At 33.4% G+C, this 144,179-nt stretch overlaps 2 protein-coding genes across 2 annotated transcripts; one reads left to right on the top strand and one right to left on the bottom strand.

The window, feature by feature from the left end:
• Positions 1-211: 211 nt before the first annotated feature.
• LOC128241122 (cingulin-like) lies at positions 212-71,966 on the bottom strand. The gene is made up of 18 exons (XM_052958098.1): positions 71,930-71,966; positions 55,044-55,107; positions 44,433-44,495; positions 42,197-42,259; positions 40,922-40,984; positions 40,424-40,504; positions 38,885-38,947; positions 31,153-31,215; positions 30,609-30,671; positions 27,608-27,670; positions 27,318-27,380; positions 24,861-24,923; positions 24,583-24,645; positions 21,803-21,854; positions 21,366-21,451; positions 7,453-7,649; positions 3,624-3,742; positions 212-3,075 (listed from the first exon to the last, which is right to left on the bottom strand). The coding sequence occupies exons 1-18, from the start codon at positions 71,938-71,940 to the stop codon at positions 3,041-3,043; spliced, it is 1,275 nt and encodes a 424-aa protein (XP_052814058.1). The 5' UTR covers positions 71,941-71,966; the 3' UTR covers positions 212-3,040.
• Positions 71,967-112,098: 40,132 nt separating this feature from the next.
• On the top strand, positions 112,099-113,089 carry LOC128240302 (uncharacterized). Its single transcript, XM_052956901.1, has one exon. It carries the CDS (start codon positions 112,099-112,101, stop codon positions 112,837-112,839), a length of 741 nt encoding a protein of 246 aa, XP_052812861.1. The 3' UTR covers positions 112,840-113,089.
• The last annotated feature ends 31,090 nt before the right edge of the window (positions 113,090-144,179 follow it).

Here is a 144,179-nt window from a genome sequence, read left to right on the forward strand (position 1 = left end):
GTGTATATAAATAATAACTTTTCTGTCACTTTTATGATGGAATTATTTGTGACGCCCGTTGTAGATCTATGAAACTGCGCAACCATTTTGATTCAAATTGCTTTAATTCGCCACTAGCAGACGTCACAATTATACACAGTGCCGAGCTTTGTTTGAAATCGAGCGATTCTTATATATTACTATTATTATAATTATATAATTATATTAACAATACTAATGGTAATTTTATTTTCTATGATATACAAAGCCATATACAATTGGTATAAGTATGTCTTTTGTCTGGTTCAAATATGAAAACTTACCTTCCAGACAGGCAAAAAGATGTAAAAAATCAAGCAAAACAGTTATGCATTATTCATTCTCCTTAAAATATAACATGCGTTGACAATTTAATTGAGCACATTGTGGACAAAAAAAAATGGACATACATTTATTTCGAAAACATAGTTTGACAATGACTACATTTTTTCTAATTATATTATGAAATGTCTACAAGCGTTGAATACCGTATCATGAAATTATACAGTTGCAATTGACACTTGCAGCGCCTCCAAGACAATATAAAATACAATGTTAGATACAATAAAAGAACATAAGATTAATCCTCTATCCAATTGATTTCTGTCGTAGTAAACTGCATAGCTCTGCGTTTTTTTTTATCTCAAAGTTTGTCACGTATATACTACATGTATATACCTTGCATTTATATACTACTATCACTAGCTAACGTAACCGTTTAATATAGTATTATGACTTGACCTAGATGATAAAGCTGATATAATACGTTAAAAGTTAAACTTTCTGATTGTATAATTGATAGTATCTAGAGAATTGTCGTATGCAATTACATTAAAAGTGATATACACGATAATACCTGCAAGACATAAAGTTTTACAAATTATACATAAAACAACTCTTCAACAAATATCTCCGAAAGTGTGTATAAACATTTCGATTTTATCTCTTTTGTAACGTAACACAACAAAACTTTGCATGTAGTGTATTACTACTGCAGGCCACACTAAACAAGAAATGCATTTTGATCAATTGTAATGTTACATAGGAAACTACAGGGTCAAGCCAAGAAGTCATATAATTAAACAACCAATGTCTTACGAGGCAAAATAATAGAAGCTGAAACACTTCAAACGAGATACATAAATCGTATACACATCACTGTTCGACCATACATGTACTTAAAAATATTTATACTTACATGTCGGAACGGCCTGTAAAAGGCGAGGCGACTAGGATAAGAGGCATTTGATGCGCGCTCAACTTCACAATTAAGACAACATTTATCCTCAATTTATCATATTAATGTTGAGCGCTATGCAATATAGTTTATAATACCAAATACGATAACGAAACATTTTGTATGAGTCAGATTACGTCTTTGTGGTCAAGCATTCAAGATTTGACCTTAACCCAAAGCAATCTCCTGTTCTCACTGACAATCAGACTGATGTTAACCCACCATGAATTGATACAATATAAATGTTAACTACACTATTCATTGACTTGTGACGCGTTTATGTTGTTAATTATTGATCCTTGAAAAATGCCAAAGTTGAGGAATTGACTGCGTGACGTGAGCCTGAGGTTTCCATTGTACCATATATATATATGAACATTTATAGCTTTTTTTAAATGTGAGCATTCAAAACATGACATGTTAACAAGCGCAATACGTTTGTGTGTATTTATATATTATGCATGGGTAACTATCATAGCATTGTTATTCATGATTGGTAACACCCATTAATATTAAGATGAATACAAAACAACAAACACACACATTGCACATGACTAAAAATAACATTCTAAATTCATACGAATTATCAAATCCTTTTAAAGGACGTACTATTAGTATACAACACACATCAAGAATAAGCAAAATTACAACCAAATATTATATTATAAATATCATTTATTCAATGTATTTCAAAAACGATTTTTGCACACCGGATAGGCATCTCCGGTGAGTACAGCCATGCTTGAAATATCCATCTGGCACCCCATGCCAAAGGAGTAACTCGCTAATACGAACCATATCTTATCTATGTTATTGTATGGTCAATTAAAAGTTCACTATGTCTTCAATAAAGAAATTAAATATATATTTACGCAAGAATTATAATCTTAAAGGAAAAAAAAAAGTCAACTATTTGAGACCAACAGTAATCTGAAATTACTTCGCGTCATTATTTCACAGTAAGCAAAATCGCTCAATTTTTTTTTTGGTGACAGAGATGTTATCTAGCCTGATTTACAACACTTTTATATCTATAGGTATTTAAGAAATACAAATCATGCTTCAACTATCCGGATAAAGAAAATCCGATCTTCGGGCAAGCTTAGTGGCCGGTAACTTGATAAGCCTCTGTACCCGCTTCCGCGCGGGTCAACGGTTCGGATTTTTCTATTCGGACCCGGAAACACATGATAATTTTTTTATTCCTATATAGAATGCAAAAGGTTAAGGCTTAACTTACACTTAGCGAGGGACAGACAACAGAGCATCAATGAAACAGCCAAACGAATGAACAACTATTGTCTATATTATGCTGGGTAATACGCATAGTGGATTAAAAGATTCAGGGAAACTCATTAGATTTACAAAGCATATTCAAACTTAAAAAAAACACAATTGTATGAACATCAATATTGCTGATATATATGATTTACATTGTACCCACGGTTCATGCTTGTTCTACTTTTAGCCAAACGCTCCGGTATATAGCTACTATTGATCTTCTTATGGAAAAGTTAAAATCTGAGCGTGTAGTATCGACAAATAAAATAATCATCAAACGTAATTATTTGAATCCTCTGAAACAGCCACATTTTATGTTCTTAAATTGAGTAAATGATCTAATGAAATATCATTTGCAATACGCTTAATTATTTTTGAACAGGATATCTTTGAAAAAAATGTATATCCAACACAGACGACCTGGGACAACAGACATATAAGCACATTAAAGTTCTGCATTTGCCTCTGTTATGCCCTTGTCTGCAAAGTCCACTAACATCTCATTTAAGAACTCGGCGCAGCATCGAACAAACATGAACCTGAAGTTATTAAACGTATCAAATAAAATACATTAACCAAATTAAAACAAAAGTATATGCATAATTATCAAGAAGAAATAAACAATATCCAAAATTTATTATTTATAATACACTTTATAAAAAATCCTTTACAAGCAAATTGCAAAAACACTGTATATCTACTTATTCAATATCCAAAATATCATATATAGTAAAAATGATTTTGTTTCCATAAACAATCACATATCAGTAAAGGAATAATTAAATATAATGATTTCAACATGTAAAAATCATCCTATGTAAACTGAACAAAGTAATTCATTGTTTGTATTGAAATATATCAATGCCATTGTAAAGAGTTTTTCAGTTAAATTATCCCTTTATTAGGCGAGCATCTAAAAACAAAGTTCACTAAAGGCACAAAAACGACCGCAATGATAGAGAAAAAATGTTCAAGATTGGCATGCCATGTTATATACATTTTATATACAATATCCACATGCATGGTTTTTATCATTATCTTTTTGAGTGAGTATTTCGACAACATAACACTAATGCAAGTTACCGACCGTTGACATTTAAGGTCTCGAATAGATCCTCCGTCTGATCTATATTCGCCTCTGTGATACCTTTGGCTGACAGCTGCGCTTTCAATGTCTGTGTGTATGCATCGTATGTCTTCCATTCTCTAAATATAGAATTTAACTACATATATACATGTACTCAACGTAATGCAAAGGTGATCCGCAACTTTGTAAGATTCACGGTATACTATAACTTTACACACACTGTTTATGTTTATAGGTAACATCCGGGGTCACACTCATGTAGGACGTACTTGCGAGTCACATAAGTTGGATAGTAACGTTAATAATAGGTCATACTAAAAACGTATTATATGATAATTTGAACCTTGTTTCAAATGCAACGTATGCATAAAAACAAAAGCAAACTGGTTCAGCTGTACACATATAGTTGTTCCTGACCTCTTTAAATCTGTCTACATTCTACATTATAAAGAAGTATACAATTCAATTTTAGTGTAATCAAAAGTTTAATTAAGCAGTATAAATTATTACCTTGTTAAGATTATTCGAGTACTTAGGGAAATGATTTTTAGGCATTTAAACGAAAGAGCTACTTTGCGGTTTATTTATTTTCGATTTTTTTTAATTCAGTGCTGCTGTGTTTAACAATGTTAAGTTACACGGCAGCTGTTACAGTGAAATAGATGATATTTGGTCAATTCAGTGTAAGTTCGTAATTTATTTCATGAGCTTCATGGAAAAACATATTTTTACGAGTGGCGAATCCACGAGTAAAACTATAGTATTTCTTTGATCAAGGGTAAAATTAAATAACATTTTACAATAAAATGAAATAAAAAGTTTCTTTTCAGAGTTAAATTAGTATTTTTTTTCTAAATATTCATGTCAAAAACGATTTTTCCCCGCCGCTACCCAACGGACGGGGTAAACGCACTTAACGCACTTTTTTATAGTTTATAATTCAGTCTTTTTTGTTTGTGCAATTTTTTTATGAAAACTAACTATTGAATGTTTATTAATGCATCAAATAATAACGAAAACAGTTTTAAATTAGACAGGACATTAGTACATAACCAAATTACTACGCGTCCAATTATTGAGCTAACATTTAAAAGGTCGTTTTTAACATTTTTGATATTTAGTAACATTGATACAACATCCTATTTATGTTCGAACTGTTGTTTTTGTCGGTTTTAATGCAAGCAAATGTTCGCACATTCAGCTTGATAGTTTATGAAAAAGTTTGAAAAACATAGTTACCATTTTTCTAATAAACGGTAAGTTGTTTATTTCCAAATATATCTTTATTTAAACTTATGCAACCTCTTCCAAATCTTAAATTGTTTTGGCAATATTTTGTGGTTCGAAGCTGACGTAATTAGTTCTGTTAAAGACCAAGTACCTAAAATGTAATTTTATATAAGTTTTAAAAGTTGATATTTTGAATTCTAATTTTGCATTTTTTTTTCAACGCTAAAACTCCGTATTTCATCGAGAGGCATAACATTAAGTATGTTAATCCGCATTTTCTTCAGACATAATGTATGTCAAGTATGAAATTATTCGCCTCCGTTTTAATTAATAGAGCTTTCCTAATAATACGGTGACTTGACCGTATTGTATTTGCATTATAATATTTCGCTCTTTGAATATCTTGCGTGAAGACAGCCCATACTTCAAATGTTATATTTTAAAAAGATGCAATGCCACAATTTCTGCTATTTTAAAAACATGTTCAGCTGATCTTTAAGCACACATGATATAAGTCTTAGATATACGGACGGTATACAAGCAATATAAACATTTAACAAGAGTACCATAATGGGATGCTCAACGCTCGTCCGTTTGTGTTCACTATATAAGAGGGCATAACTTAAACCCTATGTGATGAATGGACTTCTAACCCAAGTTAAGAATTTTTATGTGAGTAAGTGTACAGAATTTTGTTCTCATAATATCTACGGTTTTAATATTACGACTTACAATAAAATATGCATTTAACTCAATCTTAATATTTCGAATGAAACAAAACACATATTTAAAGTTTCATATAATGAGTATAGAATTGAAAGTGATATTTTTTATCAACAGGTCTTCTTTCTTTAAAAAACAAATTTTTAAATGTTTGCAAATATGTAATATTATCAGATTCTGCACTTGATTGTAGAAAGTAACCCTGTGAGTTTGTTTTTAAATTTTAAATGATTAAATTAATTCTGACAGGGTTAATTGGAATCAGAGTTGTAAAATTTGGCAAACGGTTTTTGCAATTAAACTTGGATTTAAGATCCCACGGCGCATGCAAAAATTCGTCATTTACGCAATATTCTATTATAACGCATTGTATATTACCATCTGCTACTAAAAAAATATGTTTGTATGATTATATAAGAATATCAAATTTCATTTAAAGCTCATGTCTTTATATTTAGAACTTGACAAACACACTTAAGAATCTATGGCGTCAGTTGTATGACGTCATCACTTCCGAGATTACCGTGCGCCTTTTATTTATAGGAGTTCACTGATTGAAAAAATAAATTAATTACAAAAAAATCATTTGATGAAATGGGTTTGCTTCTCTCACTGATTCGTTTCGCGTAATTACTATGAAATGGGTGGAAAACACGTCCAGGTTGTTAATGCAGGAACATCAGGATATGATTCTTTAACTGACGTTACACACTGAATGTTACGTTACGAATATGGTCTTCATTTTAAACGAAGTCTACATTCTTTTTAAACCTCATGGACGGTGACGTCGTGCTCCGTGATCCTCGTACATTGAGTTTGTATACTATAGATTCCATTATAAACAAAACATGTTGAAAAAACAGTGCATTCAATTACAAGATCATTTGCGATATGTTTTTCGATAAAAATAATTATATTGTATGAATATCGTATTCATAATTATATAACAGGTCTATTTATTTGTTAGTTTGTCATTATACGCATAATTATCGACATTATATATCTATGCCAAATACTGAATATTACATAAGAAATTATTCAGTCCGTCATTTTTATAAGAGCCGTAGCTAATATTTTTTTGGTATGAACCAAATCGTATTAATGTTATTCCCGTAAAGAGCAATATGTTATCAAGACTTCTAAACGATGTATTCTACCAAAGAACTATATTGCATGTTCCGGAATCCTTATATTACATTCTTCACCACTCTTCGTCAGTGAGATGACCATTGAGGAAAAGTGGGGTGTTTTAATGTATCAGTCAAAGGCTTTGTGCATTTCCCGGGAAGTTCTAATTACAGTGTCAGACAAATATAAAACAAAATATATTGTATACATACTATAACATTAAAGTGATGTTCGAACACTTGTTTTCATCCTATGTTGTATCCGGAAGGAAATGTTTTGAAACAAATACGTTCGAAAATTGGGAATTGACATTTCCATAATGAGCGATCAGTTGTGTTTATTTCTATTAAACATCTTCAATGAAACATATGCAATCTGTCCTTACGATCAATTATTATTTGTAATCATTTACAGGTTCTTAAGTGCCGTATTCATTCAGGTAAAAGGGAAGTGAATGCAATTGCTTTAAAAGGAGTTCTTGAAGCTGGTACTTTCACTCCTTAGTTTGAAGTTAAATATCAAATGTATATATATTAACTGGTGTAAATAACGCTGCTTTAGTTAAACGTCATGTAAATCTAACTAATTTTACCTATATTGAACTTCACCACTGACTTATGAAAACGTTATATGCGATAAAAAAATGGCTTAGCCTGAATACCACTCATCAAAACGATCATACATGTTCCTCTTTAACGAAACGGCATTCAGAACATTTTTCCCCTACTTCACAACAGTTAACACTTACTTGAAATCATACAATGGCCTATTATACAAGGTGACGCCATCCAGGACAACTTTTCCTTCCTTTCCAAAGTTGAACATCAACCCTTTCTTGAATGCCGCCTTTAACATCCTACATAGCAGCTCGCCATCAGAGTCTGTACACAAGTGTCCTGTGAACCTGCCGCCTTTATACGGTTTTCCCGGGGACGGATGGTGCGTCTGCAAGTAGGAAAGACAAACATTGTATTAGACGTAATAGAATTAATATAAGTACAAATATACCATACAATACATTGAAAATTTACTGGACAGGAGAATTGATTGCCAGATACAAACGAACCATTTTGATTTTAATTTAAGCATCTTTAAGATTTCAGTTCTGAAAGTATGTTTTTTTCGGCATATTATTATCCCTAAATTGTACAATTGAGGCGGGGGGATAAAAAGAAGAACATGATTGATTCAATAAAAATGACATTAAAAACAAAAGCACGGGAATTGAAATAGGTTTTGCGTAAATGGAATAAATTGCGATATCTACACGTTTAAGTATTTTAAGAAAAAGTTCAGGTAAAAATAATCATATTGCTTTACTTCATGTAGGTTATACTGGTTAAATTAAATTACCATAACGGAATAAAGTATGCTGGTGTGTAATTTCTTTTTGACTCATATATATATCGAGTATCCAGTAACATCTATATAATAATAGATTGCACTGTGCTTCATGATCATGGATTAGAAAAGAGTGTATGTGCTATATAAACGATCCTACGTACATGAACATACAACAAAAAATCCATATAAACATAATTGCAGCCGAATATTTTGAAATGAGCATAATGTGATTGAGGAATACAAATTGGTACCTTTATATAAGAACGGAATGTAATGTCATGATTTAAATAAACTTTGGTACAAACATCGTTAAAAGATGTTAATGGTGTTAAGAAATATAGCGAAAAAAATGATGTAAATTTGATTTAATTTCTGCTGAAACAAATGAAAATACATTGATGAGTTTGATTATTTCCTATTCTACTATTGTTATATTTATAAAGTTATACTTCAATCATTTTACCAATTTAAATTTGATATGCTTGCCATGTAAAGATTTAGGGATGTACACTTGCATGCATTATGAAGTATTATGACGAACTTTTTCTTTGTATTTGCAAGTAAAATATGTCAATTTCAATCTTCACAATAAGTAAAACGTTCTTTATGAAAATAAATGAGGAGAAGCAAATAGCTTTCTGAATGACTTTTAATGAATTAGTGCTATTGCGGAAAAATATCAATATTGGTTAAATAAATATGGGCGCAAAAGTGAATATTTCCAATATTTTTTGTCTAACTTGTTTGGATGTGTTTTTGATATAATATAAACAAATACGTTTAAATATATGTTTTATAAAGAAAAATGTTTTATAATTTGACCAAGATCAAGTTTTGTTTGAAATTCAATTAACAAATACTACTGACAATTAGTTCCAAGTAAAAACACATTTTCAGGCATGGAACAAATATTCCTTTTATTCTACGCCTATATCCAAATGTTCAACTTAATAGGAATCATGTCATTCATTTAGTTTTTGCATCGTAGTACATGCAAACGTAGCATTCACTCATTAAGAGTGACATTACAATTGGTTAATTATATTATTTGTAAAAAGACAGTAGTATTATCAACTATCTTAGTGCGGATTTCAACACGATAAGTGACCTTTTGATGCATGCTGAATTTCCCGTGGCAAAAAAAGTCGTATTGCATGTCAAATTATCAGTGTATATTTCCCACAAGAGCTTTAAATGCATAGCAAAATAATATTGGCACGCATGATGACATCAAAGAATATGACGTATGGTGCAAAATCTTATACTTGTGACATATACTATTTTTAGCGTCTTGTGTCTTCTTAGTGTAATCGACCACAATATTCTGAATATCTTGATTTATGACAATTAAATCAAATTAGTTAATTGCACACATCTATTCCTTTTATATGCTTTTAATATAATCATATAATCCATTTATTATTATAAATGCTGATGTAATTTTCTGTATACCACAACAATACACTTACATAGAGATTCGTTTAAGGATCGTTATGATTGTTTTATTTCATTATTCCCCTTTTCTTACAAAAAATCTCTTTTCGGAGAGCTCCGACTCTATTCTCCTACACCCGAATAACAGCCCTTTAAGCTTGTGTTTTACATAAACCATTTTAAATATAATTTACGATGTATTATGTATGAGTTTCATCACATTACCATAAAGACTAGACTAGCTTAGGATTTATTACACTTTTCTGTAAGTTACGTCATTAAAATACGTAATTTTGCATACAGTGTAATGTATGATGTATATATTCATGGTTTTATTCACTAAATAAAATAAATGGAAAAAACAAAAACATTAAATAACCATATTGCCAACAAAATATATAATTTTCTACGTTTGAGTAAAACGAATTAGAAATATAAAAATAATTGTCCTTGTTTATAAAGGATTAACCGTCAGGTGGCGCTTCATAAGCACGAGTGATTCATACGCACGAGCACGAGCATTTCGTGCGCATATAAATGTAAAGGCAATAAGCTTTGGGGAACCGATACGTTCAAATCGATACAATTGATTGTTAAAATTGAGGTCGAACCGGGCTGTAGGCAAAAGTCCGTGTTTACAGAAATGACCGGACAAAGCATGCTTTTAATCCTCTTACAGAAAATAAGTCGTATTGAATATACATGTATTATCATGATAATTCAAACTGTGCAGTGGAAAAATAAAACATGTAGAAATTATGAGTTAATTCAGTTCATACACAATGTGTAACCAGTGAGAAAATGTTCTTTTGTTTTTAAAGGCATCAATTAAAGTGTGTTAAAGGAAGTTATTTTCGCCACTTTAATATTAGGTGCTTCTAGTTCTACTTTAAAGTGAGTGTTTCGTTGAAATACTATTACAGAATATATAGGTGATATTTTTTATTTTGTTTTGCGAGAAAAGTCAAAGTGCCGCGCTCCGATCGTATTCCCTCGCATATTGTGGTTTTCTGTTACATTATTACCTGTCAACATCAGCCATTGTTTTAGCCATATAGTTAACATATAAAGATAAGTATTATAAATGAAATTTAATCTTCTCTCTTAATTGAACAAGAAAGATTTTAAGAAATGCTGAATAATTGTGGATTTTTTTGGTTAAGAATATTTCAAATTCAGAATGATGGCATTAAAATATGTTTTTTTAAGAATACTTATTTAAATATTTTATTAGTTGAGTTGTTAAGAAACTGAGAGATAATAAAGAATGTTTTATGTAATTTTCAAGGATTTGATCTGTATCTGCTAATGAATACAGATATTGTTTTTATACTCTTTTTATGAGTGAAAGTACATTTGGCTTGGCTGCCATTATAATCTCTAAACAGATGAATTGCCTGTCTTGGCTGACAAGCCATTATAATAGGTGTTACTTAGAAAAAGTTGGGATTTGTAGATTCTGTAACAATTTGAATGCATTTGTTAATTTCTTAGGATATTGTTAACATGTGTTATTCAAAGATTGTTGTACAGAATTATGATACACTTTATGTCACTGCACAACATAATTCGTGCATTATTAAGGAAGATAATCTGAAGATAATATGAGCTGCATCGCTGATTCACGGCGGAAACGCCAGAAATGAATTAGTAATACTTAGATGATATGAAGTAAATTCGCAATGATTAAGAAGGGGCGGAGAGAGTTTCAATCTCATTGGTTTACCTATTGTCATTGCTGCAGGGAGTGTGTATTGAATGACCACCAGTTACAGTACTAGTAAATATTGTTATAAAGTAATAAAATTCGGCATTGATGATTTATGGCAGAATCGCCAGAGGTGAATCATAATGTACACTGAACACGGTTGAATCACCAGTGCTAGTTTATTAATTATATTGTTATGAACCGAAATTAAAATAGCGGCATCGCTGATTCATGGCGAAATTGCCTGAGATGAATCGTTAAAGTATATGGGGACATCACCAGTACTAGTTTAAATGTAAAATTGTTGTTTTATTGCTTGATAAGAATTTAATAATTCTTAGTCATAAGCAATGATTGTTAACCTAATAGATTTAAGTGAATACGTTATAAATAATGTTTGTTTGTAGAAACATGTTTGTGTATACGTCTTTTTTTTTGCACACGAACAAAAAAGAAACTTTACCAGAAGGATCGGCGGGCAAAGTGGACATACTAGAGAAGTGGAAGGCCACAAGTAGTATTCATCAATATGTAAGTAGTTATTTCAGTTAGAAAGTTGGGTTTATCTTACGGTGTAGGGAGAAGGGATATTTTGCCTGCTAAAGTTTTTACTTTTGCAATATATTTATTTTTATCTATACGAAGTGCTAAAAAAGTAAGTGTTTTGTGACTTTGCTGGTTTCATCTGTCCTGGGTTTTGTACATATTTGTTTAATGTTATGCAGTTGATACAAAGTTATGAAACAAAACAATTCTTACATATATAGAGACATTTCGATGATTATCAAGGCTAGAATTTCCAAGTTGTGTCAAGTTTAAATAACGATTCATTTATCTTAAATCAAGGATGAGTGTATCCACATTTATATTGTCTATACATGATTATGTATTAGTGTTTGTCCTACATTGTCAGTCTATCAGGGGCGCTAAATTTTTAAAATGTTTCGTTTCTTATTTTGATGAATCGTACTTATTTTTGAAGACGACTCTTCAAGATTAAGTCAATTGCTATAAATGCGCATGCGTATATAGCCACGCCTACTGTTTGCATATGCAAAGGCGCATTTTCAGTGTAAACACTGATTTAAATGACGTCACAATATATCGAATTGATTGACAAGTCGTTTTGATAGGCGCACGGCTTAATTTTAAAGCTGATGCAATTTGGAAGGGGCTAACGCTAAGTAGGTTATAATTTATGAAGTCATTTCTTCTTGAATAACAATCCACGGTCGCTTCGCTGCGATGCGCTTCCTTGGGTTACTTATTTTCGAAGAAATCACTTAATAAACTCCAGCCTATACATAGATACATTACGAGTTTTTCTTCAAAAGAGTCCTCTTATAGACGTAAGAAGCCGTTTCGCTAGGATATTATCGAGGAGAAGCCGTGGATAAAACTGGTGTTCTTCCAAGCGGAACAGTTCAAACGTCTGTAAGAGGACACTTTTGAAGAATAAACGAGTAACTGTATCTGACTGACGACGATAAGTGTACTGAATATATTGCATGGATTCATGGATTTTGTGTAAAGGTTTCTTTAATTTTGTCTTCGGCATTAAGTTTGTAAACAGTAGTTCAAAATGTCATCACCAATCAACAATGGGTAGATTTAAAAAATATCATCAGATTAAAAATAATTGATTATTTATAGCGGAATTCCCGTTTTTTTTTTAATTTGATTGGTTTCCCAAGTGCTTCTCTAAGACTTCCAAAATAATAATATTGAAATAGTATTGTTGTTGTTGTTTTCTATAGGAGGTTATATAATGGTATTCAGTGAAGTATAATGTTCTACTTTTGAAGAAAACGAATTAGAAGAAAACTATTTGTCCGTGTTTATAATGGAATAACCGACAGGTGGCGTTTGTAAGAACGAGTGATATATATGCATGAGTACTTCGTGCGCATATGAATGTTAAGACATTCAGTTTTGGGGAACCGATACGTTCACATCGGTTCAATTGATTTTTTTTTATAAGAAAATGTTAAAGGTGAAAGTTGTCTGTTATTATGCAAATTATTTTGTAAATGATATATTTGTTTTCACTTGTCTGCATCAAACATAGCGATGTAATACACACTGATATAGTTCGTATACATGAGCATGTAAATGATATGTTTTCTATACATCAATTTTAAGGAGCTTATGGGTGATAAGGCCCGACATCTAGTTGTACAAGACAAATTATGTAAATATGTATGCCAAACGAGCAGACGTTTCTGAGTTTTCCCTAGAAGGAGTGTTTTGTCTCCGTTTTCCCTCGGCCAGTCGACCACGTCTGTTTTATTTTTGTCAAGCATGTTGTTATCTAAAAATACTTTGCTATGTTGCAAATCCATACTGTATGTGTTTATCGGTTACCCAAGTGCTTCCCTGAGTCTTCCAAAATATTATCATTAAAATAGTATAAATTTTGTTTTCAATAGGAGGTTACAGAACTCAATGGTATTTAGGGACATGATTAATCGATTACACGTTAGTCCTTAAACCAATTTTAATATAAATCTATTTTACTGGAGATTTATGTCACTTCTACATTTTATACATTTATTATTTTATGTTATAAGTCAGACAGTTCGAAAACATAGTAAATACGTGCTAAACCATCAAATTTATGTTCAAATAAAAGTGTTCGTCCAATGTTTTGTACAAATATTTAAGAATTCAGCTACAAGAAAACGTTTTAAAATGGAATTGCCATTTTCCTTATAAACGGTAAGTTTATTCCCAATACAAATCTTTATGCAAAAGTATGCGATTTTTTTAAATCAAATTATTATTTAGCACATTGGATGGTAAAAAGGACATTGTTGTTCAAACGGAAGTAATATCAACGGTTCAAAAGCATATATTAAAGGTTATTGTTCAACTCAATACAATTATTCATACAACTATTTGTTATTGTTACTGTATTCGGTATAGTACAATTCAAGCTACTTAAACAAAATTGCACATCATTCTCTTAACTTAACCTTGATATTGTTTTATATATTTTTTCCCTTTATATATAGTCAACTATTTTTGAAAGGAAAGACATCTAATTTGTAATACATCAAGACATGTGTACGTTAATGGGCATATACGGCCTCTATATTTCAAAAATATTAAGTTATTGACTGCTGTTACTGACAGTTTTTAATAAATAGAGTAACATGTAAACTGCATTTTATTACGAATAGTTTTCCACTATGCCAACAGATGACGTCAGAAACGGCACGCAAAGCACGTGGTTTCGCGCCAAAAGCGTTGATTCTGCCGAGTTTTGCGTTTTTAATGTAAAAATAAACACAGAGCGCATGCAAGTGTCACTGAGATCTTTTCACATAGGATTCAGTATTATCTTATTTACTTCTATGCACAGTTTGGTCGTGACACTTATCTGCGCTCTACCCTTAAACACCAAAAAAAGCTTCTTAATTTGTACGTAATTTAAAAATAATACTTTTGTTTTTTTCCCTAGTAATGTTAATTTAGACCTTAAATGTGACCAAAAAGTGTCTAGTCTGTCATATGTGTTCGTGTGTTTTGGTTTAATACATCGTCTGAAACTTGAGATCACTCATAAATATTTTTACTAAAAATAATCGATTCAATATTTCCAAAAATCGGTTGAGTACCGCCATGATTTAATCAAATATCCGTTTCTAAGCAGACGCTCCGAGACTTGATTGTTCGTGTCGAGTATTTTTCAACGTTTGAAATAGTATTGAAAGGCGTAAGTGATTTTTTTAATCAAAGCTTCAAGATCCGGATCAACCCAACAGCCAACCGCAGTTTATAAGGTGATGTATTTTTATCTTCATTTGATATCTGGCTCTGAGTGAAACGAAGTGAACTAGAAATGAAAAGAACTATAATAAGAATAAAGCTGATACGTTATACTACCAGACTTGCTAAATGATGTCTTTAATATTCTGCTCGAGAAAAAGTCTCCTGTGAAATGGCGCCAAATTACAACTTAGAACACTAATTCCCTTCATGTGAGAAAAAAAGGGAGATAATAAAATTAATACCAAAGTATTTATTTTTAAATTTAATTTGAGAAATTGATTTGTTTTTGTGAAATAAACATTTTCACTAACATTTTTCGTTATATTTAATTATTTAAAGTTATTTGTTTTTCTATAAAAGTTCGTATATTAATGTTTTTGAAAGGAAGGTTAAACACAACTAATAGTTCATAGCCCGTGTTGAAACATATTTTGGTGAAAAAGAACAACAAAGAACCATATATCTGTATGAAACATGGAAACATTATACACTGGTAAACCATTAAACAAATAAAATTAACTAATAAAGGCAAATTGTCCATGTCAAGTACATTATACACAAATAATGGACGCGTGGTATATCGTTTATTGTGGTAGTTAGTTTACAATAAGATTTGTATGTTTTCAGTATGGCTAAACAGTACACGTGCATAGTTTGCACAAAACGTTTAGAACCAAAAGATAGACGGCCAGTGGCAGGGTCACAACATAAACCACTAAGGAAATATTTAAGAAAAACATTTTTAATTGAAAGGACCTGCGACGATGATGTCATATGTAACAAATGTAAGCTGGGATATTACCAAAATAGCAAGACCAAGGACCGTAGGAAGGCCGTCGAAGTCAAGCAATGTACAATAAGAAGCCCTGTGTGTAACATACGAGTAAAATCTACAGGGAAAAGCCATAGTCGTTTTGTAATTTAAAGTTATTACCATTATATATCATTGTACATGTGTAGTATCAAACTAATTTATTTTCTAGGTAATGATGAAGATGAACTATTGACAGCCGCGCGGTTGATATCGATGAGCCGCCATGAGAACCTCTTGCAAGCAAGGGTCGAAGAAGGACTCGACCATCTGACTAAGTCCTCCGGTTGGGCACTATTGTCTGAACCTGGTGTGGTGCCGGACTTTCCAAAGCTGGACGAGTCCGACCTTAGGACTTTGACTGTTGGTGTTAAGCTTAAGCCATCCTACGTACAAGAACACCTTGATGAACATGGCAACTTCGATATCTTTGTTCGCGAGCAAACGCCTGGCCTTCTTTGTATTAAAATACAGAGCAGGCATATGTCAGCTATCAGATACAAATGCTGGGTTGGGTATAACGAGGGCGCCATTAATGGGTGGTACTGTAAGTGTAAGTCGGGTGCCAGGGTTGTTGGCATGTGCGCACACATAACAGCGGTTGTATAGCATTTGTCATACCAGCGTCACAATGTCATGGCACGCGGTGTCAGGAACTGGACCGACGCTCTAATTGGCACCGCTGAGCCTTAAATTGATTGAAGGTTTGATCTTTCATATCATATGACTTCGCCATAGATATAGTGATGATATTTTTAGTCTGCTGTTTTATGTATGCATGCGGTGCTCACGCTTTCACAATGAATTAATGATTTCTTCTTTTTTTTATAATAGATATGTTGTTATTTTCTATTAAGAAAATGAAACATATCTGATCATAGATACATTATTATCTATTTCTTGATTAATATACGCCACTTTCGTCCTAATTTCAATTCAAGGACGGTTTTTTTTTCTTTCTTTTTCTTAAAATTCAGTTCATGGTGGCATTTTATGTTTATTAGTACTTTCATTAAATTCGATCGGTGTTGAATGAAATTGGTGATGATACTCCGGGTCCTGGCGTTTATGGCAAATTGAAGGTTTGAATATAATGGTGGTGTTAGTAGTTTATACTCCGGGTCCCGGCGTGAGCACATTGAAGGGTCCCAGAGTGACAGTTCAACCACCGCACACATATCCTGGGCGGTTAACCAGTACTAGGTGCCTTCACTTCTGCAAGGAACTGACAACTTCTGTACATGCCAGGGGCAGTGGTACAGTGCGAATGGTCGTAGAAAGGATTTCATAACCAATCACAACAGAAGTGACCTGGTCAGCCCAGTAATCGAACCCGGGTTGTCCGATTAATTAACAGTCCAACGCTCTACCGACTGAGCTAACCGGCCGAATTCGATAAATGGAATTTAGAAATATATAAACTAATAAATTAACATATTATTTTTGTAAAATAAATTAAGTCCAATAAATTGTATTTAATTAGGTGTAGTAATTCATAAATAATAACTTAATTGTTTTGCAAAACTAATATAAAAAATAAAGGGAGGTAATTTTTTTTACATGGTATTAATTAATACAATTATGACAATGTTGTGTTTTAACTAAGCGTGTTTATATTTGGTTTTACAATTAATTGAAATATAACCAAAAGGTGATCCTTATGCCATTTAAAACTTTATATGATAAAGATAAAAACAAACAAAGATGTGAATCAGTTTTTGATTTATAACGTACAACACCGAGCGCAACGAAGCATCAATATCTCGCGGTAATCAGTGGAATCGTGAAATGCACGTACGTTACTCAACAAGTCGCCATTTCAAGGTTTTTTGAAATATTTCTTTAAAACTTTGGAAATACGAGCTACATATGTTCATTATTCCGTGATGTATTTTTTTTTTAATCTGGGTGAGGCCGATTTCGGCCCAAAACGTACGTTGTCATTTGTTAATCAATCGTCCATATAATGCAACCATATAGAGGATATTTGTTTATTTCAGTGTAAGATCGTATTTTATTTAACGAGTGCCATAGAAAAACATATTTTCACGAGTGGCGAAGCCACGAGTGAAAATGTAGTTTTTTTATGATCACGAGTGAAATTAAATACGATCTTACACTGAAATAAACAAATTTTCTGTTTCTTTTATGCTTATTTTCGGAGTTTTATTTGTTTTTTATTTATTTCTGAATTTCCCCCTTTTTTGAAAAGGGTGGGCTTTACGCCGCTACCCGTGGGGCGCCCCTCATGCATAATTATAGCTGTCAACTTTTTTACTTTCGGTTTGCTGAGAAATAGTTCTCTGCTATTCATTCTTATAGCTTAATATTCGCTCGTTTTTTATTGCAAAGCTTTATGAACAGTCAAAAATGAAGTATTATTAGTGCACAAATGTTCCAAAAAATAATGAAAACACTTTTTTATTTTAACCAAATTACTAAGCCGCTATTTATAGAATGAAAACTTGGAAGGTCAAATGTGTTAGCAAAACAAATGTGGATACTCATTGGATTTTAAACCATTCTTCTTAGTTTTAAGACTGCATATACGCGTGTTTTTATAGTAAGTTAATATACAGTCATCTTACTGTCAGAGACTAGTCTGTTTCGCTTTAAAATGTTTGTTTTCCAGAAGAGTAAATGCCACGCTAGTTTGTTGACACATTTTGAGATGTGGGTGGGGTAAAAAATATCGGATCTATCTGTAAATTGTTGTGTGAATTCTCCAGGAAGCTCATTTTACGTACTACAACGGTTAACAGTTCAAAATACATTTGATCGATGCTATAAAATTTTATGTTCGAACAGTTGTTTTTGTCTGTAATTTGTTTGGAATGAAAGCAAATGTTCGAACATTCAGCTTCAAAGATCAGTAAAATGTTTGATAAACGGGATAACCGGTAATAAACGGTAAGTTGTTAATTTCCAATTATATATTTATTTAAATTTATAAAATATTTCTTTATTTTTTTTTAACCTTTGCTGACATAATTAACTGAAGTCCAGTGTTCTGTTTTGACCAAGGCAAGTACATGTAACAACAAAGGATTCTAAAAGTAGTTCTGAAAATTGATATTTTCACTCCTTATTTTGCAGTGAAAATATCAAATTGATATTTTCACTGTTGTTATTTCACTGTTAAAACCCCATATTTCATCGTAAAGCATGAAAGAAAAACGCATATACACGCGATGTGTTTGATAACTTTAATTGTAAATATTAAAAACTACAGTAGTATCATTTTACTAAGACTATTCGTTTAGCTATTCATTTAAACTTTTCACAGGTTTAAGATTTCATGGTGGAATCTGTACATACTGTGATTACTGCAATTAATTTGAACTATTAACATCATTAAATTTCTATATTTCATATAAGCTTTTCGTTTACGTCGTTTACGAAACATTCCTCTTTATAGTGCAGGCTAAAGGTTATAATGTTAGATTTGATGGCCGGCATTTCGGTCGCCAAGGATATGTCGTAATCGATATGCAATAAAGATAGGAATACAATTCATTTGACTATGTAGCATGCATGTTCATTTAAATTTAATTTGTTTGTTCGTATTTATTCAATCTAGAATACTTTAAAAACAAGTGGTGCAAATATGTTTATACTCTTTTACTGTTGTGCACAGTTCGTTCAACAGGTGCTTTAAAGTGTATTTTAATTAAGACAGTGCTATTTTTATAGGGCCTGATGCGCTGAAGTTAAATGGAACATGCCATTAACAATAAAGCATTTCAAATAAATAAGCGGGGTTACTGGCTAAGAATATTATTCAATATAATGTAATGCATAAATAATTGGACTTGAGATATACAGCATTTTTACTTGTATACCAATGTCGCAATCATTTTTCATATATATATATATATATATATACGTATCACATGTTATACCTTATTGTTTCCCATTTCTTATTACCAACATTTCTCGGGGGTTTTAAAATCTTTTATAATTTAGCATTGCTCAATTTTCTGAAGGTAAAAATAATAAATAGCCCTCCGCACGTTTTATAAATATATAAAAGGACTGCTTTCGCATAATTGTCAGTATTTCAGAAAGTCATACGCTTACATCTCATTTTCTTATATGATCAACATTTATTAAATAGAATGATTCAATTGTCATCTTAAAAGATATATATTGTTTGTTTTGTGACAAAAAGTTTGAAACGTTTGGTACTTGATATACCTAAACAGGAAATGACGTCATGAACATACACAAAGATTTGACGTCACTCCCTAAATGAAAGCAAATTTCGAGTGTTAAATTAAGATATTGACTGAATCTCACTTAGTATGCATTATACATATAAGGACAGTAAAATGATCGGATGAATCTAATGTAAAATATACATTTCTAAACATGACTTGTCCAATCCTTGTATGCATAAATTAAAACAAGTCTTCGAAAGTACTCATATTACTTATCTCATAAAGTGAAGTACATACTTACATAAAGCTTTTAAATACAACTCTACTTAATAAAGACAATATAACTCATTTTGTTGTTATATTATGTTGCTTAACATATACATTTATGTATTGCAGAATCCATCCATTGGTGTGTATGTATTGAATGTTCGATACTGCTGTCTTTCAAATGTGTGATTTTTAATACGTAAAAACGTTCACTTGAATAGGATTTCTATTTTGCATCATGTTGGCACTGTATAACAAGACGTTCAAGTCTTGTTTTACCATGCCCTTTCTTATCTGTACAAGTTATTGCATAGCATATCAAATTATTAAAGCACATACCTTAAAATGTAATCCTCACATGCTCGAATTACGATGTCACTTTAAATGTTTATTTGTGTTTATTTGTTGTTGTTTTTCTCACGGCTTATGTGACTTATTGAACCTGCATCCAAAAATAAACTGTCTATTCTTTAAATTATTCCTTGTACAATCTTTCAGCAAAGAATGTAGCTAGAGCTAGATAAAAAATGTATTAAATTTGACTTTATGATTATTAGTTTTCCACATAAATATTTAAATATGTTAGTAAGCTCGTCAAATTTCCTCAACTAGTTGAATGAATTGTTACGTCTCGTGACAAAACTTTTAAATCAAAACCATTATCTAAGCACAAATTTCTGTGTATGGCTGTATTTTTTTTTTTACATATTGAAGTGTTCAAATCAATAATATTACATTAAAAATTACGTTTACAAATTGTAAATTGTATTATAAAAGTTAGGACATGACCCTGATTTGCACAATATTGTATCTTTGACATGTATAACTAAGGTTAGAATGTGCCTTTTATGATTTAACGCTAGTCGTGTTAGTTGAATTGTTCCCACTTCCCGGCATCTGCCTTGGTGCTAGCATTTGGCCGATCTTGTTTTTCGATCAAATTAACGCTTTCCTTAGTTTGGGATAACAATTAAATATATATAACATTTCATTTTCTTGCGTAGAGATTAATTCTGATAATGGCAGTATAACAATATAACGTAGATAAATGCTCACACGTATAGGATAGTATATGTTAACAGTATTATGTTGTGATTGCATGTACTTCTTGTTAGCTTCAAACACGTGGTTATAAATAAAAAAATAATACACAAAATGAATACCGTTTGAATGCCATCTGGGAATGTAAAAATCAAATTGATAAAAGCAAATTTCTTCTTGACATCAACTGTTCCAGTTGGTTGAGTCCCTAAGAAACAAAATGACATAACACATGTTAGCTCAACAACGTATTTGATCAAATTATGCAAGGAAAGGAAATGTTTTTTAAGTAGCAACAGAAAACTTTCAACAACTCGTCTCGGGCGTTAAGATGCATCGCCAATTGTATTGGTTTAAACAATGATTATAATATTGACCCACAGAACAACCCATTATCTAATTACTCGCAAAACTTTACACCAATGCATGCAATGAATAGTACGTAACAACGTTTCAAATATTTTCTTTGAAATAATCACTCTCTACATTTTGAAATGAACTATCCAATCATTTTTGTTTTGTTACCCATTCAATACGCAGTTAATAAAAGATAACTTACACTTGATATTTTCTTTCAGGGGTGAAAGCTGTGCAGTGACAACCGCTCGTTCCTTAAAGCAGACAAACAATGGATGACTTAAACGTTTAATTAATGGTATAAGCAACGCATTTTAATCAATATATATATATATATATATATATATATATATATATATATATATATATATATATATATATATATATATATATATATACATTATAAAAGGTATACTAAATATCATACTTTGGACTCGATTCGAAAAACCTCCCTAAAATAACAGACACCAGTGCGCCTAACACTTGCACAAAACCAACGCGACTAATCAAACATGTTCACACTCAACATTACTGCAAAAAAGACCAATGGGCTTGATATCAAGCCTATTTAACCTCTCTCGGGGTTCAAACAACTAACCCTTATAGAGGTACTAACACCGGTGAGCTAACATGAACGCTTTTTGAACAACTCGTTGGTTCAGACACCTTTCCTTTATACAATTACCTACACTGGTGCGCTAACATAAACGCCTTTTTACCTCCCGGATGTTCAAACACCTTACCTTTATACAATTACTTTCACCAGTGCGATAACAATCCCACCAATTTAACCTCCCGGGAGTTCAAACACCTTACCATTATACAATTACTTTCACCATTGCGATAACAATCCCACCAATTAAACCTCCCGGGAGTTCAAACACCTTACCATTATACAATTACTTTCACCATTGCGATAACAATCCCACCAATTTAACCTCCCGGGAGTTCAAACACCTTACCATTATACAATTACTTTCACCATTGCGATAACAATCCCACCAATTTAACCTCCCGGGAGTTCAAACACCTAACCCACCTTTGATTATTCAAACTACTTATTTGCTTTCACGCCTATATTCTCGCTCGGAGTTTCGACGCCAATCTTTCACATAATTCACAAACAAGTGCGCTTTTTATCATGTCCCGCTGGTGGATTCGAACCCCAACTTCCATCAATTACTAAAAAAACACTACGTTTCATATCACACCTTTGTCCCCGCACTTGGCTGGAATCCAAGTGTTTTCTTTAATTAAAGTGCAAAAGTAAAAGAAGATAATGATCGAGATACTATGTTCAATAGCAAGTCCTTCCATTGATTTAAAATTGAAAATATACACTGTGCAATTTTATTTCATAAGGACTAGTGGCGCACCTTCCGTAATAAACCAAAGAAAAAACAACTGTCATTCATAATGTTAAAACTATATAGATAAATTATATAAACATTTTAATTAAATCTTACTAATAAAGTAACAACAAATAGGAATAATAAATAATAAAAATTGGGGTATATAAGAAATGCCCGAATCCATAAATACACTTAACGGACAAATTTCGGTTATTTGTGGGTAAGTCGTTCTTTATTACATTATCTAAATACTGAAATATACAATTAAGCTAACATTAACATTATCTGTTGTTGGTAAATGTTTCTACAGAGGTTTTGTTTACATGACTACTTGTCTATTAAATATTGTTGGTAAAAATAGTTGCTGTGCTAAATATCACAGTAGTATGGCTACTTCCAATGTCCATTAAATTACTTTACAGTACAATGATGTTCTATATATTTATATAAATATAAACTATATAATATAATATATATTGTTCAATAATATGAACCTCATATATGTGGTGTTTTATTATTGGACAACTTATTGATTAATATATTGGTGTGGACTAATACCAGCATCTAAAGAAAACAAAAAACAACAACGGACACAACACAGTTACTTCCAGATGAAATCAAACAGCCATATTTTACGCCTGTCCTCTCATTTAACATTTACTAAACCATTGTCCATACGTGCAGCTTACAAGCACGCCTTTATTCTCAGTTATAATGGGGGCTCGAGCCCAAATCTCCACACAATTGTACAAAAGACTCTAGTGCGCTTCCAAGTACACAACAGTTCCCTGTCGGGTTCGGAGCACCAAATATCCAAATAATACACCATAACAAGTGTGTCAATTACGCCGCGTATGTTCAACCGCTCTGGGAGTTTCCCCACAACAAGTTTCACAACAGTCCATGCGCTGACTGTCTCGCTCATCTATTCATTTGGATAAATTTGTTTGCAATATTCATTTGATCTGCAGCAATAATTATATCAACACACAAAAACAGTTTAATACCCAAACACAAGGACGATACTAAGTAAAGTACACTCATGGTTCTGCTTGTCGCACTAACTCAATAGCTACGTCTGAATAATCAAAGATCAGATCGGTTACAAGCAGCAATATGATCCGCATGGTATGGAGAAAAGACCGTTGCTCAGTCAGTCATGCTTTACTTCTTATTGTAATTGAGGTCTTTATTCATACACAAATGTAAGTATTGTTCACATTCCCTGTGTTTCGTATTTTTAATGGGTTTGCCATCTGTTGGAGTGATTAACAGTTCAATCAGCTGCATTTATATAGTGATGGCACGTATATTTTCGTGACATTTGCACTTATTGCATTGGTAGTTTTGTAATGATATGTTTTAGTCCAATTCCATTACTAACACATGTGGGATTATGTTAAATTTGATATTCTGCATGAATATAAAACAGCCACCATGGGAGAGCGATTCCGTTCTAAAGAGAGTTCAAATCTAAGTTACGCTTATTAGCTTGTTCTGTTCGTTTTTGACTTGACATTTGAATAGCAAGGTCTTATGGAATATGTTTGCCTGTTTTACATAGTTTTCTATAATGTCATGTTTATTCAAATACATGTAAAAAACTTATACATGATAAAAGATAACTGACTTTTACAGATTTCTCTATGCCCGGTTTCGTTTTTAGTAAATCTTGTTCGAATCTCTTCTTTGTCTGAAAGCGGCAGAACGGTAGGATAGTGTGTAAACAGTTTTAGATTATCAGACCAAAAAGACACAACACAACGCGTTTATCAAATTTTATATATAATATCTTTATATTATGTACTTTTAAACATTTGTTTTACAAATGCTAAATGTTCACTATTCTGGCTTTCCCTTTAAATCCTTGCGAAGATATTCAAAACACGTTGTTGAAAGAGGTTTTACCTTTTCTGAATGATATAGGTCTTGTTTCACTCGTTTCAGCTCATCACGCAGTTCCTTCTGTGTCTGGAATAGTGTAACATTGCCTATCAGTATGTATAACGGTAACTTTTTCTATTGAATACAATTAAAGCATAATACTGGGGCCAGGTTCACAACAAAAAAAGACGAGAACATATCTGACCGTCTGGAAACATTACTTATAAGAGTCCAAACAGTTGGCTAAAAGGGCTTCATTCCTCGCTGCGTTAGTATTCAAATGTCCTGCCGAGTATTGCTTGACTCATATCAACACAGGCTATGGATCAACGTACTCTAATCCAGAGACACACAACGTGGATAACACCACATGCATACCGTATATGCAAACAGAAACGTTTTTAAGATGATCTCGCTGTTGGGACTAGTTTATAACTATTAGGCGTTACTGAAACATATTAGGGAACCGCCTTCCAACGGCCAAGCAAGAACAATTTTACACGGCGCTTAAACTAGTGCATAAGATTTTAATCTTTCACTTGTCCAAAGATAATTGCAATATTAAGAAAATAAAATCCTTATCGGCGCCAGCATCAACCCGAGGACACCGCGATTCATGTTTACTTCTACAATGAATTTAATACAAAAATACAAGTTCTCATCGATCAGATACAGCTATCATCTTTCATAACTTTAAAGAAGCATAGTGCTGTAAACACTGTAATATAGTTTGATACAGTATTGTTTAAACGTTGTGTGTCTGTCGTGACGTGAATGATAGGCCTTAGTATTGTGCATTTAAACAGGGCCTCTGTTTGGTCTTCTAGCTAGTGGGAATTTCAGTGCAGGCTTTGTGCAAAAAATAAAACAAAAACATTAATGGACAAAGGGGGAAGCGATAATTGGGACATTTTTTATTAGTTATATAAAATAGTATCCGGACTATGGTTTCAAGTTCATATTATCTACAAACGTATTTTAATTATTTAAGATATGATCTTTAAAAGTGGCAAATGTTTTGTTCACAAAGTAAATATGAAATATGTTCAGTAAAATTGAAACGTAAATGTCTTAAACAGTATTTCCGAAATTGGAAATCTCCTACAAATTAGATTTAAGGTCCCTGCGGGGTTATGACAAACTCCAAATAGAATATTTTCAAAATGAGCCGAAAATGGGAAAAACAATCTTTGGAGAATAAGAAATTATTTAAGGTTGAATTGCGCTGTTGATGTCATTCTCAGGGTATTAACTAGTTGGGATGGTTAAAGTGTGTGGAGTACGAAGTAGTCCACACCAACTATTTTCAGACTATGAAAGTTACGACTAAAATACCATATTGAAACGGCACACAGAGTATTAAAGATGTCAAGAGGTTAGAAATAGCTTAACAAAAAGAAATGGTAAAACCTGTCAACTTTTAAATATATAACATTTCCTTCGTTACTTATGCCACCAGAAGTAAGTTCATATTGATGAACATGGTATTCAAAGAAACATGAGGATACACATGAGACAGACAACACTTTCGAACTATCTAGACAATTTAAATATCATAATTGAAACAATATAATCATACACATGAGCAGCTCACCAAAACAAAGGAGAAGGGTAAATCGAGTCATCGATAGTTAAAGCGCTTGATTCAAGAACTTCGCTCATTTCTGCTTATAATGTTATTTAAAATCCTTCAAACATTCAATTTTGTTTAAATGGCCGCTTTACGTCTACAGGAAATGACGATGTCATCATGTCCGTTAAATAAGTACCGTAAACATTTGTTTTTTGTTGTTCTGTAACATTTTTATAATTGTTTTGTTATTAGCAATTTGTTTATTTTCCTGACATATGAACGCAAATCCTCCTATTTTGCTCAATATAGTGAATTCTGTAACTTTTGACTTGTTTCGATGGAGTAGCCTCCCTTGACTTCGATACACAAAATTTCGCTACATCTCCATACACACAAATCATTCCATAGTTGGACATTTGACAGAGGTACATTTAAATTATTACAAATTCAAACCAAAAAATTAAAAGGAATTCATAGTAAGGCATATATTAAATTGAATGTTATGATATGATGCATTACTGGTGACCGGCTACATGTCTCGTTCGGGAGTTAACACGTATTCGACTCGACTTGCAGTCTCGACGGATGCACACCGAACTGGACGGGATACAGGTCACTAGAAAAGCGTCAAATTATAATTTGCTTTATGTATGTTGTCCGTTTAATCAGTTGCTGTACCTTAATATCGGAGTTTCAATCGTCCTTTTCGATAAAATATCGTGTTTTATCAGTAAAAAAGAGAGTGAAATTTTGACTGCCAAATAAGAAGTGAAAATATAAAAAAGTATCTATTTTACTTTATATAGGAAAGGCATGCATATAATTTAGTTTGCCCGTTTTACTCAGACTTCAATAGTGTCATACATTTATTTAACTACTTGTCAAATAACTTTTTATATAAAAGTTACCTTTTCAGAATTCTTTATGTCCTGTTTCGCTTTCAGTAACTTTTGTTCGAACTGCTTTCTTGTCTGAAAGCGGCAAAACGGCAGAAAATTATTACGTTAGCAGTTTAAATTGGACTATCAGAACAGAAAGACAATGTATTGCGTCCATCAAATTTTATTTATAAGATGACTTAATATGATATAAAATTGTTTTGTAATAAGGGTTTACTTATGTAACGGGTTCACTGTTCTGGCTTTTGAAGTAAATCTTTGGGAAGATACTCAAAACAAATGGTTGTACAAGGTTTCACCTTTTCTGAATGATAAAGGTCTTGTTTGACACCTTTCAGCTCATCTCTTAGTTGGTTCTGTGTCTGGAACAGTGTCACATAACATATCAGTTTGTATAACGAATAACTATTTATATTGAATACATTTAAAGCTTAATACTATGGCCAACAAATATAACATATGTTAATGCCTGAAATCATATCATCAAATTTAACATTGACATTATGAATCCAATCAGAAGGCTAAAAAGGCTTCAGCTTTATGTTTTGGAAGTATCGCCAGTACAGCTTTAACGATGTTTAATTCTAAGCGTTTTATTGATGCCCAACCAGCGTGTTAATGTTTTTCAAGTAACAAACTCACAAATAATGATAACGACATATGTAACAGATAAGCATAAACAATTTATATACATAGATTGTGTGAATAATTTAAATAAAAGTGTTAAATACAATGGCTGACAGTGCAACAGATATTTATATATATATACATATATATATACATATACATAATATAATACACACATATACAGGTATAAATACTTATAGTAGTGTAATACATTATATATCACAAAGTGCAATACATTTTCTAGTGCAATAATAATTCCTATTTAGACACTATAAATCACATTGTAAACATGTATGTTGTAAAAAACAACATCTCTTTGTTGTGTTTGAGTAAGTTATATCTATCAAATAGATCATAATAAAATGCATATAAAACAAATAACGTCGTAAAGCAAAATCTAAGTCCATTAAACAGATGTGATCGTATTTTGGAAAGTTATAGACGAGTATCACAATCCTTTAGTCTAGATTTCTTTGACTCATCGTTTAACACTTCTGCAGGAGTCGGCGGTGACCGTTCCGATGCGATGGGCTTTTTCCCTTTGTTTGGTGTCTCTTTACTATCCGCTCCGATAACTACGAAAGCGTCAATCGGCTTTTGACCTTTAATCGCCTTTTTCTGCTTTTTCTTCTTTCCCCGTGGACTTGACGGTTCACTGTGTTCCGCTTGTTGGATACTGTCCTGAATCTGAGTGACTTCTATGTCTGGTTGAGGGGTGCTCGAATGGTTACTTTCTAATTCGCATTCGCCCTTTTTGTGACCAATTTGATGACAATCAAGGCATCGCCAGTCGATCATTTTGTGCCCAGTTTCTAGACATTTCTGCATTTAAGTTCTTTGTTCTCAGAATTTTGCCCAGGGTGAAATACACGACCCGTAAAATGTCCAAAAGCCATAAACTTCGGCAGGGTTGCTGAGAGCGAGCTGGATTTCACAATGCACAGCCCATCACCATTCTCGCAATTCGTTAGTTTACCCTTGACACGAAGTTTCTCCCGAATGATAGTGATAACATCTATATTCTTTGCAACTAGAGATCTTAGAATAACACTATCGTCAACGGAAAGTGGTATATCTTTTACTCTTATTCTAACTGTCTGCTCACCATCTAAGCGATTGGGATTGGTATTTAGCAACTTTATCATTTTCCCCCTTAATGTTACCCCTTCAGTTAGCAATGAAACTTTATCGTCGATATTTTCGACGTATATTCGCCACATACCTCGAACTCTCTGTAGCCCTGTAATGTGGGTGCAGACAATTACATCAGCCAGTGCTTCATATAACTCCTCATGTTTTAGCCATTCTTGTTTTGTAGGCATTTTTTCACCAAACAAACTTGTTTCTCGCATGAAAACAATGGGAGGTCCGCCATATTGTTTACTAATGTCATTCACTATAGTATCCATTTTCACTGATATAACACTTTTTTGCAACTTTTTCTATCCAGAAAATTATCTACACACTGAGCAAGGAATACTCTGTTTTAATATCCACTATATTGAATTTAAGAAATATCCGATACGTTTAAATCAGGTATTTTTCATAGACCATAAACAATCACTACCTTGGTTTCTTCATTTTTTAATTATGTGTTTATAACGTTGAGCTGTATATGCTAAAGCATAAATAAAAATTCTGTTCTGTTCTGTTCTGTTCATATTGAGGTGTACTGTAAGGATCCGAATGTACTCCATATGTGCCACAATGTAGTGTACTCTAAACGCGCGGAAATTGAATTGGGTCGATTATCCAGAATTTGGCAAAAATAACACTTCTATATCAATGAAAGTGTCGATAACATATTTCAATTGAGATAACATAGTTAGCAAATGTCTCAGAAATGCTGATTTATGTTCGTTCCGCAAGAACTTATGAAACTATGTAAGCCTTCCTCAATTAACATGATTGTCACTGGTGTCAGTTTTTCCGAATTATGATGGTCTTATTTCACATGTTGCAACTGTTGGCAAATTACACTAATTAAAATAAACATAAACAAATATTTATGTTATTGGTCTTGCGTTGAAAGCAGTGAATACACATGTACATATCTTTGCCTTCGCCAGAACTATTCTAAGTGTTTCATTACAAGTGCTCTGCCTGTCAACAAGAAAGTTATAATTCATAAAGCATTTTTTGTAAAGGACCTGCTTTACTTGTTTCAGTTCATTACATAGCTCGTTCCTTGTTTTATAAGGTACCGCTTTATAAATATTTATATGATATTTAAACTAGATATTGCAATAACTTAGATTGATTAAGTTTTTACGTTCAACTCAGGTTTGTTTGGCGTGTTAAAAATGTATGCATCTGTTTATAAAATGGCTTGTGTATAAGTATTACATAGTATTGTTGTTCATACATTTTCAACTATACCCTGTGTCGCGTTCAGTAACTCTTCTACGAACATTTTACTCGACTTAAGGCATAAAGGCAACACATTAGGCTTTTAAGATCTAGTTTAAATTATAAATCAGAATAAATATTCCTATGACAATGCATTTGTTCAAAGTTTCATACAAACTCGAAAAATATAACAATCCCCTAACAAACCCCTATATATATTTGTTTACTATCTAGCGCTAAGTACTGTAAATGGTTTACTTCACGTGACCTCCTCCCCCGTTTGTTTGTTCCTATATTCGAAAACGGGTTTTTAATATTTCTCACCTTTTCTGAATGATCCAGGTCTTGTTTCACATGTTCCAGCTCATCACACAGTTTCAGCCTTTTCTGTTTACGTATTAAAATTGTATTACATTTTGCATCTGTATGAAAGACGATTACAAGAATTTCTACACAATTACAACTAAACATCGTACACTGTCAAATAATACGTTATTTGACGCGTTGTTTTCAGTTTTTTCAATCGCATTAAATAACGGAACATACCAACAGAGGCAAATGTTATTATTTATCTCCAACATTAAAGCTATTTGATATTACTTTTGTACATTCAACTTTACTTAGGTATGTTTCACATAGAAAGGCTTTAATTTCAATATGATTATAGTTATATTATTTTATATTTAACTTAAAATAAATGATCGCATCAATTAAAATAAAAAAAAATAAAAAAAACATTAAAATATATATGATTTTTTTTTGCGATTATTTCAATGGTTTGATTTCAAAGTTAAATTGTACTCTCTACTTATTCAAATTCATGTACTGATATGACATATAACATTGCTACGGATACATCAGCTTTTACCTTTTCAGATTGTTCTGTGACCAGCTTCGCTTGCAGTAAATCTTTTTCGAATGTGTTTCTTCTCTAGAAGCGAAAAGACAAAAATGAAATTAGAAAACATGGACCTTTTTTCACGAAGATATTTGCAACGTTAATTTACAAAATAGATATTCATGTATTGAATAAAATCTTCACACATTGTTATACATTACATGTGCTTTATGCACTGAACAATGTGATATCATTGTAAATATGTGCAATAATATTCATCCACATGTTTGTAAAATATCTCCCCTTTTTGACATTGTCAAGGTCTTGCTTCACTTTATTTCAGCTCACCACACAGTTAAAAGTAGAAATATTGGCTTTTGTTACACATAGCGTTTGTAAGATAGTCGATAATGTCATTTTCGAGAGTTTTGAAGAAAAAAGAAGAACAAATTATCTTAAGCCGTCATTTATGATGACTGGTTTTTGCACGATAATTTCGTGCATATATGCTATTGGTTGATGTGAACAGGTGCGTGGGCATTATACATGCGGATTGTTATGTCATTAAAAACAACAACACGACAAACTTTATTCACCTTTGAAAACGGTTCATATGTAAAATTGCCACGTTTATTGCTAACAATTTTAATTACGATCAGATTGTAAGCGTGATTTAAAAACATTAATTCAAAGAAAAATTCAAACATTACCATCTTTAAAAATTGAAAATATACGAAAAGTTAAAACGTCGAAATGTTCGTAGTTATAAAGTAAATATAAAGTGTTAAAGTTCCAATTTCGAACGACATAATACTTAATACCTGTATGGAAATTAAATAGAAATATTCCCTATAAAAGTTATATTAAACGTCATATGAAAAACTGAAGTTTTTAACGCTATGCAATCAAATACTGCCAAATATTATGTTTGACGGCACTCTGATGAACTTTGTTGAAAACCATAAACACTTTGCCACTTTAAAGGTCTTTAGTTAACAGCAAATAAAACATGGCCCAAACAGTCTCTTAAATGCTTGGGTCAATGATGTTGTTAAAATTTTAATTTAGTAGAACAACGCTAAAGCCTTATGAAAGTATACATCTCGTTTCTGCGACTTTTGCTTGAATATTCATTTTAGTTGGATATATTTGTGCCATATAAAAAGGAATATTTAGACAAAATGCAAAATGAAGCTGCTAGCGTTGTAATCGGGTAAACACGATCAGTTTCTAATCACAGACTTTTGATTGAAATTGGTTGGACTCCGCTTAGTGACGCTGGGCAATGCAATAGTTATGTGTCATGTTACTTCAAATAATCGGTAGCTTGCAACAGTATCTTTGCGATCAAACAACACAAACAATTAAACAAATAACCAACGTTCCGCTTCGAAATAGACATAATTATGTAACCATACCTTGACGTTTAAGTATTTATTCGTAATTAACAATTCCATCTTCAACAGATTTGAGGATCCGACTTGATGTCCACGTTCGCAACATAACACGCTAAACGAATTTAAGAGACTTTTATAGATACATACAAGGTCTCAATTGTTCCGAAATGTTAATTTGTGGGGTACATATTTACAAAATTAGTATCTACCATACAAGAAACAGAAATGCTTGCACCAACCTTAATGCACATCTCTATATGTTTGGACCTTATCTTCCATTCTTTAAATGAACTGCCTTTCAGCAATTGCGTTTATTAATCGATAATCGCAACTTCTTCGGATATGTTCGGATCGCAATTCATCGCATAACATTATACATGAAAACTATTGATCTTGTTATTGTTTGTATTGTGTCAGCATGGACTCAACACACTTTGACCAACCCAATTGCGTTCATACCCCGATATTGGCATCAAGCCCGCAATTCATTCCTTAAATAATTTCCTAATAATCCTATTTGCGACTGTGGAAAATTAACAGAAGATGTAATACATTAGTTCGTAAAATGTAATAGAAAATGTATAGAGGAGGGAGTTGAAGGGTGCTTTTTTGTGCGCCTATGATTTTGTATTTTTGAGGACTTTTTGTGCAGTGCATAGTTAAAAAAAACCACAGTGTCAAGTATTTTATAAGCTATGTGCTTATATATGTTTTTGGATATATTACGTTTAATATTGGAGTAATTAGCGAAATCGTAACGTGAATAGTTGGATTCTTTGTTTCAAAAATGCCTTACTGAGTTATTTGTGAACTTTTTTTACCATCAGTGATTAGGATTATATCCGCAATAACTTCGGAACGGACAATGAAGAGTGGTGATAGAGTTGACCAAACCCAATTATCGGGTTTGATTTTGCCAATTATAACTGTCATAACTACTGATGACGAAGTGAGCCGAGTCCCCACGGGATTCTTCGAGTCACGTGATAGTGTATCATGTGACCAGAGCAGTTGTCATAGCGAAGAATATGACAGGTACCATGGTAACAACACGCTAGAGGACATTCGTGAGGATGACTTCCGTGTGGTAGAGGAATACCGGAAATTGGTAACTCTGTTTAGGGACCTGCCAGGTGACATGTTTGTAGATCAAGTCGTGAATGAATACGCTTCAAGTGAATGCGATCTAGAGAGGGTACGGTGTCATATTTCGAACATCTGTAAGAGTTTGATAGTTACTTTCATTTTGGCGAAGGGGCTGGAATTAAGCGTAGAGTACAAACCTGTAACGGCGAACCGCTCACTTTGCGCCTGGCAAAGGACATACGAACTATCATTGACGTTAAAGAAGGCGCAGACTATAACTTACTGAAACCATTGATAAGCTCAGCAAAGCCGCGTCGGCCGTCAGAGGCACCTACGAATCGAAAGGGACTACTTTTTCGTTACATGACTGCCATTCCAGAAAATGTGTAACTGCCTCTGAGTTCAACTTACTTAAAGACACAGTTGCATCACTTCAGGCAAATATCTTAATATTGAAACAGTCTCAGTTTGCAAATGATACATTAAAAGTCGAGCATATCCCTCAGACAAAGTCTTGCTTGGTAAACATAAAGCAAGCTGTTAAAGTGTGCAATACTGACGTTATTAGAATATTAACAGGAACTGAACAATCGATGAGATCCCTGACAGCATCGTTGGTCCAGCGAATAACTGAACTGAACTCGAAGACCGTATTCGTATTGTCGAATGTCTAATTGACGACAACAAACTTGTATCAATTGCCAAAATTCCAATAAACAAAACAAATGTTTATACTGTCGTCGGTCATGAACCAATGTATCATACTCATCAAGCACTCATTGGATTACCGGAGCAAGGACCACTTCCGGATCAGGAAGCTCGCGACAACACATACACAACTCATCGTTTTGATTTGCCAACATATAACAACGACCATATTTGCTTGTACGAAGCCTGCATTACTGACGCTGGCACATAAGGGCAGTCAGGAACGCTCATATCCAGCGAGCAGAACGGAGATTCCGTCATACACGCGCCGTAACGATGTTGACAGAAGTACTGCGCCAAGGGGGACGATACAGAGCCCCGTGGGAATCCGATTCCGGTGCTCGTCACAACCACCTACGATGAACATGGTTTTCAAGTTAAGAGGAAAAGACATACGAAGCGCTTTGCCGTCCGCGGGCTGAGTAAACATGTAAATTTAAACGTTTTATCGTCAGATGTAACTCGCAAAGGTCATTCCGTCTCAAATATTCGTGTCTTCCCATTGAGAAAAAATCCGGACCGAGTCCTAATAAAATTAAACGTGTACGCAGACGACACAGCGGATATTTGCTTCCGAAAGACTTCTGGCCCGACTGCGTCAATTATGAGCCTTGGCGTCCACGCAAATCATCGCGTAACCTTCCACCTAGGATAAGACGATATCAACACACGCGTCCAAAAATGACGGCCTGCGATAACAGTCGTGGGAGCTTTGGAAACAAGAACCGCTATGAAGCCCTTAGGGACTGTGACGTTGACTAGCTCTTAACTGTGTGAAAAATGAGTGAAAACCCCCACTGTAAATGTCCATAACTGTTTTGATCTCATTTTCTGTTTCAATCATTATGACTATGAGCGCACTTAATGTTATAACATGGAAAACAACGTCATTATGTCGAGTGCCTTGTACCTTGCTGACTTATTGACTGAAGGTAATATAGATGTGTGTGGCATTTCAGAGCACTGGTTCTCGCCCCAAAATCTTCACTTTTAAGGATGTATTTCTAGTGACTATATCTACCATTTCATATGTGACAATGACTTAAATACATATAACTACAGGCGATGTTTTAGATGCGATATGATTTTTTATGGGATAAAAAGCTGAATAAGTTCATAGTTCCGCTAAATATTGCAGATCGTAGAATATTAGGGATACAAGTACAGCTAAGTCCTAACAATTTCATATTTATCTTCCGATTAAACGTACCATGTTCTAATCATTCTGTTGATACATATATGCAGTATATTGATATATAATATAATTTGTACAATATCTACTGTGACAAAGGTTTGACAATTTTCATGGGTGATTTCAATGCAAGATTTAACACTAAACATTCATGTACCAGAGATAAATCAATTATGAATTTTTAAAATATTGTAACTTGTTTGCTTTAGATATTTTACCATTATGTTCGGGTTCAACAAATACATTTGTTTCATATGACAACAATACCCGCTCAATGATTGACTATATATGCCTACCTTATGAACATGTTGATTTAGTAATGCATTGTTGAATTACTACTGAGCATTGTTTAAACGTGGCAACGGCCTATTTTATGTTGTGTATAAACTGATGTATTGTTGTATGAATGTAATCTTGAAAATGCAAATGTGAATGGCGTTAACTGGCGAAAAAGTAAACCTGAACAAATAAAGCAATATCAAAGCCTAGTGCAACTTGACAAGAATCTTAAGGATATTCAGTGCAATTACTCTGTAAAGATGCTCTAGACCAGCCTTACAGCATTGTTTACGATAATTTGTTTGAATACCCTAATCAATCATTACCAAAAAAACATTACTGTTGCTTCCTTAAACCATATTGATCTGAAGAACTTTCCGACGTCAACAATTTTTTGAAAGGCGTACGAAGTGAGTGGATGCGAGCAGGGCGGCGAAGAACAAAAGAGTCGAGTTAATTTGCCAACTATAAATCTGATAAAAGCAAGTTTTGCTATGTCCACATAAACGCAATTTTAATATACTTAGATACGTTTGACTGGCAACTTGTTGAAGATGCTGAAAGGGACTCTGTTATCTTTTGAAACACGTCAATATTAAAAAGAAGACATCAAGACAAGGATTCGAAGCCGGCATAAAAATTGATAGTGTATGTCACAGAAGCCGCAAGAGTCAAACAAACCAGTGGGGACATTACTTTAAAAAACCTTTTTTTCACAATCGTATTTCCCGTATTTTGATAATGAATGTGAACGTTCAGTGACAACCAGTATAACAGAAATATTGAAGTCGATAAAACTAGACCCGCAGGCATTTGTATCAAGTGACGTTGTACCGAACGGAAAGGCGGGAAATGATGACGGCATTGTATATAAACATTTAAAACAACACAAGATAAATTATGTCTCCTGTATTATCAAGTATGTTCTCAAGTATGATGAGGTTTGGATATATACCAGTAAAATGAAAAAATGATTCGAAAATAAACTGTTAAAAAACCTCATTAAATAGCAAGGTGGATTTCAAAAGGGACTTGCATGTATTTAGACATCGTTTGCCTTGCGCAAAAGCCTTTATTTTGCCAAAGAAAAATCGCCAATTGTTAACTTGTGATTTTTAGACTATGTGCGGCACCTTGGGCTAATATTTAAGCTCAAACAGAGCGGTATTGATGATCCTTCGTTAATTGCCATTAACTAACTCCTTTTTCACTCTCGTAGCTGTCTAAAAATCATTTCAGATGACTTCCCCGTGCTACAAGGCTGCCGACAGGGCCGGAAATGCTCGCCGATTATGTACCTAGTGTTTATCGATGGGCTTATAAGGCAAATAGAACAAAGTTGCTTGGGAATGTGTATTTATGGTCAAAATATGAGTTCTCCAACTGTAGCAGATGACATAGTACTACTATCATTCTCGAAATCAGCCATCGACCAAACGTTAGACATCTGATTGCCAATATTCTAGAAAATGGAGATATTTTTATAACTCGGACACATGCAAAGTCCTCGTGTTCAACGAAAAAGACAGTCATCCACATGACCGCTGTTTTGAACTTGGACTTGACAAGATCAACGAATGTGACAATTATACGCGCCTTGGAGTCATAACTGGCAAAACCTTTCATCGAAACAAGCAATGCGCGAAGCGTGTAATAAATTGCGTGGACGGTATTTAAATGTCCTAAACTCTGGGTTACATCCAAAAAAATGGAACCTCTGACCTTGAGAACAATATACATTTCGGCAGTTCTCCCAAAGGCCCTATACGGGTGTGAAACATAGAACACATACTCGTCGAGTGAAATATTACACCTGGAGCCTGCGCATAGATTTTGTTTAAGCACATTCAACAAATGCCAAAATATGTCAATGTAAACATTGCTCTTCTAACCTTAGATGCGTTAACGATAGAAACATACATCGATCATAAAAAGCATATGTACAAAATGTAGTGTCGCTACTGTTTTTACTTAAAAGCTCTGGAACCCGCAATGTTTGTCTACTAAGCCTTAACACCTTTCGAGCTAGCTATCACGCAATTCTGTGAAACTAATAAGTATAATCATGAACCCATATATTAATTATCGGATTAAAAACATTTGTACGGAAACGTGCAATCACGGCCTATTTATGGTTTACATATCATTATTATCCAATGCACAACTCCACATTTATTGCTCTGCATTGATATTAAGGATGTTCTGTAAGGATCAAGCATGTACTCCACATGTGTCACAATCTATAGCACTCTGAATTTTGCGGAATTGGATGTAGCTCGTTTGACAAGAAATTGAAAAAACAACAACAACACTTTTAGATAAATAAAAGTGTCGATAACATATTTCATTTGAGAAAGCATAGATAGCAAATGAGTCAGAAAAGTTGAAATGCGGATTTATGTTCATTCCACGGGAACACATGGAACTATGCAAGCCTTCCTGAATTGACATGTCTGTCACCTTTTCCGAAGTATGATGGTCTTATTACCCGTGTTGCAGCTATTGGCAAATTGCACTTATTTAAATATCATATTTGTTTTTTTTTTTATTTTAAAATTCTACTATATCCTGTGTCGCTTTCCGTAACTCTTCTACGAACCCATTACTCGGCTTAAGGCTTTATGGCGAAACATAAGGCTTGTAGATCTAGTTTAAATTATGAATCTGTATGAATACACGTATGACAATGCGTGTGTTCGAAATTTCATACAAAATATATAAAATAGGGTTACTAGTACTGCGTTTTGATCCGGGAGGTTGTATTCGAATACGACATTCTGGATCTAAACGCAGTACTAATTACCCTTTTATTATATACATTACTGGTTAAATCACTTTAAAGGAACACGTTTTCATTATAAATGCCATTTTAACAACGCACTATTTTGTTTCTGACATCATTTTAACATTGCACAACGATACTTGTTATGATGTGACGCCACAAGAGTGAAATACGGCCGTAATGCACTGGAGGGTTATGATCCCCTCACAACCGCTATATATTTGATAAATACCCAGCGCTTCTTTAAATGATTTACTTCACGTGCTCTCCCTGTTAGTTTGTTCCTATTTTCAAAAACATGTTTTTAATATTCCTCACCTTTTCTGAATTATCAAGGTCTTTTTTCACTCGTTCCAGCTCATCACAGAGTTTTTGCCTTGTCTGTTTACGTATAAAGATTTATTACATTGTACATCTGTATGTGAGACGATTACTAAAATGCTATACAATTGCAACTAAAGATCGTATACTTTCAAATACTGTGCTATTTAACGCGTCGTTCTCAGATTGTATTATCGCCTTAAATAACTGAACATACCAACCAAGAGTGGACAATGGTTACATTGTGCATTCATTTTTTTTAACTTAATACAAATGATTACATTAATTAACATTAATACCTTAAACTATGTATGAAATGTTTGCGATTTTTTTCAATGGTTTTATTTCAATGTTAACATTGTACTCTCTAATTATTCAATTTCATGTACTGATATGACATATAACATTGCTTCGGATATTTCAGCTCTTCCCTTTCCAGATTGTTCTATGACCAGCTTCGCTTCAAGTTACTCTTTTTCAAACGTTTTTCTTCTCAAAAAGCGAAAAGGCGAAAATGATGTTTGAAAGTATCGATTTTGTTTCACGAAGACACTTCCCAACGTTTATTTATCAAATAGATATTCATGTATTGATTTGAATATAAATCTTTACACATTGCCATACATTACATGTGCTTTGTGATATCATTGTAAATATGTGCATGTTTATAAAAGGTCTCCCCGTTTTGACATTGCAAATTTCTTGCTTCACGTTCTTTCAGCTCACCCAACAGTAAAAGGTAAAACTATTGTTGTTGTTTTTACACGTGTTGTTTGTATGATAGACGATAGTCATTTTCGTGCGTTTTGAAGGATAAGGAAGAACGAATTATCTTAAGCCGTCATTTATGATGACTGGTTATTGCACGTGGTTCGTGCAGATATGTTATTGGTTGATGTGATCAGGTGCATTCTACTAATGCACATGTGTTGTCATTCAAAAACAACAACATTACAAACTGTATTCACCTTCACCTTCAATACGGTTCATATGTAAAATTGCCACGTTAATTGTAAATGATTCTAATTATTATCATATTGTTTTCACAAAATAGTTGTTAGATTGATTAAAATCTGAGCAAATAAGGCCAGATAGTGTGATTTGAAAACATTAATTAAAAAAAGAATAAGTCATTACCATTCTTAATCATCGATAATATATGAAAAGTTGAAACGTCGAAATGTTCGAAGTTATAAAGAATTAACGTGCCAATTTCGACCGACATATTATTTACAACCTGTATGTAAATTAAATAGAAATATTCCCTATTAAAAACTAAACCTTTTTTAACTACAAGAATCATAAATATAATAACATTAATATTAATTGTGATATAAAACATCATTTCTGATTTTATAATAAAATAATATCTATATAAGTATTAAGAAAATTATCAAGATCAAGTAAATTTCAATTTTTTAAAGCCATTTATTTTCTCATGTGAAACGTTTGATAACTATAATAATTGTTTTTCCTTCTCTGTTTTCATAAATACTATGTTTAAAGTTTCATATCGATACATCTATCAGATAAAACGTTTAACCAATTTGTAAAAGGTCTCACCTTTTCCGAAGTATCAAGCTCTTGTTTCAGCTCATCACATTGTTGCTTCCTGGTCTAAAGAAGCAAATTATATTGTAACATGCATATGGTATCTGTGTGAGTAATGTTTACTTGATAAATGAATAATCTATAAATTTTCCATTTAGTTGAAAGTCTAGTGTCATATAATAATTTCTGAAGACTCTCGTTCAAAACCAAGTAAAATTGTTTACCCTTGTAAATCATGTTGTTTCCATTGTGTTGCTATTAATTGAATGTGTTTCTTAAATTAAAGGGTTTGAAGACGAGACCTAAAATTTGAAGTTTTGATTAAATAAGTGATTATATAAAAATGGCATATATAAATTGACTTTTTATCATCATATTATAATTATCCGTAGGCATTTGAAAGCAAGGACTAAAGTGAATTGTTAACACGTCTCTGCCTTTAAATATCTGCGATAAAATTAAAAAAAATGTGTAAGATCTCACCTTTTCTGAATTTTCCAGGTCTTGTTTCACTAGTTTCAGCTCATAACACAGTTCCTGCCTTGTCTGTAAACGTATTCAAACTGTATTACATCTTACATCTGTATGGAGGTCGATCACTAGATTTTCTAAACAATTACTGCTAAACACAGTACAATGTTAAATGATCCGCAAGTGATCTGATATATCTTAGTATTTTTTCACTAGTTTTAGATGATCACACAGTTCGTACCTCGTCTGTTAACATTAATTTTGTGTTACATTTTATATCTAAATATTTCAATGCAATTACAAGTATACATCAAAAAGGCTCCATTACCGTGTTTTTATCTCGTTTTTCTATTCTCGTTACGGGACAATACCAACATATAAAATCAAATCTACTGCGTTAAGTTTTTAAGGGTCAATATCATATACAACTAATTTTGCTTATAGTTTTCACTTAAGTTATTTGACATGACTTCAGTAATAAAAAAAAAAAAACATTTAAAATTATTTATTGTGTTCTACAAAGAAAAGCATATTTTAAGGTTTATTTTGATAATATTTAGTTTAATATAATGATAATTTCAAATCAAAAAGTATTGTGGTACATATAACGGGTCTATATCATACTAATTTTCCCTAACATTTTCAAAGTTATTTGATATTAATACAGTAATCTAAAATTCATTTTGAATAATGTATTTTGTTTCAAATAGAAAACAATATTTTATCGTAGAATATACTACAGTGGTAAAGGTTTTTGTATTGAGCATTATATATTGAGAATGTCAATTGATATTTATAAATATGCATCAAATCGTAGAGAATATTTCAATTTGTTGAACTTAAACTAAAATTTTCATTTTGAAATGTATCTACTTGTACACATACAATATTACTACGTATCCTTGACCTCTTACCTTTTTCACATAGTTCTATAACATTATTTGATTGAAGTAACTCTCGGTCGTACTTATTTCTTGTCTGACATGGAATAGGCGAAATTTTGTTTAAACATATAGACCAATGTTAAAAATGATTGAATTGTAAATCACATACGAGCTATTAATGCATTGAAATAAATACTTACACAACAACACACATTTGCTATATGCCAGGATCAATGAAAGTGTTTTACTGGACCTTTAATATATATATATATATATATATATATATATATATATATATATATATATATATATATATATATATATATATATATATATATATATATGAAATAGCCCTGTAATTATCTGTGGGAAGATGAATCGATATGCTCGTAAAATACAACACCTTTTCGGACGTCTCAAGGTCATGTTTCACATGTTTTAGCTTGTCACACAGCTCCTTCCTTGTCTGAAAAAGTAGGAGGGTTGGGTATTTTCTTACAAACGCTATAAGTATGAATGAGGATTTTCTATTTGAGCGTGTCGTACAAAACATTTCCTTATAAGTATTAACATGCTCTGAAAATGAAACCAGTATAAAAAGAAAAGAACAAGTAAATATTTACAGAGTTTAATATGTCATATCATAGTTTTTTTGTTGGCAATTAGAGTCATTGTTAATAAAAATAGATTTTATTTGAAAAAAATACTAAAAAAATAATTCCGACCAAAACGTAAGCTATTATTATAATATTTGTTAAAGTTGTTGTGTTTGAAGCTTATGTAAAAAGCTAGCTTAATATTGGTTAAGGGGGCTCAGGTCAGTGAAACTAAAACTAAAAATTTGTTTCAACCATATAACTTAGGTTAGAATTGATGGATAGCAGTGAAAGTTAGTAAGTAGGTATTTTTTGTTAAGAGCTATCTTAAGATTGTTTTTGAAGGGGTCGGGGTCAATGCCAATGTGACTGTTAATAAAAAGATAGAACTAAATGGTTTTCGTCTTAAAACTTAAGCTAGTATTGATGTATTGTAATGAAGCTTGCTATATAGGAAGCATATTTAAAGAGTTAGTATTAGATTGCTTTTCATGGGGAGTGCGTCAAGGTCAGTGTTTTTAATATAAATTATGGTTTCTTTCCATTAACTTCAGTTATAATTGGAAGGTAATGCTGCTGAATGGTTTGGAGGATTCGTATGTAAAGAGCTAGACTGAAATTGCTTTTGAGGGAGCTGAGGTCAATATCAAGGTCTAGGAAACTAAAAGTAAAAAAGTAATTTCCGACCAATAACCTAAGTAAAACTTGATACTGATAGAAGTGAAAGTTAGTGAGTAGGTAGCTTATATGTAGTGCTAGCTTGGGACTGTTTGGGGGTCAAGGCCAATGCTACTATTAAATGAAAAATGACAAAAACATTGGTTTCGGCCCAAACCCTTAAGCAAGTACTGATGGAAAGTAATGAAGGTTAATATGTAGCTAGCTTATGTGAAGAGCTAGCTAGCTTGAGGGGGATGGAGTCAATGTCAAGTTTAGTGTTACCAACAAAAGAAAAAAAAAATGTTTTCAGCTATTAACTTAAGTAAAAATTGATGGATATTAATAAAAATTGTGTGTAGATAGCTTATGTGAATTGCTAGCTTGTGATTGCTTTTGATGGGATAGTGAGGAAAAATGGCGTGTAGTTAGGTTATTTGAAGAACTAGCTTGGGAATGTTTTTGAGGGGTCATCATCGACGCTGTCACTTAAATAAGAATATTATTTTTTTTCCAAATTACTTAAGCTAATGAATTTAGTAATGGAAGTTGTAGTGTTAATAGCTCATATAAATAACTAGCTTTAAAAAGCCTTTTATGGGATTAGGGCCAAGGTCACAGTCAAACTAGTTAGAAAATAAAAAAGGTTTCTGCCGAATTACTTAAATAATAGTTAATGCATAGTGATGGAGTTGGTTGTGTAGGAAGCAGAGGTGAAGAGCTTTTGGAATTGTGATTTTGACAGGGTTCGGGCAAGGTCAAGGTCACTGTTCCTAAACATAGTCTTAAGTAAGAATGGATGTACTGTAATGAAAGACGGGTTAATAGGTTAATTATGTGAAAAGCAAGCTTTGTATTGCTGTTAAGGGTTGGTGTCAAAGTCATGGTCACTGTTACTATAAATGAAATAAAAATGTTTTATACCTACTAACTTTTATAAGAACTGATGAATGTTAATGGAAGTTTGATTATAGGAAGCTGTCACAAATACTAAAAATAGAGAAAAATGTTATCCGCCCAATTACTTATTTTATAATTGATGGATAGTGGTGAAAGTTGAGGAGAACGTTGCTCTTGCTCTTGTGAATAGCTAACTTCGAATTGCTATTGAGGGGCGTGTGGTATAGGTTAAGTTCACTGTATCTTACAATATAAAAATGGTTATCGCCCAATTACTTTAGGCTGCTATTTTTTCACTCATACAATAATTTGATTGGCTATATTTCTTTATTACTCATATACAAAACCTGGTTTCTAGTTAGATTTACTTAATTATACCACATCTAACAAAATTATAAATAAGATAAATACTGTTGTGACATTTAGCATTTTTTAAATGGATCATTGTATTTTTCATATTTTCCTTTTGTTTACTATTGATCCTACCTTTTCAGTCTTTTCTAAGCTCTGTTTCGCTTGCAGTGATTCTTTTTCGAGTCCCTTTCGTGCCTGCAATCAAAAGTTTTAAGACATTCTTAAAAGGAAAGTTAGCTTTTCACTTATAATCATTGATTACAGACAAACAGGGAGGCAAAAAGCCGAACATGAGATAATAATTACCAATGTATGTTTCTTTGAACTGTTGTTTATAATAAAGAATAAATTCAGGTTAAGGTTAATCAAGATTATACATATAGTCTGGGCCCGTGTATGCATATGTATAGATGAAAAACGGTCTGAAACACATTAATGTAAAGAAAAGAAAAAAAGTGCATTGACCTTTTGGTTCTTTGATTATTGTTGTAACCAGATAATCTGAAGACCGAGTACACGGCATAACATGGTTTGTATGTAAATGCGTGAGTGATTAGTATATACTAATCTTTTTAGCTGGAATGTGACGAAGTCTTAAATAATTATTCTCGAGTCCGTTCCCTGGGCATAAACCAGTACCGTCCTTTATGATATGCCATCAAAGAGAAACCCTAGTGGGGGACCGAAATCACGACCTCTTTGATGAGAGGCAGACAATTATAAAAAAACTAGACCACTAACAGCCCTTAGGTTATTTAATATATATACATAGTCTGGTAGGATCAAAACCATATATATATATATATATATATGGTTTTGATCCTACCAGACTTTGTGACAAATAACACTTATATCATTAGTAAAACGCAAAGAAAATAAAAAACAATCCATACCACATTTCAGAGAATCATTTATAACCGTGAGCTATAGAAACAAATGACGTCAATATGTGTTCGAAACAATTAGTGTGCGTAGTTTTCAAGAAAATCAAATTCCTTTAAAAACATTTTTGAAATGATGGATAAAATAACATATATATGCAGCCATAGTACTGATTTAATCGATTATTACAAAAGTATTAAGTTAGGAGAGAAACCCCTGTTTTTGTGACAAAGTAAGACGTCTACGCCATGTGTATCTACAACTCTAAAGTTAAATTCTTGTTCTCTAATCTACTCACTATTTCTGCTTTTTCTGCGTCCAGTTTCGCTTTAATAGATGCTTCGATGAGTTCATTACGCGTCTGGAAAAGTATAATGATATGATCAATTAATAGTTAAAAATTGGTAACATATAAACAAGGCTACATAAACAAAATCATTTATATCAAGTTGGGTTTAAACATGACGTGAACATTAAGGCGGACAAATTCTAACCAAAGTGTCTTGTTTTGAACCTGTTTTACGACATGTTTTCATTAATTTTAAACGAAAATAAAATGTTAATCTTTGTTTGTTTAAAACGTTGGTAGGTGAACAGTGGATTTGCCGGTTGAACGATTCCATCATAGAAGCGATCATGATAGGTAACTACTTAGTTTTACACAGTTATGTAATAATAACATTGATTAAAAAGTGGTGCATTCTGGCGTATTTACTTATTGCATGAATATCATATCATTTTCCACATCGGCACTTAACGTGAGAGGGTTGCAACTGGTAGCACTATCCTTTGGTCCACAGTTACGCGTGGTATTTTGCATTCAAAACCTATGCTCAATCCTTAAGATCAAGTTCATATTTAAGGTTCTATTTTAAGGTTCGAAATACTTAATCATATGTAAAAATCACCAGTAATCTGAGCCAAATTGAAACTATTTCTGTGAAAGTTTATATCAAGTTTTTGAAGAATAGTGCTAATTGAGAAAATAGAAATTATTGTAAAAAATGTGCTTGTTGAGGAACATATAGTGTGAACAATGGGTTTCGCTAAGTGTTTGGATATCGAGCATAACATTGATTTGTGATCGTTGTTGTCAAAAACGGCAAAATGATCAATGGCAGTTTTAGGAAGCACTGGAAACACTTATTGTACATGTGCATATTTTTGTTACTGTTATTGAAGAGAAAAATTCCATTGATATTTATGTCGATAAATGCTTTAGGTAGTGTGGATATGGACAGACAGTGCACAACTGGATTAAATTAAGACGATAACTATAATCCATCTCCAATACATTGCTCTTTTAAAATAAGATATCGATATTGTATTATACAACGTATTCACGTTACGATGCTATAATCAATACTATGGTACATACCATTTGCATTTCTTGACTCGCACTTCCCATTGAGTTTGCGTCTAGGTTAAAGTCGTTAGTCGTACATGTTTCCTGACTAAAACCTCTTATGGAATCTTGAACTTTTCCTTTTAGTTTAATTTCCAAAGAATCCAATTCTTTATTGCCTTTTACCACGTTGGTATTATTTGTTTCAATTCTTTGATCAATCTCTTCCTTCATTTGCTTAATGTCACCTGCAATATCTCTTATTATATATAAAGCTACGGTCGTATCATTAGGCGGATCACAATTAATATGTGTGGCATCTTTACACATATCAACATCATATCCACCGCATGATGAAACATGATCGGATTGTAGACATCTACCACATATCAAAGTTTCATGAGTTTTACAAAATAATGCCGTTCTTTCAGTCGGATGGTGTGTACACATCTCCTGTATGATATCACACAAAATGCGCCTTGGATTGCACCCATCCTTTTCATACATGTTAAGAATGTGGATTTTGAATGCTCTTCCTGTCTTATGAATTTCAACACACGTTTCACCAATGTTCCCACAGGTTTTGCAATATCCGACTGCATGTTCATTACATGCACATTTCACACTGAGTCTGATTTGATGCCATGGCATTTGCTAATGCAGTTTAAGATAAAAGGAATGAAGTTGAAAACGTGTTTAAATGCGCAAGTTTTATTTGTGGGATGAATATATGACCATTTGTCAGTTAATTATTTCACTTGTATAACTTTATCTTCATATGAGTACCTTTATCACTGAAAATATAAATACATTTATGATAAGCATGGTCACCAGAATAACAAAAATGAATGTATATAAATAAACTTGTTGTTTTGAGATAGGTTATGACCAATAACATTTGTTTTGATGTTTTATTCATTACTGATGTAAGTGTAGTACAGAAAGCAAGTAGCCTTTATCGTGTATTGTTTAGATGATTTAGCAATCACAACTAATGTAAATATACTATTCATGTATACTAGTTAATAGGAAGACAATGGCATGGTAAGGTTCAACTGTTGCACGGGCTGATGTTACCCTCAGAGCATTGCAATCTGTATGGAGCGAAGAATAAGTTACGGAGTATCAGTGCATGGCATAGGAAGCATTGCGTTTCGTAAAGTAATTACACGGATAGCTAGTGTTCCCGTCATCGGGGTTTTAGAGGCGCTTTGAAAATTGACAGGAGACGACCGGCACAAGTCATAGACGTTCTGATACACACATTACATCGGCATCGATCTGGGATTGCAGAGACATATTTGCTTCAAACTCAATGTATTGTGTGTACTGCTGAAACTAACCTCACCGACACTTGACGGCCAAACCGATATAAACACGAAGAACATAGGGCTCGGCAGATTTACAGCATAGCCCAGCTTCGGAAATCTTGACCAAACAGATTGTTATCCACTTGACTCAATAGCTCTTACAATCGCGAATCACTTAAGCTTAATTTGCATTCCCGGGATTTTTGAACAATATAATAAAGATTATAAATTTATGTTAAGCTGTCGATGAAATAACGTTTAAACCGATTATTAACAATTCTACTTCGTAGCAATTGATTCAAGCGCAAATTACTAAAAAAGGACGTTATAGGGATTTAGGCGTTTTAAACATTGTATTTTTTAACGATCGATTCTTTCATACTTTTGTTAAGCTACGCCAATGTATCAGATATAAGAATGATATGTGTGAAATGTGCAAAGTGGAAGGGTATTATACATAAATATATATTTCAGATTGAGATATACAGAAAAACAAGAGTAAACATACAATGTTATTATTTAAACATTTAGTTTCCCATGCGTTTGTCAAGGGGCAGAAGTATTTTAACATGATACTAACTATATTAACTGAACAGAAACAGTTAACTTACTTAATATTCTATATATTTATTTTCACACATGTACGCCGATATGAATAGTTTTTTTTCCTGTCAGAAACCAGTAATATGTATTTCTTGAGATGCGAGAATGTTACCATACTGAGGCTCAAACCAACGATATATGTAGTGAAACTTGCACATTTTCAACACAATTTTATAAATCTCTTTCTTAAGCATGATGCTATGCCAGAGTTGTTTTGTGTTCTGTGGGAATCCGGAGTATCAGAACGTAACCCAATTGTTAGGCTAGGTCGGGCCAGAAATCGAAATCGGGTCGTCCTGAGATGAGAAGGATATACCCTAATTACTGTGCATACCGTAAATTTTAGTTTGTAATTTATATCATTGTGTATATGTATAGCATATTATTATTACGTTACAACTTTTAAAAGCAATATTTACTACACCTACTACATCAAATAGTTTAATCATTCAGCTACATTTTGGCGTACAGAAGTGCAGTAACCTAGCTACGTCCTAATTCGAAGAAAGACATATCTGAACGAAGAGGTCCCGGGTCCGATCCCTTGTCGGGGAAGGTTCTTAGAGCCTCTCACATGGACACTCTGTACAAGTGAATTTGACACAGGAAGCGGACTCGAGAGTGTTTCAAATAATTTGCGAGCTTTCTACACAACCGAGCAAGAAAAATAGTATAAACTAACCAAATAACTTCCTTGTTTAAGATAATCTACGTTCTGTTTTTGAGGCTTCAAACACTTATATTTAATTGTTTAAAACACATTAAGCTAAATATTGAAAACATCGAACCATATTCCCCTTTTAAACATGTCGACAATCATAATTACGGTCATACACACAATACAAATAGCAAATTTCAACATACTTCCCCGAAACTAATGCTTCTGCATCTAGTAAATATAAAAAAAATATCATTATGATCACAACGTAAGCCAAAGTCACTTTAGTTGTCACAGCTTAGTGAAATGTATTTAAGTTTAAATTTAAAAGGTTATGAACAAATAAACAAATGCTTTGAGTGGATTTCTAAATTGTAATAACCCTTAAATCTCCGGGGAAGACCGGGGAAAACCAACCTGCATTATATTCAGAAGTAAATTACTTCCTTGTTTATTTCGCTTTGATAGAATGATACGCTTAAAACACTTATTTGATATCGTTTGAACACACATGTATCCAAACATTGCAAAACTTTAAACTAGTTTTTAAACCTACTGACAATCATTCTAACACATGCACGTATATCAATTTAAACAACTGAGGTCAATTGCTGAGGAAGCAGTCAGCATTATTGGTAATGGTATTGATATGATGTCATGGTGATCAGATGTGTTTTAAGGAGCTCTGATATTTTCGTAATTAGAAATGGATATATTGACAGGATAGTCACAAAAAATATACCAAAACGTTGGATTTTATTAGAGTAATGTGTTTGCTAAATTGTGTTATTATACAAGCTACCACAATGAGGATATTGCAATTAAACATGAGAACAATAGTTTTAAAATAGTCTTTTAACAAAGTGTAAGCTTGGCTACAATACAATCACACCTGTGCGGTGAACTTTTGGTAACCACTCGTTTATCGGATTATGTGTTCTTTTCAATTAACAATGGATAACTGTAAATGCTACTAGCGTAGTATGCTCCCAATTGCCAGCTAAGCGTAAAGGCAAAAAAAGCGGAACCTTTCTTCGCCGGACAATACCAACTCGCTGCCGGAAAAAAGGACCCTGCCTGGTGTCCCGTCCCCACACGATCAGCCTGTTACATATCATATCATGGCAACACCCGGTCCGCAGCAGTATGTTCAACCTATGAACATGTCCAACATGAGCAATATGAACGCTTATCAAACCCCGACGGGTGCCTTCTACACACCAGCTACGCTACCCCCGTCCCCCCCAGTATTGTCAACTCAGCAATAAATCCTAGACAAACTAAATTCAATGGATAAACGTCTTGTGAGACTTGATGTCATTGAGAAGCAGCTGTCGGATGTTTCATCCAAACTTTCTGGAATGGACCGCCGTGTCGTGTCTCTTAAAACAGCTTCCCACGATGTCAATACACGATTAATCGAGCTGGAAGCGACACGTGCATTTGAATCAAGTGTTAATGACGATATAGCCAAAAAGCAATCTGCCATTGATAACACCCTAAAGGCCGAACGAGATAAAATTGCTAGACTTGAAAAGAACCTGGCAAAAGTTAACTCGGTGCAGGAGGACATTATTGACTTGAAGTCCCGTTCAATGCGGAACAATTTGTTATTTTTCGGTTTTCCTGAGAAAAGTTCACCTGATGATCGGAAAAACGAGGATTGTTCCAAAAAAAATTTAACCTGTTTCCGTGATGTTCTTAAAATTGAAAATCCCCAGGACTCAATCAAATTCGAGCGGGTACATCGCATTGGAAGATATGAGCCTTCAAAGAAACGCCCGATCGTAGCAATGTTTAATCATTTTCCAGACAAGTTGCTAATCAAGCAGAAATCCGGGAACATGCCGAGCAACCGACGACTGATAACCATGGATCCCAGGACACAAACAGAATCCGGTGTATTGAGCAGTTTCCGCCAGTCATCCAGGAGCGCCGGAAGCAGCTTATTCCCGCTATGATCAATGCCAAAAAGGACGACAAGACAGCATACCTGTCGTATGATAAACTTTACATTAATAAAAAGATTTATACCATAAATACTGTGAACACTTCTGGTTATAACTAGGATTGTGATTGGAAACAGTTAACCTTTCTCGTATGGAATGTCCAGGGTATTCGCTCTAAACTTGATGACCCTGACTTTTTAAACTTTGTATCTGATTTTGATATTCTGTTTTTAACTGAATCATGGAGTAGTTAAACATCCAATATTAACATTGAGGGATATGAATATTTCAATTGTCCGCGCCCAATCATTAATAGCAAAGCTAAACGTTCAAGCGGGGGCATTATTGTGTATTTTAAAAAGTGCTACTCATACCATTTACACTTGATTGAGAATAATGATAAAGGATTTACATGGTTTAAGTTAAAAAAGGAATTTACTAACTCTTTAAAAGATTCCTATTGTGTCTGCTATATACCTCCGCATGATTCCAAAGTTTACAGAAATCCGAACTCAATTTTATTTCAGTTTGACTTTTTTGAACAATTGTCCTCTGACATTCGTAAATACAGTGACCGTGGGAATGATTACTTGACCGGTGACCTAAATTCTCGGTCTGGTGATCAGCTGGACTATATCCCAGAGATACACCTGGACCGTTGTGTCAACATGCCAGAATTAGATTCATTAATAAATAGTTTACCTGTACGTTAAAACTCCGATAAACTGTGTAATGCCTTTGGTTTAAAATTATTAACTCTTTGTAAAGAGAACAATTTATGCATTTTAAATGGGCGATTAGAAGAGGGAAAATGTACGTACCATGGTGTTTATAGAAATAACCATGTTGCCAGCACGGTTGTCTATCTAATTTATAATCATGACTGTTATAACTCGGTTACTAATATGCATGTTTTAGACCTGTCCGAGTTATCGGATCATTGCCCGATTACGTTTAGTTTAAATATTCATAATACGTTGATTGATAATAGTTCTGTGCACAAAAATAAAGTAGTTTGGAATACAGAACAAAGGGACATATTTTATGAAAATTTACATACAAATTCCGAGTTATTTAATGAAATAAATACTATTTTTTGTCTGGTAATATGTCTCTTGATGAATGTATGGAAACATTTTCAAATACTGTTTACGATATATCGTTTAAATGCTTTGGTAAAACAGATGTTACAAAGGCTTCAAAATCCTAATACAAATGTCCTTGGTTTGATGAAAATTGTAAAAAGAGCAAGGATTTATTTTTAAAAGCCAAACGACTATTGTCTCTAAATAACAGTGATATAAATAAGATTGATTTTCTTACTGCACGACGTAATTTTGCTGCAGCTAAGAGAAAATCTAAAGGATTGTTTTATAGCCAGGAAAAAATCAAAGTTGTCTAAAATGAGTACATCTTCTCCACGCAATTTTTGGAAATATATTAAAAAATTCAGAAGTACCTCAAGCAGCAATAATTCTGATGATGCTGATGACTTTTTTAAACATTTTTCTAAAGTATCGAATTGTACTGAAGGGCAATATAATAGGGATGATCACGATTACGTTAGAAACGATACTCTGAATATTGATCAACTCGACTGCGCTATTACCATTGAGGAGATTAGTAAAACTATAAAACTGATGTCCCGTTACAAATCATGTGACTACGATAATAATGTAGCGGACTTTTTCATAGACGCGAATGATTTTATTTCACCATATTTATGCACTATCTTTAATTATATATATGACAATTGTGTTTACCCTAAATCTTGGTCTAAGGGAGCTATTGTCCCAATATTCAAGAAGGGGGAAAATCAGATCCTGCTAATTACAGAGGTATTACATTAGTTAATGTTACTTCTAAAATATTTTCTTTAATTTTGAGGAATAGAATAAATAGTTGGTGTGAACTGAACAATAAGTTTAGTGATTGCCAGTTTGGTTTTCGTGATAAGCATTCTACAGCTGATGCCAACAGTCGGTCTGAAACAAGGAGAACCTCTTTCTCCTCTTTTAATTATATTGTTTATGAATGATATCTTTGAGAATTTAAATTTTCAAGCATTTACTACTAAGGATTTAGAACTTTTATCAATGTATATGATTTTAGTCGCTGATAATATTGTATTATTTACCACAGATCCGGCAAGTTTACAAGCCCAGATGGATGCTATTTACCATTATTCTGTTAAATGGGGTTTAAAAATCAATGTAAATAAAACTAAAATTTGTGTTTTTGAAAAACAGAAGCAAGCTAGAAATGTACAATTCTATATTAACAATGAATTGGTAAATATAGTAGATAACTTTACTTATTTAGGTGTTAACTTTCATTATACAGGCAATATGTCACATGCAGTAAAAATGCTAAATGATCAAGCTCTAAAGGCCTACCATAGTCTCTTGTCATTGTTTGACCAAGTTCATCTCGATGTTAAAACCAAATTGTCTTTGTTTGACGCTATGGTTGTTCCAATTTTACTGTACGGTTCAGAGGTATGGGGGGTATATAACTTTAAGGAAGTTGACATGCTACACATTAGATTTCTTCAGTATATTTTAGGTGTAAAGCAACAAACCCCTAACGCTGCTGTATATGGTGAGCTTGGCAGATTTCCTTTATCCATTTTATGCAAGGAACGATCTGTTAAATTTTGGTTAAAAGTAATGAAAAATGTTAATTCACCAATACATATGGTGTATAATGATTTGAATGCCAATATAAATAATTCTTCTTGGGCAAAAAGAATAAATTCCATTATTGATCATCTTGGTTTTATGGATATAAGACTAAACTTCGATGTAAACATAAATTATCTTCCTTTACTTAAATGTAGAATTCGTGATCAGTTTATTCAAGAATGGAATGCTTCTATAAATAGTATGCCAAAACTTTCATTGTATTGTTAACTTAAAGAAAAAAAAAATTGAAAATTATCTTGTACAAATTAGAAATGATAGGCTAAGAAGAAATATATGACGTGTTTTAGATTATCAGCACATAATCTTGAAATTGAAACTGGTGGATATATTGGTACTGCCAGAGCTGACAGAAAATGTAAATGTTGTTCTTCAAATATGATAGAAGACGAGTATCATTTTATGTTATGTTGTACACTATACAATAGATTGAGACAAACTTACTTAGGCAACACCTCCTGGCCTTCTATAAATATGTTAAAATCTGTTTTACTAAACAAATCAACTAGTAAGTTACTTAATACTGTAAGATTTATCAAATTTGCAATGGAATTAAGAAAATCTACCCTGGAACCTTAACTGTTTCTAAAATTTACTGAAATAATTAAGTATAAATCAAGTTATTATTATGTTTTTTGTTTGTTTGTTTGTTTTTTTTGCTTTATGTTTTTGTGTCTTTTTTGTATTAGGATCTGTACTGTACTACTGAATCTTTGTGTGTTTCTATTTGTGTATATTATCACCATGACTATGTGTTTAATGGCCATAGGCATTTGTTTGCCGATCTTAGCCAATAAACTTTGAACTTTGAACTTTGAACTTTGGTAAGAGAGAATGATGAGTGTCTACTTGACGTTAAATGAATGCTTTTAAATATTTTACAAAGACTAAGTGAGTTCAATGTATGTTCAATGTATGTTCTAAAGATATCGATCATAGAAAGTATTAACTAAGATGTATTATTTGTTTATATTGAAGGATTCATGTTTTGATTCTTCTAAGCACACTTTCGCTGCATGAGAAAACGTCTGAAGAAAACAAAAATGAAACAAGAAACAGCAAATGCCTCCGATGAAAAAAGTAGACTACAATTTTAATGAATATGTGTCTGGTGGATATAACTATAATGCTGTTCTTGATGACAATGAATCGAAACATAGTAAGTTGAAATTCAGGCTATCGAGCTTCAAAATAGCCAGAATATCTGAAGCACAATTTCATTCTTGGTAGCATTACTCATTTAACTGTCAGAACACAGTGCTATGGACGGCAAACGTAGATGTTACATACTTACCTTGAACTCAATTGTCCTCGCGTTTGATCCAGTTTGGAACGTTCGACAGTAATTTGCACTTGTTCTGAAAATAAAAGGAAATAAAATCATAAAAAAACATCTACAATGTTTATAAATCTTTTTGTCGATTTTCGCTTTAACGTTTTGTCGTTTGATAGGTCGAACACGAACATAAATGAGTCTGAAATAACTGATCACAAGGGTTCTGTGACGGAAAACTCAACAGCAGTATATAGAATCCTGTATCTGGCAAGTGTACCAAATCAGAACGCAATTCGCCTGTTCCTTGCGTGCAGACAGAAGCAGTTTGTCCCGAACGAAGGATTTTTTCTTGTATGTTTCCTTCTTGGTCGGCCATAATAAAAAGATTTTCTCCGAGAACAATACCCATAACATTATCACAAGTTATTGTCAAACAGTAATATACATAAAACGATGTTCAAACGTCTTAAAATATAGACAGTCATGAAACTCGGGCACGTAAAACATCTTGCAAGTTTACATGTTGTTAGAACGACAAGTTTAAATAATCATGAGTTGTATACTTGTCACACAGCAGTAACGCCGGTTATACGCCACTACTATATTGATCGAACAGTTCCCCGCAAAGGGTAGTACAATTGTTCATACGTAAACAAAAGTGTTGTCTGCTTCTAGTCTATCATGCTGTAAATATTGACTTGTTTTTCGTAATATTTTAGTGTTTTATAGTACGGTATTGCTACCTATAGTTTGTACTATACATGTTTGTTTGAGTAACTTAAATTTGATGAATTGTTCACGAATTTGTTACCGGTATATCGAAAGTGTAACGTTTATTTACAGTAAAAAGTCAAGAATATAAACCGAAAGTAGGCGTTTATTCTGAAAGTCGACAATAAAAAAGGGTCTCTAATGGATTTAACATATTGGCTCATAAATTTAGGTTATTGAGCTTCCTTTTATAATAGTCCAATAAAAACAGCGGGACTATTGCTACTTCTTTTTACTTCTTATAACATAATATTTCTTCAGTTTGGGCTCTTCATTTTTTTCTGCAGAATGTTAAACATATACATGCTACTGTACATAGAAGATCTTGAATAAATCATAGAACGCGCTTTATCCGGTGATACTGGCGTCTACAACATAGCACGCACCATCAAGTGTCGGCATCAAATCAATTGACTTTAAAAAGAAGAATTAGTTTTCTAGGATATATTAGTTTCTTGCTTTGAATCATTTTACAGCCTCCACTGTCTTACATATTTGCTAAACTATACAACAATATGCGTTTACTTATACAATTTACATAATTGAAACATTCTGTACACAATTGATCTTAATATACTTGCCTTGATCCCTCTTATCACATCTCCGATCTGAGTATCCTGTTGTACACCTTTGGAAGTTTTATGATAAAAATGGACCCTAAATGGCCCTGAGCCAATAAACAAATACACAGGAAATTGGCCCCTACTGTGACACCATTGCAATAAGCAGGAGATGCACAGCACGGGATTATCATGCCAAACATTCCTTAAACTAGGCCTTTAACGACCAATCCATTTACACTTTCAACGTGATTCGACAATCTATAATCTGTAAGCAGAACTAAAGCGTTAGAATGTAACGAAAATACTGTTCATAGAACTGAGGGTTCAATTAACAAATGCGAGAACGTTTATAAAACTGAGGCTTAAGAACAACACGCACGAGGGGTGAATGCGAAAAGGTTCTAAGTGACATTAAAATCTTTTCGCTTTCACTCCTCGGTTTGAAAGAATGAAAGCTTGAAAATGTTAAGCAATGATGTTCCATATTACTTATGTTTTAGAAGGTTACTACTTAAGTTTAATGGGTCTGCGGTTTAAAGGGTAACGTCATAATAAACATTATAACTGAGATTTTATAGCGTTACGTATGAAAATTTTAAAGAAAATGTGCTTTAGAAACTGATGTAGCAATGAAGCCTTGATTCGCGTGAATAAGCATCACAGAAAGGAGGCTTCATAATGTAAAACAGGAAAGCAAATTATGGATAAAGACTCATAGAACTGAGACTCAAAAACCGTTCACATGATATTGTCAACAAAGTGTAGCTTTAAAACGTCTAGCGTGACCGTTGCATATGACCGAGGCTTTAGAACGTTACAATAGCGATGTTTGTAGAAACTTTGCGAACTGTTTTATAAAACTGAGGCCTAATATTGTTACGCAATACAGTTTTATATAACTGACTTTAAGAACACCACGTGAGACAATTGCATTGGAGTATGGGTTGAGAACTTAACAAACAACATTAAACTATGGAGCTTAAGTTCTTCCAGTACAATTTGAACATCTAAATCGATATTGTGAAAAGTAACATCATTTTTACTTGAAAAACAAAATATTTAAAACCATTTAAACAAATGTGATCAAGGTCTACAATGTAAAAATAAAGAACGCCTCTGCGCTCCAGCTAACAACTAGACGGTTTTCATGCAAAAATTAAACTCTATATCAAGTGTATTCGTCAGTCTTTGATTTTCAATACAAATGCTCGATCAATTGAATAAACAATATTATTGTTCTGGTATACTGTACATAAACTCAATAATTTGAAAGGCATTCGACCTAGGAGAACGCTTGAGTACACTGCATTCATGTATTTGCAGATTTTACGATTGCGATTTGACAGCAGTGTACAATATAAAATACAAAAGCAAATCGCACAATCATTTGATCACAGAAATATGTCTTACATCGTACAGTATTTAATGGCGCAAAGATTACCTGTCATACACGATAAATATTTCCCTTAAATTATTTTTTGTATACATATAACAGCAATATTTATATTGGCATTGACATTTTCCGATTTACAAAATTGATTTCTGTTATACACATGTGTCATAATCTATATCAAGATCTCAGGAGAGCAGCCGGTTATAACCATTACTAATGTGACAATATACTGTTCTTTCTGAGTGAATGTAATACACACTGTATCTCAAAGTTTTGTCCTTTAGTGCAAACTTAAATCAAATTGATACTGATAAAAAACTAGCGGGTTAATATACAATCCAAAAAGGCCGGCAGCGATGCGAAAATCGATTGAAGGACCAAAATTTAAAATGCTGAAAATCTAAATTTCTATTTAGTTCAATATTTAACAAGTATGATTTATATATCCGTTGCGACTTAAACAGCTGTACTCAGGACTTAAGCATTTTTTACGAAAGAATATTTTATCAGATTTACAATCAAAAGGTATTAACTTTTTCCCGGAAATGTCTTAATACAAAAATAATATGTTTATGATTCATCGGAACTGCCTAACCAACAAAGTCTTGGAACACAGTGTTAGCTTAGCTTAGTGTTGATTGCACTATTTAAAGAACGATATATGCATCAAGTAATCCGAAAATAAATTTCATCCACTATTTTTTGAATAACTTTTATCTTGAAAAGTTTTTATCAAGACTTTGTTGAATTGGTAGTCTTGAGCATTTGGACAAGAAAGTAAAGATGTTGACAGACTGTTCCGAAATAATGCGAATGTTTTTTTATTCAAAATCTAATTAAATCTTCTTTTGTAAAATTTGTTCAACTCCTTTCTACCCCAAAACATTGCACCAAGAATGTATGTTTCACTTCTAAAAATGTCGTTCCTTAAAACTAAATACAACATGATTTTTTTAATGGTTTAGTTTTTTACTTTCACCAACAATTATTGCATTGTGGTCGGCCCTTAATTTATCTTGATGCAATGGATTAAATTATCTTTTGTCATACAGACACACTTTTCGACTCATAAAATAATATCATTTATTTAAAAGTAGCGTTGAATTTTGTAATTCCCTATGCTCTCCCTATTGTCTCTAAAGACCGGAGAAACCACGCTGCATTGTAAAAAGCAAGCAATAAACTTCCTTTGAACTAAATTGCCTCTTTAGCTTTGTTACACTTACCACTTGGTTGTCATCATTTGAAGACTCATTTATCTAAATATTGAACATACTCCGAAATAAACATTTGAAACATATTGAATATAATTAAAACTGTAAGTGAAGAGAAAGCACATACACATAACAATAATAGCAAGTCAAAGTTAATAATTATGCCTTGATCTTATGACACATAGCATTAACTAAAATCCCAGCGTTAACTTAAGCCATCCAATTTAGTGAATATAACTTAAAGTATGAATCGAATACGTTCACAAATTGTATTTATGAAATGAATAGTGTGGGTTTCAAAATCGTTAACATGATCACAAAAAAACGAGGTCAACCAACCTGCTTTATATTCAGAAGCAAATTACTTCCTTGTTTAAGTTAAATCTCCTTTATTGTTCTGTTACGCTTAAAACACATATTTGTCATCATTTAAAAACATATTTATCCAAATATTGAATACACTCCCAAATTACCTCGTTTTAAAACCTTATTTAAAATAACTATTAATGATAAACACAAGCAGGCATATTAATGTAAACAACTGTCGTTAGTTACTACGGAAGCAGTCAATAGTTTTGTTAAACGACGATATTCATTGTTTTCATGCCACTTAAGAAATATTTTAAGAAATGATATCAACCACTTTCAATCGAAAACAGCTTTAATTCAATGAATATCTATGTTGGGGTAGTATGGATTCGTTATTTATTTCAATAAGGTACACACCCAGAAGTCTAATAAAGATTGTAGGTTTTCGATATTGATCGTGAAAAGCATTAACTTATATTTGTAGTATTTGTTTATATTAAATGATTCCTGTTCTGATACTTCTAAGCAAAATTTACATATGTGATAACACGGGTGAAGAAAAACAGAACGGTACAAGAAATGCCTCAGATGCAACGAAGTGGAATTGAACATTGATGAATATATGTCTGTCACTTAATATCATGAAGTTGTTGACATTAAATCGAAATATCGGAAGATGAAACCCAGGTTATCGAGCTCCATTTAAAAAAGACATAATAGTTAAATCGCGTTTTCATTCTTTGTAACATGACACATATAACTGTCGGGACAAAGTGCTTTTGACGGTCAATGTAGATGCTGCATGCTAACTTTTAAGGCAATTGACCGTTTATTTTGTTTGCAACGTTTTACAATAATTTGCAATTGCTATGAAAATCAAATTAGAAATAAAACAACATTATAATACCCATATGCTTTTGTGCCTTTGATTTTCGCTTTCACGTTGTTATTTTTGTGTGGTCGAAACAACAGGTTATAACACCAATGGATATGATCACAAGTGTCTAATGAATGACGACTCAACTGCAGAGGACGCCTTGGCAGCAAAGAATAAAATCCTGTATCTGGAAAAGAATGCAATTCGCATGTTCATTGCTCACAGAGACAGAGGCATTTAGTCCCTAACATATAATTTGTTCTTGTGTGTTTTTTATCTTGGTCGAAATAAGAAATGTTCCAGATTTACTTCCCGTACAATGGTGATTACAGTATCACAAGTGAGGTCAAACGGTCATTTTTATTCAACAATTTGCTTACTGCCTAAACTATAGGCAGCATGTCATGAATTTCGGACACATTATTTTTGTTTACAAATTTATAACCTTGCGAGTACGTGCAATTAAACTAATCACGAGTTTTCACAAATATAGTCAACAGTCATATACATACAACGATGTGCTTAAGTACTGCCAAAACTATAGCAGAATTTCATAAACTTCAGAAATAATATACTTTTTACAAACATGTAAACTTGCAAGCAAGACCAGTTAAAATAATCAAGAGTTTTATACGTATCAGAAAGAATGAACGACAGACAGTTACGCAGGTAGTACAACATTGATCGAACAGCTCCCCGCAATGGGAGGTGACCAGTGCTCATACATTAGCAGAAGTGTTGTCTGCTTCTAGTCTGTCTTGATTTTAATATTAATTTAAAAGAGCTTTTCGTAATATATTCAATGTTTTAAAGTGATATTTAATAGTTATAGCTTAAATTATATATGTTTGTTTTAGTGACACAACGTTGATGAGTATTTAACAAATTTATTGATGCGAAAACACGGTTAACGAGATATCGAAAGAAGAATTCAGTTACAGCAAATAGCAAAGAATAAAAATCGGAAATCGAAAGTAGGCGTATGTTCGGAAAGTCCACATCAAAGAGGTCGCTTTTTATTGTTATTCTTTATTTAACACATTTAACTTTTTCAAAGAACTGAGGGTTAAAAAAAACCTTACGCAAGATGGTTTATAAAACTGAGGCTTCACAATATTCGGGAGTGAGTTATGGATAAACTGAGACTTAGAACCTTCAGCATGCCACTTTCATCAAACTGTAGCATTTAAACGTTATATGTGACTTTTTCATATAAATGAGACTTAGAACATTGCAGAAGAAATTATCGTAGATTTAAGGCATTAGAACAATGTTTTATAAATATAAGACTTTCTTTAGCTTTGCAGGGTAGTTTTATATAACTGAGGTTATAGAACATTATGTAAGGTCATTTTATTGAGGTGATACTTTCGAACGTTACGTAAAAGGTTTTCATCAAATATTTAAATCAATAAAAACATTTTGTAAAACGCATGTTATTGAAGAACTAATTTAACTATGTAAAGCTGCACTCTCACAGATTGAATTTTTGACAACTTCTTTTATTTTTTGTCTTGGAACGAGCCAATTCATCAAAAAAAGTTATATAAGACTGCTGACACAAAATCAGATCGCAGATTTTTTATATTTATGTTCAAAAATTGATGTTTTATGCATTTTTTTTAAAGATGCACTCTTACTCCCAACTAAAATTTAACACAATTAATACAATTGTTCTAATATACCCAAAAGGATAAAAAAATGTCGAAAACAATGTTTTTATAATGGATACCGAGTTTAATTTAAAAGAAATGTGCAGAAAAACACGGTATGCTACCAAATGAGACTATAGTTCATCATTTTCAGCTATTAAATACACAGTTATAATATTGTTCATAGTAATTCTTTTTCCAGAAATTCATTATTTATTAAGTTGTTGAGGGTTTATCACTCAAAATTAATGTTTGTTTTACATATGTATGAATTGATTTTGAATAAGAGTGTCACTTTAAACAGTTAGTAACGGTTTAAGCCATAAAACATTTATTTTCGAACGGAAATATGAAAATCTGCGATCTGAGTTTTGGTCAGCAATCTTTTATTTTTGATTTGCTGATATTTACGCAAAAATTATCGCTTTCCAAGACAAAATTTTAAAAAAAAAGTTATAAAAATGGTATGTCTGTGAGAGTGCAGCTTTAAGTTTTTCCAGTGAAGTTTGTACATATACAAATATATTGTAGAAATGTACACCTGTTTCACTCTTTTAGAATGATATCTTAAACCATTTTGTACAGGAAGCTGTCATGAATGTCTTAAATCCACAAAACAGTTGTAACGATACACCTTATTGCTAGACCAATTATATTCAAAAATAAAGCTCTATTCAGTTTATTCACTTGTCAGTGACTTTCAATACAAATGTTTGGTCATACCAAATACGGATAGAATATAATTGTAAACCGAACACTTTGAAAGGCTGGGTGGAATGTTCACTTCATTACTATTTTATGTATGTTATTTTATGAACGTAATAAATGGAAATGTGATGGTTTATGGTTATTTAATGCACATGAGTTAACATTCCTTTTGCAATTAACACATTTCATCAATCTTAGTCTCCGAAGTGTTTACTGACCGAGCCTCATTATCAAATTACCCTTTTTATTATTAAAATCTTTAACAGCAAATTAACCAAATGAAATATAAGGCAGATAAGAACATTATTGCCATCACATTGGACATTTGTTTCCAACACTTATACTCTTTATTTAAGTTCGTTTTTGTTTATTTGCATTTATGAAACTTATCAGCATGTTTTTCGTCTGTCCGAGCAATTTGTCTGCATCATGACTTTTTCTTTGAATAGAGACCGTTTGATTCGTTAACATATTCGGTGTTAAAAACGGAACAATGTATTAAAAAATTATTTCACGGCTGTAAAACCGACGGGATATTCGTACTTCCAAGTTTAACAGAATTGTTCCATCTTTGATGTTTGTTCATGTCTGTGTCATAGAAGATTGATTTCTGTCCAGTGCCAAATGTATTTAAATTCACGAAGGAAAAAAAAAATACGATTTATTTGGATTTCGTATTCGCACTGTTGGAGTGCGATGATAAGAATAAGTCTTACTAGTCAAAGAGACAAATATAGCATACATCATTTACACATCATTTTCATTACAATGAAATCGGTATGGCCTAATACAGTTCAAAAACCGACAAAATAAAACTAAAGTAAGTCGGTATAGCCTAAACAGGTTGACGTAACAAAACTTAGATAATATATTAAACAAATCAGATATCTGATAGCTAATCTAACATTGGATATATTTAATAAAGCGTGTATATCAAAGTCAGAATTTAAAGTAGCATGTGTAAAAGAACTCATATTATGTCAAATAGTAACATACTAAGGCCATTCCGCCGTTTCAGCATAATTACATTAACTTGTAATTCAATAGTCTAGAACAAGATTGAGCTTGGCTACTGTACAAATAAGATAAACGCGTTCGGTTATGACTCAGGGATATCCATATCATATGACTTCGATAGAGTGCATGTAACTAGGTTAGAAATAAGCTCAAGGGAGGAAACTAGAGTGTATTTAATTAAATAGATATCTTGAGTAATCTGCCATGTTACCATTATATTATTTTTATATCTATTTTTATTTTTTGTTGTTTAGTTTTGTTATTTGTATGCATGAAATTACCTGAAAACACTAGATTGTACATTTATTTGCGCATGGATAATGTTCAAATAAGATAAATGGGTTAAGTTATGACTCAGGAATATCCATATCATATGATCTCGTGCATGTAACTAGGTTAGAAATAAGCTCAAGGGAGGAAACTAGAGTGTATTTAATTAAATAGATATCTTGAGCAATCTACCATGTTATCATTGTACTATTTTAATTACTGTTCCCACGTTCGATTAATGATCAGAAGTACCGTTTACGTGGGGTTGTAAGTGATTCAATTTTTCCAATGCGGTCGTTTAAACCTCATTTACATAGATATACTGACTGACAATTGATTTATAAGTATTTGATTTACACTTATATTGCTAATATATTCAAATATTATTAGTCATATTGATAGTTGTTTAAATGAAAGCACTTTTCTTGTAATATGCTAAGTTCGTGTATCATTTTTTCACTATTTTATATAATCATTGTTAATCACATACGGTATTAAATTCCTAAGGTAATTTGCATATTTTTATTTCATCTATTCAAAAAACGTAATAAAGTTTAGAAATCTTATATCGTAATGCATTCATTCATCTGAAAGAACATTTTGGCTGAAACATTGCATATTTTTTTTCGTTTTTACAATAACATGTATATAAAATAAAACTACTTGGTTTAATATTGTAATGTGGAGTTATTTAACTGTGTTGCTAATTTAAATAGGCGTGGGAATGTTCCCTCCATAGATGGTATTTAATGTGGAGATTAAGCTCAGTCTTACGGATATACGTCATAGACTACATCCAAATTCCAACCCTTTATGCTCAGTAACTGAAGCTTTTAGAATAGTTTGTATATTGTTAACAAAATGAGTATCGTCCTGTTTAACATCATAGCTGTAAAAATGAAACCCTAATTTAAACAGCTTAAAACTGAGATCTTGGCAAATAATTATATTTGTCATAAGGACCCCATTGGAAATAAGTTGAATAACTTTAATGGGTTATCCTGTGTTATATATTTGACAAATTGAATTAAATCTTTATTAACGCACGTATGTATCCAATAGCATTCCAATGATGGTGTGCTTTAGTATAGATATCATCACTAATACTTTGTTAATCAGTCTGTGTTATAACTTTATGAGATATTTGGTTTGTTACTATGACATATATATGCACGAATAAATCTATCTATATATCTATTTATCCATCTATCCATCCCTCCCTCCCTCCCTCCCTCCCTCCCTCCCTCCCTCCCAGCCAGCCAGCCAGCCAGCCAGCCAGCCAGCCAGCCAGCCAGCCAGCCAGCCAGCCAGCCAGCCAGCCAGCCAGCCAGCCAGCCAGCCAGCCAGCCAGCCAGCCAGCCAGCCAGCCAGCCAGCCAGCCAGCCAGCCAGCCAGCCAGCCAGTCAGCCAGCCAGCCAGCCAGCCAGCCATCTATCTATCTATCTATCTATGCTAATTAAGTTTTAAATGACCTTGTGATTATTTTTCAATTTAAATGTTAATTTGCCGTTTAACCTGTACATATCTCAAAGAGGTTAAGTTTAAGTTAATGCTTAATATTGTCAGATCTTTGAGTTTATTGATATAATGAATTTTAAATAGAACCAGACACTAAACATACAATGAAATCGGTATGGCCTAATGCAGTTCATTCATCGACATAACAAGACTAAAGTAAGTCGGTATGGTATACAGTTCAATAACCGACATAAAATACTTTACATAAGTCGGTATGACCTGAAACAGTCCCATAACCGACAACAAAGCTAATGTAAGTCGGTATGGCCTAAAACAGTTCAATACCCGTCATACCTTAACCAATGCAAGTCGGTATGGCCTAATATAGTAATATAACCGACATAGCGTACTTAATGTAAGTCGGTTTGGCCTAAAACAGTTAAATTACCGACATAACATATCAAAGATAAGTCGGTATGGCCTAAAACGGTTCAAAAACCGACATAACAAAATTAAGGAGAATCAGTATTGCCTTATACAGATCAAGTAAGACATTCTACTTATCAGCTTCATGCCACGATTATTTTAAATAAAGCGTTTATTAAGTCGGTATCAACTATAAGATGCCATGTGTTACATTACAGTTATTCTATTAAACCTTACAAATATCAATTGATAAAATGTCAACCTGCAGTTTAAGCTTAGTTATATAAATTTGTTATGTAACATATTAAAATATAATTGCGAATGTAAAATGTACAAATAAGGTATATTTACCTGTCTATTCCATATTCCAAATTTGAACTATATTAACAGGTTAAGTTATTACTCAGGTAACATAACCATGAAATTAAGAGAAAGTGTGAATCTAGGTTAAAAATAAGAACAGGGAAGGACACAAGAGTGTATTTAAAAAAAGGATACGTTTAGTTAACTGCCCTATAGTAATTGTTTTATTTCCAACTACTCTTTTCACATTCGAGGTACTGTTGTAAGTGGGAATGTAAGTGATTCATCTTTCTCAAAACGTTTAACTCTATTAGCATAGACATACTGACTGACAGTTTATTTCTGACTTGCGCACTTGTTTGTACAACTTACATCGCTTATAGGTCATTTTACGATATCGAAGGCGGAGTCTGCCTCATTGACTATTGATCAGATTTTCCCCATACATATAATTAATCGGTTTTAACAGGATGCCCATTTGACCAGACGTACGAAATAGGGATTTAATATATTTATACAACTATATTTATTCAAAAATTATGGTACCTTGAGGAGGAAATGTTATCTATTTATTTTGCCTCAATTTCTCAAAACTGATTAAGCTGACCAGAATTAAGTAGCTTATCTAAGTAGCCACAATTCTAACTTAATCTTAATTTAACTAAATCAAAATACGTTTATTGTGTTTTTATAAACTAAATGTCCTTTTATTGTCCAAAAAGTATTTAAATGTATTACTAATTATACCAAACCCACATTAGTGAGCTTAGCTTAATCATGTTAGGCACTAATGATGTTTCGAGAAAATGAGGCCCTTTTTATACGAGTGCTACCATTTGATCGTGTATAAGCATACCAATGATGCCATAAAGATATACATCCCTTCATAATCTGATTGGACGTAACATATACCCATGTACTTTGAACGTTCATCCTTCATTCGTTAAAAAGCACCTGCATTGTTAGTGCTTATATTATTCTTTACATAAATGTGCTTTACTCCGTAAAATGGATTTCAGTCAAGCCTTTTATTTGATATGTTTTTGCTTGTTTTAAAGGTAATTTTGTTAGTCCGTCGATACGCTCGTATAACGATTCATCGACCGTTTGAATTTAAAAAATACCATTTATGTGTTTTTCTAACGTTTTTACAAGAAACAGTTCTCGAAATTCAAGTAACCCAAGTAAACACACATACTGTACATTTTTATTTTCGTGCTTTTGTCAGAGACCCAACTATTATGAAAGAGACCACAACTATTATATAGGATACCCTAACTATTATGAAAGAGACCACAACTATTATGTAAGAGACCCAACTATTATGAAAGAGACATCAACTATTATGTAAGAGAGTCTAACCATTATGTAAGCAATTCCAACTTTCATATAAGATAACACTTGAGAGATCCAAACTAATATGAAAGAGACCACAACTACTATGTAAGAGACCCAACTATTATGAAAGAGACCACAACTACTATGTAAGAGAGTCTTACCATTATTTCAACTATCATATAAGATTACACTTGAGAGAACCCAACTTATATGTTAGAGACCCAAACTTATATGAAAGAAAGCCTAACTATTAAACCAGAAACCTCAACTATTATGTCAGGGACCCAAGCTATTATGTTATTGATCCCAACTTTTATGTCTGAGACTCAAACTATTAGGCTAGAGATCCCAACTTGTTGGCCAGAGACCTCCACTTTGTCAGAGTCCCCAAAAAGGATGTCAGAGTCATCAACTCTTATGTCAGCATCCCACGTTTTGATTTAATAGCTATTATGTCAGAGACACAAACTTGTCTGTAAGATAAATCGAAAAACAATGTCGGAGCACCTAAATATCATGTCAGAGACCCCGACATTTATGTCCCAGACCACATTTATGTTGTAAGACACCCCAAATATCATGTCAGAGTCCCAAAATATCATGCAAGAGATAATATATGTTAAAGACTTCAAGTTTAAGGCCAGATACCCTAACTATCATGTCAGGAACCCAAACTATTTTATCAGAGACTTCAACTATCATGTCAGAGGACCCACCTCAAAGGCCAGGTACCCTAACCTTAAGGCTAGAGACCCCAAACATTAGGAAACAGACCCCATTTATTATGTCAGAGGCAAAACCATTATTCGGATTCCCAACGTATTATGACAGAGACCCTTAATGTTAGTCTAGAGATCCTAAATAATAGGCCAGAAGCCACAACTGTAATGTCGGAGATCAAAACTGTTATGTCAGAGACTCCGATTAATATGTAAGTTACCTCCAGAACGCTTCATATACCCAAACTAGTATGCATGTTAAGTAATAAAAACTTGAGAGACTCCCAAAAGTATGTAGTGTGTAGTATTAAATGTGAGTTACCTCCAAAACCACTTGAGATACCCAAGCTAGTATGTAAGTTACTAACGAAACACATGAGTGAACTGAACTATTAATTCGGATAACCCAATAATTATGCTAGTTACATCAGGAAATATTTGAGAGACCCAAACTAGTATTTATACTACCAACCACGGGTTTAACCCCATTTCGCACATCGCCGCGATTTTATAACCGCGGAAGTTTTTAATATAATTTTCATTATACGCCGCGATTGAAGCATAATGCCCACCGTGTTCATACCTATAATTTCCCCCGCGTTCCATCGCGTCGAGTCACCGCGGTACGCGGCGTTGCGAAATGTTAATTAACGGTTACTTAGATAGCTGTTCAATTTCTGAAGGCAGTTTCATTAAACTTATATAAACTCTTCCCGTTATCTACACATCATTGTTCGAACTCAAAACGTAGTTAATTCTCTGAAAATAATGCTTTGAAACAGTGAAAGTATTCATACGCTAGTGTCATCTTGTTCGAAACAATCTGAAATTTCGAATCCACTCGTTAAGCTAGTGTGAATGTGAATATTCATAGACTGAGTTAATATAATTATGAACATACTTAAACAAACACTCAATATTCTAGCGACACAATTATCAAGTATGCCACGTGCATTTTTTACGAAATCGTACGAGATATCATCAGCCTAACGATCACTCGCACCACAGCGTTTGCTACCGCGGATTTTCCGAAATGACGCAATCCCTCCCGCGGTGGCAACGTTTTTTTTTTTCACAAACGCGTTGTTGGCAGTGTAAGTTACCTCATATTGTATATACATTTTGAAAGTAATATGTTTTTTTTACATCGGTATTTACTTGTTCGCGTAAGAAACGAGAAGCTTAAGAAGGTTATTTACAAATTATTTCAGGCAAAACGCAAAGTATTTCTCATATTATGATGACAAACATATTTCATTATAAAGTCAAGATATACTGATAAATCTATAGGCAGATCACGCAATCATATAATCACACTAATATATCATACATCATAAAGTCTTAAAAAAACATAAGTTTTACCTGTAATACATGACAATTCTTCCTTTAATTCCTAATACTTGAAACACACAAACAGCAAGTATTGTTAATTTGAATTCTGTTTAAACCATTCAGGACATACAATGTCAAAATCTCAGGTAAAAGACTGCAGCCGGCTGTGAACAATGCTAATGTAATATTATACCATTCTTTTGATTACATGTAAAACAAACTATATCTCAAGATCTTGTCCTTTTGTGCAAACTACAACCAAGCTATTAATGATAAAATATCTGACGGGTTTAATTACATTCTCAATTTAATTTGGTACAATGGACTAAATTAAAATTCGTCCTGCTTATACACTCCAACACTTCAGCTGATTCAATAATATCATTATTTATTATTTATCATACAGTATATACTTACCCAGGTAATTTGTTAAGTTTAAACATTACATATTTTACAACGATTATGAAGAGAGCTATGATTGCTTATACTAAGTCACTCTCGTTTGCACAATGTTGCGCGAGGGTGTGGTCTGGTGTTATTGGGGAAAACGGAGCACCCGGAGAAAACCCACTTGTCCGGCTTGGTGACTACTAGCCAAACTCACATGCGCCCAGTCCGGAAAACCAACCCGGGTCGCCTTGGTGAGAAGCGAGTGCGCTAATCAATGCACTAACTGGACAACCGGTAATTTGTTTGAAAAGGGTCAGTATGACCAATGATAAAAAATCACTATACAATATACAATGCAAAAACATACGAAATCTTGCACTCGATTAAAATGATTGCATATGATAAGAAAACACTTGATCTTAATCATAGAAATAACCTCACCACCGGTTTGCGAATTAAGGAATATGATGCACATAAATTAATCAATCAAGAATGCTAATATGACCAATATCGCTCTCTTGAACGGACAGGTTTAATCATGTGACTTCTAGAGTGCTAACATACAGTCTGAACATGACGTTCACGTTAATGAACGATAACAAGTACTCGCAATTATTATCAGTTTGTGTCAAGAAAATGTGATTATTTCAAATTAAAATCAGAACATGCTATACCGTTGAGTGCTGGGGAGCAGTTATTCTCTTCTCTTTTAGTGGTGGAAGCAAGCATTTTCTTACTTCAAACATTCAATTTCCTTCCAATTACTTTATATAATGACCTTTCAAAATGGTCCGTGGTTTCAACACAGAAAATTAAGATTATTATATAAATTTTCCAATCTTAAATTAGTCTTATGTACTGACATCGGCACGAAACATAGTTATTTATTGTGTGTTTTTTGTCCAGATTAAGGTGTGGGAACGGATCACGCCATTTTATAAACAAAATATGAGTTTAAAAGGTTAACATGAAAGTCATATTACAAAGTTTAAAAGACATAGTGCGTGATTGTTTGGGGGTAAATTTTGTCGCTGTTGATAAGTGATTATTTTACATGACAGGAACCAGTCAGTTTTCCTAAAACAATACGTATAACCGCAGGTCTTTTGGTAACCTTGCTTGTTATTACAAAGATGATTTAGAACGCCTACGGATGAATCTGGCAAGCGGAGAGATAAATGATTTTTAGTTGTCCTGCCAACAACAGAACCTATTCAAACAAGATATTCATCTAATCTGAGACCTGAACGTAATGACGCATGTTAATCAAAGCAAATGTATGAACATGTTAAACTAGAAAAAAAAATGCGTTAACTTATATTTTAATAAAAATGTATCGTTTTCTCTAAAATTTCGAATTCACTCGTTAAACTTGTGTGATTGTGAATAATCATAGATGGAGTTCATTGAATTATGAAAATACTTTAACAATTTCTCAATATTCTAGCGACACAATTCTTAAGTTTTGAGCATGAGGTTGTTTACCCTCGCATTTGAGTGAAATCCAATTTGTGAGCACGGTTCAATTTATTTGTATAATATTTTATTTGTATAACCGTTACCCGGTTAGAATACCTTCATATCGCGTTATGCCGAATGGATGTATTCCGAAATCGTACGCGATAGCAGCAGATTTACGCTCGCCGCGCTTTTCCGAGATGACGCAATCCCTCCCGCGGTGGCAACGCGTGTTTTTGCAAAAAATGCGTTGTTGGTAGTGTAAGTAACCTCACAATATATATACATTTTGAAAGTAATATATTTTTACCGAAAAACCTCTGCCGTTATCGGTATTTACTTGTTCGCGTGAGAAACGAGAATTTGCATTTTAAGATTATGGGTATTTGTGCTTTAAGTATCTGATTACACCTCACATATCTTTAGCATCTTTAATTCCCATATAAAGCTAGAAAGCATTGATTTAAAGCGTCTGGTATAGTCGTTTGATATTCATTACTCCATAAACTTTATTGTAACATTACATTTTCTATAGAGGATTATTAACAAATTATTTCAGGCAAAACGCAAAGTATTTCTGATATAATGATGACAAACATATTTTATAATATAATCAAGATACAATGATAACTCAGGCAGACCACGCAACCATATGATTACAATAATATGTCATACAGCATAAAGTCTTAAAAAACATAAGTATTACCTGTAATGCATGACAATTATTTCCTATAAGCCCTAATACTTTAAACACATAAATAGCAAGATTTAAAAAGATATCAATATGTTCCAATTTGTGAGCTTGAGTTTTGTTAAAACCATTCACGTCATAAAATGTCAAAATCTCAGGTAAAGGACTGCAGCCGGCTGTGAACAATGCTAATGTTAAAGTATACCATTCTTTTGATTGCATGTAAAACAAAGTATTTATCAAGATCTTGTCCTTTTGTGCAAACTACAACCAAGCTATTAATGATAAAATACCTGACGGGTTTAATTACAATCTCAATTCCATTTGGTACAGTGGATTGAATTAAAAAGCGTCATGCTGACACACTCCAACATTTCAGCTGATCAAATAATGTCATTATTCGAAGTCAGTATATACTAACCCAGGTAATTTGTTTAGTTTAAACATTACATATTTTTCAACGATTATAAAGAAAGCTATGATTGCTTATACTTAGTCACTCTCGTTGGCACAATGTTGCGCGAGAGTGTGGTCTTGTGTTGTGGGGGAAACAGGAAGGATTACTTTTTTTAGGATATATTCTTTGCTGGTTTGAACCATTTTACAGACTTCACCATACCATGTCCAACCAATGTACGAGAGAACAGGCGCGTTAAAACGTATGCACGATATCTTCATTCCGTATGATTAAGCATCACAGAAATGAGGCTTTAATACGTAAAGCATGAAAGTAATTTATGGATAACTCCTAGAACTTATATATGAGAATATTACGCATGAAATTGTAAACAAATAGCTTTTAAACGTCAAACGTGACCGTTTCATAACTTGAGGATTTATAAAGTTACGCAAGACAGTACAATACAACTGATGAGTTGGAAAACCACTTAAGACAATTTCATTGAGGATTAAGAGCGTAACAAATAACATCAAACTATGGAGTTTAGGTTATTTCAGTGTAATTTGAACATTTAAAATTAAATTGCGATACGGTACATCATATTTACTTTTTAAAATGATATTTTAAACCATTCAAACAGGCAAATGTAATTATTGTGAACAATGTAAAAAGCCTTATCTCTAAACCACACCTTACTGCTAGACGCTTTTGTTTAAATGTTTAAACTCAATTTAGTGTATTCGTCAGTTTGTGATTTTCAATACAAATGCTTGATCTATTCAAATACGGGTAGGATAATATTGCTCGGGTATACTGTACATTCACTCAACAATTTGACAGGCACTCGATCTTGGTGAACGCTTGAGTACATTGCATTAAAGTAAGAATATAATTTTACGATGGAGATTTTAGAGCCTTTGGAACATAAATCAGCTTTGACGTTTATTCATATCTTTATAAGCAATTGTATACTGTTGTTTTTAGTTCAATAATATGCATTAATCGTAATAAATGCCATGCACAATCAATTGTGATGATAAGTGCAAAAAAAACAAAACAAATTTAACAATCAGTGTTTGATATGTTCGCCCTTTTGTCACGAAATTGCTTATATTGAATGGCAGAAGCCAGCAACAATACTTAGCAGAGACATTAAGATCTACCGAATGGCAACTAGGCACAAGTTATCACGGTGATATGTTTCATTGATAAAAGCTTTAATTTACCATATTCAAAATATACGTATATTGGTCACGATATTACATCTTTAAAAGTAAAACGTCGACGAAAAGTACATGTCAAGTGAAACAAATCAGAATTTACGTCGTTATTGCTCTGAGGTTTAATTTGTTGCTGAATCGCCAACTGTGGTTCTACTGATGGAAATATACATTTTAATCGTATTATTTGAACAGGACATATAAGCTATATGTCTCCTGTCTACCCTCCAACAAACGTTCATTTTTGTTTTTCAAATGCAATTAATTTCCATTCTCTACGAAGCTGTTACTTCCATTTTTGTTCTTTTCGAACCAGCGTGCTGGCCACATTATTGTTCAACGAAGGCATTCATAAATCTTTAATTAAAATATGCAACTTTAGTTTTTAATGACCTTGTGTTGATATTTCTATTTTAGTGTAAAATTTCCGTTTAATCTGTATATATCTCAAAAAGGTTAAGTTTAAGTTTATGCTTAAAATTGTCGGAACATTTATTTCATTTATCTAATTGATTTAAAATAGAGCTTGGCACTTAACATTCAATAAAATCGGTATGGCCTTATATAGTTCAATTATCGACATCACAAGACTACGGTAAGTCGGTATGGTATACAGTTCAATAACCGACATAAATTAATAAGCCTAACTAAAACAGTTCAATAATCGACAAAACAAAGCTAAAGTAAGTCGGTATGGCCTAATACTGTTCAATAACCGTCACACTGTAACCAATGTAAGTCGGTATGGCCTAATATAGTGATATAACCGACATAGCGTACTTAATGTAGGTCGGTTTGGCCTAAAACAGCTAAATTACCGACATAACTTATCCAAGGTAAGTCGGTTTGGCCTAAAACGGTTCAAAAAACGACATAACAAAATTAAGGAGAATCAGTATTGCCTTATACTGATCAAGTAAGACATTATACTAATCAGCTTCATGCCACGATTATTTTAAATAAAGCTTCATTAAGTCGGTATAAAATATAAGATGCCATATGTTACATTACAGTTATTCTATTAAACCTTACAAATATAAATTGATAAAATGTCAACCTGCAGTTTAAGCTTAGTTATATAAATTTGTTATGTAACATATTAAAATATAATTGCAAATATAAAATGTACAAATAAGGTATATTTACCTGTTTATTCCATATTCCAAATTTGAACTACAGTCGAACCCCGTTGGCTCGAACTCTCAGGGACAGGTGAAAATACCTCGAGCCTCGAAAAACTCAAACCAAGCGGAATTGCTCACATTCAGTTTAAATAAATCGGTCCTTTACATCAAGTTCGAGCCATCGAGGAATTCGATCCAAGCGAGTTTGAGCCAACGGGGTCTGTATATTAACAGGTTAAGTTATTACTCAGGTAACATAACCATGAACTTAACATAAAGTGTGAATCTAGGTTAAAAATATGAACAGGGGAGGAAACTAGAGTGTATGTAATAAAAGGGATACGTTTAGTTATCTTCCCTATACTAATGGTATTATTTTCAACTACTCTTTTCACATTCGAGGTACTGTTGTCGTGGGAATGAAAGTGATTTATTTTTCTCAAAACATTTAACGCTATTAACATAGATATACTGACTGACAGTTTATTTCTGACTTGCACACTTGTTTGTACAAATTACGTCGCTTATAGATCACTTTACGATATTCAAGGCGGAGTCTGCCTCATTGTCTACTGATCAGATTTTCTCCATGCATATAATTAACAGGTTTGAACAGGATGCACATTGGACCAGACGTACGAAATAGGGACTTTTATTCATGTATACAACTCCTTTTATTCAACAAATATGGTACCTTGACAAGAAAATGTTATTTATTAATTTGGCCTCAATTTCTCAAAACAAGAATTAAGCAGCTAATGTAAGTAGCCACAATTCTAACTCAATCTTAATTGAACTAAATCAAAATAAGTGTATTGTGTTTCTATAAAGTTAATGTCATTTTAATGTCCAAAAGGTATTTAAATGTATAACAAATAATACCAAACCCACAGAAGTGATGTAAGCTTGATGATGTAAGACACTTATTTTGTTTCGAGAAATTGAGGTCCTGTATATACGAGTGCTACCATCTGATCGTGTATAAGCATACCAATGCCATAAAGATATACATTCCTTCATAATCTGAATGGATGTTACATGTATCCATGTACTTTGAACGTTCATCATACAGTCGTTGAAAAGCACCTGCATTGTTAGTACTTATATTATTCTTTACATCAATGGGATTTACTCCGTAAAATGAATTCAGTCAAGCCTTTCATTTGATATGTTTTTGCTCGTTTTAAAAGTTACCTCGCTAGTATAACGATTCGTCGATCATTTTAATTTGATTTTTTTTAAAATAAACTGTTTTTCTGGCGTTTTAACAAAAAACAATTTCAAAGTGGCCCAAGTGTAAATACACACGTCACATTTGTTCATGTTTGTGCTCTTGTTAGAGACTCAATCATTACGTTAGATAAGACTTGTCAAAATTAAATGTCAGAGACAACACCTTTTATGTCGGAGACCCCCAACATTATATCAGATATCCCTACTTTTATGTCCCTGACCCGAACTATTATATCGGAGACCATAAATGTTAAGTAAGAGAAACCAAAAAGTATGTAAGAGACCCGAACTAGTATGTAAGAAACCCCATGTTTGTTTAAATGAACCCTTACTATTATAACAGAAATCCCCATTTTTTTAAAGGGATGCCAACTTTTATGTAGGAGACCCAACTATTATGTAAGAGACCCCGATTAGTATGTAAGAGACCCCAGCTGTTATGAACGTGACCACAACTATTATATAGGAGACCCCAACTATTATGTAGGAGACCCCAAATATTATGAAAGAGAGCCTTACCATTACATAAGAGATTCCAACTATCATATAAGATAACACTTGAGAAACCCCAAATTATATGTAAGAGACCCAAACTTATATGAAAAAGAACAAAACTATTCAGCCATGAACCTCAACTACTATGTCAGGGACCCCAGCTATTTTGTCATAAGCTCTACCTTTTATGTCGGAGACCCAAACCATTAGGCTAGAGATCTCAACTATTTAGCCAGAGACCTTTTCTGTTTAGTTAGAAACTAGTCTGTAAGATAGATCGAAAACAAAACATGTCAGAAACCCCGACATTTATGTCACATACCCCATTTATGTTGTCAACACCCCAAATATCATGTCAGCGTCCCCAAGTATCATGCCAGAGAAAAGATACGTAATAGACTCCAAGTTTAAGGCCAGCTACCTTAACTATATTGTCAGCAACCCAAATTATTTTATCAGAGACATCAACTATCATGTCAAAGGACCCACCTAAAAGGCCGAAACCCCAAGCTTTAGGCTAGAAACCCAATATATTATGCCACAGACCACAGTTATTATGTCAGAGACAAAAACAATTAGGTCAAATTCCCAAATTTTTAAGACAGAGACCCTTAATATCAATCTAGAGCTTCCAAATATTAGGCCATAGCCACAACTGTAATGAGACTCCGATAAATATGTAAATTACCTCCAAAACACTTGATATACCACCACCAGTATGCAAGTTACGTGATAAAAACTTGAGAGACACCAAAAAGTATGTAGGTAACTCGAAAAACACTTGATACCACAATTAGTTTGTAAGTTGACTTCAAAAACAATTCAGAGACCACAACTTAAATGTGAGTTACCTCCAAAACCACTTGAAATACACAAGCTAGTTTGTAAGTTACGTGATGAAATACATGAGTGAACCGAACTTTGAAGTCTTATAACCCGATTTGTATGTTAGTCACATCAAGACATACTTGAGATACCCGAAATAGCTATCATACTACCAACAACGGGTTTTACTCTATTTTGCACATCACCGCGATTTTTATAAACCCGGACGTTATTTTATATAATGTTCACTATACGCCGCGATTGAAGCATAATGCCCACCGTGTTTATATCTCTAATTCCCCCGGGCTCTATCGCGTTGTGTTGCGAAATGTTCATTAACGGTTATTAAGATAGGTGTCAAGTCTGTGATGGCAGTTTTATTTACCTCATACAATCTAGGCCCGTTATTCACCACTGTTTTTTCGTACTCAAAACGTAGTTTAATCTCTAAAAAATAATGCTTTTAGTATTCAGACGCAATTTTCACCTTGTTCGAAACAATCTAAAATTACGAATTCACCCGTTAAACTTGTGTGATTGTTAATAAATCATAAATTGTGTTAATTGAATTATGAAAATACTTTAACAACACTTACTATTCCAGCGACACTTTTATCAAGTTTTGAGGATGATATAGTTTACCCTCAGATTTGAGTGAAATCAAATTTGTAAACACGGTTTAATTTATTTGTATAATCTTTTATTTGTATTACCTCTCCCCGGTTAGAATACATACATATCGAGGTAAGCCCATCGCGGCGATATGCCGCGTGCATGTTTTCCGAAATCGTACGCGATAGCAACAGATTAACGCGGCGATGACTCGCACCACAACGTTTGTTACCTCGGTATATAACGCCGCGCTTTTCCGAGATGAAGCAATCCCTCCCGCGGTGGCAACGCGTGTTTTTGCAAAAACGAGTTGATGGTAGTGTAAGTAACCTCACAATGAATATAAATTATGAAAGTAATATGTTTTTACCGAAAAACCTCCGCCTTTATCGGTATTTACTTGTTCGCGTAAGAAACGAGAAGTGGCTATTTAAGTTTATTGGTATTTTTGATTTAAAGCGTCTGGTATAGTCGTTTGATATTCATTACTCCACAAACTTCATCGTAACATTTTCTATACAGGGTTCTTTACAAATTATTTCAGGCAAAACGCAAAGTATTTCTCATATAATGATGACACAAGTATTTCATAATATAGTCAAGACACAATGATAACTCTATAGGCAGATCACGCAACCATATAAATACAATAATATGTCAAACAGCATAAAGTCTTGAAAAACATAAGTTTTACCTGTAATACATGACAATTCCTTCCCATAATTCCTTATACTTTAAATACATTAACAGCAAGATTCAAATATAATCAATATGTTCCGATTTGTGAATTTGAATTCTGTTAAAACCATTCAGGTCATACAATGTCAAAATCACTTGAAAGGAGAGCAGCCGGTCATGAACAATGCTATTGTAATATTAAACCATTCTTTTGATTACATGTAAAACAAACTATATCTCAAGATCTTGTCCTTTTGTGCAAACTAACAACCAAGCTATTAATGATGAAATACCTGACGGGTTTAATTAGCAATTCTCAATTTAATTTGGTACACTGGACTGAATTCAAACGCGTCATGCTGATACACTCCAACATTACAGCTGATTTAATTATATCACTATTTGAATAAAGTATATACTTACCCAGGTAATATGTTAAGTTTCAACATTGCATATTTTACAACGATTATGAAGAGAGCTATGATTGCTTATACTTAGTCACTCTCGTTTGCACAATGTTGCGCGAGAGTGTGGTTTTGTGTTGTGGGAGAAACCGTAGTACCCGGAGAAAACCCACTTGTACGGCTTGGTGACTACTAGCCAAGCTCACATGCGTCCAGTACGGGAAACCAACCCGGGTCGCCTTGGTGAGAAGCGAGTGCGCTTATCAATGCACTAACTGGACAACCGGTAATTTGTTTGAAAAGGGTCAGTATGACCCATGATAAAAAAATCACTAAATAGACAATGTAAAAACATACAAAATCTTGAATATAACTCGATGAAAAAGATTGCATATGCTAAGAAAACACTTGATCTTGATCAAAAAACAAAACTCCCAACCGGTTTGCGAATAATAAAATATGATGAACATAAATTAATCAATCAAGAATGCTAAGATGACCTATATCGCTCTCTTGAACGGACAGGGTTGATCATATGACTTCTAGAGTGCTAACAGACGGTCTGTACATTGCGTTCACGTTAATGAACGGTAACAAGTACTCGCAATTAGTATCAGTTTGTGTCAAGCAAATGTGATTATGTCAAATTAAAACCAAAACATGCTATACCGTTGAGTGCTTGGGAGCAGGTATTCTCTTCTCTTTCAGTGGTGGAAGCAAGCATTTTCTTACTTCAAACATTCAATTTCCTTCCAATTACTACTAATGACCTTTCAAAATGGTCAGTGGTTTCTACACAGAAAATTAAGATTATTATATAAACTTTCCAATCTTAAATAAGTCTTATGAACTGACATCGGCACGAAACATAGTTATTTATTGTGTGATTTTTGTCAAGTTTAAGGTGTGGGAACGGATCAAGCCATTTTATAAACAGAGTATGAGTTGAAAAGTTTAACATGAAAGTCACATTACAAGGTTTTAAATACATAGTGCCTGATTGTATGGGGGTAAATTTTGCCGCTGTTGATCAGTGATTATTTTACATGAGAGGAACCAGTCAGTTTTCCTAAAACAATACGTTGAACCGCAGGTCTTTTGCTGAGCTTACCTGTTATTGCAAAGATGATTTAGAACGCCTACGGATAAATATGGCAAGCGGAGAGATAAATGATTTTAGTTGTCCTGCCAACAACAGAACCTATTGAAACAAGATATTCATCTAATTAGAAACTGAAACGTAATGACGCATGTTAACCAAAGCGAATGTATGAACATGTTAATCTTGAAAAAAATGCATTAACTTATATTTTAATAAAAATGTATCGTTTTCTCTAAATAATATTTTGACGAAAACAGACCCATCACATTATTTGTTGTTACCTTCGAGTTCAGATGAGCTACAATTGTTATACAAAATGTTTTATTCCGTAATATTTTTACATACTGGTGCCCAATACTCTTCTACTTTTTAAAAGCAGCAGGCTGTTTACTTTCTTCACTTTCTGTCCAAAATGTTATTTAGAGTTGTCGACAAAATAATGCTAGCAAATGTTGACTCAATGCTTATATATTTCACGACTACAACACAACAGAATCAGATGATGTATCGTGAAACTTGTTGCAAAAGATTTGATTGTATATAAAAATGAAGCGCAATGCCGATTATGTGCTGAGAAAAGAAAGCTTTAACGGATGAAAGGAATTCACCTCACTGCACGTTTTTCCACTATTACTTACTTCACTGCATCCTTTCTAGTTTAGAAGACACGTCTAAACAGGTAAAACATGTATTCATTTTCGCTACATTATTTTAGGATATCGTTTGCACAAATATACATTTTTGATATTTGTCTAACTCAGCGAGAAAAATTCGAATTCTCACAATAAACATGTTCTTGTTTAAATTTGTCCATTTTGATAAAATATGACAGGATCTAATGACATTACATTTTAAAACTCAGAGCATAACAAAATAGTTAAGCGTTGATGATTGCCGATCAACAATAAAATTGGACGAATAATACTTCTACTACTACTACTACTACTACTACTACTACTACTACTACTACTACTACTACTACTACTACTACTACTACTACTACTACTACTACTACTACTACTACTACTACTACTACTACTACTACTACTACTACTACTACTACTACTACTACTACTACTACTACCACCACCACCACCACCACCACCACCACCAACACCACCACCACCACCACCACCACCACTACTACTACTACTACTACTACTACTACTACTACTACTACTACTACTACTACTACTACTACTTCCTCTACCACTACCACTACCACTACCACTACCACTACCACTACCACTACTACTACTACTACTACTACTACTAAAACTACTACTACCTCTACTACTACTGCTACTACTACTACTACTACATCTACTACTACATCTACTACTACTACTACTACTACTACTACTACTACTACTACTACTACTACTACTACTACTACTACTACTACTACTACTACTACTACTACTACTACTACTACTACTGCTACTGCTACTTCTGCTGCTGCTGCTGCTGCCACTGAAACTACTACTACTACTGGTGCTGCTGCTTTTACTGTAACTACTACTTTTACTACAACTACTACTACTACTACTACTACTACTACTACTACTACTACTACTACTACTACTACTACTACTACTACTACTACTACTACTACTACTACTACTACTACTACTACTACTACTACTACCACTACTACTACTTCTACTACTACTACTACTACTGCTATTGCTACTACTACTACTTCTTCTACTACTACTACTACTACTACTACTACTACTACTACTACTACTACTACTACTACTACTACTACTACTACTACTACTACTACTACTACTACTACTACTACTACTACTACTACTACTACTACTACTACTACTACTACTACTTCTACTACTACTACTACTGCTATTGCTACTACTACTACTTCTTCTACTACTACTACTACTACTACTACTACTACTACTACTACTACTACTACTACTACTACTACGACTACTACTACTACTACTACTACTACTACTACTACTACTACTACTACTTCTACTACTACTACTACTACTACTACTACTACTACTACTACTACTACTACTACTACTACTACTACTACTACTACTACTACTTCTACTACTACTACTACTACTACTACTACTACTACTACTACTACTACTACTACTACTACTGCTACTACTACTACTACTTCCACTACCACTACCACTACCACTACCACTACCACCACTACCACTCCCACTACCACTACCACTACCACTACCACTACCACTACTACTACTACTACTACTACAATTCTACTACTACTACTACTACTACTACTACTACTACTACTACTACTACTATTACGACTACTATAACTTCTACTTCTACTTATTCTGCTGCAACTGCTGCAACTGCTACATGTTCCCCTACCTCTACATCTACCTGTTACTCTACCTCTACCTCTACTTCTACCTCTTCCGCTAACTATACATCTTCCTCTACCTCTATTTCTACCGCTACCTCTACCTCTACACCTACATTAACCTCTATCTCTATCTCTACCTCTACATCTGCATCTACCTCTACCTCTACATGTACCTCTAACTCTACCAATACTTCTACTTCTTCATCTACCTCCACATCTTCCTCTACCTCTATCTCTTCCTCTTCATATTCATCTACCACTACCACTACCTCTACCTCTTCCTCTACCTCTACCTCTACTTCTACCTCTTCCTTTAACTCTACATCTTCCTCTTTCTCTATCTCTACCGCTACCTCTACCTCTACATCTACATTTACCTATATCTCTATCTCCACCTCTACATCATCATCCACCTCTTCCTCTACATCTACCTCAAATTCTACCAATACTTCTACTTCTTCATCTACCTCTACATCTTCCTCTACCTCTACCTCTACCTCTACCTACACCTCTTCCTCTTCCTCTTCCTCTATTACTACCACTACCTCTATCTCTTCCTCTAACTCTACCATTTCCTCTACGTCTACCTCTACTTCTATTTCTTCCTCTTCCTCTACCTCTACCTCTTTGTTTCCTCTACCTCTACATCTTCCTTTACCTCTACCCCAACCTTTTCATCTACATCTATCTCTACCTTTTCCTCTACCGTTACCACTACCACTAAATATAACACAACCTCTTCTTCTACCTCTACCTCTACCTCTACCACGACCTGTACCTCTACCACTATCTCTACCTCTACCTCTACATATACCTCTACCTCTACCACTACCTCTTCCTCTACCTCTACCTGTTCCTCTACCTCTAACTTTGCCTCTTCCACTACCATTACCTCTACCACTACCATTACCACTATCTCTACCTCAACTTCTGCATCTACCACTCCCTCTTCCTCTTCCTCTACCTCAACCTCTACCTCTACCTCTAAATCTACCTCTACCTCTACCCCTACCTCGTCTTAACCACTAACTCTACCTCTTCTTAACCTCTACCTCTACAACTACCACTATCACTAAACTACCTCTACCTCTATAACTACCACTACCACTATATCTACCTCTACCACTACCTCTACTTACATATCTACCTATACCTCTACCTCTACCAATACATCTACCACTACCTTTACCACTACCTCTACCACAACCTCTACATATAACTATACCACTACAACTATTATTGATTCTACATTAAGAACATACAGAAGCAAAATGCTAATAAAAATAAAAAAATGATATATATAATTATTCTAAATATAGTGTTGCATATAATTATAATCAAGTATTAAATTACTTGTTTGGCAGACAACATTAACGAGTATAACTACATTTGTACACTTACTGTTATAATCATATTAAAGACGTTTTATTAATTAATTGTACGTGTAATATTATCATAGAAACGTATTGTTTATTGGGGCCGCCCCTGCACACCATTGCGTGGAGACAGTCTTCATATGTATACCAGTAAAATAGTCCTTAATTTGGAATGTCATATTGATGGTATTGTTATTCATGTTTTAAAAAAAAATCAAATCAATTATTAACTATATAATAACCAGACACACAGACAACAGCTATTATACATCCGAGTGCAAATACACGCGTTACCGAACACTATAAAATTCATATCAGATGAATTGGTTTTTTAAAGACTTTTATCAGAATAAATATTTGACATCAAATTGCAATATATATGCAAAAAGCTACAGAAACATGCTCAGTGGCAAAAAGTTTAAACATAAACCCGGTTAAGTGGCATTGGGCAAACGCCAAAGACATAGAACACAAAATCACAAACAAGAAACATAGAACAGCACAAAACTATACAAACAGCACAGTGCATAAATACTATATATATATATATATATATATATATATATATATATATATATATATATATATATATATACAAATTCAACCTTTGGGACATTTTGCCTATTTGAACAACCTTTGGAAGACATTATCATTACATGCTATATATCCTATAATAATATATCCTTTGCATATTCCTTCATAAAATATGCATAATTAAATGTAGTAAAGCATAATTAATGATGTTTTTTCCCAAAATACTAGCCATCGAGAATATACAATTTTTGACTGTCGCCTAAAGGTAAAGCGCCGGATGTTCATGAAAAAGTACAACCTTTGGGAGAAGTACCCCAAATGTTGTACTGTATATGTCGCCGAAAGGTACAATATTATATATAATGTAATTTGACTACTTAACTCAGCCGGTAGAGTGGTCTGAATGTTTCGCGGCAGACCCCGTTCGAATGTTTTAGTCCTACTGACAACGTTAAGATGCCAGTTCGGTAACCATGATTTATGTAGCCATCTCCTCAATCCTTTCATTATATTGTCAAATTATTATTTCTTGCATTTTATTTGCTGTGTTCATAACAATATAAGCTAATTTTAATTTAAAGTCGAGCTAGGTTGTGATCTTACTCTCACACTAAGACGAAGATTTATGAACCTTAATAAACAATACAACAAAATATATGCCATTATTAATAAACCACATACATGTTGTTTGTCCAATGACATGCTCTATTGCCGTTTTCATCATTGCATTACTCTTGTAAAAAAGCAGCATTGTTTGCACTTATGACTGGGTTGCTGAATTGCTTCAACCACAAGTTGGTGTGTAAGCTTCTTTAAACTCGCACTCGGGCCTTGCCCATTCGACGAGTGCTCTGGTAAGAGTGTTAGTTATCTAAAATAATTCAAGAATGGTGCACAGACACAATAAAACCCTGGTTTGAGCCAATCCAATTCTTTGACGTGCCGCAAAATATAGAACTGTCACACGGGACCCCGATTAACGTCCATCCCGGAAGATGATTAGTATATAAGTGTTGCGGTTGGGAATAGAAACTGCTGTCCCTGGATTGACTAGTGTGACACAAGACCACGGAACCACCCGGAAAACGTTGACAATCTATTAACCGTGTATTTCGGTATTTTCTCCCTATATATGGCGATACCGATGAGCAATGCGATGGTTGTCGGAATAAATCCTCCGGCGGGATTATGTATGCCAAAAACGTGCCCTGGTATCCAAACGCGTAGTTAGCAGCTAGCCTATTTCATTTTCGTGAGCTGGAAGAACATCAATACTTATGAAACGGGTATAAAAATTACAAGTTATTATGACTATATGCAAAATGCAGCATGAATGACTCATTTAATAATAGTTTAATACGAAAAGTTGAAATTGTTGTGTATGATGTCCACATCCTGTTATGCCAATGCCAAAACGATTGTCTGATTGAGGGTCAGACATCGACGGCCCTATACTTGGAGGAATAATTGACGATTGGATTTTAAATATGTCTCTGGTGTAATGTTGTCTGCGATTGCATACGTTTTCTTCTCAGACTTAAACAGACGTGTCGTTGCAAACCCACTGTTCCTATATTTTAAATAACAAATAGAAACCACTCTTTGCTAATATCTACCGTTAAGGCATTCCTTAAAACACCTAGTGCACGTGCGTTTTTCAAAATCATTTCAGAACTGAAAAAAGAGTGAAATCTATATACATTGTTAATTTATTATGTTTTCAATTTGAAAAAAAACTGAAATGCTATGAATATATGTAAGTTTCACTTGTATCTGTTTGATTGTTAAACCAATCGAAATAATTATGTGAGGCTTTTTTTCCAAGAAAATAATGACTGCAAAACAAATCAGTAACGTATTATTTCACTTGAGAAACAACCACCAGAAACCATACAGTAAAATTACACTAAGAAAAATGATTTGTTTTAACGAATGTAGTGCAGTTAATCTCTAAAAAATATTTAAAGGTGCACTTGACAATTATTCTTAAATATTTGATACGGTATAAAAGCGGTTACAGCAGGCGAGAAAATGCACAATATAAGATTATAAGTATCTCCCATGGCCGAGAGTGTAAGATAGGTTCATTCCGACCCGAGCGTAGAGTGTTTTGCGAAACCGAGTTTCCGCAAAACACCCTACGCTCGGGTCGGAATGAACCTATCTTACACGAGCGGCTATGGTAGATGCTTTTTCTCCCACCTCAGTTAAACAAAATTAAGTAACAATGTATTTTTTGCTGGAACTCTTTTGTGCTTAGTGAAAATAATTGCGTATGAATATGCGATAGCACGTGGTTGTCATGGATATGCGAGCAATGATCCAGTTAATGTAAATAGTCAAATCGGTCTTTTTAAATAGTTCTAAGGAGAATGAAGCAATTTTCTTGAATGCTGCTTGAAAACTGTTTTATGGTGACATTTGAAGCGATAAATAATTAATTAGCGTTCTAAATATTACCATAAGACAAGATTTCCTTGATGCTACTGACGACAGTCTTCAACAAGGGAGGTAATTACAATGTTGTGACCATTAAAAAAGGAGTTCCATACGGGCATTTTATCTTCGCCCGTGGGCAAGATAAGAATATCTAGCATGGTTAAATTATTGGATCTACTTATCTGAGGTGGGAGAAAAGAAGGTACAACACTCGCCCCAGGCGGTAGGTCCTGACACGAGGCCAAGACGCTCTGTACATCATCTTTCCGCGTATCTATACCCCATTTAAACACAGCGACACACGAACATTCCCTAGATTGAATATCAAATTGATATTGCCACTAACCGTTTTTTTCTTGAATCCATCGTGTATGCGGAACAACTTCTTCCTTGTGTCGATCACTTTGTGGTTAATAAAGGTGATATGGTGCCCCTCTTTCCCATTTCTAACCTACGCCCCTTAGAAGGGGTTTACATACTTAATTATTATACGGCTCCAGACATTAATTAAGTAGAATTGTATTTTAAACATTGACATAACACATGTAAATGGGGGGTAGACGATGTATAACAAATATAAGATATTTTGAACGTTTGCGATTCAAAGATTCATTTAAATATGTATCAAAATGAATCTAGGAACAATTTAATTTATTCAAAAATGGTTCTTATATAGTTTTCCCATCAATTTATAGAAATTATTTCAATTACAAATCGAACTTCAGTTTTCCAGACATACTCATTCGTTTCACGATGTCCCTCCCGGAGGAGTCCGACTGCAAATATTTATTGTTCAGATATTAAGAATGTGTTCATTGGTTGCACAACACCTAGTTTAGTTTAAACTCTTTTTACTAATTTGTGGGATTATATTGTTCCTGAAACAATTCTTAGTCAGTAAAACCTTTAAAATTGGTTATTTTGTTTTGTATTCGAATAACAAGGGACCACATAAATCCGCTGGCGACTTTTGGACACCAAATAACTGGGGGTTGACGTTTTCACTTAAACCCAGGTTATGGTTACACCATATAAGTCGAGACAACCGTTGAAGTATAAAAAAACACGAAAAGAATGAGGTCACAGGAGCGGAATTTTATACAGGATAATAAGGCCTAAATTGAAATTGATTCGACTTTTTTTTATTGAAATCCCTGTAACGGAAAAAGATTTATCACAAGTTTAGAAAAGTCCTCGGTACACACAGAACATAATGCTTGACAAACCTATTGACTATTTGACATACGATTTTGTTTTATTTTGACTGACGAAGAGGTGTATCACTGTTATATTATTGAAAGGCATTTACTGCATGTTTTAAAGACTAATTAACACATAACAAACACTTTGCAAACACGTCAGTAAATGTAAAGTTGTGTTTATGTAAGGTTTATTCGTGTTTCTTAACATGACTTTGACCTCAATTATACACCAATGATATATCTAAATCAATACGTTGAATAAATAACTGAGTCGGAAATAAAAACGTATGTTTTATAATCATCAAGGTTTAATCGAAATCATTATTTAATTTACATGGAAAAGAGCTTTCATATGAAATACGTTTAAGCGACATACAATATACATGGATTTTTATTACTTCTTCAGGAAGGATCGCTTAAGATCATATCGTTCTTTACATGAAGCTTACAAAGGCCATTTTTCCTGCAACAAAATAGAGGGAAGAACAGAACAATAACACTAACATAATTTTACGGAATATTTACATTTGTTTGAATTGTATTCATAATCTTTTTAAGTTCTTAACCAGACGACTTACACTGAGCAGAGATTATCGGTTGAAAATTCAAAACAATTTGTACTTTTGGGACATATAAATTTGCATAGGTCCTTAAGTACGAATGTCCTGAAAATCTTGTGACAAGCATATCATCAACTTTTATGTATTTACTTCAATCTTTGATTTCGCATAACTTGACGTAAGAACGTGAAGGATTCTGTATTTAAGACACAACCGTTTCATTCATTGGTAGGTATATTGTCCTTAAGTCCATAATAAATTCATATAGTGTACTAGATGCCATTTTTTCTAAATCGAACAACTTATAAAATATTCAGTGGTTCACATATATTTTACTGTTTGAAATTATGAAATAAAACGAAAAGGACTTTATGGACTTATGCATGGCATAAAGAACGATATATTAATCAGCTTTTAACACTACCGAGACCGGTAAACAAACACTTATTATTACAATTATTTTGATGATCTATTATCCACGTTGTGGTGACAAAAACATATTTTTCTTTTCTGTTTTCGTTTTTACATGAAAGGATGAGGTATTTCAGAGTATGATTTTACAAATCGGTCTAACCATAAACAATTAAATACATGTCACCACAAAAACATAACGTCAAATGAACAAACGCATCAAGAAAAAAAATATCGGAAAAAATGTATATATTATAAACAATTTTTCAATTCTTCTCATTTAAAGCTTTTACACAACCATTGTACTAATAGAAGTCCAGAATGATACATGGTATATGCTATGCAAGTTGATGGTAAGCTTCGGGTTCAAGTACATTGTAGGTTTTTGACCCACGCCTAATTCATTCAATAAAAACTATTCAAATATAGAAAATAAATTATATCCAGTGAAAAAGAGCATACATTGAACTAGGGGCGACATGTTTATGTCTAGATAGTCAAGTATGGGTGATAATTACCTCGTACTTGAATACTTAATTAGAAAACAATCGAACGCGGGCCGTTTGAAAAACAAAAACAAACAAAAACCCAAACAAAAACAACATAAATATGTAGATAAACATTTGAAAAAACAACTAGAAAAATAAATTAATACAAAATGTCAACATATTCTTTGGTATTGAAGAAGTTTTAGAATTCAGATAGTAGTGAGGCAACTGGGAATTCAACAACAAAGAGGTCAGTTCACATTGTTATATATGTATGCACACTGGACGAAACGTCCTGATCTCAGAACACTCTCTTGCCAATGAACTGTCCGCGAGTCTTACTCATCCTTTAAAAATATCAAAGTTACCGTACTCTAGCTTTTAAATTTTTAAGAAACGCATGCTATCCAATTTCTAAATTACAACAAGTCAAGACCAATGAAAAAAAACTCATTTGGCAAATTTCCCACAAACAAATGGGATTAACCCACCCCCTTGGCCTCAGAAATATGTTTCAGTCACACTTGGGGCTGTGACGGAGTCAAGCAATAACGCAGCCTCTATGGGGTGCGGGAGGACCTTTATAAACTCAACAACGGCAATAATACACGCCAAGTGGCGACATGTCAAGCCCGCTGAAAGTCAGAATATTGTCCATGTTATTGCAACACAGACATACATGGATTTCAACAGTAAGACGAAAACTATTTATATTTAGTATGATATATTATTTGGTAACGTTCAACTTGGAAAATTAAAAAAAGAATCGAACATCTCAAATTATTGTGTACTTAATTAATTAATGTTTCAATAGTACTGTTTCAAATGTTGACCTCTCAGTGTTACCTTCAGGCCTGGCTGATGTGTGTGCTACGTCGCCTTATAATTGTGAAACCGTTTTGAAAATCCTACTATGTATGATCAATACAGCCAGGACAATGTTTTCTCAGGATCGATTGATGTACTTACGTTTTGTTGAAAATCCTTGTATACATGGTAAAGTTTCAACCCGGACTAAGTTCAGTCAAAATAAGTTATATCAACAGTATTCATTTTGATATTTAACTTGTATTGTGTCCTTGACATTTGACGTACAAATCATTGCTGTGCGTTCATACCGCTTGTAGGCTCGTACTTAGGCGGGATTCCGATCGTTCAATCCTCATAAACAGACAGAAAAAAGGTACATACATTATCACTACGAAATCGTGGCTTAATAAAATCAATCTTTATTAACAGAACAGAATAGACCATTCCGAAACAACAGTTTTTCTTAAAATCCGCTTTTCTACGATCATCATAATTATCAAATCACTATTGAACCCATGGACAAATCCCGCCAAATATGAGATACTGCGATGACCGTGATAGTATGCAACTGACTGGTATGTTTTGCCTATTAACCGAAAACAGTAATCTAATATCTACAGCGTGCTTAAAAGATAAAAGAGACATTTAGAAACGTTTAAAATTATAAACATATATATATGTTATAGCACCATTACTGATGATAACATTTTACTGAAAATAATTCATCTATGCCATATTCTAACATGACACATACTACTCTTACTGACAATATATTTTTCGATCCCTAAACTTTACTGTTAGGCAGAGATAAAATATAAATGTCATGCGTAGGCAATTAAAAAGGCAATTTACTTCTATGTCCTTTTATGTTAAAATGTGTTTACACCTCAGAGGAATAATGAACCCACAAAAACAAAAACAACCCAAAGTAAATAAAAAGCAAAAAAACAAAAACAAATGCGATAACATTAAATGTAAAAACCTGTATGCAAAACTATATTCTTTTTTTAACACAGTTACTTTTCGGTAAAATTTTCTGATCCTAAACAAAACTTTACTTTTAGGCAGAGGTAAAATATTCATGTCATGCGTAGGCAATTAAAAAGGCAATTTACTTCTATGTCCTTTAATAATAACAAATGCGATAACAGTAAATATAAAAACCCGTATGCAGAACTGTATTCTTTTCAAACACAGTAAATATTGTCATCTGGTAAAATAATTTCATGTCTCCCAAAGGTTGTTGCGATGTTACCCAAAGGTCGGATTGTGTTAAATGTTTCGGACACTATATTAAATCATTTTCTTGCTCGACATATGCTACGGGTAACCAATGACGCATGTGTCAGGTTCAAACATGCAATTTGCATTTTTGTAATGTTATACGAAGTTACAAGAATATGACCTCACCCTACAGTTTGTGGTCCAAGTAGGCTTATAACAGGTCAAAACAAGTCCTGAATTGTGCACAAAGTGACCCCGGTTTCTGCTTGATGCCCTTATAAATACATATTAGGGACATAATATGCACGAAGTGAACAGATAAGGATGTTGCATAATTTGTCGCCCTAGTAAACGTATAAGCTAGAATTGCTAATCCTTAGCTGAATATATAGCTATCTCCGCCTACTGGTTATTGTCCTAATAGGCACATGAAAGGGAAATTCCAGTCCGAGCTGAACATTTACTGCTTCCGCCCACTGGTTGTCGCCCTAATAGGCACATCAGAGGAAATTTCCAGTCCTAGACGAAAACCTTTATGTTTATAATAATATATCATTTGATTACGAACAACTTTGAAAAGCAAACAAATCGAACCTCTTAATTTATTATGTACTTAGTTAATGAATGTATCAACAGTACTATTTAACTGTTGACCTCTGAGTGTTACCTTAGGACCTGGCTGATGTGTGCACCACGTCCCCTCATAATGATGAACCTTCATGGCAAAGCCGTTTTGAAAATCCTATTATGAAATATCAAAATATAGCCAGGACAATGGTCGGTCAGGATGGATGGATGTACTCACGTTTTGTTGAAACTCATAGAATGCATTGTTCATCCCGGACTAGCTTCAGTCTAAATAAGTTCTATCAACAGTGTTAGTTTTGATATTTAACCTGCAAGTGTGTCCTAGACATTTGACGAACACATCTGTGTTTATGCGCTAAGGGCTTTATGGTGATCCTTTATACTTGGTTAAGATACAGTTCGGGTGGAAGCACTTACAAACTTTTACCCACTCAGTGATCTTTTTCAATATCATTATTTAACATAACACAAACGCTGAGGTACCAGTCATTCAATATGTATGCGTTTCAAGCCTTTAGATATACGGTTACAATCCTGTTATCAGTCATTAATATTTTCCGTAAATGCATTAATTAGTGAGTTGTTAAATAGTATTCTCTCAATATTCATCTTTGTTATACATGTGTATGGATTGAATTTGGATGAGAGAGTCACTTTTAGGAAAAAGAACTATTGCTGTGCGTTCATACGGTATGTAGGTTCGTATGTAGGCACGCGCCCGATTTTTCAAACTGCATAAACCGACAGAAAAAAGGTACATACATTATCACTAAGAAATTGTTGCGTAATAAAACCTATCTGTATTACTTAGACCATTCAAAAGCAACAGTTCTTCAAATCCGCTATTCTACGATCATCGTTATTATCAAATTACTATTGAACTCTCAGACGAACCCGCCAAATATGAGATTCGGCGATGACCGTGATATTATGCAACTGACTAGTATGTTTTGCCTCTACAGCGCGCTTAAAAGACGAGAGAGACATTTAGAAACGTTTAAAATTATAAGCATAAGTATGTGTTGTGGCACCATTACTGATAATAACATTTTACTGAAAATAGTGCATGTATGCCATATTCTAGCATGACACATACTACTCTTACTGACCATAACTTTTCTAAACCCTAAATAATACTTGTCCTTGAGGCCTAGGTAAAATGTTTATGTCATTTCTATGCAGCAAAAAAATAAATATGCATCTTTGTCCTTTTATATAAAAATTGTGTTTACACTCATCAGAACATTGGATCTACAAAAATAATAAATTGGATAACATGAAATTCAAAATCAAACATTTGGAAAAACAAATTATTATTAAATCTAATACCGTTTGGATTACAATCGATTAAATCGTTTGGTAACATACTTTTTTGTCTTCAAAATGTTGCAACGATGTAACCCAAAGGTCGGATTGCCAAACCATTTCGGACACTTTTTTTAAAGCATTTTCTAGAAAGATTATTGTTGTTCTTCACATATTACTGACCAAAAATGTCGCGTATATCATGCTCAAAGTGCTTGTTGGGGTGGGAGTAGAAGGGAAGGGCGATTTTGTACATGTGATATATGCCTTTCTTCTTAGAATGTTCATTATTCAGTTATAGAATTCACATTGTATACTAATACATAATAGCCTTACTCGGTAACTCGATTTTATCTAAAGTGACAACAGGGTGACCTCATCCAACTGTTTGTGGTACAAGTACCCAGAATAGGGACACACTAGTCCTGAACTTCAAGTGACATCCGCATTATGGTATTAAAATCATGATAAAGACATGCTTGTTCTGAATTAAACATATAGTGTCTATCGGCATGCCATGGCGGGCTAGTATGCATAAGGGGGCTACACTGATACGCAATTGTACATTACGTGTCATCGCCTTAGTAAGCACACAATATGAACATACCAGGCATGAACTGAAACTATATTGACCTCATCCTACATTTGGTCGCTCTGATATACATACTTAAGTGATAAATAAGTCATGTAAGGAGCATCAGGTGACATTTGCCGACTGGTTGTCGTCAAAATAAGCACATATAAGGGTCAAATCGGACCTAAGCCTCACACTGTGGCCTCTTCCTTCTTGTTGTCACTCCAGAAGATACCCTTTTAACCAGGCATGATATGCCTTTAATCACATTTATATTTAAGATTGTTTCTTGAAACAAAATATATTAACGTTATTTCGGTTTTAATGTTGTTTAAAGAATGATTTAAATTGTTGTTCATTTATGCTGTATGTATGTATGTATTCGCGCCTCCGATCGTTCAAACTGCATTAATGAACAGAAATCGCATATCACTAAGATGTCGTGACGTCACAAAATCTATGTTTATAAACTTATTATACCATAAAGAAACACATTGTCTCATGAAATCCGCTCATCATTATCAAATAACTTTTTAATCCTTGGACAAAAAGTAGCAATATTGTCAGGGTTATTGTGTTACAGCTGTAATCTCACGGTATTAATTTACATTAAATGCAGAAGCCCGGTAACCTCAAACTCTAAATGTTGTTATAAGGTTATACTATGTTCGTATTGTCCTGATTTTTCTATCCTATGATAGATCCCCTCGGCGATGGGATTCTGCGATGAACGTGATATTATGCAACCGACTAGTATGTTTTGCTTATTTCAGCGATAAAATTTAGTAATCAATACTGCGCTTCAATGACGAGTGAGATATTTGAATTCGCTTCTAGTTATACACTTAATTATGTAAATATAATAGCATTATAACGGATGATAGAGGTTTAATGAACATAACTTCATTGGCATATTATAGCATGGTACATTCTACTGTTACTGACAATGCATTTTCTGATCCTAAACAATACTTTACTTTTAGGCAGAGGTAAAATATTCATGTCATGGGTAGGCAATTAAAAAAGGCAATTTACTTCTATGTCCTTTAATAATAACAAATGCGATAACAGTAAATATAAAAACCCGTATGCAGAACTGTATTCTTTTCAAACACAGTAAATTTCCGGCAAAAGAAAATTTTGTAATCTGGTAAAATAATTACATGTCTCCCAAAGGTCGCAGCGATGTTACCCAAAGGTCGGATTGTGTTAAACATTTCGGACACTATATAAAGTCATTTTCTTAAAAGGTCACTGTTGCTCTTCATATGTTATGAGGAATAAATGTCGCAAGTGTTAGGTTCAACGCGGGGAAAGGGCAACTACTTCAATTTCAAACATGCAATTTATTCATTTTTTTGTTAGAATGTTTATTATATAGTGATAAAAATACCCGTGTATAACAATACATGACAGCCTAAAGCGTACAGTCGATATTATTTATAATGTTATGTGACAAGAATGCGACCTCATCCTACAGTTTGTGGTCCAAGTTGGCACCTAACAGGTCAAATCAAGTCCTAAGTTGTGCATTAAGTCACTCCGGTTTCTGGTTGATGCCATAATATATACCTAATAGGGAAAATAATGTCCCGAACAGTACATTTAATGTACTTTGCCATGACAACGCGGCAAAGTAGTCAAAATATGGGAACAAACTGGTACTCAGCTGCACACAAAGTGTCATTGCCCAATAGGCACATACTAGGAACATACGAGATATGACCTTAGGCTATTTATGTGATGTTCAAAGTTGGGGAGCGGTAAATATTTATGTTTTATGTATGCAAAATATTCCTCTTTCGTTAGAATGTTCATTAAACAATAATGCCTACTTGTGCGACAACCAGTAGGCGAAGGCCACTATTTCCTGTTCAGGACTTCAGTGTCGCGTTTAAGTGCATTCTAGGACGGTAACAAGAAAGCAAAGATCGCTTTATGTTCATTTCAGGATTTATATGTCTTTGTTATATTTTTACAGGGACTTGATTTACATTATGAATGCATGCATGTGCTTTAATTTTTATTTACATAAATTTTAAATAAAACAAGTATAATCACAAGTAATTTGTTATTAATTAAACACTGTTTTGACATAATTATATACTGAACTATCACTCAACTAACATTCATACCGGTGTTAAGGTGTTGCACATTTTCACGACTTTATGTTTTATGTCACCAATAAATCGCGCATGCTGTTTTGTCTATAAATTGTTTGTTCGACATACCGTTAATCCTTATCCCGACTTAGGATTAACGGTGTTTAATGTGTATATTGACATCGGCTTACGGATTATTGCCCTAGTAGAAACAAACCCGAGACATGCTAGTACAAATCTGAACTGAACTGAACATAAATGGATATACGCCATGACTGGCAGCAAAGAATTCTCATAAAACGGACATAGAAAATATCCGTTAAACATTAAGTGTTGTAGGCGATCTATATCATTCGAGTTTTAAGAACTATGTTTGGGAAAAATACAAGAATATGAGGATAATGGGGATATATAGTACATGTGGAAAATAAAAATATTGGAAATATATTGTCATAAAGTTATTAAAAACTATCGAGTATACTGGCGAGGAGGAAACAAGTCAATGATTATGAAAAAGTGTAGAAATCTAACTGCTATGCGATTTTGGTCAAAAGAAACGCGTCAGTTAGAAACTAGCAATATATGTCTGAAGATCTCAGCAAGTTGATACCAAATTCTGCAAAAAACAGTGATATCTTGCCACCGACTTGTAAAGTATACCTATATGAGCAAACAAGTTATCTTAATAATTATTACAATACGCCTCAAAAAAGTGATACGTTTGGAATCGTTCCAAATTATCCAAATAAATATGTATTTCTTGTAGCACCATAACTTATGACAAAATTCTAATTACCATTACTTATTTGATATATATTCTAGCATGGCAAATACTACTTTTACTAACCTATTAGGCTGAGGTTAATATTCATTTAATTTTTAGGTGATTATCATCTCCATCCTTTAATACCATTAGTGTATCCACATTTCATCAGAACATTGCATCTACATAAAATATATTATATCATAATTTATATATATTGGATTACACAAAATGTAATGAACCATATGCCAAATTATGTTTTATCAAACACCATACCTTTTGGGCAACATGCTATTTAACCATCTAATAACAAGTACAAGTTTCCCAAAGGTTGCACCCATGTAACCCAAAGGTCGGATTTGTTTAAATATTCCGTAGACGATTTACAATCTTTTTCTAGAAAGGTCACGGTTGCTCTACTGCTCTACACACGACAATTTCACATATACCATGTTGAAAGTTGATGGGGGGTCGACACTCTAGTTTCCTTTTACAGTTGCCTGAACTTACAAAATAGTGACCTCCACCTACTAATTGTGGTCCGCGTATCCACAAAATAGTACTAGCACCCACTGGCCGATGCCATAGTAGACGCATGAGACGTACCTGTCCTGAATTGAACATAATTTGACATCCACGATGACTTTATGCCCTAGTGGGTTCCTAAAAGGAACAAACAGAGCAAATTCAGCTGTTCATATAGTGCCATCCGCATACAAATTGTCACCCTAGTACGCACAAAATATGAACATGATATTCGTGAACTGATTGTTTATGACCTCCGCCTACTGGGCATCACCCTGTTACGCACATGCTAGCGTTAAATGCAATAAGAATTAATATGAACCAACTGGTCTAAGGCCGGACATACATTGACATCCAGGTACTGGTTGATGGGCAGACAACTGATAGAGACATATTTGTTTCAAAATGGGTTTATTGTGACGTCCGCCATTCCTCGTCGCACTATTATGCACATAATTGAGTCAAACGGTAACATATATTGACAATCTGTCAACTGGTTGTCATCAAAGTAAGCACATAATAAGAACCTACCGTACATGAACTTAATTTTATTGACCTCCGGCTGTTGTCCAAGTTAACACATATAACACATATAAGGATATAACAGTCATGAATTCAAGTTATGACCTCCACGTACTGGTTTTTGTCCTATTAAACAAATGATATCCATTTGCTATTGGTTTTGGCCATGGTAGTCTCATGATACCGACATACTAAGTATGAGCCAAAAACAGAGTGATATCAGCCTACTGACATCGCCTACTATTTATCTGCCTTGTCGGCACATAATAGGGATCTACTGAGCCATATCGGAACACATGGTGACCTCCACCAACTGGTTGTAATCCTACCAGCTGCATTGTAGGGACAAACTAGACATACTGTAATCATATAGTGAACTGCGCCTACTGCTTGTCGCCATAGTAGGCGAAAGAAAACGACATACTAGTCCTGTCTAAAATAAGTGACCTCCGCCTACTGGTTGTTGCACTAACTGGCACAAAATAGGAAAATACTTCGATTAAAGAAACCAAAAAGCTGAGACTTTCGCCAACCGGTTTTCATCTTCGTAGACGCAAAATAGCGACCGAATAGACATGATAGTGATCGCCCCTACTGTTTTTTCAATAGAAAGCAAATAATAGGGACGGACTATTTCGAGACTATAAGGCAAATTATAGAAACATCATAGACGTGAAATGTTCATTATGACCTGCTTGTGGTTCTTGCACTAATAAGCACCCAAAAGGGCTAAGCGGAACAAGAATGACCTCCACCTACTGGTTATTGCTCTTGCCATAGAAGGGATATTTTAGGGACATTATTAGTTTGAACTAAACACACAGTGACATTTGCCAACTTGTTATTTCCCTAGGACGAACAAAACAGGGACATATCGGAGCTGAACTTAACATAAAGAGTTCTCTGTCTATTGGCTGCCACACTTGAAGGCACGAAAGAGCGACATACACGCCCTGAACCGAACTGGACATAGTTAGTTTTGCCTACATTTCGTTGCACTAGTAAGCACTAAAAACGATATACGAGCTGCACACATACTTCTGCATAAAACATTTCAACATAACTTTTTTGGTTTAGTATAGCATGACACGTACTACTGTTATTGACCACAGATTTTCTGAGACCTTAGCAATATTTTAAGGCTAAATATTCATGTCATGTCTAGGAAGTTAAATATCAGATATACCTTTATGTCCAGTTATATAAAAATGCATTTACACAGCATTAGAACAATGAATTTACAACGACAAAAATATAAAACACAATATAAATAAGAAATGCGATAACATTACATGTAAAAACTCGTATGCAAAACTATATTCTTTTTGAACACAAAACTTACTTTCGGAAAACAGAAGATTTGACCATCTGGTAACATCATTTCATGTCTTTCAAAAGTTGCAACAATATTACCAAAAGATCGGATTTGTTTATAATATATTTTAGACATTATACAAAAATCACATAAATAACCAGCCTATGCTGAACACAAAATGATCTCCCTACTGGTTGATACCCGAGATGGCATATATCTTAAACCGCAGCATACTACTTGTCGCCCGAGTAGGAACATAATAGCGGCATTCTATCCCTGAATAGAAGACCAGAAGACCTCAGCCAACTAGTTGTCGAAATTTTGGGATCATAAAAGGGACATTTCAGTCTTGGGACAAAACATGTAGGAGTCTTTACCTGAAAAAACATTCCCTGAGCCTGAGGAGAGTATATAATGACCTCATACTTCTGATTGTTGCCATAGTTTACTCATTATAGAGAGTTACTGGACGTGAACTGGGCATAAAGTGACATCAAACTACTGGTTATCGCACTAATAGACACATAATTGTGACGTACTTGACCTAAAGTGAATATGCAGTAACCTCCGCATGTCCTAGTGCCCTAGTGGGCATAAATAAGGTCATCATTCAAGCTCAAACATTAGCAGGCCATACTGCTTAATACGCAAGTATCTTGATCATTGGAATATACTGGGCCTGAATAAACGTATAATAGCTTGCACGTACCGATTGTCGCCCTCATGTGCACATTTAGTGAATCAGCCTACTGGTAGTCTCTCTGTTTGGCACAAATAAAGACATACCAAACCTGATTTGATCGCATAAATATTGACCGCCGCCTACTGGTTGTCGCCCAGGTAGGGATTCAATAAGGACATATTATGAGTCCTGAACTGAACAAAGAATGATATCCGCCTAATTTTACCGTTCTAGAAGACACAGTATATGGATATACTTGGCTTGAACTAAACAAATTGTTGAGAAGAAATATAGTTGGAACATGCTAGGTTGAACTGATCATACAGTGTCATCCTGATTATGCCTGACGCCCTTGCATATGCATAAAAGAGACTTACTAGTCCTAAACTGAATGTATAGTGACTTCCGGCATGACCTTGGACCATAGCTTATACTCATTCGGAGCTCCTCGGCCATTTTTTTCAAAAACAACCTCGGATGTATTTGGACGGTTTACATACTAAAAAAGAGGTACGTTTACGTCCGCTGCAAGTAGATCGCTTAGTGATTGTATTTAGTAGTTAAACTTTATGACTTTACTCTTGGAAATCTTAATTATGTTTGCAATAATATACTTCAATGACAATCAGTTTAAACTTAGATCAGTAAACACAATTCTAAAACACTACATTTCTAAAATGATTTAATTAAAAAAATACGAACTACTTTAACTGATGTACCGACAAACATCCGAGGTTGTTTTCAATAAAAATGGCCGAGGAGTTCCGAATGAGCTTATACTAAGCCTAATCTGAACAAATGGTGACCGCCGCCTACTGGCTGTTGTCCTAGTTTACACATATAAGGGAAATACTAGACATGAACTGACAAATACAACCTTTGGGTAACATCGTTGCGACCTTTGGGAGACATTGAAAATTTTCACCAGAAGGTCATTTCTTCTTCTCGCTAATAGTCAATGCGCGTTTAATAATAATATATTATTGTTAACGTATTTTTATGTAACATGTTTTATTATCCCAGTTGTTATTTGATAAATATATTTGAGTTTTGTTTTGTTTTTGAACCAACGTTCTGATGAAGTGGCTACACGCGTTTTGATTCGGACGGAGAATTGATTTTTGCTTTTTTAATTTGCTAGATATCACACCTTATTAATTCTTTACTTAGGACTTTTAAATAAGGCATCGTTTATTGTTACAAACAAATATGAATAGCATGGTACTTCAAATTAAATTTCTTTGACGCGTACCAAATAAGACGTTTCCAAATACATATACAATCGAAATCCGTTGTCTCGATATATCAGAGACTGGCCATAATACTTTGAGCCTCGCGAATATTGAGCCAAGCGATATTGCGTATTGTATGTGTATATTTATACGTTAAAGAAAGACTTGTTAACCTTGTTTGTTGTTTGCTACGTTATCTCCTAAAGACTAATTATTACCGTGTGCATATCGTACAGTTCACAATATGACAAATTTGATAATATGAAATAATTTGATTTTTTTTTAATTTATTTACGCAATAAAATTATATAAACCCATCCAGAGAAAACATAAACAACTAATCTTGATATTAAGTTAGTAGGAATACGTGTGAATAGCTTAGGTTGTACCGAGTCCTCTCAAGATTGCTCAACATTTGACAGTTGTATTAATTCTTCCATTTGGAGAAACCTTCAGCGCAATAATTTTATCTGAAGACGCCTGATTAAAACACAATCAGATTTATACCTGTACTGACATTACTATTAAAACGCACATTAGATGAGTTTGGACATACATAAATGTGACATAATGCAAATGTTACGAAAGTTGAATTGGATATGTTAATCCAACGTGTTTATGATCAATGCGTACTTTGTTGGTTTCAAAATGTTAATAATAGTAAAAAGCTAGAAACGTATGTACTTATGAAAATAAGTGTTGTATGTGAGCCCAATCTTAACTATATTAATATAATCAAACATAGAATAGCATGTATCAATCTATTAAACTAACACAGTGGGCGATTTGTTAAACACGAAATCCTCGTGCACGTTCTTATCAATGAGATATTTATGTCAAATTTGTTCTTATACATGTATTCAACAATATTCAAACCCTATATTTTCATCAGGCATATTATTTACAAACTTAGATAATTGTGTAAATGGAAAAGTTCATGATAACTTAGATTTATCTGGTTCATTTTTTAGATATTTAACAACATAATTTTCTTATGATTAATATTTACATTTGTGTTTGTATATACATTACTTGTTCACCGTCTTTAAATTGTATTATGTATAATAGCAATGACATTTTTATGTTTATGCTAATAAAACTTAAACTTGACTCTGACATACTTTTAACGTCTGTATTCGTACCAGCTAAAGACAGAAATTAAAGTGAAAGCATGTTTGCTCAAACTGTTAAACCATTTAAATATGATAATGATTATAATACCAATCAAGCAAAATTAATCGATCAGCGCCTCGGCTTAGCCAAGCGAACAAATCAAGGTGTGAAAACTGACATCGAGTAATACAAACAAAACAAAATGTTTTCTGTTTACTAGAGACCGCAAAATGACATCGAGCGTTGAGAAATATTTAACCTCAAAATACCAAGCTAACCGATCGAATTTTATATGAACATATTGAAAAAAACAAACACTTTAAACCTTGTTCGAGCCAACGAGGATATCGAACCTTGCGATGCCGAGACACCGAGTTTCGACTGTAATCGAATATGAATTCATTGGCATCAGTGGCCGATCTGCCGACATGAAAACCTATCATATTTATCATTTTGTCACTTCCGATTGCACTTAAGTTTGGGTCGCAATTTTTACACCTTACTTAATATATTGTTTAACGCTATGCGTCTAGAATTTTTATATTCATTCGCGTTACCACGCGCCAAGAAGGCAAGTATCTTAAACCATAGCATATTGGTTGTCGCCAGAGTAGGAACATAATAGCGACATTCTATGCCTGAATAGAAGACAGGGAGACCTCAGCCAACTGGTTGTCGAAATTTTGGAATCATAAAAAGACATTTTCAGTCTTGAACAAAACTTGTACGAGTCTTTACCTTAAAAACCCTTGATAAACAGTGGTCTTCACCATGTCACGGCGCCGTATTAAAACACCCTGAGTCTGAGCAGAGAATATAATGACCTCATACTTCTGAGTATTGCCATAGTTTACTCATTATAGGGAGTAACTAGACGTGAACTGGGCATAAAGTGACCTCAGACTACTTGTTTTCGCACTAGTAGAAACATAATTGAGACGTCCTTGACCTAAAGTGATTATGCAGTGACCTCCGCATGACCTAGTGCCCTAGCGGGCATTAATAAGGTCATCAACCAGGCTCAAATGTCGCAGGCCATCTTTATTATTGGAACATACTGGGCCTGAGTAAACGTATAATAGCTTGCACGTACCGATTGTCGCCCTCATGTGCACATTTAGTGAAATGTCGCAGGCCATCTTTATTATTGGAACATACTGGGCCTGAGTTAACACATATAACACATATAAGGATATAACAGTCATGAATTCAAGTTATGACCTCCACGTACTGGTTTTTGTCCTATTAAACAAATGATATCCATTTGCTATTGGTTTTGGCCATGGTAGTCTCATGATACCGACATACTAAGTATGAGCCAAAAACAGAGTGATATCAGCCTACTGACATCGCCTACTATTTATCTGCCTTGTCGGCACATAATAGGGATCTACTGAGCCATATCGGAACACATGGTGACCTCCACCAACTGGTTGTAATCCTACCAGCTGCATTGTAGGGACAAACTAGACATACTGTAATCATATAGTGAACTGCGCCTACTGCTTGTCGCCATAGTAGGCGAAAGAAAACGACATACTAGTCCTGTCTAAAATAAGTGACCTCCGCCTACTGGTTGTTGCACTAACTGGCACAAAATAGGAAAATACTTCGATTAAAGATACCAAAAAGCTGAGACTTTCGCCAACCGGTTTTCATCTTCGTAGACGCAAAATAGCGACCGAATAGACATGATAGTGATCGCCCCTACTGTTTTTTCAATAGAAAGCAAATAATAGTGACGGACTATTTCGAGACTATAAGGCAAATTATAGAAACATCATAGACGTGAAATGTTCATTATGACCTGCTTGTGGTTCTTGCACTAATAAGCACCCAAAAGGGCTAAGCGGAACAAGAATGACCTCCACCTACTGGTTATTGCCCTTGCCAAAGAAGGGATATTTTAGGGACATTATTAGTTTGAACTAAACACACAGTGACATTTGCCAACTTGTTATTTCCCTAGGACGAACAAAACAGGGACATATCGGAGCTGAACTTAACATAAAGCGATCTCTGTCTATTGGCTGCCACACTTGAAGGCACGAAAGAGCGACATACACGCCCTGAACCGAACTGGACATAGTTAGTTTTGCCTACATTTCGTTGCACTAGTAAGCACTAAAAACGATATACGAGCTGCACACATACTTCTGCATAAAACATTTCAACATAACTTTTTTGGTTTAGTATAGCATGACACGTACTACTGTTACTGACCACAGATTTTCTGAGACCTTAGCAATATTTTAAGGCTAAATATTCATGTCATGTCTAGGAAGTTAAATATCAGATATACCTTTATGTCCAGTTATATAAAAAATGTATTTACACAGCATTAGAACAATGAATTTACAACGACAAAAATATAAAACACAATAAAAATAAGAATGCGATAACATTACATGTAAAAACTCGTATGCAAAACTATATTCTTTTTGAACACAAAACTTACTTTCGGAAAACAGAAGATTTGACCATCTGGTAACATCATTTCATGTCTTTCAAAAGTTGCAACAATATTACCAAAAGATCGGATTTGTTTATAATATATTTTAGACATTATACAAAAATCACATAAATAACCAGCCTATGCTGAACACAAAATGATCTCTCTACTGGTTGATACCCGAGATGTCATATATCTTAAACCGCAGCATACTACTTGTCGCCCGAGTAGGAACATAATAGCGGCATTCTATCCCTGAATAGAAGACCAGAAGACCTCAGCCAACTAGTTGTCGAAATTTTGGGATCATAAAAGGGACATTTCAGTCTTGGGACAAAACATGTAGGAGTCTTTACCTGAAAAAACATTCCCTGAGCCTGAGGAGAGTATATAATGACCTCATACTTCTGATTGTTGCCATAGTTTACTCATTATAGAGAGTTACTAGACGTGAACTGGGCATAAAGTGACATCAAACTACTGGTTATCGCACTAATAAACACATAATTGTGACGTACTTGACCTAAAGTGAATATGCAGTAACCTCCGCATGTCCTAGTGTCCTAGTGGGCATAAATAAGGTCATCATTCAAGCTCAAACATTAGCAGGCCATACTGCTTAATACGCAAGTATCTTGATCATTGGAATATACTGGGCCTGAGTAAACGTATAATAGCTTGCACGTACCGATTGTTGCCCTCATGTGCACATTTAGTGAATCAGCCTACTAGTAGTCTCTCTGTTTGGCACAAATAAAGACATACCAGACCTGATTTGATCGCATAAATATTGACCGCCGCCTACTGGTTGTCGCCCAGGTAGGGATTCAATAAGGACATATTATGAGTCCTGAACTGAACAAAGAATGATATCCGCCTAATTTTACCGTTCTAGAAGACACAGTATATGGATATACTTGGCTTGAACTAAACAAATTGTTGAGAAGAAATATAGTTGGAACATGCTAGGTTGAACTGATCATACAGTGTCATCCTGATTATGCCTGACGCCCTTGCATATGCATAAAAGAGACTTACTAGTCCTAAACTGAATGTATAGTGACTTCCGGCATGACCTTGGACCATAGCTTATACTCATTCGGAGCTCCTCGGCCATTTTTTTCAAAAACAACCTCGGATGTATTTGGACGGTTTACATACTAAAAAAGAGGTACGTTTACGTCCGCTGCAAGTAGATCGCTTAGTGATTGTATTTAGTAGTTAAACTTTATGACTTTACTCTTGGAAATCTTAATTATGTTTGCAATAATATACTTCAATGACAATCAGTTTAAACTTAGATCAGTAAACACAATTCTAAAACACTACATTTCTAAAATGATTTAATTAAAAAAATACGAACTACTTTAACTGATGTACCGACAAACATCCGAGGTTGTTTTCAATAAAAATGGCCGAGGAGTTCCGAATGAGCTTATACTAAGCCTAATCTGAACAAATGGTGACCGCCGCCTACTGGCTGTTGTCCTAGTTTACACATATAAGGGAAATACTAGACATGAACTGACAAATACAACCTTTGGGTAACATCGTTGCGACCTTTGGGAGACATTGAAAATTTTCACCAGAAGGTCATTTCTTCTTCTCGCTAATAGTCAATGCGCGTTTAATAATAATATATTATTGTTAACGTATTTTTATGTAACATGTTTTATTATCCCAGTTGTTATTTGATAAATATATTTGAGTTTTGTTTTGTTTTTGAACCAACGTTCTGATGAAGTGGCTACACGCGTTTTGATTCGGACGGAGAATTGATTTTTGCTTTTTTAATTTGCTAGATATCACACCTTATTAATTCTTTACTTAGGACTTTTAAATAAGGCATCGTTTATTGTTACAAACAAATATGAATAGCATGGTACTTCAAAATAAATTTCTTTGACGCGTACCAAATAAGACGTTTCCAAATACATATACAATCGAAATGCGTTGTCTCGATATATCAGAGACTGGCCATAATACTTTGAGCCTCGCGAATATTGAGCCAAGCGATATTGCGTATTGTATGTGTATATTTATACGTTAAAGAAAGACTTGTTAACCTTGTTTGTTGTTTGCTACGTTATCTCCTAAAGACTAATTATTACCGTGTGCATATCGTACTGTTCACAATATGACAAATTTGATAATATGAAATAATTTGATTTTTTTTTAATTTATTTACGCAATAAAATTATATAAACCCATCCAGAGAAAACATAAACAACTAATCTTGATATTAAGTTAGTAGGAATACGTGTGAATAGCTTAGGTTGTACCGAGTCCTCTCAAGATTGCTCAACATTTGACAGTTGTATTAATTCTTCCATTTGGAGAAACCTTCAGCGCAATAATTTTATCTGAAGACGCCTGATTAAAACACAATCAGATTTATACCTGTACTGGCATTTCCATTAAAACGCACATTAGATGAGTTTGGACATACATAAATGTGACATAATGCAAATGTTACGAAAGCTGAATTGGAGATGTTAATCCAACGTGTTTATGATCAATGCGTACTTGGTTGGTTTCAAGATGTTAATAATAGTAAAAAGCTAGAAACGTATGTACTTATGAAAATAAGTGTTGTATGTGAGCCCAATCTTAACTATATTAATATAATCAAACATAGAATAGCATGTATCAATCTATTAAACTAACACAGTGGGCGATTTGTTAAACACGAAATCCTCGTGCACGTTCTTATCAATAAGATATTTATGTCAAATTTGTTCTTATACATGTATTCAACAATATTCAAACCCTATATTTTCATCAGGCATGTTATTTACAAACTTAGATAATTGTGTAAATGGAAAAGTTCATGATAACTTAGATTTATCTGGTTCATTTTTTAGATATTTAACAACATAATTTTCTTATGATTAATATTTACATTTGTGTTTGTATATACATTACTTGTTCACAATTGTATTATGTATAATAGCAATGACATTTTTATGTTTATGCTAATAAAACTTAAACTTGACTCTGACATACTTTTAACGTCTGTATTCGTACCAGCTAAAGACAGAAATTAAAGTGAAAGCATGTTTGCTCAAACTGTTAAACCATTTAAATATGATAATGATTATAATACCAATCAAGCAAATTTAATCGATCAGCGCCTCGGCTTAGCCAAGCAAACAAATCAAGGTGTGAAAACTGACATCGAGTAATACAAACAAAACAAAATGTTAAATGTTAACTAGAGACCGCAAAATGATATCGAGCGTTGAGAAATATTTAACCTCAAAATATCAAGCTAACCGATCGAATTTCGTATGAACATATTGAAAAAAACAAACACTTTAAATCGTGTTCGAGCCAACGAGGATATCGAGCCTTGCGATACCGAGACACCGAGTTTCGACTGTAATCGAATATGAATTCATTGGCATCAGTGGCCGATCTGCCGAGATGAAAACCTATCATATTTATCATTTTGTCACTTCCGATTGCACTTAAGTTTGGGTCGCAATTTTTACACCTTACTTAATATATTGCTTAACGCTATGCCTCTATAATTTTTATTTGCACTCGCGTTACCACGCGTTCTGTTATGTTATATATTGGTGTTATTATTACCCTCTCCTAATGACTCCGGGTATTCTGCGTTATCTAACACTATGTTTTACAATTTGAGCAAATTTGGCGGAACTAATTTCAAATGAATTCTTAAAATAAAACGCCATTAACATATTGATGCCGGGGCTCTTTCGATATAGAAGATATAAAATTCTTAAGTTCTGATTCCGAGATTATCCCATCTAGCGACTCATACGCCTTAAAAGGCACTTTTTGTTTTAATTTTTCGCAGCACCAAAAGGTTTCTAAAATGCTTATACAACTCATCTATAGATAAGCCTTCTGAGCTGAGTATACTTTTCTTGTACTGAGTTTTTATTTTTTTTCCCAGACTGTTTTGTTTTTGTTATTGCAATGTTAGCAATTCTACACCCTCAATTTATGTTATTATTATTATTATTATTATTATTATTATTATTATTATTATTATTATTATTATTATTATTATTATTAAACGCGGTTAATCGTTACTGTGCGACTGAAGTAAATTTAAGAATGAATTACGTTTATCGTTATCACACGCAATGTGTATACTGGGGATATCCAATTGATCAAGTACTTGAATTCCTGTTTGTAAACAAATACCTTATAAACATATTGTTATTGCCGAGTGGTCATAGAATTGTGTGGAAGGAAGTATTTCAAAGTTGCTCAAAAGAGAGAAATATCGATAGTTAATGAAAAAATAATCTACCGGGTTATTTGCTTTAGTTGTATTGAAAATAAAGTCGCTTATTTTACTATCCTTACTAGTAACGTTTTTACGTGGTTGTCTGAACATTTATCTTTATGTAGGAACATTTATCAACATTTGTTCGAATTGCTCGTTGTCTATATTATTATCAGTTTCAGTTTCAGTTTATTGGCAATATCAGCAAATACATGCTTTTGGCCAAAATTAACATCAAATATCACATAGATGGCCACAAAAAAAAAGAAATGAGAAAATTATCAACATACAAACATATGAGTATTTGATAACTATAATTTTAGGCTACACATGGTTACTCACACATGCTCACATTCACACAAATAAAATACATACATATATTAATACAATCAAAAATCAAAAATGCTACTGTATGTAATCAAAACTTATGAAGCCAATTTCATCCGCCATGCGGCCGTTTAAATTGCAATTTAATGCAAGTATATAATCAGTGCTATATATTTCGATTTCCTGTTAAGTTTTACAATTTGTATGCCTTTCAATAATCGTAATATTATCTTTAACACTATCCTTAAAATAAATGGAGAAACATCCACTATAACGATTTTTGTTTGTATTTTTATTGGAGGTACACCATTTGTGATAAAATAGCAACAGATAAACATGTAAAAATGGAATATAAGACTGATTGTATGTTGTTTGTTTTAATCATATAACTTGCAGTGCGTTTTTCAATTAATTATTTGAATAAGACTTCTAAGCTTGTTCGGTCAGAAAACAATCAGAGTCAATTATTGATTAACAAAGACATCAAAACAATCTTGAAAAACTGCAAACTTTCCATTAGTTTTTTTTAACGAAGCCGGGCAATAATTTGTGTCATTATAACTTCTTTAATTATAAACAATGCGAGAGATTTGAGTAATAAACGCTTAAACCAAGCTGACTTAAAATAGACCGCTTGTGAAAATACCCATCACAAGACGATAGGCGGATTCGAAATAACAAGACCGACCAATCAACGATCCGAATCCGCTATAGAGATAAGCACCCTCTATTGAAAAATGTACTGGACGCGTGGCTTCTGTAAACACCAACGGGGTTTAATGGTCTTATCCGATAAATCAATACTCAACCACATGCTACAAATGCATTTGCGTTTACGTTTGGAGAGAAATTATAAGCAAGATATTAGTATGATTTTTTTTCAATTGCTAAAGTGAATTTGATGTTATATTTAAGATATTTAGGACATTTAGTATATTTATAAATATAGACATAATTCAAAATAAAATCCTTAAACGTTGTTAATGTCATTTCTGCACACGTTTTTGTTTATGATTCTAAAAATTGATATGGTTTCCGTTAATGTAGGTCTAATACATTTGACTTAAACATAAAATATTACAATGAGGCATTCATTTAGATAACGCTACAAAACAATTATGTTTTATTTAATATCATTGTAATGTCCCAAGGCCTATGTCAAGCCTTCTGTAAGTGACAATTGATCCCCGACCCGAAACTCGTGTGAATAACTTCTCGATATTGATCTTTATTTCAATTGTCTTGTGTTCCCTATTTTTACATAACATTTATTCAGCATCAAATGGTGTAAAAATAAGCACTAGTAACTCTGCAATATATGGTGAACTAGGACGGTACCCTCTGTATTTTACTAGACATGTAAGAATTGTAAAATATTTTCCTAAACGGATTAATTTAAAACAGACAGTTCCTTTTTATACAAAACATTGCAAAGCCTTCGATACGATGCGGAAAATAACGCAAATTCAAACAAGTGGTGTTCTAATGTACGCACACATATCCGGAGTCGATTTATATTGATTATTTTATTCCTTTTTTAGAAGAAGATTAATCGACTCATTTATTGGACATTGGAAAACTTATATAAACTCATTAAGTTCATTAGTGTTATACAGAGAACTACAATTCACTATTCATATGTCATCGTATATAGATAAATTGTATAGCTATAGACTTAGGAATATTATTGCTAGATTGAGATTGTCTTCTCATATATTAAATATTGAAAAAGGCAGATATGTTAATATTGAAAGAAATCAACTAAAATGTATTTTATGTGTTCATAATGATATCGAAGATGAATATCACTTTGTTTTGATTTGTCCGAAATATAATGGCATAAGGAAAAACAAATATAACTAAATTTTACTATGCAAGACCAAGCATGTTTAAATTCATTCAATTATTAAACTCGGAAAACGCTGCATGTCTACGAAAACTAGCTTTGTATTCCAAACATACTTTTAAGCTACGATATACTGCTTTGAATAATAATGCTTAATTTTTAACATGTTGAAATCATTGATAGTTTATATATGTATAATGCACTCTCGCATCTATCAACTATTGCCATGCAATGTGTTATATTATTGTAACAACGATGAACTGTAAATGTTAAATTTAACAATAAATGTTCTGTTCTGGTCAATGATATATAACGTTCAAAGACAAAATGCAAAAACATATGAAACAAATCATCGTGATATCATTATAACCATCATGCACGCTGAATTGTTTGATTAACTTGGTTGATATTTTCCTTTTACTCTTTTATTCTTTCGATTTTTGAGTAATTTCTAAAAATTCTGTCAATGATAAAAAATCATTTAAAACGTGTTATACATTAAACTATATATAGTTTGATTGTTTATGTGTGTGTATTCTATATTTCTGTTTTGTATTCATATAATATAACGATGAGCTTTTTATGTTTAAGTAAAAAATAAACTTTCTGTTCTGATCTTTTCTATCAATAGAGAAGTATACTATACATCATAGTATCAAATTCTTAAAGGTCACGTGATATGGCGCGTAGTGGACGTGTTTAAATCGGAGAGTGAAAAAATTGGATTTACTTAGTAATATTTTAATAAATAAAGTCAGGATTTATTTACAAAGTTGTGGATAAAGATACCTTTGCAACAACGGATTAAATATGAGATTATATAATCATGACCAAAAAGAGAAAGGATAGAAATAGCAGTGGTAATATTTCGGACAATAACAAAAGCAAATTGACCAAACAGAGAGGCCCATCTGATGACTTAGATTCAAACATTTCTGTAAGTGAGATTCTGGGGAAAGCTAGCGCTGTGTTGTTTCCGAGTCTGGATGATTATGTGAGTGAAGACAGTAACAGTGAAGTTTTCAGCAACACTCCTGTGGTGATTTCAGGTAGAGGCAAGATGGCGGAAGGGGGCCGCGAACCCACCAACAAAGACCTGATGGATTTTATGAAAAATATGGGAGAAAAATTGTCAGTAATGGAAAAGAAATTGAACAAAATTGAAACACTTGAACGCAAGGTTATGGACTTTGAAAAAGATATAAAAAAGATATGGGTAGCTCTTGAAGACCGAGTTAAGCGTACCGATGAGCGGGTAGGCAAGCTGGAGGACAAGGTGGATTCGGTCGACGTTGAGGCGGCGCAGATGGCGGACAGGATGGCCACCTTGGAAAAACAGCGGGAGGAACTTCGGGACGATGTTGCGTACTTGAAGTCGCAATCTATGAGGAACAATCTTATTTTTACTAATATCCCCGAAGATAATTCCACCGGCAACGAGTCCGCTGAGGTCACCGAAGACAAGCTCCGCCAACACCTTCAGGATACCCTCAAGCTCGCGAAGGAGACGGTCGAGTCCATTCGCTTTGAACGTGTTCACCGGTCTCCAGGTCAACCAGTGCCGGGCAGGATCCGCAACATCGTTGCAAAGTTCACGTTTTTTAAGGACCGGGAGGTAGTAAGGAGACAGTGGAAGCATTTGGCGGGGACGGGCCGTCAAATGTACGAGCAGTTTCCACCGGAAGTACTGGACAAACGCCGCAGGCTAGTGCCCAAGATGAAGGACGCCAGGAAGGAGGGCAAACGTTCATGGATAGTGTACGACACCCTGTACGTAGACGGCAAGCCGGTGAGGAGCTAGGGGCACGACGGAGGTGAACTTTCGGTTCTTTCATGGAATGTTCATGGACTAAATAGGGACAAAAAAGAGAGTATAGACTTTGTAAATATTTTAGATAAATATGATATTTGTTTCCTTTATGAGTCATGGTGTGATTCCTCTAGTAATATTGATTTAAAAGGATATAAATCACATAATTTTTATCGTAAATTTCAACATAGGAACGCTAAGCGAAATAGTGGTGGAATAGTTTTATATTACAAAGAGCACTTAAGCGATGGAATTGAAATAATTAAAAATCATTTCGATACAATCATTTGGTTAAAACTTGATCACACCTTCTTTAATATCCTCGTAGACATTTATTTATGTGGAACCTATATTTGGGGCGAGGACTCGCCCATATACAATACTGTAAATGTTGATTTATTTGATATTTTAGAAAACGATCTGTTTTTATATGATAGTCTTGGATGTGTATTTGTATGTGGTGATTTGAACAGTAGGGTTGGAAGTAAAAAAGATTATGTTGTTCATGATAAATATAATTGTTACACTGATAGTCACGATTACGAATTTGATTGCACCCCTGACAGGGCCTCAATCGACAGTTCACATAATAATCATGGGATAAAACTATTAGATATTTGTAAGGGGTCAAGTTTTCGCATTGTTAACGGTCGTATTGGTAATACCAATCAACATACATTTTTGTCACATCAAGGCTGTTCTATGATTGACTATTTGTTGTCGAGTGAGCGTAATTTTTCACAGATCAAAGACTTTAAAATAGAATCTTTCAATGAATGGAGTGATCATGCACCGTTACATATTTCATTACTATGTAATAGTATTATACCAGGAACTACAAACTACTCTGAAATTAAATATAAGTGAAATGTCTCTTTTCGGGAGCAGTTCCGCTCCGGGATTATTGCTAATTTGCCTGCTTTTAACAATATAGTCAATAGTGCAGATTGCTCGAGCAAAGATTCCGTTAATAATATGTTATCTATGTTTACAAATACAATACGAAGTGTAGCCGACCCATTGTTTTCTAAAGAATGTTTTTATACTGATGAAGTTTATTTTGAAAATTATACAAGTAGTAATAAAGGTTGGTTTGACCATGACTGTATCGTTGCACGGAACCTGTATTTAGAAGCAGTTAGAATTTTTAATATTGATAAATCAGATGCTAACAGATTAATTTTATGTGAACAGAAAACTCATTATAAGACAATTGTCCGTAAAAAGAAGAATACTGATTACAAAAAGAGAATGGGAGATATTGGAAACTTATGAAAGAGGAGACCTAGAGAGTTTTGGAAACATTTTAAGTCTAAGTCTTCTAATAAATCAAACCAAATACCACTAAATGAATTCCGGGAATATTTTGAAACCCTCAGTAATAACACTTTTGGTGGTATTAATCACGAGGCAGATGATTTTAATAATAATAATAATTTTAATGAACCAAATAATTCCTTTCCTGAAATGGATGAACCGATATCACTGCAAGAAATTATAAATGCTGTTAAGTCATTGAAACGATGTAAAGCCTATGGCAGTGATACTATGTTGAATGAATATTTTATTGAAACTGTAGATATTTTATCTTCGCATTTATGTGATTTGTTTAACAATATATTGAATTCGGGTTATTATCCCGAACAATGGACTGAAGGTATTATAATCCCCATTCATAAAAAAGGTTCAGAAACTGATGTTAATAATTACAGGGGAATTACTTTGGTTAGCTGTTTATCAAAATTATTTACTACCGTTATAAATAAGGGTGTTGAAACTTTTTGTGAACAACATGATATTATTTCGGATGCCCAATTCGGATTTCGAAAGGGTCGCTCTACAATAGATGCTATATTTATACTGTTATCTCTGATACAGAATTATTTGTTTGAAAATAAAAGGCTATATATTATTTTTGTCGACATGATGAAATGTTTTGATACTATTTATAGAAATGCACTATGGCTGAAAATGTATAAATGTGGAATACAAGGGAAAATACTTAGAATTGTTCGGGACATGTATCAAAAAGTTAAATCATGTGTTAAATCATTATCATCATATTCTGATTATTTTAGTTATGCTGTAGGCTTACGGCAAGGGGAAGTTATGTCCCCTTTATTGTTTTCCCTATTCGTAGAAGATATTGAGTTATATTTGCAAATTGATATAAATTCAGGATTACACATAGATGATATTGTATTGATTTTATTATTATTTGCCGATGACATGGCCATTGTAGGAAAATCTCCTGATGAAATTCAAACGCATTTGGACAATTTAGCAAATTATTGCAACACTTGGGGATTAAAAGTGAATACCGATAAAACCAAAATTATGGTGTTTCGTAAAAGAGGCGGGTTATTACCTAATGAAAAATGGACATATAATGGCCATGATATTCACGTTGTTAACGACTTTAACTATTTAGGTGTGGTGTTTAATTATACTGGCAATTTTAATCTTAACCAGGAACACTTGATTGGCAAAGCCCTTAAGGCAATGAATGTTTTATTTTGTAAATGTCAAGAGTATGACTTAAAACCAAAAATATTGTGTCAGTTATTTGACGCATTTGTTGGTTCAATTTTAAATTATTCAGCGGAGGTTTGGGGGTACACCAAATCTAAGGAATTAGAAAGAATTCATCTTAAGTTTTGTAAAAGATTATTAAGAGTCAAAACCAATACTTGCAATGCGACTGTTTATGGAGAATTAGGTAGATACCCGCTATATATTCAACGATATGTACGTATGTTGTCATATTGGTTTAGGGTTGCTACCACTGATAATATTATTATTAAAACTGTTTATTTACAAGCAAAGTATGATTGTAATAAAGGTTGTCGTAATTGGGTGTATAACATTAGAAAAATGCTAAATGATTATGGTTTCAGCTACGTTTATGATGATTTCAACAATATTAATGTTAATACATTTATGACGGTCTTCAGGTGTAGAATATACGATGCGTTTAAACAAGATTGGTATGGTACTCTAGAAAACAGCACAGTTTTAGATATGTATAGACATTTTAAAACTAGTCTTGAATATGAAAGTTATCTTGACATTCTGCCCAAAAGTTTACGATTTTTCTTTTGTAGACTGCGACTGTCTGTGCACCCACTTCGTATCCAAACCGGTAGATACGCCAGAAATAATATTGTACGCAATCAAAGATATTGTCTATGTTGTAATTCCAACGATATTGAAGATGAATTTCATTTTGTCTGTGTGTGCCCGTCTTTTAATGATATGAGAAAGCTATATATTAAGAAATGCTATTATATAAGACCGTCTGTATTTAAATATTTACAATTGCTGCAATCAAATAATAGAACTGAGCTTATTAAACTATGTATGTTTGTTAAAGACTCTCTTAAAGTAAGATCCTCTTTAATAAATGTTAGAACTTAACATGGTAAAAATTGTTCATCCTCTGATTTAGATATATTTTAATATTACAATATTTAACCTATTTATTATAACTTTTTGTTATTTTTTGTATATATACTCGTGTGTACTATATTGTTTGTTACTATGCATTCACGTTGACATTGATAATTATAAATATATGTGTTGTTGACGATGTACATTGTACAAGTCGTAATAACCTTCCTGTCTGTCTGTCTGTCAGTTAACACAATAATGTTCTCGATCGTAACAAAGATGCATACTATAAATATTTACTAACTTGGCATATTTTTTCCGCTGTCTGAGGAAAAAGGGTAATACATTTTGTTTTGTTGGCCAAAAGCAAAAATATGGTTTACAGCAATGATTTCGTAGATTATGATGTTTTTGACATACAAAATGATATTCATCTCGATGACATTCATATTACAAAAGCTACATATTCTATATTTTCTTGGAAAGTGATGCTGTCTTCCTGTTTCGATTAAAAGGTCATGTGAGGAAATGTTGTAACGACCGTTCTATATTTATTCATGTGCATACTATTTAGATATTTTCATACTTGAGTTCATTTTTATACCAGCGATATGTTTCTAGTCTGTTCGATTCTTAATATCTGAATTCCATATATGCCAATTATTCTTTGTCGTATTATTTCGATCAAAATCATAATTGAATGTAAAATATAGGGATGGCAACGAGTAGTAAAGTTAATACTCGAGTACTCGGACGATCGTTCGATCTAGTACCCGGGTACTCGATTACTCGGAAAAATTGAATATGTGTTCGCAAAGACAAGATTGTGTATACATGTATCGTTAATGACGTATATTGCGCGTTGGTCATATTATTGGTCATTTTCACCTTTAAAGTAAACTTTCATTACGTATTTCAACAAAAAATGATATAAAAAGAAAACAAATGTTGTTTCAGGCTTTTAATTTGTCTTATTCGTTTCATTTTATACAAGTATGCAACGCAGAAATGAACAACAATCAGAATTACAATGAACGAAAATTAATAGCATACATAAAAATAGTGAACGAAATTCAATACGAAGTTCAGTTGTTTAGTTGTTCACTCTACAATTTTTTTTAAATGATAGTTTTTTGTACTGTGTAATTGTTGTTTACCTCATTAATATTCATAATTCTTGATTTAAAATATCAACCAATCAATTGTGATAATCATTGCAAAAATAGTTAAAATACGCCCATTAAGAAATCAGTTCTCGTAACATTCGATACTCTTTCGCTCGTTAGCGTCCAATTGTTTGGTGAAAGGTCTCTAATTGGTATACAATATAATTGTGTAGGTGAAAGTACCTCTATCAAAACGCTAATTGACATCAGTGCTAATTTGAAATAGAGGTCCTTTGTTGACAGTTTAAAACTATCACAACAATTGTCAAATAATTGACTGAGGTCAATTGTGTACACAGCGGGGATTAGAGGGACCGTAAATTGTCCTCTTGGCAAATAACCAGATCTGATATTTTGTCTGTAAATCGTGAATTTGGTGATTTGTTCCCGAGTACTCGAGTAGTGATTTGGTACTCGAGTACTCGGACGTTCGATCGAGTACTCAAGTCCTCGGGTACTCGTTGCCATCCCTAGTAAAATATCAACAAATCGTAGACTTGCCTTTTTGAAATTGATTTTAAATAGTTTTATTAAGACTGCTCCAAGTCAATCTTTTAAGAAATATAATAAGAATTAAAGTTCGAAAAATAACAATGAGGGTTATTTCTCTATAGTTCTTTGGGTCGTCTTCATTGCTCCCTTTAAATGCAGGTACTAATAATCTTCCCTAAATGGATCTGGGATATTCTCCTGTGGTAAAGATGCGATTTAATAGTTTCAATAGAAACGATGATATATCTGTAAATATGGTTTTATACATTTCAGCATTACAGCTTCCTTAATCTGCCAAAATGACCTTTTTATCAAGATTGTCATCGCAAATGTTTGCTCTTAGTTTTGAGTTGTTAGTATAATCTTAAGTACTATATAGTGTTTTGAAATTATCCTATAAATCCGACGCATTTTGATTCTCAGATTTTGGTTGACTTTTTTATATTCGTTTTTATTTTATTTCTAAAATTCGTTAAGGTTTATTTTGCTCAGGCTCTCACGGCTTCTTTTGAAAGCGATTTTCTAGAAGTTGTATCATTTTGTTTTTTGGCAAACCGACACAAAGACGAATTTGAATTATCTGTATGAACGAATTTGTTGAACCCTCAATGTTTAATTAGAATCTAATTGTTCTACAAATCAAGACAATTGGTTACATTTGAATGACAAACTACTTTTAAGTTCTTCAATTTTGAATGGATTCCATTAAATTGTATTATCTTTATTGATATTATTACTCTTACTATTATTTTTGGCATTATTTTTCCCCAGCTGCTTATTACAAGCGAAAACGATCCATGATTGATTCGAAAATTCGGTTGGATCTTGTATTTGAAAGTCTGAAACAGAAAATATATTTTGAAGCTGAAGTATTTAATAATCCAATACGCCCGATTGATTCTTTTTGAATAAAATGTATATTTGCCCATACCTGATCGGTGTGCAGTCGACATATAACAAAAATATCAAATTTGGAATGACATTACTCGATGAAGCGTTTACCATGTGTAACTAGCACATAATCTTTTGAATCACGTGGTGGAATATAAGCACAATCTGACAGCTGATTACCCGTCGAATGTTAGGTAATCTATGATTTAGAGCTACTGCCATCCTCTGTAACCAAACATTTATTAAGTTGGTAATCCTTTTCAAAACCGAAAACAATCACATTGATCATATCGTAATAGTTTACAGTTACTTTATCGGTTTTTTTCTCAGCAATTTCAAAATATTTGCTAAATGATTTGTGATGATAATATTCATTTCACGCGTTTCGTTAGTATAGCGTGAAATATTTGTCTTGGCGAAATGATAGTATTTGAATACAGTAGTGGTCAGTCTTGCACGAGGATTTCGTGCTATATTGGTATATTAGCGTGAAGAGTCATTCTACCAGTCGACTTTATTCAGTTCACTTCGTAACCTAAATTTTCACTTCAATATTTTTAGTGATTTTGTTTCACTGTTTTATATCCATATTTGAAACCAGACAAATGAATGAGGTTCGACATTCATACGTTGTGGATGGACACTTGGCAAACGAACACAGGTTTCCAGAGTTAACCGTCTCTGGTTTTGCCTGGCCGGTCGGTTGTACTGCATAGGACTTTGCCAGTGAATTTCATTGTGTTGTGCTCTACATAAATACATGTGCTCGTTTTATACTTACTTAACCTGGCTTCACGTCATCTAATCGTAAATCGTAAATGATTCTCAAATTGACAAAATGTGGTCTGCAATACAATGTTTACGTTTTCTAAAATAAAGACGGGAACCAAGATTAGCAGAGCGTATTCATAAGACGTCAAAATTACGCGGTGTACTTAAGTTATAATATAATATAACGTACTTTTCTTTATATTTCATCATAATAGTGGCCATCAATATTAAGTGTTAGAGGCTTTTATACATGTTAGCATATGCACAAACCCTAAAATCTCTGACTGGTAAATACCAGCTAACGTTTTACGGGCGTCAACATCACCTCTATCTAGTAGTTTAAGCTCCCAACAAAATTCCCCACACTGGTATAGAAACATCTGCGGTACAAGACCATTTATGTATTTTTATTCAAATAGTAAATCTACCCAAAGCGCCTTCATTGGTTGGGATCAGGTTTGAGCACTAGATTTCCGCTACGTGCCTTTGTCCGGTCTTCGGGTGCCACATCGCGTCTTTATAATAGCATGAAACCCATCCAGAGTCAACAAACTGGCTTATAATAGAAAAATACGTGGTTCTCTAAGCTGGCCCTTGTTTGCTGATATAAGATGGTAGTTCAAGTTGTCCCCTTCGTACCAGTATGCGGTCTTAAAAAGTCAAATCACATCGTTCTAGTATTATGAACCATATTATTCATAACATATACTATTATATTATATTAATAACGAATGTTAAGTAATTCACCATTCACCAGCCTTCATGAAATATTTCCTAATTTGCTGTTACGGTAATATTGTTTATTAATACCTTGGATATATGTTATATTTCGACGTAACCCGCATAGTTATTTGTTTTAAGCTGCGTTATTTATTGTTTTCATTTTTATCCGTTATCCTTCTTGGTTAAAATAGGGCCTATATAAGGTTCATGTCGCTCACACATGGAGTGAACCTCAGTTACAGTGATTTATAAGTTGACTGCATTTTTAAAAGTTTCTGTAGATGCTCACTGTCATGCGATACACATTAGTCATAACTGATATCGAATAATGAATTTGAATTTAGCAACTAAGCACTCAAGTTGATGGAAAGAAGATATTAATTATAACTGTTTTTTAAGTATAGTCGACTCAGATTATTGCAGATGTACGTGTATTACGTATTAAGTATGAGTAACTACGTTTATTGTCTTCGAATGAACATTTACATGTTAAAATATTATTTTGGGATACAATATTTGATCTTGAGGATTTGGGGAAAACTAGTTAGATATGCCTTGTAAACCATACACCATCAGATTAAAATGTTTGTTTTTGGTGAGGAGGTTTAACCCTGAACTGATTTTGGTTTATCAGTACATGATAACACATTTCGACGTATTTTATGATTTTTGCCGTCCATTTGAAAAATAGATTATATTTGCTTAACAGATTTCCGCTTTTATGTCGGAGTAATTGATTACAAGACGTTTGTTCGGGTTATGTTTTATTTAAAGTGTTTCGTCTGTAACCCAGAGCATTTTTATCTAGACATGAAGAAAAAGTCTTGTTGTTATCGAAAACATGTACCTTACTTTAATATATAAACTCATAGTGGATTCGTCATTTTCATGTTATTCTAAAATGTAATCAATGCATCAATATAAATGTTAATGAATACAAAAAAACATTAAAACAATTCTATATCATTATCTGATATTCACTATCAACTAATGATAGATGACTTCTCTTAAATTCTTAATGTTGGTCAGTTATAAATAGGCAGGAAACTTGGAGCAGGAAACGACATGTTATATGTAAACCTATTTGTACCAGCATCTAAGGATTGAGGAGATATGGCGAAGTTACTGTTTACACTGCATATATAGATAGCAGATATTTGTTTATCTACTTTGCAGAACATGTGTATCCCCTTGAGAACGAATTATTCTTAATAAGCTTAAAACAACCTTATCTATAAGAACAGAGTGATGGTTTTATGCGTTAGATTTTAATTGTTAAACCTTTGATGGATGAGAATAAATGCAACCCAAATTTCTAATTACATGACCAAAACAAATCCGATAATCCATTTAAATTATCGCAGAAAAAATATCATACGCCAAGAAATTGATTTTGTTGATCACTGAATACATGTATATATGTACTGTTATCACATACTTGCTTTATAAATCAATATACTTTTGTGTTTTAGCCATCATTAGATAGTTTGTAAATGGTCAAAGGCAAACATGCCGATTCGCCAAAAAACTCTTGAAACTCTTAATCACGAAACTCTTAAACATCAATTAAAATTATAGAATTTTTGCTATAATCCCTTTAAACATTGATTTTGTTTTTGAACGACATTCATCAAATTGATATTTCATATTCAGGAAAACTTATAAACTCTTTAGTTGACCAAGGGTCCATTCTGGGACACCTCATGTTTTATATATATAAATATATATACATCATAGGCATTCCCTTTGAAATACAAAATCTGATTGTCTTGTATATGGATTGTGTCTTACCTTATCATAATAATTAACGTAAATGCACAAAAAAAAAATGTACGTAGAAACTATTCTTGCACAGCATATCAGAGTTGTGCGTATCGGAAATAAAATCTATCACGTGTGAAGAAAATAACTAGACTTTAACTAACAGGTCCAAACAAGTATATTGCTTAACAGCACAGATTTAACGTTTTTTACAACCTTTTTTATTTTTTGTACAGAAATGAGCAGAATTTTTCGTAGTACTAAATATCTGCAAACCAGCGATAAAAGACTGCTGATAAAAGACCGCAGATTTTCATAGTTCCGTTCTTAAATTATATTTAAAGCTAAAAGTGTTACTAACTGTTTACAACAAATGCATAAAACATCATATTTCGAACTTAAATAAAAATAATATCTGGGACCAATTTCTGTCTGAATTCTTATATGCCTTGTTTACATGCATTTTCACATAATTTGGCTCGTTCTAAAACAGTTGTCACAACGTTCAATCTGTGAAATAACAGCTTTAAAACGCGAATAAGAATTGTTTGAAAAAATAAAACGGATTCAATATATAAACCATTGGTAGTATCAAACAGCTGCATTTGAATATAAATCCTTACTAAATCGTCACATTAGCTATTTTTGAGAAATCATTACTATATCTTATACTGCAGCATAGGACAACGTCTCTAAACGAAGAAGATATCGCTCATTTTAGGCATACAAAACGATAGAAGAAACACATGCTTGTAGAATAAACGTTTAGAACTTTTACGAATAGATAAACATAAATCTAAAAACATGTAAGAATTGCTTTACAACATCAGATGCAAATAAAAAATTAGATTTTTTGTGTAAATTCTGTTAGATACATATTAACAGATAACCTTTAATTGTATTTACGATATTATAGTTGTTTTAATTGATCGATATACTGTCTTAAATACATTGTATGTGTTCCTTAATTTACTGTAAATAGTTTATAAACATTTTATGTGATAACATGATGGTATCGATGGATCGATACAAAATGGTGTAATCTGTGAGTGTGCATGTGCGCGTGTGCGAGCGTGTGATACACGCGGGCATTCATATTTCTTATAAATGATTGATTTGTTTAATTGAAGTAGCCGGGAAAGCTGCGCTATTGACCGATATTATTGATAATTCTGATTTTGCGGTCACAATGGACTGCATATGCAACAAAATCAAGTATCAGTGTGACGTTATATCTATTTTTTAGAACTGCACAAGTTGAGCTCACTATGGCAGAACCAATTTTATATATACTACTCGTATCAGATGATGCTTAAATTTAAATAATTAATTAAAATGTTCCTCATACAAAACGTATTGTCATTCAGGAACGGATGTTGTATATTGAGCAGAAATAATAGCCTAAAATCATAGTAAAACTTCAAAAAATCAATCTTTAAAAATGTATATTGATTGAGATAATGAAAAACGAATAATAAAACACTGTGTGCAACTGTTTGCAGTCTTTTTGCAATGGAAAATTAAAGTATATTTTGTCAAACTATCTTTAATTGGTGCAATATTTAGGATATATTCAGGAGCTTGAAATACCAAAACATATAGTCCTCGACGTTTTGCTGAACCAGTGTTGAATGGTCCATTGTGAAGAAATTAAAGTTTACTGATAAGTAAATTAACAGTTTTTGCAATCATTGTAAAATAAGTAAGACTCATGTATTAAACAGTGAAGGCGTGTCACGTTGGAACTGAAATATACGGATTTCAAAACAATGTTTTAAGAAACGCAACATTTTGTGTTGTTTACCATTATTTTGATTCCTTTGATGATAAAATTTCAGCCAACTTATATACAAATCAAGAACACTACCAGGCGGTCGGTCTTAAAGCTAGTTCTGCATTAGCTAGACTTAGCTAACTTAATTTGTAGCCTAATTGTTTGTTTTGATATTTTGTGTATATGTATTGTAAAACACATTTGAACATATATTGCCATATGACAAGAGTGCTATATAAATCAGGTATAATAATAATAATAATAATAATAATAATAATAATAATAATAATAATAATAATAATAATAATAATAATAATAGTTGACTATCAATCAACTAGTGATTGATGAAATCCGATCAGGCGTTAACGTTCAATGCTGCTCATCTCTTTAACACAAAAGTATGTTTGGTACCATTGTCGATAAAACATATATTAAGTAATTTAGTTTCATCCTAGATTTCTTACAGGTAACCAATGGTTTCTACAAAACTTTGAAATGATGTACTGACTACTGAATGTAATATAATTATGTGCTTACTATCATGATACGAAATTATGTTAAATAAAACCAGTATCTCTATACGATGTTGATCTTAATGTGCGATTGCCTGTAATTATACATTTGGCCTCATTTAGTAAGAAACCATAGGCATAAGTATTCGTATATATTTTTAAGATTAATGCCGTTTGACTTCACGAAACTGTATTCATTTTATTGCATGTAATATTTTGTTTATTCCATGTTATACACGATTGGTGTAAGAATAATATTTGTCAACATTTGTTCAAATTGCTCGTTGTTTATATAATTAACAAAATTTAAGAAGTCAATTTCATACGCCATGCGGGCGTTAAAATAGCCATTTCATGCAACTATGCCAGCAGTGCTATATATTTCGATTCCCTGTTCAATAAGATCGAATAAATATATTTAAAATTGTTTTAAAATAGTGGAATTACTTGGTGGTAAATATAGACTGCATATATATAAATCTTCGAATGCTGAAAGGACACCTAAACATATTTTAGTCTACAAAACAACATTTTTATGTATTTCAATAATTGTTATATGTTCTCTAAAACTATCCTTAAAATAATTGGAGATACCTCCCATTATAACGATATGTTCTTGTATTTTTATATTTAGTACCAAAGAAAGGCTCATAATGAAAATTTCCTATGTCTAAAGTTATAGTATGTTTTTCTGATAGGCATGTCTCTGTTAAAATTACTATATCATATTCACATATAATGTTCACAAATTTAGTATCGCCAAGTTTTCTACGAAGTCCATTTATATTTCACAATCGACTGCAAATTACAAGTACTACTAAATTGGGAGCTATGTTTTGTTATATTAACAATTACGGATAATCATTAAGTCGTAATTATATAAAAAAAAAAAGTTTTGAAATTATCACTTGACCTTTGAAACTGTGCAGATAATAAATGTTTTGCAAATCAATAATTAACTTACGACGTAAAGTAATCTTGAATAAGCATACACATAACGCACAATGACTATTGGTCGAAAGAAGATATGACCTTCTGGTGAAAATTTTCAATGTCTCCCAAAGGTCGCAAAGATGTTACCCAAAGGTCGGATTAGACCAAATACTTTGGACACTATTTACAAGCATTTTTAGTATTTTCTTACTGTGGCTCTACATCTGTTATTGAAAGTGTCATGTGGGTGATATTTCGTTTCTCATACATGCAAAATATTCACGTAAAAAAATATAAACCCATCCAGATGAAAACAATAAACAAGCAATCTTGATACTAATTTAGTACGAATATCTTAGGTTGTACCGAGTACTCTCGAGATTGCGCACCATTTGACATTTGTATTAATTCTTTTATTTGGAGAAACATTCAGCGCATTATTTTTATGTGATCATCAATACGCCTTATCAAAATACATTCAGATTTATACCTGTCCATACAAGTAAAACGCTTATTAGATGAGTTTGACATACATATATGTAGCATAATGCAAATGTTACGAAAGCTGAATTGGAGATGTTAATCCAACGTGCTCATGATCAATGCGTATTATGTTGGTTTGAAGATGCTAATAATAGCAGAATGTTAAAATCGTATGCAGTTATGAGGAAAAGTTGTATATATGAACCCAATCTTAACTATATTAATATTATGAAGTATAGAATAGCATTACCACGATTCAGGTGTTCTAAACATAAATTTATCATTAAAGAAGGTATATACAGAGGCATCGATTGAGCAGAAAGACTGTGCACAAAGTGTAATATGCGTACTTTATGAAATATGTGCTGAAATATTTGTATTTAAATGTGCTATGTAAACTTTTTATACGCAATAAGGCCAGAGTTTTTTTTTTATTTTTTTCAAACTTTTCAAAGTTAAGCGCCATGAGGAGGGAATAAAATTAAGAAAAAGATGTCGAAAAATGAGCGTCGAGAAAAAATAAATAAAAAAAGATTGATTTTTCGTATATTTTTTTCTTTTTTTTTCGGAAACATTTAAAGAATGTATGTTTTGAAGTTGTGCACTCTTGTTTCGCACTCCATACTGCCTGTTGTATAATAGATCTGTATAATAATGTCAAAACAAGAAGTCGTTTTCACAAGTAGCCTCAATCATGCACCATTGAATTGTAACCAGCCCCTCCCCCAACCCAGGTCTTGAGAATTGCGGAGACTTTGACTTTCAGTCCAGCTAATCCTTGGTAAAACCCTGTCCTGCGTAGAGACAGGCGACAATCTACTGGTCAAATCCACGCCAAATCCCCTGCACCTTGAGGTAAGGCCCATTCCCCCACTATATTCGGCGCAAAATCAAAACCACCGCATTCTCTCAGCACTGCGGGGCCACCTGGAAGGTAAATAACCGCCCATTTCTCTCGTTATCCCCTTTATACCCCCGGACCTAGGGGCCGTGGTTACAATTGACTGGTGCATAACCTGGTTCATAATGCACGTTTAAGGAACTTATTTCAACATTAATTTTGGATATTCATTTTACTTCCTAAACGCCACAAGTCAACTGATTCACACCACATGTAAATATATTCTTCAACTGTAACTCCACAGTATTTAACACTGCACTTTTAAATAAAAATTAGTAAAATTACACAAATTATTATATATGCATGATTTTAATATGAGCATATATACTTTTGTCGTGCTTTTTATAGTCACTGAAACTGCACCGGCAAAACATAAGGCATCTGGCATATTGTTTGTGTCTAAATATCATTGTGGGTACATATATTGAGATAAACAACACATCTGAACAAATTTAATGTCTTTGATATACAAGAAAAGAAACAAGGTATGTAACTCAAACTTACCAGATTTCACAGTAGAGTCCATTTATTTCAGTTTCTTAATCAACATACAAACAATCCATTTTAAAATGAGTAACATGAAAAGAGGAGCCAATGCCCATTAAAATGGTATGCGATATGTTGGTATAACTTCATTGTCTTTAGACAAACAAGCCAAATCCAATGTCACATTCTCGTCTTTTTCTGTAGTCGGAACATATACAGCAAATTACAATTCTCAATGTTTCCCCGTGTAAACAGGTCTACACACAGAAATATTTTAGAGATCTTATGCTTTGGTATAAATATCACAAAATGACAAACGCACTGATTTTTATAAACAACAGTCTTCAAACTAAATCCACTTTCAAATTTCGTAAAGGCGGCCACTTTCCTTGCAATCGTTTAGATGATGATAATAAGCAAGTTTCAAGTTTTATTTTCATCATCACATATAATATGCATGTGATATCACAAAACAATGAAACACATTTCAGTTAACATCATAAGCAAGAAGCGCCGGCTTCCGCCATCTTGGAAATTGTGCGCGATAATTTGTTGTTGTTGTGATATAAGCAATAAGTTAAAAAACACTAAATTTTATTTTCTATCGGAGATCAAAAAAACGGGCGGCGGAAAAAATAAAAATTAAGTTAGGAATTTGAATATTTTTATTATTTGGGTTTTGCAATATTTAGGTACGGCGCTCCCGTAAAACGAAAAATCAAAAAAAAATCTGGCCTAAGATATGAGTAAACCAAACAGGCGGGTCCGTGTAGATGCGTACGTGCGTGGGTGCGTCAGTGTTTGCGTAAGTGCGTCCGTTCGGCGTATTAACACTATAAGTTGAACATGCAAGGAGGATAACGAGTGTCAAGATTATAGTCTTAGCTTTATAATAATGAACATTTCTAGAAATAGCGAAGACTGATAATTATTTTGGTTTAACAAGAAATATATATCTCATCACATTAACATAAAAAGAAAATAGTAGCTCGATTAGATAAAAGGTCTTCATTATTTATCGCGTAAATAAGTGCTGAAATAAGTTTATTTATGCAAAGATCTTGAATAGCTTAAATACCATAGTCATATGATTCTTTTAAAAATGATAAATTACACTTTAATCAACAAGTTATTTATTACAGCAGTACAAGTAAGTCCAGTATAAATGCGTACAAAAAAACGCTATGGCGTATGGGGTCCAGTTTGCAAAGATAAAATACCGATATAGCCTAGTGCTACGTCTGATCTACATGCGCGCGAAAATCATTGAATCGACTAAGGGAGTTTATTCGCGTTACTGAGATATTGTACCAAACCTCGCTGTATAAAGCCTATGGAAGTAGTATCGTTTCGTACAAATGTTTCATGGTTAGGGGGTGAAGATATTGGTCATCTAATACGCCGCAATCAGTAGTAACCCCTAAATAGATTTTTTCTAGATAGGGAACTGAAATAAATGTGAAGTAAAGAGTCAAATGATTTTTCAAGACTCTTTCTTGTTAAGAACATTCTTAAGGTAGAGTAAATAAATTTTCCGGTTTCTTTCCTAAATAATACCTTACTGAAACTAGATATAGAGGATATTTGTTTATTTCAGTGAAAGATCGTATTTTATTTCACGAGTGTCATAGAAAATATTGTTTTTCTATTATCACGAGTGGAATGAAATACTATCTTTTACTGAAGTAAAGAAATTTTCTGTATGTTTTTTGCTTATTTTCCGAGTTTTATAGAATTTATTTTTCTTAATTTTCCTCTTTTTTAAAAGGGTATTATCTACGCCGCTACCCGTGGGGCGCCCCTCATGCCAAATTATAGCTGTCAGGTTTCTATTTCCGGTTTAATGAGGAAGAGTATTCCGATATTATTTTTTATTGATTATCATTCGCTCGTTTTTTAGTGCAAAGATTCTATGAACAGTTATCAATGAAAGTGCATCCATGTTTCAAAATGGAATACGCCGCCATTTATTGAATGAAAATTGGAAGGGTCGAATGAGTTCGGAAAACAATTGCGGATAATCATGCGGATGTACACCACAAACTACTAATTAATTAGGAGAAAAGCACATCTTCAATAACTTATTACAAATGAGAAAATCCCATCACAAACTTATTATTAAATAGAAAAAAGCCTAATACCAAGTACGGATAACAAATGAAAAAATACACCAGCAAATATTGATTTAATAGGATATAAGCACACCATAGAATACGGATTACAATAGAGAAAATCCAGTCAAAAACTGCTGATTCAACAAGAGAAAAACACATCACCTAATAGTCACTACAAAGGAGAAAAATACTCTACCAATAACGGATGACAAAGCGAAAAGCACACCACGAAATACTGATTACGAAGGGAAAAACCCACCACGAAATTAAATAGAGAAGAATCCGTCACAGAATACTAAGTACATAGACGAAAGGAAAGCTCACTACCAAATACTAATTACATAGTAGAATAAAAGAAAGCACACTGCCAAATATTAATTACATTGATAGAAAAGCTCACAGCGCAATACTGATTTAAAAGGAGAACAATACACAACGAACTACTAATTACATAGGAGAAAAATATATCACCAAATATTGATTACATAGGAGAACATCCCATCACCAAATATTGATTACATAGGAGAACATCCCATCACCAAATATTGATTACATAGGAGAACATCCCATCAACAAATATTTATTACAAAGGAAAACAACCCACCACCAAATTTTGATTACATAGGAGAAAAGCCGTTCACAAATACTAATTACATAGGGAAAAAAACAATCTCAAATACTTAAAACAAGGATACACTCCAAATCGAACGATAAACCGAATACTCATTTCAACGAAAGGGGTCCATTTCTGATTACAACATACACAGAAATCACTTAATCCGAAGTAAGAACAGACAAAGCACACCCTCAAAATTCGATAACCTATGATAAATTCATCCACCAAAGTTTGTTATGAAGGTTTGTTTAGCTGTTTTAGTAAGGCTTAAAACATGAGGGCATTTCGGAAATGCTCGGACACTATTTCATAAAAGCCGGACACCGCCGAGTCTTTTTAATGAACATACATAATTGCGTATCTTCGCTAGGTGCAGCGAATGCTCACGTACAAAAACAAGACCTTTATCTTCTGAAACAAGATAAAGCAATTCTCACCCTGATAGGATGAATTTATCTACACTATGTAGCAATAGAACGTATCATACAAGCGCTTGTCACTACAGATACTTCAGAAGTACTGAAATCATTGTACTGAGCTAAAATTTAGAATGTTAAAACAGCAATTGGTAGAAAAACAGTGTTGAACTATTAAAACCATTATTACAAAAATGTTTAGTTCATTCGCAACAAAAAAGAATAAGAGACAGGATAACTAATATATAAGCAATACTATAAACAATAATGAACAATTAGTCTTAACTATAAATGATAGAAATACTTGTGATGTCTAACTGATTTTATGCCCAATATAATGAAAATGGTATTAATATATATATACAAGTAATTATTGATTAAAGGCCGGGAAAATGACAATTAGGAAAAAACACCAACACACAAACTGTATAGGTCGATCGTAATGATCCTCGCCACAATGCACGACGTAATGTGTCAACACTGCACAATAAATGGGCTTTAATATGGTCAAAGCGACTAAGTGTCACTATGTGTCTTTATATGTCGAACCACGAGGCTAGCATATGAATTGGAAACAACATGAAATAACCTGGTATGTGTAATTCATTTAGCTTTATAATGTGATTGAAACTAAACGTATCCGTTGTAGCTATATACATACTACAATCAGAGCAGTAGTTTAAAAGGATTCTGCTGATCCTTGAATGTTCCATGACAACGGCCAAGTTAAATATGCGGCCATCTGATCAGTTTGTGCATTGAAAGGTCGACATGTTAAATATTTTCCTGATGAACGTTAAATATGTGGTTGCTTTAAATGGTTCTAAGAACATACATAGCACTATATCAAAGGTTGCAGTATCAAATTCGCATGTGACTCTATTTCACATACAGTATTACACAAGGCGGTGCACTAGTTACGCTTTACTTATTTTGACAAATACCTTAAATTCGCCTGTGACTGTGACACTGTTTAACGAGATTACCTTAAATTCGCGTGTGCCACTGTTTTACGAGATTACCTTAAATTTGCTTGTGAAACTATTTTACAAATTTACGCCGTATGAAGTAAAACCATTTACACATGGGGATATCACAGGCGAACTCAACTGATTGTGTATATCTCAAGCAAACATAAATAACTGATTGTGCAAATAAAATGAGAACGCAAACAGATAAAATCAAATTAATTTGTAGATAACGAGAGGTATCCTGCTTAGGGTACTGGGGTTACACGCATCTGAGTAGATGACTTACATTGTTCGCATAGCTCACTCCGATTTGTCTCCACAAGTGTTTGGTTTTGGACCGTTTATCTGCGGTAAATTGATAATGACACGCTGATTCAACTGCTGAACAAACGTATCCATTTTTTGCTATCAACGTTATCGCATAATTATCATGTCGACTGTCAACGTTTAAATAACAGCATTACATTTACTGTGGTAATGATAGGTTAGCGTTAGTACACATGAACGGTGTTGGAGGTCAATCAGAAATAGGCAATAGTATAATGATATAACTCAGTGTTATTGTTTCCGAAAGCGTTCATACCGTGCACATTTAGTTTTCGAATTTTCTAATTGATTTTGTTTATTAATTGTCAATATAATTTTGAGGAAATATGTAAGTCTTTGATATTAAGTTATTGCTAAAATTAACGCCAAAAGTTTGTGAAACACACCCGACAAAACAGAAGGCCTTTAAGATTATTTAGATATAACATTTCAATAGTATGCCATGTATAGTACAATACGATGTGTTTTGTAAAATTACAGATGTATGTTTAAACCCATGGTAGGTTTATAACCACTTTAAATCTGTATAACTGACTTACGTAAATGTTTGTGGTGGTAAACAAGTATTTAACCAGCGCAAGCGAGAAAAAGTAGACAATGAAGATTACTTATCAAATGTTATATACACTATTGCAAATAAATCAAGCTATTACTGATAACTTTCGTTATTGGTATCTTTGTAATGCATATAATTAAAGGTGTGTTTTAACTATATTCCCCGTCACAGTGACTTGAAGGGAATGTGCTGAATTTTGACCTCTAAAAAAAATTAGTGAAATTTTACCTAAAATAACCCAAAATATATATTTTTTTCTTCAGATTCATCAAAGGGGTCACTCATACCAACTATCTAGCATAAATAACTATGAATTACGGCACTTTTACAAAGTCAGAAAATCTCGATTTGTCTAAATAGACTAAAGTGAAACAACTCCAATTTCATCGAAATGTGACAGCTAAGAACAACATGCCTACAAAGGCACCCAAACGAAAAGTTGCAACAAAAACATGCAGCCAACATGCAGATAAAACTTCAATCTTTCAATTGCAACCAATATTCTTACCTGAACATGCATCTAGTTGGAGAAATTTGATAAAGTTTCTGAAAATATCGCAAAAATATCTCAACACAGACGTGCGTTCTGTTTTGCAAATAAACCAGTCTAATTTTTTTTTTAAATATTGTATTTAATAATACAATCAACCTTACTAATATTTCATCAATTACCTTTCATTAATAAACGAACAAAACAGCCTTTACTCGCGAGATAATGGGTAAATTAAAAGAAAAAAATTCACATGCAGGTTTGGTTACATTACACTATTACTTCTTCCCCGAATTCGGCTACCACGTCTGCTTCATGAATAAATCAGTTTATATGACTACACGACGGGGCGGACGTTTTTTGGTTCAACTGAATTAAAAGAAAAAAATTCACATGCAGGTTTGGTTACATTACACTATTACTTCTTCCCCGAATTCGGCTACCACGTCTGCTTCATGAATAAATCAGTTGAACCAAAAAACGTCCGCCCCGTCGTATTTAAACATACTTTAGCTGTCATTTCCTTTTAAAATGATATATTCTTGAAGTTTTATCCACAAATGAAGTCGGGGGATACAGGTATTACGGCAACCCCGTTTGCCATATTCACCACCCTTATCAAAAGGTACACGCAATATAACAATTGCAATTTTTCTTCAATTTAAAACGTTCAACATTTTTCATTTTAACACCTGGGTTTTAATTCATAAGATATAACAATTTAAACAAGCTGTAGTCATATAAACTGATTTATTCATGAAGCAGACGTGGTAGCCGAATTCGGGGAAGAAGTAATAGTGTAATGTAACCAAACCTGCATGTGAATTTTTTTCTTTTAATTTACCCATTATCTCGCGAGTAAAGGCTGTTTTGTTCGTTTATTAATGAAAGGTAATTGATGAAATATTAGTAAGGTTGATTGTATTATTAAATACAATATTTAAAAAAAAAATTAGACTGGTTTATTTGCAAAACAGAACGCACGTCTGTGTTGAGATATTTTTGCGATATTTTCAGAAACTTTATCAAATTTCTCCAACTAGATGCATGTTCAGGTAAGAATATTGGTTGCAATTGAAAGATTGAAGTTTTATCTGCATGTTGGCTGCATGTTTTTGTTGCAACTTTTCGTTTGGGTGCCTTTGTAGGCATGTTGTTCTTAGCTGTCACATTTCGATGAAATTGGAGTTGTTTCACTTTAGTCTATTTAGACAAATCGAGATTTTCTGACTTTGTAAAAGTGCCGTAATTCATAGTTATTTATGCTAGATAGTTGGTATGAGTGACCCCTTTGATGAATCTGAAGAAAAAAATATATATTTTGGGTTATTTTAGGTAAAATTTCACTAATTTTTTTTAGAGGTCAAAATTCAGCACATTCCCTTCAAGTCACTGTGTTCCCCGTAATTGAATATTTAGTATACTAACTCGTTTGGCCTCTCCAAAGCACATTGTTAATTAGTAAAATTTTCGTAAGAGAAAACATACCTAATTGTTGAAGAGTCGAGGAAAACCTGACGCCAGAGCGGACACTGCTTATTCTTCCGGCTGCATCACGGTACGTTCAAAGGGAGTGGCTCACGCAACAAAATCCGCCGCATATTGTTCCAGTCAACTAAGAGGATCAAGCCGTCAATTCCACGACCCTCAGGGTCAAGCATCAACCTTTTATGTAGTGATACCCTTTACCGGCCTGCGTTAGCCGACGACAACCAGCGCTTCGCTATCGGTCATTCAAAACCATGCGAGAGCTGGGCAAGACCATGGGCAAGGTAAAATAACTCTTCCCAATCATTATTAAATGCGTCGATCATTCTATGCCTCACCCACACAACACGCAATATTATTTTTCAAAACGTCAGCATTGGTCATGCGAATACTGGCAGAGTTAATATCTCCTACGCATGACCATCCCCAAACAATTATGGTGTGTAGGTACTTTTATTTGGTAAACTTGCATGCAAATATTGGTTTTAATGAGATGCTTTTGTTAGAGGTATAAACTACCTTAATTAGTAATCTACGCTTTGGCAATGACAAATTAACGTGTTAATGAATGCATTGTAAGTTTAATCGCAGATGGGACAGATGATAATATAAAACTAATAAATTCAATTGAATGCTTATTTCAAAGATTACGTTTTGCAGAATTTCAGTTAAATTTCCACTGCGACAGATTTATCACTACCACAGATGAGAATGTTAAATGGTTGCAAAGCTCGATAACACGATATTCGCGAAAACGCTGATATTTGCATAATGTAATCGGTCAACACGTTGGTGTTCTTTTTACCACCTTAAGGAGACCGGACTTCTTTATTACGATCTTACTTATGCATCATGTAATACTTGCGATCGCTTGGGTGACTGGGGCAAAAAACTTGGCATTGGTATGGTTAATATGCAGGAAAAAGGGATGGACACAATCACTTCTACAACTTCATCTATGTATTTTTTCTGCTTACAACAACCTTAGCTACACTAGATATGAATAACTAGTTTGTAGAGATAAAGGTTTGTTTCTCATGTAAATCAAATTAATTGAATAAATAAATTGATAAATTGTTGGAATAACTGGATGATTCATCGTGATACTTTTTAACTACATCAGTGCCTGCAAAATGACAAATATTCATATTTTTCTCGTATTTCCAGAATCTATCAATTTGTCAACGAGCTGACCTCAACCGCGAGATACTTAAACTATATCCGAATGATTGAAATTACCATTCTCCGCTCAGCCACTCCGATCATCATTCATCACAAGAAGATCAATAGTATTTTAAAATGTATACGCAACTACTAATTATTTTGTAAACTCTGATCCTCTTGTATTAATATATACTTCGTTTAAGCAGTGTGTTTTAATTAATGTTACTTATCTGTCAATTTTACGATGAAAATATTTAGATTTATGACACTGCGCAGCCATTCGTTTCAAGTTGTTTTGATTCGTCACTGATTGACATTTTCATTTTAACACCGGGCCGAGCTTGGTTTGAAGACCAGCGATTGTTTCATGTTACTTAATCTGATTACAGGCGTGTGTCAAACGCCTAATATATACATTGTATCTTTAAAGATAATCTGTATTTGAAAATAACTTGTTTAAGTACAATAACCATCGCTCAATGCAGAATTTAACCCGTATTAATATATATATATATATATACGCTGCACGTTTAAGTACAATAACCATCGCTCAATGCAGAATTTTGCACGAAGTATATATTAAAAGGTTTAATCGGCAGGCCCTTAACCGGCCTTTGGTAGGCGTGAAAGCAAGATCAAGTACTGATTGATAAATACATGTCAGCAATTCATAGCCATGAGGTTCAATACTTTCATCATTTGTAAGTGCTATATGCATTTTACATCTTAAGCACGTTGATTGTGGTTCAAGACATACTTCAATAGACTAGGTACTAGTTATGTAAAGACGCGTTATGCGGTAGCACATATAAACCTTACCTCTTAAAACACTGCAGAAATCTATGTATTTTAATGAAAAACACGATTTATAATTTAAACTCATAAGATAGTTTGACAGTTTGATAAGGTACACGTTAAGTACTCTCATGTAACTGTTTTAAGCTAATGTACGATTTGTAAGAAGATTCATTACAAATAAATTATTCAAAAAGTAGTTTTTACGATGATAGATGGTTATGAAACAGTCGTTACTACATAAACACCCATCAAAGAAGTACCGCCTTTGCAAGAGTGGATTTGCAGGGAGGATAGGGGAGTTTAAGTAGTATCTCCTTGGAACTGTCAGCGACACAGGGACTGTCTTACGAATACAATTATATGAATATAAATGATTACTCAATTACACATATTGAGAGCGTCCTTACAATTAATAAAAACGGACAGGTAATTTCGTTCAAACATGCATGTGTATCTATTTAGTCAAGATTACTTTTTAATACAATGAACTCGTGCCATACCTACATGTAAAAATGAGCATTGTATTGAATATGCATTGCTTATAAAGAAAGTTCGAAAAAGAACTTGAACCATATATAACAGGTACAGTGATAATATGAACAGACAAACATTATATGCTTTGGTAAAATTGTGAACATTAATTTTTTACATTTACTCAGCTTTTAAAACATTGAAATTCATAGGAAGTTCAAATGACAATATGCTGGTGTGTGATACTTAATCTTATCAAGGAAACGTCGAAGTCAGTTACTGAAATGACTACACTCTAGGAAATAATGAACTTCGTCGCCGAGTATTATCAAGATTACATTTCCTGTCAATTTAGTAATCCGTAAATGTATCGCTCACTTCCTATTCCGACTGACAAATGGTTGTTTCCTGTACTAAATATTCTAAAATACTTTATTAAGCCATCATTATATACTCCAAACATTAACTTCGAGATTTGAAAGTAGGGTATCATTAGTTCGAAATAGTATTCAGACAGTTTCTGTTTCACGCTTTTACATTATTATAAGATACATATGGCCCTTGTAGTAAATGATCCATGTCGACAAATTTTGTTTGGTTTAAACGCGACTATACCTTATTTGAGAATGAGATAAAATAAATAAATAAATAAACAACGGGTGCCATTTAATGTGCATTTCGTTACATAATGTTAAACTGTAGTTATACCCCACTTAAAATGAAGAGAATTTTGGTAATTAACATAAAATTGTGTGTGTGTGTGTGTGTGTGTGTGTGTGTGTGTGCGTGCGTGCGTGCGTGCGTGCGTGCGTGCGTGCGTGCGTGCGTGTATGTGTGTGCGTGCGTGCGTGCGTGCGTGTGTGTGTGTATGTGTGTCTCTCTGTGTGTATGTGTGTGTGTGCGTGCGTGCGTGCGTGCGTGCGTGCGTGCGTGCGTGCGTGCGTGCGTGCGTGCGTGCGTGCGTGCGTGCGTGCGTGTGCTGCGAGAGATATGGTAAAACCATCGGTAAGACAACATCTGCACGCAGCCATATCATTACAATTGCTTTTATGTTTTACTGTTTGAAAGGCAAAGGTGATCTCAAAAACAATTCGATTGATTTGTTTAACTTTAAATTAAAGTCACATGGACAGTTCATCTTTTATCGTTGTGAGATACTTAAAAACACAACTTTAAAAAAAAATAATTCATAAAGCGTTCATTCGAAAATAAACATGGCCTTTGATAACATTCGTGAATTATTTGTCGATGGAGTAATTTTGAATTTAAAAAACAACACTTTCCAGTTTTGTTCTTCACCATTTACGACAAAATATGATATTAAGGAAACTATTTTTCGATATGGGGCATTTCAACGACATGAAATTCGCGATATTTTTAAGAGAAACTGTATTAAGCAATAGTAAAAGAAAGCTTCGAATCGAATAATCGAATCAACCTTCGAGTTGCTGATGTGATCAAGGGAACTAGCAACAACTTAATGTTAATTCTTATGCCTATGTTGTTAAGCACAGGATTACAACTCGTTTGATGGTGTCATGGCAGCGGTACAAATTGATTCAGAAGCATCTTTTAATTTTTTTGTTTATCTTTTCATTTTTCCTTAGCTAACACTTTTTTACAGAAGGTTATAAAGTATTTTCATTAAAAAAATGACATGTATACATATAAATATTAGCGTCTTAACAAATGTTCTTACTTGCAGACTAGGCTGATTTAGGTGTTTGATTGTACATATTCTTGCAAAAGTTGAAAGTTAAATAGCAATAAGATAAAGTCATACAACTGTTAAACGTCATTTTTCGCACAAATAAACAAAGTCATTTTATGTTTTGCGTTGAGTCGTCCTGTTCTCCCTCACATATTTTAAACGTTTCTTCATTTAACAAGTCCTTTGTATGTTCAATACTCGTTTGCATACCAAGAAAAATATTCGACCGATTTGATATGCATAACAATAATTATGTTTGGACTCAATCTCAACGATGTCATTTTCGAAATGACGTTACGTTCTAATACAATGTAATTTTTTCAAAAACTACAATTTAATAATTCAACGTCTATCGTTTAAACACGTATCATAAAAAAGTATTAATAGCTATTTGTCGTCGAAGTTATATGATTTAGTTATATCTGATAGCATAAATGTAGATCTGATATACTATGAAAACCTCGATATTACAAAATGGAAACTTAAAAACGAGTGGCGAAAACGGGTATTACAGTTTTTTTGTACATGATTATTGGCACTGGGTATGTACAAAAAATGAGTTTACACTATATGTGACTTTGTTTCACACAATGAAGAGAGATGCACTTAATTTAAGTGTGTAAGGCCAACTTCATGGGAACAATTTAGTACATTAATGGTGTTTAAGATATCTTGTGTGAGTAGCTGTCAAATTTATCAGCAAACCACTCCTAAGATATCACTATACACTCAGGCATCAACCCGATGACTTTCAGGTATAAGAGTAACATATGAAGGGAATAACATAGCGATGTTTATACTTCACATTTGTATTATAAATCACTGAAAAGTTGTTCTTACCAGTACGTAGTTTGCCCAGTCTTAGTGTGTTGCCTCGACAGCAAAATGAGTGTGTTTGATATTGTCGTTGATACGAGCTGCTTTTTATTGGGAATTATAGCCTATACCTTTGGTTTTGGACGCCTCACAACGGAGGTATACGGGCGATTTTAATTGCATGTACAATGTATATAAGAAACAGAGGATAGAGAAATGACAAACCGTTAAGATATAGAACTAACAAGTTTTGCCACATAATTTTGAAACAAGGTGTTGGGGATGCTAGGTCAAGTTGGTACACAAACATGCATTCTATGTCCGTCTTTATTTTCCGATTAATATGTAAATTTAAAATACAGATATGATATCAACTAATATAAGCATGACAATTTTTAACATTCAGAGATCGAGTATGATACGGCTATACACATTGAATACAATAGCATGATATTATACGATTGCAATGGATACTTGCAGCGCTTTCAAAACAAAACTGTTCATTGTAAGATAGAATACGACAATATAAGATTTTACATGAAACGTTCGTGTATATACAAATCATTTATATCGTATTAAACTGCATAGCAGTAATTTTGTTTTGTTTAACACAGTTTATCACGTCTGTATTACATTAACCTCACAATCATTTACTAGTATCACTTCCAAACTGTTTATTGCAGTACTATGATTGGTCGTAGATGATAAAGGTATAGTACACCTAAAGTTAAAAGATATAGGCTTGCGAATGCACAAAATATCATTACCTAGATAATTGACGTATGCACTAACGGTTGCAAGTGATATGCATGTTAATACCTGTATTGCTCTAAGTTTTAATGATTTATTTTACATGAAAACACATTGCTTCACACAATATCGCTGAAAATGTAAGAACTAATATCGCTCTAATCTGTGACGTATCTTATCTTCAAACTTGTATTTAGTTTATGACTACTGCGGGTTGTACTAAATACAAAATTTTGATCATTTTTTCAAATACAATGGAAACTGCATGGTCAAGCCCGTTAGTCAAACACTTAAGTAACAATTGTCTTTAGTTGCAAAACGCTAGGACCCAAAATACACAAACAACACAGTTGGAACAAAGAGGCATGACAAATATTTATTTATACCAGTTACAATTACCGCCCTAAAACGGTCAATGAGAGATAAACTATTTAAGGGTTTACGCTCACCTGTATGCACACAACCTCACAATTGACTTAAAGTGACACTCTTATTCAAATTTAATACATTCACGTGTATAACAAACATGAGTGATAAACCTTTAAATACTTACCAAATACTGCATTGATGGATAATAATAATTACTGATAAAATGATTGTAACCGTGTATTCAATAGCTGAAAACGCAAACAAACAAATAAATGATGGTGAGTGCTAAAAGATGAACTATGATCTACCATCGTCTCATGAGAAATATCGTGTTTTCTGCTACTTTCTTTTAAATTAAACTCGGTGTCCTTCTAAAGAACGACCTTATTCATCATTTTTAGTATATGAAAAACAATAGTAGAAGTTGTGGTAAATTTTATTCGGTAGTACGGGTGCATCTTTAAATAAACATAATAATACCAAGTGCCTGTCAAGGGCGTTATTGGTACCACATACGTCAACACATTTTATGACTCGGTAGGGCATTAAATCGTAACTTTCTTCATCCGAATGCTAACGTAAATAAAAGAAATTATCACATCATGTACGAGTTCGTTAAGGTTGAGCATTCAAAAGATTGGCTTAACCCCCAAGGAAAAAAAAACGTTTCATATTTTACTGAATTCTAAACAATTGATAAGCTTGATATTATTTCTTATGTGAACATTTCGCTTTGGTGCGATGTGTTAATGTTGTTGGGGATGATTTGAGTATGTTGTATTGTAACTTTGAACAATGCTATAGATAAAGTATTGCATGTTTTAATCTGTTTCATGACCGTTTATTGCTATTTATTAAAATGTGAGCATTCTTATCAGAACAATATAAACCTATACGATATAGTTGTGTTTAATCATATCTTATATATGGGTAGGCATCAGACTTCTTTTATTTTACTTAAAGTTTAATGAAAATTACAAACTGTTTTCAATAAAGCACATTTATATATATATTAAGCAAGACTTATAATTAAAAAGGAAATCGATTATCCTAACTAACGTACTTTTGGTGCAACTATTTTTACGTGAACAGTGATCCGAAATCACTACACGGCATCATTTCAGTAAGCAACAGCACTCGCGCTTTTTTGGTAAACGTTTACACACATGATTTATCTACGTCTGTTTTTCCACACATTGGTAATTGTAGGTATGTAAAAAATATATTTAATGTTTTACTCGCACGGATAAAAACGCTGAGTGGAGCCTCGAAACCAGCTCACCCGTGGTTCGCATTTTTATATTCGGACCCGGAAAAATATGATAAAAAATATTTTCATGACTTAGATGCAAACTGGTCATTTCTAACTGACATTTAACGAGGGACAGACAGCAGAGCATCCTAAAACAGCCGCACAAAACAAGTGTCTAAAATGTCTAAGAAGTACATACAGTGGATTGACAATGTTATTAAAATTAATTAGATTAACAAAGCACATTTGAACTAATGAATACAGTATGAACAAAATGTGATCAAAATAAATGATATATGACGATTAACATTATAAACATGGTTCATGCTTAGCCACTATGTCTGTCATATGGCTTCCATGTTTATCATCTTATAGAATATTACTTATCTGAAAGTGTATTTAATGACAAAAAAAAAATCATAAAGAGTAATAAATTGTAATTTCGATTTAAAACAATAAATATTATCTGATTTAATTTTAGAACATCTTTAGATAAACATCTCCCTAAAACATCCTTTATAACACGTTTTAAACATTACAATACGTTAAATATTTTTAACAATTATACTTAAATAATAAATTTATCCACAGACGACCATGGACAATAGACAGACGACCATGAACGTTTGTTTTCAATATTCAAGTTTTACATTCGTCTCTGTTATTCTTTCGTCTGTAAATTCCGCTTATACCGCATACTATAACTCAGCGCAGCTTCGAGCACATTTTAACTTGAAATAATTAACCATATTTAATGTACTACAATGCTTAAAGTAATATATATATATATACATATAGAAATACTCATCATGTTACTGGATATCACATTTAATTCTCTAAAATATAAAACGATATGGAGGCTAAGCTACTACATCAATTATACAATATTGAGACATTGAAAAACAAAATTGTCTAGGTGAACAAAATACTGTCAGGATCTGACTAATTTTAATACACTTTATAATAATAGCTTACATGCGAATTGCCAAAAACGTATATATTACATATATTACATATATTGATTCAATTTCTAAAAGATGATATTTAATAAAAAAAAAAGTTCGATTAAGTTTTCATAAAAAGACTCATGTAATTGGTAGCAAAGTAATAATTATTTGTATATCTTATGTAAACATGACAAAACAGTTAATAGAAAGAAATCGATGCCGTAACGAAGAGTTCAGTTTTAAATCAACTCTCCCTCTTTTCGACAAGCATTTCAAAACAAAGTTCACTAAATGCACACATGCAATTTCGATTTTTGGGAGATCGAATCTAGATTGGCATATCATGTTATACACAATCTATATACAATAACAACATGCACCTTTTTAATGTATGCCATAATCCTTTGCAGTGGGTGTTTCGACAACATAACACTAATGCAAGTTACCGACCGTCAACTGTCATGGTCTCGTACAGGTCCTCCGTCTGATCTATATTCGCCTCTGTGATACCTTTGGCTGACAGCACCGCTTTCAATGTCTGTGTGTATACATCGTATTGCTTCCACCATCTAAAACTAAAATTTAACTACATATATACATGCACTCGACGTAATGCAAAGGTGATCCGCAACTTTGTAAGATTCACGGTAGACTATTCCTATACAGACACTGTTTATTTTATGGGTAACATCTGAGGTCACACTCATATAGGAAAGACTCGCTAGTCACATTAGTTGGATAGTAACGTTAATCATATACAAATACATGTAACTCGTACTTACAACGTATTATATGATAATTTGAACTTTGTTTCAAATGCAACGTATAAATAAAAAAAGCAAACTGGTTCTTCTTGGTCCGTATTACAGAAGCATCTTATCTTTAACTTTATCCTTAATTCATACATAAAGTCCTTAAATGTACTAAAAAAATCTTATTTTTCAAGAAATATTTTAAGTGATATTACAGAAACTTTTTATCTTAAAATAATCCTTAAATGGAGCGATTTCTTCCTTAAATTATAAGGAAGGTCCGAACCTTCCTTAGAGGTTGAGGAAAAATTCTTAGAAGTTGAGGAAATTACAAGACCGAGGAACGCTGATCCTGTTTTTGTCAAAAACTATCGTTTGCAGACAATAATACAATCGGCGGTTTACCAAAGGTATGTATTCATATTTAGATACCGATAATACCGTATTAAAGGTTTCCATTATGACTTGAAACGCGAATTGCGTCAGTGGAAGTAAAGAAAGAAAACATCCCCTCACGATTATTCTTTAAAAGAGTTGTGCACTTTCTTGTTTAAAACAAAAGGATAATACTGTTTTTGCTGTCATTACATCGTTCTTTTATCGCACGAAATGTGAAGCTTCAAGTGGCAAAATATTTAATAGTCGTATAAATACTAGTTGAATAGTATAAATACGTATTCGGATGAGGCTCGGTTTCGGATTTAATTGTTTATGTAACAATGAGTGATTTAATTGTAAGCCACATGTTTGCATCTTTATGTATTGTCTGCCTTGTGATTGTAAATAGGCAGCTTTGATAAGAGTGTGTAGTATTGGCATTTAACATCGCAAATTTTGGTTTGTATTATTTTAATTATGTTTCTGCTTTTTCACAGGCTTGTAGGGCTGACAAGTCCAGCATCTCTTTCTGCAAGACACTTTCAGTGACCGGTGGGGGCTGACAAGTCTAGCGGCTAGTTCTAGCCCGCTGGACACTTTCAGTGATCAGTGGGAGCTGACAAGTCTTGCAGTAGTTGTGGTTGGACACTTTCAGCGACTGG

Source organism: Mya arenaria, chromosome 7, assembly GCF_026914265.1.
Source record: "Mya arenaria isolate MELC-2E11 chromosome 7, ASM2691426v1".
Classification (NCBI taxonomy): Eukaryota; Metazoa; Mollusca; class Bivalvia; order Myida; family Myidae; genus Mya; species Mya arenaria.

Coding starts and splice junctions, on each gene's coding strand:
- LOC128241122 (XM_052958098.1), bottom strand. Junction 30,672..31,152: donor TCACAGAACAATCTGAAAAG/GTAAAAGCTGAT, acceptor ATACGTAAACAG/AAAAGGCTGAAACTGTGTGA. Junction 21,452..21,802: donor CCTGAAAGAAAATATCAAGT/GTAAGTTATCTT, acceptor TTTGTTTCTTAG/GGACTCAACCAACTGGAACA.
- LOC128240302 (XM_052956901.1), top strand. CDS start 112,099: ATGGCGGAAGGGGGCCGCGAACCCACCAACAAAGACCTGATGGATTTT.